The sequence below is a fragment of the Lutra lutra genome, chromosome 4, assembly GCF_902655055.1.
Source record: "Lutra lutra chromosome 4, mLutLut1.2, whole genome shotgun sequence".
NCBI lineage: Eukaryota > Metazoa > Chordata > Mammalia > Carnivora > Mustelidae > Lutra > Lutra lutra.
The window spans coordinates 81,728-218,890 of record NC_062281.1 but is presented as its reverse complement, the minus strand read 5'-3'; the positions used below and the strand labels follow the sequence as shown (position 1 = coordinate 218,890).

Genomic DNA, 137,163 nt, shown 5'->3' with positions numbered 1-137,163 from the left:
TTTGATGCACAATTAAAAAAATTTTTCATGAAGTCCAGTTTGTCTATTTTTCAATTTGTTGCCTGTGGCCTTTGTTATCATATCCAAGAAATCACTGGCAAATCTTATCAGCACCACTTCCAACCAGCACATGCTCTGAAGATAGGAATCAGCAGCTGCTTAAACGTGACTCCTCAGGGCCTGCACAGTGGTGGTCATGTTTGCATCTTTGTTCCTCTTCTTTCTTCCATATTCTGTAATGGGGGTCGATAATGAACAATTATTTGTAAATATTTTATACATAGCCACCCGTGGTGTATTAGAAATACTCCCTCAGGATTTCCTGCCAAGACTTAGGGAAGACGAAGATGTATCAGACAACTGTCAAAAAAATACCAAGGGGGCTGCTTTGAGGAAATCCCTAACTTGGAATAAAAGCTTTAGTGAAATGATCACATCACAGGACGAAACACTCAATGTGGCAAAGTGACCAGGAATTTTATGAATTAGGAGAAAATGTCAGTGAGAAACATCCCAGAGAGGACAAAGCCCATAGATGGGATGAGTGTGGCCAAAGCTTCAATACAATTCAGATCTTATTCTTCATCAGCAAATTCATACTAGAAAAAAAGTCCCACAGGTGTCCTGAACGTGGGAAAGATTTTTTTAAAAATTTTTAAAGATTTTATTTATTTATTTGACAGACAGAGATTGCAAGTAGGCAGAGAGGCAGGCAGAGAGAGAGGAGAAAGCAGGCTCCCTGCTGAGCAGAGAGCCCGATGCGGGGCTCGATCCCAGAACTCTGAGATCATGACCTGAGCCGAAGGCAGAGGCTTTAACCCACTGAGCCACCCAGGCACCCCGGAAAGATTTTTTTTTAAAAAGATATTTATTTACTCATTTGACAGAGAGAAACAGAGAGAGAGGGAATACAAGCAGGGTGAGTGGGAGATGGAGAAGCAGGCTTCCTGTTGAGCAGAGGTACTCATGTGGGGCTCAATTCCAGGAGCCTGAGATCATGACCTAAGCTGAAGGCAGACGCTTAACAACTGAGCCACACAGGTGCCCCTGTGGGAAAGATTTTAGTCAAACTTTAAATCTTAGAGGACCACAAAAAAAAAAAAAAAAAAAAAGAAAGAAAGAAAAAAAGAAAATTCACACTGGAGAAAAACCATATAAATATAATAAATATTTGAAAGACTTTATGGCTTATAGCTTATGCAACTAATCATGAATAAACTTATTCATAGCAAAGGGAAAATTTAGGGGTGTAATAAATATGGAAAAGCAGTCAGTCTTAACTCACAACTTAACACCAGAGAACTCACACTGGAGAGAAGCCATTTAAATGTGAAGAATGTAGAAAACTCTGTGGTCATTTTCAGCATGGGAGAATGGTTGTAAAACAAAATGTGGAAAAGACTTCAGTCAGAAATAATGACTTATTCTATATTAAAGAATTCATACTGGAAAGAAACCCCGTGAATGCAATGAATATGGAAATGCTTTCAATCAGAGACTGCTCTTTAGTAGACATCAGAGAACTCATGCAGGAGAGAGGCCTTCCTTATTCATGTACAGTGTGGGGAAGCCTTCATTCTATATTTACATCTTGCTCTATGTTATAGACTTCTCCCTGGAGTGAAACCCTGCACAGTAATGAATGTGGGAAATCTTTTAGTTGGGGCTCACATCTTATTCAACATGTTACTTAACACTGGAGAGAAGCCCAGTAAATGCAGTGTGTGTGGGAAAGCTTTCATTCAAAGCTCATAGCAGATTCAGCAGCAAAGACAGGGCAGACCCTATGTGTGGTGGTGTGTGGGAAACCTTCAGCCAGAGCTCCCAACTTACACAATACCAGAGAGTTCACCCTAGAGAGAAATATGCAAATGTAATGAATGTAGAGAACGTTTCTGTCAAAGTTCTTTGCTTACTCACCATCAGAGGGTTCATCCTGGAGAAATAATGTGGAAAACCTTTATCCAGAGTTCATATCTTACTCTACATCAGAAAATCCACCCTGATGGAAAAAGCTCTGTTGATGTATTACATCTGAATACCACTCTTTTCAAACTTTATTAAATGTCAAATTTATTCTGGAAGGGAGCTGCATATACACAACAGACATGGGAAAGCCTATAGTTGGGAGCCACATGTTTTCTTTTCGTTTCTCTTTTTCCTTTTTTTTAAATAAAGATTTTACTTATTTATTTGACACAGAGAAAGTGAATGATAGAGACAGAGAGACAGACAGCATGCACAAGCCGGGGTGGGGGCACAGGCAGGGGAGAAGCAGGCTCCCTGTTGAGCAAGGAGCATGATGTGGGGCTCCATCCCAGGACCCTAGAATCACCACCCGAGTCAAGGTGCCCCAAGGGAACCACATGTTTTCTTATAGTTAAATTCATAGTAGAGAGAAATCAAGCCAATGTCACCATCAGATATTGCATGCTTATGGATTTAGGATTAATTTTGGAAATGCAGATAAGACTTCAGTTGAAGCCCTCAGTCATTCCACATCAGTCTTTGTCTTGCTGCAAAATCCTCAGAGTATTGGAAAGATCTCAGGAAAAGCTTGTATTTACACTTAAAGCATTCATAGTAGTGTAAACCTGTTTGTATAAACTTTATCTTATTGATAATTAGTGGAGATTTAAGTTAAGCTGGTCTGGAACATCCTCCTGGAGACATAACATGGAAATTAATACAACATGAACATTCTTTAAGATTTTTTTTAAATTCTTATTTATTTATTTTAGAGCAAGTGAGAGAGAGAGAGCACAGCAGGAAGGGCAGAGGGGGAGGGAGAGAGAATCTCAAGCAGACTCTGCACTGAGCAGGGAGCCTGATGCCGGGCTTCATCCCAGGACCCTGAGATCAGGGCCTGAGCCAACACCAAAAGTCAGACACTTAAGCGACTGAGCCACCCAGGCACCCCACAATGTGAACATTCTAACGTAGGATCCAAACACAGGTTGGCGGCTCCCAATAGCAAGCCAGGAAGGATGGAAGTGGCAGCCCTATGCCCCACAGAAGTAACTGGCAGGCCATCAGAAGGACACTCTAGGCAATATGATAAATGTTAGCCCAGGGAAAAGTGGGCTTAGGATTCCAGGGAAGCCCAAGAGAAAAGGGGCCCTGAGCGTTGTCAAAAGAGTCCTGTCAGCATCAGGTGCATGTAGGGCACTAACTGAGAAAGTCAGTTGAGAAGAATGAAACGGCTTCCATCCAAGTGGTTGGGGGTAAAGGATGATAGGAAAACAGATTTCTGTGTTAGTCAAGGGGCTCCAGGAAGCAGATGCCGAGATGAGAATAAACATGCAAGGATAGTCCTAGGAGAAATGTCTGTGTAAGAGAAAACACTGAGGGAATCAGGACAATGCAGATTTGACCCAGAGTGAAGAAGAGAAGGTTGGGTGGAAGCATTCCAGACTGCCAAGCAGTCTAAGGCAGGGTCAGCAAAGCTGTCAGGGAGTCCTTGAACTAAAGCCAGCTGTCAAAGGAGTCCCAGCCACCCCCAGACAGTGCCTGTTATTCCTGCTGTACTCAGTTGTCGGCAGGGAGTAGCCTGTGGGAGGGTTAGCCTTAGCAGTGACTTGGCAAACTAAGCAATGAGTTTTTTTTTTTTTTTAAAGATTTTATTTATTTATTTGACAGAGAGAAATCACAAGTAAGCAGAGAGGCAGGCAGAGAGAGAGGAGGAAGCAGGCTCCCCGCTGAGCAGAAAGCCCAATGTGGGGCTCAAACCCAGGACCTGGGATCATGACCTGAGCCGAAGGCAGCGGCTTAACCCACTGAGCCACCCAGGCGCCCCAGCAATGAGTTTTTTGACCTGAGCTCCATCTCCTATAGTGGGAAGTCTGTAAGGTGCATTCTCATGACCACCACAGTCCACCCCTTGCGCTCTGTAGTGTAACTATAGTTCAGATATCCATGCTCTCCTATGGTCTTTCTTCCTGAGATGAAACTCAGAAGGTCAGTGGGATGAACAGACTCCCAGCACTGAAGTTGATCTCAGGGCAAAAAGTTCTCACTCTCCTCTCCATTATCCACTGTCAAGTACCCCCACCCTCTGTTCTCAACATGGTAGGTCTTGTCTGTGTTGTGATGCAAACCTTCATTCAGAAGGGTCTGAGCTCCCTACACTTCTACCCTTCTTAGCTGAGCTGCCATTGTGTTTGTTTACGGATACTGTGGCACATGGGAGAACCAGGAGAGGCCAAGATAGACAATCTGGGTCTGGACGCACTCCTCCCTGCCTCCCTCATATAACTGTAGGCCAGCCTCCTGGTGACTGAATCATGATCCAGTGACTCCTGCCAATCAATCCTGGCAGCGGCAAGAGCTTGTTCAGGGGGACCCTTGCTGCATCCTCTTGGAGACCAGGACATCCAATTCTGCAAAGTCCAGAACCGTGGGCCTCTGAAGTACAAACCCCCAGCGGATAGTGGAGAGTTATACTGAGTAGGTCCACTACTGCTTCAGCCCTTAGATCCCCAGACCCATGTGATCTTTATGTTGTAAGCACAAAGTATGATTTAATGCACGTGTCCCAAAGGATGGTGTTTTCTCCAAACTTGTGCTTCAGCTGACCTCTCGGAAGGCCAGTCCAGTATTCTGTGAGGCCAGCTGCCTCTGGGTAATATGCTACAGGACACAACCGCTGGGTCTTACACTCTGTCACTGTAAAGTGGGTCCCCTATGTGGACCTCACACCAGGTGAGATTCCAAGCCTGTGTGTGAAGCAGTCTGCGGGCCCCAGGTGTACTGGCTGAGGGTGGGCAGGTCAGGCGAAGTCATGCCTAGAGCTGGTCTCCGTCTCGTGAGAACAAACTGCTGGCCTTTCCAGGGTAGGAGCAGCCTTCCTGGTGTAGTCAGCTTTATTCCCACACACTGGACAGTCAGAAGGGGCAGCTGCTAGACAGGCCCCGTCCCAGGGGCAGGGTCATGCTGCAGCCCGTGGAGAGCCATTTCTGTTACCACAGGCACTTTCAGGAACCCACTTTGTTGGCTCCGAGTGGCTGAGTATGAAGGCTGGCTAATGTCCCAAGTTCTTTGGACATCTAGGTTGTTTGGTGCCTCTTCTGTGGTGGACTTTCTGGTTCGGCTCTAATACAAAAACCTGCACATTCCATGCCCACTCCCATGTCCTCTACTCCAGACCTCTTTGTTCCCAAGCTCTCTCTTACTTCTGGGCCCCAATCGGGCAGCCAAGACCCTGGCACTGCCCAGGAATCTGTATATTCTCACCACAAGCCACTTGTGTCTCAGCACAGGGTGGATGAGCAGGTGCCCAGCTGGCAGCTCCGGCCCTTGGGGATCTTCCCTCCTCTTGGCTTTCAAGGCCACGCTTGTGTGTGGCTATAATGCAGCTGCTGCCTCCTGTTTTTGACAGGTACCCAGGTACTGAGCTGATCCACTTAGAATGCAAGTCAGCACCCTCCTTCCTCCTTTGGCTGGTCATGGTCATGCAGAAACCACCGTATGGTCATGGCTGTGAGCTGGGTGGGGGGGCACATGGGAGGCTGGGCTAACTGCTCACTCAACCTACTTGTGTCCCCTGGCCGTATTGGGGCATCATCCTGGATGTACCATTTCCACTTTATAATGGATCGCTGCTGGGCCTCCCTAACACTATGCCTTTGCAGGCCATATAGACCTCGCCTTGTAGTGGGAGGAGTATAAGGACACATAGCCACTTGATCTCCCATAATCAGCGTTTTTTCCCCTACCAGGGTCCAGGAATATGCCAAGACCGGTTTCTCAAATGGCAAATAATTCTCTTCTGCAGAGGGCACAGCCATGCTCCAAAATCTCAGGACTCTGTCATTCTCTCATTCTCCCCCATGTTTTCCAAATGCCTGTGTCATTGCACTTCTGGTGGCATTTCCTCCCACTGGGTCAGGTGACATCTTAGCAACCGAGTCACCATTTCGTGCCAGAGACCACCTATTAACCAGGACAGTGTCATCCTCACCAGCCAGCCAGTGGGCAAAACAGCCCCAGATGTGTTCTCGATCACCCATGCACAGGTCATTTGTGTTAGTCTGGGTACTTCAAGAAGCAGACACCAAGACAGGATTATATATGCAAAAGTTTTATTAGGGAAAGAACTGGCATAAGAGAAAGGGAGTCAGGGAAGATGGGGAGAGCTATCTGGCCACAATTCAAGTCTGACCCAAACAGAGGAGAACTTTGGGTGGAATCATCCTAGGCTTGTGCCATCTAAGCAAACTTACTGAGACCAGGTCTGCCACCTTGGGATCCTGTGTATTCCAGGAATGGGTCTGCCTTAGTGTCCCTCCCATGCTTGGTAGCTGGTAGGGACCAGCCCTGGGAGGTGTGGCCTCAGCACAAACATGTTAATAAGATTCAGAGCTCAACCACGGAGCCCTTAATTAATGAGGTCCCTGTAATTGCAAGTGTGTTAGGAACATTGTCTTGGCCACCACAGTTGCCAAGCAAGGTATCTGTTACCTATTTGGGGAAAAAGGAAGAGCTCATGAGTTCAAGAAGTTGCTAATGAAAATGCTGACTCATGAAATTCTTGCTTCCCTTTTGTCTTCAGTCTGAAAGCCCTAAGTCAGGGGCAAGAATTGGGAAGTCACATAAGGACGGTGTGTCGGAGAAGGGCAAGGAGCGCAGCCTTGCGGGTAATGATTACCTGCCTTGTGGATAATGATGGCCATGCCAGCCCCATGTAAACACAGCGGGCAGACTGGGAAAGTCGAGGCAGCTCCCCAAGGGAAGGACTCAGTTCCACTTTAGAGGCCAATTGCCAAGATCAGGCGGTCACCTGTGCTTCTGAGTAACTGGTCGTTAAGTCAAAGGCTCCATGACTGTCCTCAAGTTTGACCATTTGCTAGAGTGGCCGACAGAGCTGAGGAGAACACTTGGCTTACTAGGTTACCGGTTTATTAAGAAAAGTCTCATGGGAACAGCTAGACGGAAGGGATGCACAAGATGATGGGGTCCTCTATGTCCTTGAAGGTGTGACTGTCCCCGCATCTCCAAGTGTTCACCAACCCTGGAGTTCAATGAACCCCATATTTTGGGGATTTTTATGGAGGCTTCATCGCATGGGCATGATCAATAGTTAACTTATTTCCCATTTTCTCTCCCCTCTCTGGAGGACAAGGGAGTAGGACTGAACATTCCAAGCGTCTACTCAGACCACTCAAGAGCACACGGAGAGTCACCACATTAGAACAAAAGACTCCACACAGTGCCTGGTGGCTCAGTTAGTTAAATGTCCCGCTCTTGGTTTGGGCTCAGGTCATGATCTCAGGGTCATGAGATGGAGCCCGGGGCTGGGATCCACACTCAGCAAGGAGTCTGCTTGAGGACTCTCTCCCTCTGTACCTCCCCCAACTCGCATGCAAGCTCACGCTCTCTCTCTCTCATACACATAAATAAATAAATAAATCTTTAAAAAAAGACACTCCTGTCACCAAGGGAATTGCAAGCATTTTAAAGGTCACTCCTTAAACGCCTATCACTTTGGATACCATCACTCAGACACTCCTATCACTTTGGAAATTACAAGGCATTTAGAGGCTTGGTGCTGAAGTGAAGTCAAAGACTAAATATTAGTGGGAACTTGGGACAGAGAAATACATATGTGTTTCTTATTATTTCACATTGGGAAACTGGTTGTCCACATGCCAAAGAATGAAATTGGACCCTTATCTTACACCATATGCAATGATCAACTCAAATGGATTAAATATTTAAACATATGCCCTAAAACCATAAAACTCCTAAAAGTAAACAGCAGTAAAGCTCCTTGACATTGATGAGTGTTTGTGACACCAAAAGCATAAGCAAGGGAAGCAAAAATAAACCAGTGGGACTAAAACAAACTAAAAACTAACTAAAAACAGGGGCGCCTGGGGGCTCAGTGGGTTAAAGCCTCTGCCTTTGGCTCGGGTCATGATCCCAGGGTCCTGGGATCGAACCCCACGTGGGGCTCTCTGCTCCGCGGGGAGCCTGCTTCCTCCTCTCTCTGCCTGCCTCTCTGCCTACTTGTAATCTCGTCTATCAAATAAATAAATAAAATCCTAAAAAAAAAAAAAAAAAAAAAAGCCTAACAAGTGTTGGCAAGGGTGTGGAGAAAAGAAAACCCTGGAGTGCTGCTGGTGGGAATTTCAACTGCTACAGCCATTATGGAAAACACATGAAGACTCCTCAAAAAATTAAAAGGCCCACTTTTGGGTATTTACCCAACAGAACTGAAAACAGGATCTCCAAGAAATTTCAGCAGTGCCACGTCCACGCAGCGCAGTTCACAACAGCCAAGATACGAAAACAGTCAACCAAGCGGAGAAAGTGGAACGTGCGCCTCCACGTTACGTACACAGACCGCACGTGGTACGCGGATCTGTTCTTGCGCGTGCGCGGACGGGGGGGGGGGGGGGGACATTACTCCGCTTCAGACCAGGAAATCCGCCGTTTGCGACAACGGCCGAACCTGGAGGACGTGAAGCGGAGTGGGATGAACCGGACACAGAAAGACAAGTTCCGTGTCGTCTCCCTTCCCTGTGGGTCTACAACGGCCAGACCTGCAGTGACGGAGGCGAGCACTACGGTCGCCGGGGCGGGGGCGGGGGACACGGGCGGCAGGAGCGCGGGACGGTGCAGCGCGCAGAGCCTCGCGGTGCAGCGCCGGCGGCCGGCGACGCCGACTCATCCACCGAAACCCGCCCCGAGCGCGGAGCCTGCCGAGCCCGCACGGCCCGCACGCGCGCCCGCAGACACAGAGGAGGGGGGTGGGACGGTCCGTGCCCCAAACGCATCCGACACAGGCGCCGCTTCAGTGTCGGTCGCACGTCAGCACGTGGCTGTGGCGGCGACACCGACTCACCGGCCCCGTAAAACCAGGGAACGACTGTGACGCCTCCACAGAGACCCCGAGGCTGTCGCGCGCCGTCGGGGAAGAGAACCCGCTCAGCGGGGCGTCCCGACCCCCACCGGCGCGGAGGCCGCAAGCACCGGCCCGGGACTCCGAAATCTTCTCGGGGACTTGACGAGACCACGACAGCCACGCAGGAGACTAAGATCGCGCCCTTTCCGCAGCACGAAAGCCTCGGCTCCGGCCCGGCAGCCGCAGACCGAGGACTCGCCAGTACTGCCGACCCGGGGGTCTCGGCCGCCCGGCCCCGCGGCAGCCGGGAAGCCGACCGCGGACCACTCAGCCCGCCGCGCGGTGACCCGGCCCGCATTCTCGCCAGCGGCCGCAGTAAACGAGGCCGCCCCTCATTTTTCCGGCAAAACCCGTTCTCCCCGCGAGCACAGAGAGCGGCAGCTCTGGACGCCAACCGCACCGCACCGCACAGACTGGCTGGGCTGGGCTGTTGTAAACGGAGAGCCCATTGGACTAAACTGGGGGCTGGAAGTATAGCGGCTTCTCATTGGCTGGGCTGCGGGGGCGTGGGAAGAGGGGGAGAGGCCTCTACTTCCGGCGGGCGGGAATTCCGGGTACGCAGGCCGGACGCCGAGGGGGTCAAGCGCGTCCCCTGCTGGCCTCGTGGCGCCATCCCAACTGAGGGTCCCTTCCCGGCCCTTTCACGCCGAGGAACCCGTTTCGCGGGACCGGGACCGGCTGACTGACTTGAGGGTCGATGTGAGCAGCGTCTTAAGGCGACGCAAGACCCTCTGCTCCCCGCTCCCGCCCAGGGCTTGCAAGAGCCCCTGCGGCCACCCCCGCGCCATCCCTTGCTCTTCTCCGGGTCCTGGAGGCGGGAAGCCCGAGCCTACGGCGCCCGCTCGGCGGCTCGGCCGAAGCCCCGGCCTGGGCTGTCGACCGCCCGCTTCTCCCGGTCCCCCGTCCGCTTCCTGAAGGCGCGAACCCCGCTGTCGGGGCCCCAGCCTCACGGCCCAGCGCCCACCCAAAGGCCCCACCGCCGAGGCCGTCCCGGTGGGACCAGGGTCTCCGCGCACGACCGCGGTCGGTCCACGCCGGGTCCTCTTGCTTGTCTCGCTTCCGACGCTGGGCAGCAGCCCCGGCCCGCGTCCGCCCGCCGGCCACGTGCTCCCCGAGGCGTGGTCCCGTGCCGACGGGGTTCCGCCCTCCCCGCGCCAACTCGCGACCGCGGAGCCCGGACGCCGCACGGCCCGGCCTTCGGATGTGCCACCGGGAGCTCAGGCGCCCGCAGGTGCGCAGCCGCGCGGGGTGCGGACCCTCCGCTCCCGGGCCCTCCCGGTCCGCCCCGGTGGGTCAGGGCCCGCCCCCCTACCCCGCCCCGGACACCAGCGGAGCCCAGCGCCCGTCGCTCCCTGAGCGGCCTTTGAAGTCCCCGCGGGCTACTGCGGCTGGTGCACCCGCCGACCAGGCCGCTCCACCCCCTCACTACAGGCGCCGTGGGCCTGACTCACGTGGCCGGATCACAGAGGGCCCGGTCCTCCCGGCGTCCTAGAGCGGCCGGAAGTGTCTCGGGGTCGCTTCCGGGAACCTACCCGGTTCCGGTCTGGCCGTGCGGGTGGGCTTCGCTTGGCGGCTCAGCTGCAGTCTGAGCTCTGCAGGTGCGGGGGCGTCTCGGGCTTTGGGGTGCGGGGTTGGGGTCGCTCTTTCGGGGCGGAGGCCGCAGACCGCTCCTTAGCTCTTCGGCCGCTCTATCCGGGAAGTTCTGGAAGCCGATCCGGGGCAGCTTGGGGCGCGGTCCGCGGGTGGTGGGCGGCCGCTCGGCCATGCGGCAGGTGGCCGGGGTCCCTCTGGCGAGCACGGGGCGCAGCTCCAGCCCGGCCGGTCTCTGTCAGCTCCTTCCTCGGGGCGGTGGCCAGGAGAGCGTCTGCGCGGGGTAGCATGCAGCCTCCCGGGAGCAGGGCCTGAGCAGCGGGGCGGCCGGGGCAGTGGAAGGCCGTTCCTTGTAGGGGCCGGGCAGCTGCGGAGAACCCAAGTTTGGGCATTGAGTGGTCGTTGACGCAGGGCGAGGGGGCGCCGGCCTTCCCGGGAGGATACGGTACGGTGAAGCCAGTCGAGGTCTCCCTGTGTCCCCCGGTCACCCGCGCTTCGCTGTATGGTGAGGACCCTGGGCCTGGTGGGCGCCGTGGGGACAGGATCTGTGTCTGCCGAGCTCTGTCCAGCGCTCGGAGCGGACGAGCCCGCCTCTTCTGTGTAAGCAGGTGCGTGGCTCGGTCACCCGACACGCGCCAAGACATCATACTGTCATTTCAGGTACTGACACAGACCTTCCCTCCAGACACCGCAGGTGCCTCTGTTGTCGCGTGCCCTCCTGCTGCCCACCTGTGTCTGGTTTCTCCTGCGCTGTGCAGACAGCGGGACTTCTGACAGACAGGCCTGGGTTCTGGTCCTTGGGCGGTTGGGTTTGAGCCTCAGTTTCCTTATTGGCTCCTGCAAAGCCATTGTCATGATTCCAAGTGGAGTGATCTTAGTGTGGTTGGTGACAGCAGCAGTGGCTGTTACGTCCCTGGGTTCCCTGGACTTTTCTTCTCCTTCACTCTTTTCTCCATTAGGTGTTTGGAGAACTTATTTCTCTTCTGGTTTCTGGTTCTCTTTCCCTCCCCACCCTGTCTCCCTTCGCTGCCACCTCCTGGCTCCTCTCTTCTCTGGGATTAAAGTGGGCCCGTTTGCCACCTGCTCTCAGAGCACCTCCCATGACATTAGGTGTTGTAGGAGATTCATGCTGTCAGCACCTTGAAGGCAGAGGCCATGTTAGCCCTCATTTTCTGGCCTAGAGCACATGGGAGTTACAGGACTTCTCTTCTCCCCCGCCCTGGCAGTTGCCGCTGGGACCTTTCCTCTGGGCTGCCTGATCAGAGAGGAGGAAGCAGCCATGTCTGCCGTGGGGACTGCAGCCCCATACCTGCATTATCCAGCTGATAGTCACAGTGGCCGGGTGAGTTTCCTGGGGACCCAGCTCCCCCCAGAAGTGGCCGCAATGCCCCGGCTCCTGGGAGACCTGGACAGGGGCACATTCAGAAAGTTGCTGAAACTGGTGGTCAGCAGTCTGCAGGGAGAGGACTGCCGGGAGGCTGTGCAGCGCCTCAGGGCTAGTGCAGACCTGTCAGAAGAACGGCTGGGCGTCCTCCTCGCCGGCACAAACACACTGCTCCAGCAGGCCATCCGGCTGCCCCCAGCCAGCCTGAAGCCCGACGCTTTCCAGGACCAGCTCCAGGAGCTCTGCATCCCCCAAGACCTGGTTACAGACTTGGCCAGTGTGGTGTTTGGGAGCCAACGGCCTCTCCTCAACTCTGTGGCCAGGCAGCAGGGGGCCTGGCTGCCCCATGTTTCCCGCTTGTGCTGGAGGGTGGATGTGGCGATCTCCACCAGTGCCCTGGCACGCTCCCTACAGCCGAGTGTCCTGATGCAGCTGAAGCTTTCAGACGGCTCGGCACACCGCTTTGAGATCCCCACAGCCAAGTTCCAAGAGCTGCGGTACAGCGTGGCGCTGGTCCTCAAGGAGATGGCTGACCTGGAGAAGAGGTGTGAGCTCAAACTGCAGGCCTGACCGAGCTTGCGACCCCATTGCAGTCACTGGGGAGAACTGGCTCTGATGGGTGTCCCCAGACAAAGCCTGCCCTTCCAGGAGCCGTTCCTCAGTGAATGTTTGAATGTAATCATGTCAGTGTCTGTTCTGTTGAGAAACCTGGATCTTCCTTTTTTTTCCCTGGAAATAAAGCAATTATAAACTAGTGTCCTCCTGGGTGGGCATCAGGCGGCACCTTCCCCTACCCCGGCTGTTGGTCTCGTTGCTGGGTGAGGGCGCCTGCTGCTCCGGTGTGGCCGTGTGTGGTTGCCTTCGGGAGTCCAGGCCAAGGCCTTTGTGTGGACACGGTGGTCACTCGGCCTGGCCTCATGTGGCATCTGAGCTCTCTGCTTATTTGCTTTGTCAACCCTGTGTTCTAGTGTGGACATTTCATTTTCCTGCCTCACATCCTTGACCTCATGGAGCTAACATTGTAGTGCTCAGGGGAGACATTACAAAATGCATAATACAAAAGGACCGGCAAAGCTTGTCAGAGGAGGGTCCGAGGAGGGTCAGTGGTGCAGAAAGAGAGCAGGGGTGGCCCCTGGGTGGCTTGGTCGATTAAGCCTCTGACTCTTGATTTCCGCTCATGTCGTGATCTCAGGGTCCTGGGATCAAGACTCCTTGCTCAGCAGGGAGTCTGCTGGAGATTCTCTCCCTCTGCCCCTCCTCCCACTCATGCTCTCTTTCTCTCTCTAAAATAAATACTTACAAAGGAAAAGGAGTGGCACCTGGGTGGCTTGGTCAGTTAAGGGTCTGCCTTGGACTTAGGTCATATTCCCAGGTCCTGGGATGGAGCCCTGTGTCTGGCACCCTGCTCAGAGCCTCTACCCCCCTCTTGTGTTTCTCTTTCTCTCAAATAAAATCTTTTTAAAAAATATTTTATTTATGGGACGCCTGGGTGGCTCAGTTGGTTAAGCAGCTGCCTTCGGCTTAGGTCATGATCCCGGCGTCCTGGGATCGAGTCCCGCATGGGGCTCCTTGCTCGGCGGGGAGCCTGCTTCTCCCTCTGCCTCTGCCTGCCATTCTGTCTGTCTGTGCTCGCTCTCTCTCCCTCTCTCTCTGACAAATAAATAAAATAAAATAAAAATATTTTATTTATTTATTTGACAGAGATCACAAGTGGGCAGAGAGGGGGAAGCAGGCTCCCCGCCGAGCAGGGAGCCCGATGTGGGGCTCGATCCCAGGACCCTGAGATCATGACCTGAGCTGAAGGCAAAGCTTTGACCCACTGAGCCTCCCAGATGCCCTAAAATCTTTTTTAAAAAAGAAAGAAAAGAAATAGAGCAGGGACCCAGGACCAGAAGAGCTGGGCTGCCATCTTAAGTTGGGTCATGGGTGGGGCCTCCAGGAGGAGATGGTTTATGAGCAAAGATTTGAAGGGAGCAGAGTGGTCTGAGGAGGGGGGGTTCTGGGCAGGGAGAGCATCTCATAGTGCACGATCTAGGCAGCTGTGGCTGGTGAGGGGGTGAGCAGAGGATGGGGAGGGCAGGCCCCGAAGGCCTCTCTGAGGACTTGGGCTCAACTCTAGCGGAGAGGGGGTGATGTCACAGTTGCTCTGAAAGGGCCTCACTGGATGACGAGTTGAGAGCCGAGCAGAGCACAGGGGCTCTGATGGGAGCCTGATGGAGAGGCTGTTGCCAGGGTTGTGGTGGAGTTGGGGAAAGGGAGCAGGGGCTGCTCCTGGGACCCTCTAAGTGGGTGTCTCAGGCAGCTCGGGCTGCTATGACACCCTAGAGTAAGTGGCTTAAATAGTGGAACTCTGTGTCCTCACAGTTCTGGAGGCTGGAAGTGTGAGGTCAGAGTCCCAGCAGAGTCGGGTCCTGGTGAGCGGCCTGCAGGCAGCCTTTCCTCCGGCCACGAGCATGTGTGGGAGAGGAGAGCTCTCTCTTCCTCTCATTCCAGACACCAGTCCTGTCGTTGGGTCGGAGCCCCCCACCGACGACTTCACTTAAGCTTAATCTCCCTGAAGACCCCATAAACAGTCACACTGGGGGGTTAGGGCTTCAACATGAACTTGGTGGGGGACACAGTTCAGTCCTTGGCAGTGAGAGTGTGCAGGGTGGAGGGGAGCGGGGTCTCCGCTGGCTGCCCCCAGGGTGGGAGTTCAGGGTTTGCAGCCACTCTGTAGCTCCCAGCACAGCCGGCCCCACGTAGGGGACTTGGGGCCCCGGTGTTTGCAGACATTTGCTTCGGTCTGTGCCCCCGGCAGTGCTCCTGCCTCTGCCGTCGGCGCTCTGTCAGGCGGCCTGCCCACAGGTCTCCGGTAAACCGGCCTGAGCAGCGTGCGGGAGCTTCCCTGAGAAACAACTCACGAGCCCTGCCCTGCTCCCTGCCGGCCGCATGCAGGGCAGGGCTCCCCCAGCCTCTCCGGCAATTCTTCTCCCTCTGAGTGCAGGTCACGGCAGGGTGGGCATGGAGGACGTGGTGGGTGGTGCTGCCCACGGGGAGGTAGGGTTGCAGAGGCCGATCCCCGGTAGAGCCCCCAGGTGGGGCCTGGGCCAGGCTCCACTGAGGGGTGCAGACTGTCACCTGCAGCATCAGCGGCCAGCGGGGCGCTGCTGCCCCGAGGCCGGGAGTGGACAGGGCTGTCCAGCTGCCGCTTGGCCCTCGCACATGCTGAGTGCCGTGTCCCCCCGCCCAGTGATGGAGGCCTTCCGTGCAAGGTGTGTCTGTCGTGACTGTTACATGTGTTCAGGGAGTACATACTCAGGATACATTTGGGAAAAAAGTAAAAACAAACTTAAAAAAGAATCTCAAAGTCCTTTTGCCCACAGACAGCCACGGAGACCGATGGACGCTGTGTCTGCGTGTGCTAGCTCTGTTCACTGAAGTCCTGAGTGTGGCAGCTGTGGCTCATGGCTGCAGAACATGCTGGCCCCTGGGCAGGCGCGCCGTGTCGCCTCAGACACAGCAAACCGAGCACCGCAGGCTGGCCTGGCCAGCTGCAGGCCTCTCCCCGTGCCCTCACAAGGTTCCAGGGGTCGGGAGTTCTCTGGGGACTCTGAACCCACGCCGAGTTTCCTCCCCAAGGCCCCAGCTCCTCATACATTACACTGGGTGTCAAAGTTTCGACGTTGAGATTTTGGAGGTGAGGGAGGGACACGGAGCGTAGCAGCTTTCTGTGTTTTTTTTTTTTTTTTTTCTATTAAAAATCACAGTGACGTTAGTGGTAAAACCATCTCATGTACTGAAACTGTTTAGAAGTGGGGACAGAGGACGCAGAATGTGAACATTTTAAAGCTCTTGATATTGTCAAGCTGACCCGAAGTACACCGTCTGTACACGTGTCTCCACAGGCCAGTCCCTGGGGAGGCAGCTGCGCGCACACGGCGTTTCCGGGCGGAACGGATGGGTGCTGAGCTCCAGTCCAAGCACTGCACCCGTGGTCGCTCGCTGCAGGTGGACGTTTCTCCACTGCACAGGCGACAGAGCGGAGGTCAGAGGCCTGTCCAGCGCCCAGCAGCTGATGGGGGAGCTGGCGTGGTCAGCCTTCCCTCCCGACTTGGACGGGGCTTCCCCCTGGCAGTGTCCTGTGCTTTGACTGCTGGCTGGGAGAGTGACCGTGCCGGCCGGCTGGAGGGGCAGCGAGCCTCACCTGGGGGGCTTGCTCATGTGGACACACGGTTTGGGTTGAGAGCCACTGAGGGCTTCTGCTGTGCAGGCAGCTGGAATTTGGGTCTGAGCCAGGCTTACACGCCCCGAGGCGCAGGGTGCCCCGAGCTCTGCTGCCACCAAAGGGCCACGTAGCTGGGCCTCAGTGGTTTTAAATTGTATGAGTAGAGAGGAGAGGCGCTTTCCAGGCCACCCCATTGCTGGCATCGGGGAGAACACACAGCCCCTTCCCAAGAGGCCCTGAGAGGACAGAGCTCTCACCTGGAGCCCACCTAAAGCCCCCTGGCAGCGCTTCCGGGGAGAAGGCACGTTTCCACGCCGAAACGGGCTGATGGAGGCTTGGGGTTCCAGGAGTTGCCCAGTGGACAAGCACCGGGTCAGCACTCCCTTTCCCTGCCCAAAGGGCACTGAGGCGCGCTCCCCCTCGTCCCTGTGCACCTGGCTGGGGTGGCCAGCAGTCTGTCTCCACACTGTAGGCTGTGTCCACTCCGCAGGCCCCGGAGGGTCTGGGACGGCCCTCTGCTCCCGCCGGGTTCCAGACACGCGGAAGGAGGGGTTTAGGGCTCTGCCGCCTTCCAGCCCCCACCAGAAGGCTTGGTCTGTGCCGCTTTCAGTCAGGAGTGCTGGGGGCGGAGTACCGTCCTCCGTCGATAGACTGTACATGGTGGCCATGAGCTCGCCGTCCCTCCCACGGCAGCTGCAGGGCAGCCCTACCCTCCACTCCCCTGCTGCCATGGCAGGAGATGGCCGGGAGCGACGGTGCCAGCTTCCCAGGTCACGAGGATTCCGCCCGCTCGGCCACGTCTGCTTGAAAGCAGGCAGACGCAACATACATCAATGGGCACAATCGTGTTCGATAAAAATTTTGTAGTAGTGTCGAAACTTTAATTTCACGTGTCACAAAATCATCTTGTTTTCAGCCATTTAAAGACCATCTTCCCCTCTGGGCCTACAAAAACCAGGTGGTGGGTGGTGGCTCTGCTCCACTTGCCTCAGCCCAGCTCTTGCCAGGCTGGGGCGTGTGGACCCCGTGTGCCCCGAGCAGCTGTGCACCCTCATCAGTGGCCAGCCCTACCACTGACCGGACCCGAGGTCCATCTTTGTTCCCAGGCCCGCACAAGGCCTTGTACAGAGAATGGATGTTCACACTTGCAAGATTACCCTTTTCCACCTTGTCCATTTTCTGGATCTTTTTCAGATCTCTGTGGAAACTTTAAAAAAAAAAAAATCTCTACACTCAATGTGGGGCTCAAAGTGACAACCCCGAGATCAAGTCACACGCTCCACTGTCAGGAGCTCACCAGATGCCCCTCCCCACCGTGGGAATTCCTGATGCCAGCGGGCTTCCGCTCTTCCCTGGGGAGCAACCCCATGCTCAAGGTCAGGACGTTGAGACAAACATTTCCTGGGCTCTGAGTGCGAGCCCCACACACTGCGTGAACTCACCTGGGTTCTGCACTCCCCACCCCTTTGTGAAGCTTCCAGGAAGCTCCGTGGTTCCAATCCAATGTCCCACATCAAAGCTTAATCTGGTAACTGAGTAAAAAGCAGTTTCAGGTCAAAATTATGGGTTTATGGTCTCCAACAGAGAAATCCAAGGTAACACCTGCTCTGAAACGGAGTTCTGGATAGTCAAAAAATACTCATTATAGGGAGCCTGGGTGGCTCAGTGGGTTGGGCCGCTGCCTTCAGCTCAGGTCATGATCTCAGGGTCCTGGGATCGAGTCCCGCATCGGGCTCTCTGCTCAGCCGGGAGCCTGCTTCCCTCTCTCACTCTCTCTCTCTGCCTGCCTCTCTGTCTACTTGTGATCTCTCTCTGTCAAATAAATAAATAAATAAAAATCTTAAAAAAAAAAAAAATACTCATTATAGTCACTGAAACCCAAACTGGGAAATACACCTTGAAAGTAGGACGCACGATCCCAAAGCTCACACTCCCGACAGGTGGTCCTCCTGCCCTCCCTCTGCAGAGCTACTGGCGCGCGGGATGTGCACAGACACAGCCGGATTTCAGAGCTGCTGAGCAGGCCAGCGTCATGCTTCTCGTTCGCCTGGTGCGGCTAAGAAAGGGATCCTCACCCTGACCTCTGCCATGGAGGCTCCGGACTGGAGTCTGAGCCTCCGGGGGTTATTTCTACTGAATTCTCGGTTGTATTGGGACATTTCAGTGAACAAATCACACTCAGAATTGAGAGAAAAAATGACTCCTCTAAGGCTGGAGGGCATGGAGTTCCGACCCAAGGGGACAAGGCCAGCAAGTGAGAACTTTGCTCGCGTCGCACAAGAGTGGCCAGCTCTGTTCCAATAAACTTTATTTGGTCACACTGAAATCTCATTTCAACAGAACTTTGAAATGTCACAAAATAGTCTTTTTTTCCCCCCACTTAAAAATGTAAAAACCCTTCTTAGCTTCTAAGCCTTTAAAGAGGTAAAGTGAGGTACATCAAAGTGTTAAAGAGTTTATTTGCACAAACGTGGGCTGGAACCAGGCAGTGCCCACCTAACAGTGAGTGCCGTGCCAGCAGGAGACGGGGAGAGTCTCACAAAGGAGACTGCTCATGGCTGTGATGGGCCGTTCTTAAACTTCATCCTCCCAGATGAGTGCACTTACAGGAATCGACTCTGGCCTACATTTTGGTCAGCCTGTGGAGCTCCCAAGGAATGAGAGCGACCCAGTCTAATAGCCTCCATGTTCCAGGCCCCGATCTAGGACCAGGTCAATCCAAAGAGAAAATCCAGGGGCCTGGGTGATTTACGTGGAAGCCTCTGGCCCTTTTTGGCTGGCCTGGAGCTGCTGGTAGAGGACAGCATCGTGCCCAGGTTGGAATTTGGAAGCCTTCATGTAACCTCCCACCCCTCTGTCCTATCACCACCCAGGAAGTGGCCGAGAGAGGATTCCTGTCGGGGGACGGCACAGTCAGTGGCCAACCTGCCCTCCTGAGCCATGTGGGGCCACAGTCCCTGGTCCTCTCGCACTGACCTTTCTGGACCCAAGTTCTGGGTGGAGCAGGGACAGCTGCAGAGGCAGTTACAGCTACTGAAATGGGCACAGTGGTTTCATCGTGCCCTGGCACCTGGAGAGGGAACACCTCCAAAGGTGTAGGTACAGTCTGGGGGCACAATCTTCACCCCGAGAACTAGTACTGCAGTCGGACATCACACCGGACTTTGTGCTTGGCTAACCAGCGGTGGCTGGTGATTGGGCTGAGATCCTGGTCCGTGTGCTAGAACAGAAACCCACACAGACCTGACCATCCCAAACTGCCAGAAGTTCTGGAACCTCCCACTGTGAACATAGGAACCAGCCCCTTTTTCCCGATACAAATCTATAACCTGCTATTGAGCTGCACAACACTTGGCCATCAAGGCTGCATCTCTGGGACCTACCCAGAGGCTTAGCCAGACTGGTGTGACGGTGACCCAAATCAAGTATTGCCATAAATCACGGAGCGACTGGCCTATGTCCCTTTGGTTACCAGCGGTGGCTGGTGATTGGGCTGAGATCCCGGTCCGTGTGCTAGAACAGAAACCACATGGACCTGACCATCCCAAACTATACGTGGGAGACATGGGCCTCTCCACCAGGACAGGGAGGAGGGCTCTTTGGCCCATGTTTTGTCTAAGTGGTAACTGGCAGTGACACCAATGACCGACAGGTCCTGCGTGAGTGGCAGCAGGTAGTAGCCAGTCTGAGTAAAATCTCTGGTCCCCTCAAACGCTGTCACAGTTGGTGACTCCAGGACCCTAGGGCAGGGCCACGATCCATACCGTCCTCAGTCTCATGCTGCTGGGAGCAGTCTGTCTCCATCTCCACCAGCCTCTGGGAAAAGGCAACAGGCCCACCTGTCTGCTTATAGACCCTCCCAGTTCTGGCAGTTTGTACAGCAGGACCAAGTCTGAGGAAGTCTGGGAAGCAGCAGGAAGGGTCACATCCTGGCCTCTGGAGGGCATCCACTGGGCTCCCATGAGCTCTTCCTGCTGAGGCCAGGTCTGCACTGGGTTTGGCTGGAGACGCTGGCTCGGGGGTCTCAGAGTTGGGTTGCGGGGGGGAGAGCTCTCACAGTTCAGTTCTTCCGATCATCCTGTAATGATGCTGGCAAGCAGAGAGACTCTGGATTTCAAGGACGATAACATCCCAGAGTCGCAGAATAGGTCCCACAATCACAACCTGGGCTTGGTTCCTGGAGTCCCGTGCTGATCCGAGCTCCTCTCTGCAGAGCCTGGTCCCCGGGGCCCTCTGGCGTATCCCCAGCTTGCTCTGGTGGGGCTGACTCGGAAGGAGTCAGGTGAAGAAGGCAAGAGAAGGGAGTTCTAGGCCCCTCGCTCTGGGCTTCCATGAGCACAAACAAACACATCCTGATTGCTGAAGGCAGTCTGAGGGGCCAGTGCTCAGGGGAGACACTTTGGGTAACTTCTAAGCTGTGTGGCGCTGCTCACAGGCCTTTTCCCATGATCTTCCTCATCCACAGGACCAAGGGTCTTCCCTCTGTGAATTCAAAACCCTACACATGTGCACCCTGACTCGAGGGACACAGGCTTTGCTGAGCGGGCTAAGGTCACACATTCCAGCAAAGGAACATCCACTTTATAGGAATTTGGACATTTTCTTTCCTAAGAGAGGAATTTGGACTCTCTCCCCACATTCTAAATTCTTAGTATAAATGATCCCATATAAAATAGGTAAAGTTAAGGCTGTAGGTTTATTCACACTTATACACATTTATAAAGGTAAGAGGTCTACCCCATGTGAATTTTCTGATGCTGAGTAAGCCTTGAGCTCCGATTAAAAGCTTTGCCACAATCGTTACATTTGTAAGGTTTCTCTCCGGTGTGGATTCTCTGATGTATAATGAGATGTGAGCGCCACCTGAATATTTTCTCACATTCATTACATTTATGCAGTTTCTTTACAGTATTGACTTTTTTACGGCTCACGTGGGTAGAAGCTTCCAGGGTATTCCCATACTCATGATACCACTGGGCCCGGGTGTGGATCCTCTGGTGCTCGATAAGATAGGAGCTCCGGCTGAAGGCTTTCCCACACTCACTGCATCCGTAGGGCTTCACTCCTGCATGGATTATCTGGTGCTGGAAAAGGGTTGAGTTTTGACTGAAGGCTTTCCCGCATTCAGTACACTTGTAGGGTCTCTCCCCAGTATGGACCCTCTGATGTATTGTGAGCTGTGTGCTCATACTGAAAGCTTTTCCGCATTCGAGGCACTCGTAGGGCTTCTCTCCCTTATGGATTCTCTGATGGTAAATGAGGCTTGAGCTCTGGCTGAAGGCTTTTCCACAGTCACTACACTCATAGGGCTTCTCTCCAGTGTGAATTCTCTGGTGCTGAATTAGGTGTGAGCCCTGGACAAAGCCTTTCCCACACTCCTCACACTTAAATGGTTTTTCTCCAGTGTGAGTTCTCTGATGGCGAATAAGTCGTGAGCTACAACCAAAGGCTTTTGCACACTTGTTGCATTTGTAAGGTTTCTCTCCGGTGTGGGTCAGCTGATGCTGACTAAGGCGAGACACCCACCTGAAGGCCTTCCCACACTCGTCACACTTAAACGGCTTCTCCGCAGGGTGGGTTCTCTGATGTGCAATGAGGCCGGGACCATCTGGGCTCCGTGGAAGTTGGGGTTTGTCCCCAGCGTGCATCCGCTGGTGCTGGGCCAGCGTTGAGCTCTGGCTGAAGGCCTTCCCACACTCCTGGCACTGGTAGGGTCTCTCCCCGGTATGGGTCCTCTGGTGTCTGACCAGCTGGGACTGCTGGCTGAAGGCCTTCCCACACTCCCGACAGCCATAGGGCCTCTCCCCTGTGTGGACCCTCTGGTGGTGGATGAGGCTGGAGCTCTGACCGAAGGCCTTTCCACACTCCTCACACCTGTAGGGCTTCTCTCCAGTATGAATTCTTTGATGCTGAATAAGTTTTGAGCTCAGACGAAAGGCTTTTCCACACTCGATGCATTTGAATGGCTTTTCTCCAGTGTGGATTCTCTGATGCTGATTAAGCTGTGAGCACAACCTGAAGACTTTCCCGCACTCCTCGCACTCATAGGGCTTCTCTCTGTGGCAGTTACTTCCATTTCTCCCCTGTAAACAATCGGGGAAATTTTTTTTGCACTCTGGACATCTACTAGTTTTTTTCTGTGTATTCATTCCTTGATGCAGAACAACGTCTGAAGTAGATCTAAAACTTGTACCACACGTGTCACATCTTCGGGATGTCCCCTCAGCAGCACCTCCTGGACTTCTGCCAGGCTGACCACCCAGGCCACCACTGCTCTCCAGCTCGCCACAACCCTGGGCACCCTCCTTGGCGAAGGTCTTCCTGGTAGCCACGGTCCCTGAGATCAAGTGCTTTTTCTGGAGGAGGGAGCCTGGCTTAGTCTCTGACCAGACCTCAGAATCACAGGTGTCTCTAAAGCTAGAAGTCTGAGGAAAACCCTGTGAGGGGCTTCTGACCAGCGCCACACAGGGTTCTGATCTTAGAACATCCACGTCCTCACAGGCCTGCTCAGTCACAATCCCAACCGCAGAATCTGAAAGGAACAGGAAAGAATGCCCCTTACCCCCTGTGCTTCGAGACGGGACAAACACCAGGGGTGGGGACAGGGGCTGCACACCATCCCTGGGAACCACACGCACTCCCTGCCAGAATGGGCCCCATCAAGCAAGGACACACCCACATGGAGAAACACTACCAGGAGTCATGCCTTTGACGGTTTTCAAAATTTGGTTTCATTAATACTTTTGCTTTATGCATTCATTCAACAACTGTGCACTCCTGCATGTGAGGATGTGAGGAGAGGGCCATCCTGTGGGGAACTGGGATGAGTGAAAATCCATAAAGACACAGTGAGCCCGACGGCCCAGCAAGTGTGGCCAGAGGCTCCTGGACCCAGAGGAGGTGGAGTGAGGGCAAGAGGGTTTGAAGACTTTGAGTTGGGGGACAGGCAGGCTTGGAGGAAAATAAGGCCGGACGGCTGCTGAGGGGCAGAGCAGGGGTGAGCCTGAGGAGCCGGCTGGGGCTCTGAGTGGGACCCCAGGCCTGATTTCTGCTTTCTCCAGCCACTGCCAAGCCACCCTGATGCAGCCCTGCCCGTGCACAACCACTGCTTGTGGCCCTCGGCTTACAGGAGGCCACACCCAGGGGTCCTACTGCTTTCTTGTTCCCTTGGGGTTCTGGAGGCTCCAGCTACCCCGGCCTGCCCCCCATGAGGCTTCCCAACATCCATCCACCTTCCTTTTGGACTCTCCAAGTACGTGTCAGGCTGTCTCCTACTCTGTAGTCCTAGAGAGCACCTTGGCCATGTCAGACACCTCTGTGGTGTCCGTGATCACGCCCAGGGTCATAACTCGCATCACAACCAACTTCGTAACCAGTGTGACGACCAGTTACGAGCAGCTCATTACTACCCCACAGCAAAATCCTCCAGGGCCCAGTTCTAGGGCTCTTGGTGGTTCCTAACAACGGCACCGTCTCCAGCTCCAGGGATCCGCAGTTCGTGGGCGGGCCCAGGTGAGCCAAAGGCCATCCCACACAGACCATCTTCGGTGGCTAAGGAACACTTAGTTCCGCCGTTTCTTGATGAATCTTCATGACGATCCAGTGAGGTAAGCAGCAGGGGAATCACCACCCCACAGTAAGGACTCTGGGGTTCCTCAGCCACACAGCTCATGAGACCATCGGGAATGGACCCAGCTGTTCCCCCAACACCTGCCCTTTTGACCTCTCTGTGTCCTTATGAAACGGGGCATCCCCTGCCTGGTCCTCGATGCACAACCACACACCCTTCCACAAGGCAGGACTGGCCGTGGGGTGCTGGCCCATTCCACCCTCTGCCCAGGCCTCCCTGACGGGGAGATGAGCAGATAGACAAGTACCGCTCTCCGCTGCCTCCTGCTGGAAAGCAGAGGCCTCTACGGACACCAGGGAAGAACATGGTGATGTCTCTAGTGGTGGGACTGGGACCTCCTGCTTACAAGAGGAAAAGGGATAACCCCATGTGGCTAAGCAGCCTCAAAGCCATGGACCTCGCGGGTGTCGGCCTCCATCTGGTTCCCTAGAACCGAGTCTGAGAAGCCTCCCCACACAGCAGGCCCCAGCACCAGCCTCAGGGACTTCCTTGCATATGCTCCCTCTCTTCAGAAGTGGTTTTCCCTCAGAGAACAGGTGTGTGTGTGTCCCTGCAGGCTGGGGACAGGTGTGCAGCTCTGCACCCTGCTACCACTCTGGGCCACACCTCGGTTGTCTGCTGGATGAGACAGGCACAAGTAACACCTCTGGGCACGTACATTTTCTAGCGCGCTCCACACGCTTCCATCGGCGAGGCCGCGCTCCTGCCCTGTGCTCTTAGGCCCAAGAGCAGGTCTCTATCTCCTTGGGGGGTGTTTTCTTTGCTGCTGCCTCGTCACCATTAAAAACCATTTGCTGCACATAAAGCCCTGAACTACCCCATTCTGCCAGCTCCAGCTAGCTTTTCTGCCATGGTACCCCTTCGAAATCTCCCCTCCACCTTGGAGATACTCAATGGTGGCTGGGTTTTAACTGGGCTAGTCTACAGCTCTACCCTCTTCCCAGGAAAGGGGCCTCAAGCGGAAAGCCGGGCCTTCAGTTATAGAGCCAAGGATGCTGGGGGCTGGGATCAGGGTTTCCAACACAGCTGCCCAACCGCTGCCACCTTCCACACAACTAAGTGTGTGACGATGCTTTACGGAGACTTGGTAACCTGCTGTAAGGACAACTCCAGGCCCTCCCAGGCAGGAAGCACACAGTCTGATGCTCCAACCTGCTTCCAGCCAGCCAGGGATCAGAGCACGTGGTGCCAGGCCCTGCTCCACTGTGGCAGTGACCGTGGGACACGGCAGTGAGCAAGGACTCCTTTCTGTGGTGAAGATACACGCCATCACAGTGCCCGAACCGAAGGCAACATGTCTGCCAGGGAGGGCCAGATAAGGCTGGGGGCACTGTCATCTCCTCAGCGAAGCCCAGTGGGAGCCAACACTGTGAGGTGACAGATGCCCCTGTTATGGGCTGACTGTGCCCCCCGCCGAAACCAGGACCTCAGAATATAACCTGATTTGTAAACAGGACTGTTGAGACAGTGTTAGTTAAGATGAGGTTGCACTGAAGAAAGTACAGGCCTAACCCGGTACAACGGTCCCTTCCAAGAAGACACGGGGAGGCCAGGTGATGATGGAGGCAGACCCTGGAGTGACATGGACACAAGCCAAAGAACACCTGGGGGCACCAGAAGCTGGAGGAGCTAGGAAGGGTCATCCCCTCTGGGTATCACAGGGGACAGGAAGTTGCTGATGCCTGGATTTTGGATGTCTGGCTTCCAGAACCGCGAGACGATGAAATCTCTGTGGTTTCAGGCCTCAGTCTGTGGCACTTTGTTCCAGGAGCCCCAGGGCACTACCACTGCCCTGAAGCCTGATCTGAGAGGCCCCAAGAAGTTCTGGAGGGAGCTGTTGGTGAGAGGGAGGGAACTGACATTCGCCTGAAAAGCTGCTAAGAATCAAACTTGGTGGTTCCCATGGATCCATACCTTTGCTTAATAAGAACATTAGTAAAATTAGAAACTGAACAACCAACTGTTTTTGCTGTGACACGCAAGAATTTCACGTCCCTGCTTTTCTGTAGTTGTCTCTCCCCATGCAACTCCATGATGGTGATGCTTCTGTCAGTGGGCCCACTTGTGGCCCCATGTTCACAGGCATCCCAGCATGCCTGCATGGCCAGTCCCTGGGGTCCATCTCCAGCTTCCCACCCTCTCAGCCCTTGCTGGGCATGGGTTCTCTGAACACCTCCTCACCTGCTCCCAGAAGCTTCTTAAGCCTGAGCCTCACCTGTAAGGAAGGTTCTTGCCCCTTCTCTCCCCTCGACTCCCTTCAGGTCAAGGACCCATGGCTCCTGCCCCTGCTCCAGCCGGGAGATCAGTTCAGGCTTGAAGACCAGGAATCCTGCTGTGGGGATGACAAGAGAAGGGGACTGTGTCAGTATGGCTGAGGGTACAGCACAGGGCCCAGCACCCTTGGTTTCCAGGAGTAAAGAGGCAGGGAGCTACTGCAGCACAGGGAGAGCCTCCGAAGGGAGCATCGGGGTAAGGTTCTGAACACAGTGGCCCTCTCTGGCCAGATCAGTCCAGCTCCTGAGGTTTGACAGTGAGCGCCTGGATTCTCAGCCCATCCCCGTCCACAGCAGGGCCAGGATCCTCAGGGGATCTGACACCAGAGAGTCTGCAAAGAGCAGGCCAGCTCTAGCCTAGGGAGAAAGCAGTCAGACACGGCCAGCACTTCCCTCAGCGGAGATGGACTATCCCCCAGTTCAGAGCTCAAACATTCCGGGGGTACGAGTGGCCAAGAAACAAGAAAAAAAAAAAATAAATAAACCAACAGATGAACAGATTTTAATTCAGAAGGTGCTGAAGTCTGACCCTCACCGGGCTGCCCTTGCTTCATGTCCTCGTGCCAATCTGCGGGGGCCTCAGCAGACTACAGTGGCACCCACCTTCCAGGGCCAGCAGCCCCCACACTGGGGGGGGGGGGCAGCGCTGTGGTGTCCTCCCAGCCCATTCAAGGGCTGAGTAAACCCTGTGGTCAGGGCTTCCCTCAGGTAACTGGCTGTGGGGATGGAGGAGGGCAGGCAGGGAGCCCATGGGTGAAGGCCTCATGTGTACACGGGACCCCATGCTCAGCGGGAAACACTGTTCTCTCCAAGTACACGTGGGGATGTTCACAAAGAAACACCCTTGGGGTGCTTCAGCTATGAAGGGGGTCATGGCCCCATTCAAGGACACTACCACACTGTGCCCCAACCAAAATGCAACTGGATATGAAGGTAAGCACAGGTACCTCGAAACTATTAGCTACCTGAAAACTGAGTAATAAATCACGACATGGCAGCTATATTTACTATCAAACTTGCGGGATGAAGTTTAAGTACTACTTACACATAAACTTTTTCATTTTTAAATACATTTACTAGACGGGGCGCCTGGGTGGCTCAGTGGATTAAGCCGCTGCCTTCAGCTCAGGTCATGATCTCAGGGTCCTGGGATCGATTCCCGCATCGGACTCTCTGCTCAGCAGGGTGCCTGCTTCCCTCTCTCTCTCTCTCTCTCTCTGCCTGCCTCTCCATCTACTTGTGATCTCTCTCTGTCAAATAAATAAATAAAATCTTTTAAAAAAAATAAATAAATACATTTACTAGAAATGAAAATGGTAAAACACAAATGAGGTAAATATCAAATTCAAGAAGTTGGGGGCAAATCAACACAACAAACCCATATAAGGAGGAAGAAAATATCCGTGGGGCAGGATTCAAGGATTAGAGAACAAAGGCACCCACATCCCCCACTGCAAAGGAAGATCAGCAAAACCAGACACTGGTTCTTTGGAAAGACGAAAATGACAGTTTCATGGCAAAACCAATCAAGGTCAACACGGTTAAAAAAATACACCAGGGAAATAACTACACATGTAATGGAGACTAAAAATAAAGAGCAAACAGATGGTAAAGCAATTCAACATCTAAACGAACACATCAACTTGTAATGTGACACATAAATGAGAAAATTAGCACAAAAGGAAATTCATAAACTTAACAGACTCTTAGTCACTAAAAAAACAAACGCCAGCACAAAACCTTCCTTGCCCAAGGGCCCTAGGCCCAGAGGGTTTTACACGAGAGTTCTACCAATAACTGCAATTCCACATACATAAATTCTTCCAGAAATTAAAAAGATGCCCTGTTCATCTTATGAAACTGATATGCCAACTGCCATTTGCCAAAAATATGTAAGAACAATTCACAAAAATAAACAAATTAGGTCCAATTCACTATGAACACGGATGAAAAATCTGAAATACCACCTGAGTCCAAAATGGTATCAAAGTTTATATGTAAAGTATAATTTAAGTAGGGTTTATTCCAGAAATAAAACAAAATGTCTATATAATTTACTAGACTAATAAACTTAAAAAGAATATACAAATTCTCAACTGATGCAAAAAAGAATTTGAAATTCAATGTGCTTGCTTTTTCTTTTTTAAGCTTTATTTTTTAAGTAATCTCTACACCCAACATGTGGCTTGAACTCACAACCCCAAGATCAGGGAGTTGCATGCGCCACCGACTGGCTCTGCCAGGCACCCGCCCAATGTACTTGTTTATGATTAAAAAGAAAATTCCTCAGCTACTTTCTTCTGATTTTATTTTTTTAAAGATTTTATTTATTTATTTGACACACAGACAGAGGTCACAAGCAGGCAGAGAGGCAGGCAGAGAGAGGAGGAAGCAGGCTCCCTGCTGAGCAGAGAGCCTGATGCGGGACTCGATCCCAGGACCCTGAAATCACGACCTGAGCTGAAGACAAGGGCTTAACCCACTGAGCCACCCAGACACCCTCTTCTGATTTTAATTAGATGTGTTCTTATTATTTTTTTTCTAAAGAAGAGGTTTTTATTTTTTTGTCATTTCTTAAAATTTTTTTAAAGTGATCTCCACACCCAACGTGGGGCTCAAACTTACATCCCTGAGATCAAGAATTCACTCCACCAAGTGAGCCAGCCAGGCGCCCCTAGAAGTATTCCCTTTAAAATGAGGAACCAACAGGCCTGCCCACAGCAGTCCTGTCTACAGCACTAGGGCTCTGGCCCCAGCTAAAAGCTGGGATCCTGTGGGACCAAGAGGGAAAACATCACCCTCCCAGTCGCAGGCTCCTCCTCCTAGAATCCAGCACCAGACTAGCAGCAAGTTCAACAAAGTTGCCAAGTACAAGACCAACCCTCCAAAACCAACAGCATTTCATACAGCAACAATAACCAGTTAAAAGCATAGCAACATTGGGGCCCCTGGGTGGTTCAGTGGGTTAAAGCCTCGCCTTCCGCTCAGGTCATGATCCCTGAGACCCACATCGGGCTCTCTGCTCAGAGGAGAGCCTGCTTCCTCCTCTCTCTGCCTGCCTCTCTGCCTACTTGTGTTCTCTGTCAAATAAATAAATAAAATCTTTAAAAATATATGTAGAGAGAGCAACATGAAGAGATACATGGACAAAACAACCAAAACCAAAGCATGAGTAAGTACTAGACCACTCTGGAGAAAATCCCAGCACACAGAAGGTAAATGGGATAAATGGAGACACATTCCATGGTCTTGGGTGGCAATATTTAATATGAGAAAGAGGTCAGCTCTTCTCTTGTGAATCACGCCCCCAAAAAATGTCAGTTTCAAGAACTGAAAAACTCAAACTTACTCTAAGTTTATATGAAAGAATTACCCCACTACCCACGAATAGGTGTGAAGTTTTAAAAAGAACAGAAGGGGGGGCGCCTGGGTGGCTCAGTGGGTTGGGCCGCTGCCTTCGGCTCGGGTCGTGATCTCAGAGTCCTGGGATCGAGCCCCGCATCGGGCTCTCTGCTTGGCGGGGAGCCTGCTTCCTCCTCTCTCTCTGCCTGCCTCTCTGCCTGCTTGTGATCTCTCTGTCAAATAAATAAATGAAATCTTTAAAAAAAAAAAAAAAAAAAAAAAAAGAACAGAAGGGGAAGCTGTCCCACCAGGCATTAAGACACACTACAAGGCCAACTCAGAAACAGTGTCACACGCAGGAGACAGGCAGGGCCCTCTACAATCAATGGAAAAGGTTGGAGTCCTACGTTAACTCCAGACACACACGTGGACCCCAGACCTAAACAAGAAAGACAAACTATAAAATCCACAGGAGAACATACAGATTGTCTCTATGACCTTGGAGTAGGAAAGAACTTTTAAATAAAATTTCAAAGGTACAACCCATAAAGCAAAAACAAATGGACTTAATTTCATTAAGCTCTGACCCCACGAAGTTAACAAACAGGATGGAAAAAGTTATTTATAATGCACAGAACTCACTGTCACACCTCTCAGGGTAAGCTCCTGACCTAGAAAGACCCATGGCCCACATTACCCCTCAGCCTGGCTAAATGGGTGCTGACCAGTGATGTGGGGGAGGGAGTCCCAAGATGCAGCCTCACCTAGTCCAGCCACACTGCTGTGGTTCTCCAGCATTACCTCCTTGTAGAGGGCCCTCTGACCAGGGTCCAGACACTGCCACTCCTCCCTCGAGAAGTGTACGGCCACATCACCGAACGTCACAGCCTCCTGAAAAGACATACACCAGCACCCCAGCGAACCCTGAGTGCCAGCCCCACTCTGGCTCCACCTCATGGTGTGTCTCAGGCACAGGCACCACAGGGCTGGACGAGACCGTCACCAGGCCCCTTTGGCTCTAAAAACTGAGAGAGGGGCAGTATGGAGAAGGAGGCAGCCAGATCCTGGTGATCTACAAACCTCCCCCCTTAAGGGCCTCTGGCAGGCCCCAGTCTGGGCAGGGGTCTGCTCACTCCCTTGAGGGTGGGCATGCCTGAGCCTGGCAAGGGCCAGAGGGCCCAGTTGAGGGTCTAGGACCAGGCCCAGGGGCAGGGTGGGTTCCCACGGGAAAGGTAGGGGCCCTCACAAGACAAGTGAGGGAATGGAGGCAGGCAGACTCCTACCATGAGGCTCGGTGAGTGGGCGTCCATGTGTCCAGGCCGCGCAACCTGCTGGCAGTTATGAAAGGGTCAGAGGTCAGGTGCCGGAGGACCCCTATCCCTGAATAAGGGTACTGTGTTCCCTTTTACCTCTAACCCCAGTGTTCTTCAGCAGGGACATACGGTGGAGCCCAAGTGGCCGCAGCTCGTGAGCATCTGCCCCCGGAAGCTCCCTTCCTCTTTCCGCGTGTGAGGTGCGTGAGTCACTACACAGACATAGGGCGGGCGGGGGCGGGGGGCTGCCGCCTCCGCCAGGTCCCGACTAGGCACGCAGGGGATGCGGCCATGCACAGGCATGAGAACCTGCCTTCAGGAAGCGGACTGAGGAGTGAAATTCCGTGTCCGGGCCTCGGCGGGAGAAACTCCGAAGCCTCTCAACTGGGAAACTCGGGTTTCCTTTGATGGATCCGGTCCCAGAGGCGCCAACCAGACCGCGGGGAGGGCGGTGCGGAGGGCGCCAAAGGCAGCGGGGGAGGCGGTGGTGCGGCCGGAGGACGCGGCCGGAACAGACCGCAGGAAGAAGCGGGGCGGGACGGAACCCCGCGGCCCGCATGAACCTGCTATGCCCCCAGGTCTGAGAAGCGGCTTCCTGCGGGAGCTCCTGGCTCAGAAAGTGGCTCGTGGCCGGCTGCCCAGGCTGCGGGTCCAGGGAAGATGACCCGGGCAGCAGTGACCCCCTCGCCCAGCAGGGACGCGGTCCCCAGCAGAGGAGAGCAGGCCGAGCGGCAGCCAGAACTCGGGGACGCAGAAAGCCCACCGCGCCCACGGCACAGCCCCTCCGGCCGCCGCCGCTAGCGTCGGGTCTTTCACGGGCCGCAAACGGGGGAAAGAGGACCCGAGAGGCGGTGGCTCCGCGGGAAGGGGTACCCCGCGCGGAGCACGCCGAGACCTGGGGGGAAAGCCGCGGGAGGAGCCCGCCGCCAGCACCGCGCTACGCGGCCGGGCCTGCGGGACTCGGCCTCATGCCTCCCGCCGCCGCGGGCCACGACGGCCGCAGCTCGACCACCCCCCGCGCCAGGCGCCCACGGCGTCCCCAAGCCGCTCGCGCCACCCGCGCTCCCCCGCAGTGCCGAAGGGCGGCCGGACGCGGGGGTCGGCCAGCTGCCACTCCGCCCGAGCCCGAGCAGCGCAGAAGCCGCCTGGCCCCGAGTCCGCGCCGGACGCGCCCACTCACCCTCCCAGCGGACCGCCCGAGGCTCCGAACGCGCGACAAAACCGGAAACGGGCCTTCGACGCACGCTCCCGCTCTGTCTCACAGACTTCCGGCCTCTCTGGGCGGCTCGGAGGCTCGGTCGTCTCCGTGGTTCCCAGCCTCGCGGCCCACGTGCGAGAGAAGGGGCGGGGCCAGAGCGCCGCCGAAAGGACCGGACCGTGGGCGGGGCCAATGGAGGGGCGGGGCCAAAGTGGAGAGAGGGGCAGGGCCAGGGTCTCGCAGCCCCGGGAGGCGAAGGACCCGCGGTCCAGAGGGCGGAGCCGACCAGGGCGAAGCAGGTGGAAAACCAGCAGGTTGCCCCGGCCGGGCCCCGCCTACGTCGGGTCCCCGCACCGCGTCTGTGCCGGGGCTTTTCTACGGAAGCTCCGGCTGGGCACGTTCCGGGCAGCGGAGACGCCCCGGCCAGGGGCGCAGAGGGCACTGGGGAGCGGCCAGCGGGGGAGGAGGGCGGAGAAGCCGAGGGGAGACGGCCGCTGTGTTCTGGGTGGGTGGGGGTCTTGGTCTAGGCAGAGGGCACCGTTGGGACTGGGCGGGGGGCGCGCAGGGCACCTACAGCCGAGCTGAGGCGCCCCGGAGGCGGGAAGGACGGGCCAGAGAATGCACAGAACTTTCCCGGGGAGGGGGGCACCTAACGCCGGACTGGTCGCTGACCCAGATCCTGGGGTCCCCGACAGCCGCGGTGAAATGTGGCGCACACCCGGCGAAGGAGATGGGCGGAGTCAACTCCCCCTCCCCAGCTCCGAGGGGTGGTCCTAGGGGAAAAGGGCCTGGCCGGGTGCTCCGGAGAGCCTTTCCCGCTCGCGCGGTCGGCTTGTGTCAAAACTCTGAAGGGTGTTTGCTATGTCTGGGAATGACTCTGGATCTAGGCCTGCTGGGCTGGAAAGCTGGTGGGAAGAACCAATAGACCCAAGGGCCATGCAGAGAAGCAGAATTTTCCTGATCCCCTGACCATGGAAATGCTGCCTGAGGAGGTCAGGAGTTGAAAGTCAGTGCCAAGAGGGCCTGAAGAGGTGGGTGGCAGGGCCTCGAGGTGACAGGGCCTGTGCTCAGCACCCCCTGGGCTCTCCCTCTGCACCGGGACCTTCCTGAGTGAGGCTCCACCTCCTCCCGCTCCCTTCTGACTCCTTTTCTCCTACTCAGACCCAAGTCCCTCAAAGGCAGAGCCTGTGATGTTTCCATCTCTTTCTCCTGTGCTCAACTAGAATCCCATGTTCAATAGAAACTTGTTTAAAAAACTGAGCTTTCAGCTCAGGTCATGGTCATAGGGTCCTGGGATGGAGCCCCCATCATCGGGCTCTCTGCTCAGCGGGGAGAGTCTGCCCCCCCCCACCTACTTGGGATCTGTCTGTCAAATAAATAAAATCTTTTTAAAAAAATTAAAAACTGACTAAACTCTGAGTCAGCAATCTTACTTTTCCCTAAAGGAACATGAAAGTTGAAAAACAGGATTTCTAGAAAGGAAATGGATTTCTTTAACGGGAGTTCAAGCTTAATTGGGATGGACCTCAAATATGGAAAATATGGCTGAAGTAGGACTCAGAGATACGCCTTTTAAAACATTCACTTTACCAGATGTTACTGATACTTTTAGATTCTTTTCCAAGAGGAAAGCTGCTTCCTGTTAGTGTCGATTTGAACACTGCAAGCTCAAAAAAAAGTCAGGCCTCCTACCCATGAGGATGGTTACTGTCAAAGCGACAGGAAGCAAGTATTGACAAGGATGCGAAGAAAGGCAGCCCTCGTGCCCCGCTGGCGAGTGTGCCACTGGTGCAGCCAGTGTGGAAACCAGTGTGGAGGTTCGGCAGAAATTAAACACAACTACTCTGTGGCCCAGCAATTCCACCACTGGGCATATACACAACGGGACCGGAAGCAGGATCTCGAAGACATGTCTGTACGCCCATGTTCATAGTGTATTACTTGTAACAGCTGAAAGGTGGGAGCAACACAAGTGTCCACAACGGGTGAGTGGGTCGGCACGATGCGTTCCTTCCGTACGAGATCCCTCAATCTTCTAACAAGGAATCTGTCACGTGCGGCAGTATCAATGAACCTGGAGGACATTAAACTCTGAAATAAGCCAGTCACAAAAGGACAGACACTGTTGAGGTCACTCAGATGAGGCACCTGGAGTAGTCAAACTTGAAGAGACAGAACGTAGAATGGTAGTTGCCAGGATCTGGGAGAAGGGGAGACAGGGAGTTATTGTTCAGTGGGGACAGAGTTTTGGTTTTGCAAGATGAACAGAATTCTCAGGTTGGATGGTTGTGATGATTGCACAATATGAATGACCTGATGCCACCAAACTGTGCATGTAGGAATGGTTAAGTTGGTAAATTATTACGTTATGCATATTTTACCACGGTAAAAAAAAAAAAAAAAAAGGAAATTGGAGACGGGTGCCTGGTTGGCTCAGTGGGTTAAGCCTTCAGCTCAGGTCATGATCTCAGGGTCCTGGGATCCAGCCCCGCATCAGGCTCTCTGCTCGGAGAGAGACTCTGAGCACTGACTCCCAGCCTTGCCACATCACCCACACTCCTCATTTCTCCTGGCGCCTCTGCCTGGCCCCTCCTTGAAAGCTGGCCTCCAGGCCATCGGCACCATCCACTGAGCACCTGTGCAAACACACCCCACTTCCAGCGACCCTTCTGCCTGGCATGGCCACTCCTGGGAGCCAGGTCTCTCTGTGTCCATTCTGCTCCCCTCACTGTCCCCTCACATCATCTGGAGGCAGTCCTTAGTGATGCCCTCGGCACCATGCAATCTTTCCCCTACTCCTCACTCAGTTGGGCCCTTCTGGTCATGTGCTGCCCACTTTCCCTGGCTGTGGGGACTCCTGCCCTGTAGCTGTCCCTCCTTCCCCTGAAGTCTTACCTAGACATACAATCCACACAGAGATATGAGCCAGCCTCCTCTGCAGCCGGAAGTAACCCTTGCACTTAGCAGTGTCCCCTTCCCCTATATCTGGGATGTCCTGGGGGCAAGCCAGGCTCAGCCAGGAGGACACGTCCCCTAGGTGTGGCTCTGGGTTGGCACAGACTGAGCAGTTATGGTTGCTTGTGAACCAGGGGCTGATGGGCAGACACTTCTGTGCCCGTTCGCTGGGCTGGTATCCAGATGCCAATGCACTCCGGGACTTGAGTTTGCCCGTCCCCTGAAAACAGGAGGGCCCTGGAGGGCAACTTCATCAAGCAGGTCAGGACGAGGTCCGAGGTCCGTAGAACTCCAGCCAGCATCTCCGCCCACCTTTGGGGAGGCAAGCTGAGCTCTGCCATTGGTCAGAGGTCTTGGCACCGCTAGAACAGGACAATGGAAGGCTGGACTTGAGAGGTAAGTGGGAACCGGGTAGCGTCTGGTGACCTCGTCCAGAGACCCTGGCGTGGGCTAGCATGTTCACAGGCTGTCATTTAACCCTCTCCACACTTTGTGAGGCAGGTATTACAGGAAGCAAGTATTGACAAGGATCCCCGTTTTATAGGTTAGGAAACTGAGGCAGGTAAGCAACTTGCTCAAGGTCAAATGCCTAAGAAGTGGTGAAGCAGGGGTTTGGTCCCAAATATCGTGGTTTTACAAACGACTAACAGTTGTGCTTCCACTGACGTTTACAAAGTGCAACAGTGACACAGAGGTGGCATGTTTCTGTCAATCAAATCTACCTCTGGAAAGCTTCAGGGGACACATGATGCCTAATCTGGGCCCTGAGGGCTGAGCAGGGCCTGCCGGTGACAAAGGTGCACACAGGCAAGCACGTAACCCAGGTCCTAGGCCAGGACAGCCCCTGCGGGAACCAACACCTCGCCTAGGGCAGGGCTAGAAATGCCTGGGGACACATGGTGATTGTCAGGACCAAATCCTGCACAGGGAGCCATCAGGAGGGTGGGGGTTCCCCAGGAGGAGACACTGTGGGAAGTTCCTCGTGTCAGTTCAAGGGGTCTTTGAGTCTGCCATGCCCCTTGGGACCCATGGAGCAGGTGATGGCATGAGGGAGGGGGCTGTGCAGCCTCAGTGTGGTGACCAGGAGGCAGGGGGCCTTGTGCCCAGGGCAGCTCATTCATGCTACTTTGCCTGCCTCCAGCTTGGGCTGCTTCCCAGGTCCCACCCACCCTAGATTCCCGCACAGACTTCAGGGTCTCCCTGTGCCCATCCCCAGGCTGCCCCTCCTGGCCCACAGAGAGCTGCAAGCTCTGGGTCACTGATAAGCGGCTATCTCCAGGCCTCAGGGCAGAGGGGCAGCTCCCAAGCGGCCAGCCCCAAGCTGACCAGGGTGGGAGGGCTCAGGGAGGCTGTGGTGCATCATCAGTGGGCCGTGCATCATCAGTGAGCTCTGCAGGCTGGCTGTGTGTTGGGTCCCTGCCTGGGCCCTACCCGCAGAGGCTGCATTCGCATATGGGGTACAGCCTGGACATCGCATTGAGACTTTTAAAGGGTTCCTGGGTGACCCTAACATGCAGTGAAGTTTGAGAACCGCTGGTCAAAGGAAACATAAAATCACCCGGCCGCTTCTGATGCTTCCTCAGCTGCAGGGTGAGACACCCCACGTCCTGGCTGAGGGTGCTGGGCCACGAAGGGCCGTCAGCCTGGCGTCCTCCCTCCCAGCACTCTGTCCTTATGGTCTACAGCTCGAAGTCTCTCGGCTGTCAGACAGGAGTTAGGGTAGGGACGGCTGTGAACCCTCCAGGGCAGGGGCCTGGTTGCCTGGCACAAGGCAGCTCGCAGATTTCCTGCTTGGGCTGCGTCCACAGGTGGATCCAATGGGAACCAGAAGATTTGGGGATCCAGTGTGGAGGGTTTTATACAGAAATGAAGACCCTGAAGATCCTTCCTGGGGCCAGGCTAGTCCTGGCTGGGCTTTAGGGTGCCGTCCTCAGCGTCCAGTGGGCTCGGGGCCCTCTGGAGGATGGGCTGTGCTGAGGTCAAGGTTGGGGTATGGGCATGGGGGAGGGGGTAGTTCTGCCCACAGCCCTCACCCTGTAGCACCCTGCAGCACAATGTAAAGGGGTGGGGGACTGTTTTGGACCCTGGGGGACAGTGCTCTCCTGCTGCCAGAGATTTTGATTCCCCAAACCCGTGGGAAGTCACTGTAGGACAGTGCCGTATGCGGGGGCAGGAGCCCCATCAAATACGAACCGTGAGGCCCGCAGCCACCTGCGGCCCGGACAGATTCTAGTACTTGGCCTGAGAGGGGGCCGTCCTGGGATGAGGTCTTTGCCTACTGGAAGGGCAGCTCCCCACAGCCCAGAGGGAGCTGATCACTCGCACCGGCCAAGGAGGGGGGCAGACAAAGGTAACGGGAAGGGCTGGGCTGGTGGTTTGACTTTGATTACAGATGTGGAAACCATTCAAAGGGCACCTCCGTGACTCGGTTGATTGAGTGTCTGACGCCTGATTTCAGCTCAGGTCTTGATCTCAGCCTGGGTGGTCAGATCGAGCCCCAGATTGGGCTCCGCACCGGGCATGGAGCTTACTTTAAAAAAAAATTCAAGAAGAGACAAATTATGTGTAGAAACTGTCAACCACGCACTTCCCACCTGGTTCCAGACAGCTCATCAGTTTTGGCCGGTGTGTCATTAAATGCGCCGTCTAATTTGCGGTTTGCTCCCTGGGAGGGCTGCCTACACACTCCCATGTCACACCATCATAAGGGGATGCGTTCTCTGGTTTTAGAAGAGGGAGGAGAAAAGACACCAGTCTCCAAGTGGCCAAACTTCGATTCCCCGAAGTCTGTAAACGTGAGAGACATGCTCTGTGAGCCCACAGTCACGCCTCGGAGCACCTGTACTTAGAAAATATCTTTCTGTGACAAAGAACCTGGGTACTGAGTAGAAAGAGGGCGTCTTCTGAGGAGTCAGAGTCTCTTAGACATTTTTCTCCTGCCGGTTCTTTGGCTGAGATGAGAGCATTTGTCCCTGCTGCCCCCAAGGCCTGGCGCTGCCTCGGACAGCCTGCTGGGTCGGCTAGCACGTCCGCACACCACGGCCTCACTCTGAGGGTGAAGGCCTCCTCTCTTTTGGTTTCTCCCAGTTTCGTGCTTTGTAAGCAGAAGCTACAAACATTTAGAAAACATGCGCCGACTATGGAGAAGAGCGTGGAGGCTCACCAGCACTGCCTGGGACAAGAATACGAAACAGAAAGACAAAACCCCTCCCCGTGCCCAGAGCTGGGGTCCCCAGAGAGCGCAGAGTAGAGGGAGGGACGTCACACACAAAGTCCGTCTCAGCCTTCAGCGCCATCCAGCCAGGGCTTAGGTGGCCTTGCCGAGGGGACTTCAGGTCCCTCCATTCGATACGTGCCAAGTCCCTACAACAGGCAGACGCTAGGTCCTCCAGGGACCGTCCAGGCCAGCATCTGAAGGGGGAGTCGGCCCCACATGGCTCCTCGGGAACGTCTGACACGCAGACCCAGGTCCTGTGATTATAGGTTGGTCTAGAGTTATGGTGGGTTGCAGAGCTGGGGAAGGCGACCTGCACACACACGGCTGGCAGGAAGGGCAAGGTGTCACCCAGGGAGGCGACTTCAGATTCTAGAGGTGACAGAGCTCGAGAGGCTTCAGCAGGTGGAATGACTGAGCTGGGTTCAGTTGTGTTCCAACAGCAAGTGCTTCTTCCCAGGACGTCCCGTAGACAGTGTCCAGGGCTGAGGCAGAGCAGCAACTCCCAAAGGGAGGCCCCAGCAGGTGACACAGGCTCCTAGTCCCTCACTGTCTTCTGCAGGAGGTTGGACACGAGTACTGGGGAGGTGGAGTGTGAGAGGCCCAAATGCAGATGCCCCCAGAGGCAGGCACCTAGCCCCTGATGTGCCTGCCTAGCTGTGGTGGGCCAGAGGCAGGTGTGGGACGAGGGTGAGCACCTGCTGGCTGTTCCCTCGACAGCCGAGAGTAAGGACTACAGGGCAGCAGCTGCGAGGGTATGTTTCCCACCCCTAGCAGGGGCCACAGGAGCAAACCTGGGTTCAGGGTCCACAGGTGGTCTGCGGGAGGGGAGAAAGGCTGCAACCTGGGCGTTACAGCACCTGCGCCTTGTATCCTGCCTGCTGGATGAGGAGACACATGGCCTGGGATGGAAACGCTGCCCATAGGCCTTACAGAGCTGGGCTCATGGCCCTGTTTCTTTTCTTTCCTTTTCAAGATTTCATCTATCTATCTATTACTTATCTATTTATTTATGGGAGCGTGGGATGATGCTCATGTAAGCTGGGGGAGGGGCAGAGAGGAAGGGAGGAGAAGGGAGAGAGAATCTCATCCAGACACCTCGCTGAGTGGGGGAGCCTGAATCAGGGCTCGATCTCCTGACCCCGAGATCATGACCTGAGCCCAAGCCGAGAATTGGACTCTCAAGTGACTGAACCACCAGGCACCCCTATTTCTTCTCGGAAAGTGGGGCTGTCCCTCCTGAGCAAATTTGTCTTGGGATGAAGCTGGGTATTTTGGGGGGGGGGGGTGGACAGGCACAGCACCTTGCTCTCACTGTCCGCCTCGGGGGCTGTGGTGTGGTCGGGGTATGCCCCGGCTGGACCAGGAACATCAGATGGGGGCCAGGTGGAGCAGCAGGACAAGCCAAAGGGCGGAGGGGTCGGGGGTGTGTGCAGACTCAGCCGACCCTGCCGGACCCACCAGAACCCCCCAGTGGGGCCTCAAGAGCTTCCAGGGCCTGCACTCGGGACCCGCCAAGAGCTGGTGTCCAGGCAGAGCAGAGGCGGCTCAAACCCAAGGGCTGGCTATGGCTGTGGAGAGGCAGGGCTGGTGGGAGAGTGGGAGGAGTGTCGGGGGATGACAGGGGTGAGGCTGAGCCAGGGCGAGATGGCTTGCCTGTGGTGAGATCACCTCCGTGGGCACCAGCGAGTGAATGCAGGGCATCGCGAGCAGCTGTGCCAGGCTGCAGGGCAGGGTAAGAGGGCTTCCCGTGAACCAGCCTTGGTCAACCCCCAGCCACCTCCAGGGGCCTGTGGGCCTCTCCCCGTGGAGGGGGCGTCAAGCCGGCCCCACCCCAGACATGAGGAACTCATTCTCTGGGCCTGCAGGAGACACCTCTTCTGAGGTCAGGGCCGCAGCCCTGTGGGTGCATGGCTCTTTGGGTCTTTCTGCCTCCCCCCCACACACCAGTCAGAAGCTTTGTCCCAGCCTTGTATGGCCCACAGAGTCCCAATGTTTCAGGACCCCATGACCTTCAAGGAGGTGGCTGTGTATGTCACCAGCCAGGTGTGGCGGTGTTTGGGCCCCCATCAGAGGCAGATCTCCTGGGATGTGAGGCTGGAGGACTATGGGTATGTGGTCTCACTGGGGGTGGACAGCAGGCAACCCAGGCTTCCAGAAGTCCTAAGGCTAAAGGTAGGGAGGGTTGGATGAGTTCCCAAGTTCCTGAGGCTGAGATCTGGGAAGCCCCTTCCTATCCCATGAGTGTCCTACAGGCAGCCCCAGCTGGGTACAAGAGTGTGGACTTCCCAGGTCTGCCCCAGTCCTGGTCCTGCCCAGGAGGCCGGCCACCCTGGGTGTGCCCAGATCAGCCCTTGTGTCTCTCAAGCAGGACTCCTGGCCGCCAAACCCCAGCCGAACCCCCTGCTGAACCCGGGGGCTGCCACAGAGCCTCACTTGGCCAGAAACAGGGGAGAGAGTGCTTCTGAGAGAAGCACAAGCACCACTTGCTGAGGGGACGAGAACAAGCATGCTGACCAGAGTCCCTTCCAGGCCACAGCTGTGAGGACGGGGCGATGTGGGGCAGACAGAGGGCTGGGAGCAGCCGTGCCCCCACCTCACGGACTGCGGGCTGTGACCCACAGGAGTGACAGAGTGGTCGTGGGGATCCGGGATTGCACGACCACCGTGATGTCCACTGGGCATGCATCCTGGGCCAGGCGAGGCATGCCGACCACCATGCCGTGCAGGGAGCCCAGCGCTCAGGCTCCGAGCACAAAGTGTGGGCCACATAGTGGTGCCACCTCACCCAAGAGCAGCTCGGCCTCTGGTTTTCCAACAATGGTGTGGTGTTGGGCCCGCGGAGCCATGGTTGGCTTAGTGAGGGATCTGCTCATGTGGCCTTGGAGGCTCTTCTCAAGTGGGTGTCGGGGAGCCTGAGAAGAGGACGGCGTGGCTGACAGCAAAACCATGTCACCCAGGCAGGGCAGCTGCAGCGGGCAGGGCGGTGCCGACAGGGAAGGGGACGCTGGGTCTTGAGAGCTGTCCATGGCATGGGAACTGGATTTCATGAGCGGTAGGTCCTTCCTAGGTGTCCAGCGGGGAAGGGCTTAGGTCCATCAACAGCCTGTAACTGGTGAGAGCAGAGACCCTGTCTGTCCTGCTCCTGGGAGCAGCTGCTCTGTGAACACCGACTGACCAAACACGGCAGCCTTGCTGGCGGGGCGCTGGGATGCGAGGACGGAGGGGAGCTGTCTGTTCACTGTCGGGGCTCGGGTGACGCCTGACCTGGGATGCAGGATGGCGTGGTGGGAGGCTGGCAGGCCTGCTGAGGCAGCCAGGAAGGGCCAGAAGGGCTTGGCACAGGAGGACAGAGGGGTGGGGGCGCAGGTTGCCCATGGAGCTTGTTGGGTGAGGACGGCTGAGATTCGCCTGTTGTTTCCTGACACTCTTGGGATTTGGGAGGAGACTCTGGATCCGAGCGTGCCCAGGAACGGTTCGTTTTCCAAGGTATCTTGGAAAATGGAATCAGGGGCTCACTTGCCAGCATCTGGGCAGAGACCCTCAGCCAGTAGCTCAGACCTCAAGAGACATCATGGCTCGCGTCGCTTCGACCAGGGAGGAGAAGCCTGAGGAGGGTCCAGTATTGTCAGTGGAGGTCAGAGCAAGAAGTCACAGGTCCTGGAGGAGTGGGAGCGGGTGAGAACAGCGGAGAGCGCAGGAGCTGGCCGCCGGAATCAGATGCAAGTCCAAGGTTTCCCACCTATCTTCCAGGTTCATTGGCCTTCACAGAAGCCTCCTCAGCAGCTTGTCCTGTTCACGAGGTTGTGAGTACACACACCAGCCTTGCATTCGAGAGCCCCGTGTCACCCTCACTGCAGCGTCCTGGGGGCTGCTGCATGAGCCGTGTCCCTGGGATGCAGCCAGCCAGGCAGACAGTGGGGCACGGGGCTTAGGGGCCCTCTGGCTGTTGTTGATTCCCAACCCTCTCAGGAACTTCTCGAGCATAATCTGAAACCAGCCCTGTGTGCAGAGGACAGGGAGAGACCAAAGAAATAGGGAAGCCCACTCCAGGTGGGGAGGGCAGTTTTAATAAGAAAAGGGAACATAGGAAACTTGTCTTAGGAGGCAGCAAGATGAATGGGTCCCTGCACCCGCCCACCCGGTCCTAAAAGTTTATAAAGAGGCCCTGACCACGGGGCGCCTGAGTGGCTCAGTTACGCATACAACTCTTGGCTCCAGCTCAGGTCTTGATCTCAGCTCCACATCGGCTCCGTGCTGGGCCAGGAGCCTGCTTGGGATTCTCTCTGTCCCTCTCCTGCTAGCCCCCTGCCCAAAATGAAAAAGAAATCGATAAATAAAAATAATCTGTAAACAGAGGCCCTGACTGGGTCCAGTCACACAGTGTGCAGGTGTTTTCAACATCATATCACCCTCTCAAAGGTCTGGCCTGGCGGCAGCCTCTAGAAACACAAAAGGCAAGGGGAGCCCTGTTGCGGCCGGCGCGACAAATCGACCAGGGTCGAGAGGGTAAGAGGATGCTGAAAAGAAATTAAGAGACAAAGAGATGGGGGCAGGAGGAGCACCAAGGAGGATGTCCAATAGTGCCAATTTTATTCAAGGCAGCAAGGCATTATATAGCTAACAGAAACAATCATAAGAAAGTATCTCTTTTTAGCTGATTACTAAAGAGTTTGTAACATGCACAGAAAATCCTTCAAGCTTTCCCATTATCTATTTCCCAAGCACCAATAGCAGACCCTCTAGCGCCAGATGTACTGACTTCAAGGCCACTCAAGACATAGTTTATGTAAGCACAGCACAGTCTTACAGTGGTGTAGTCTATAGCCCATGCAAGGACAGCAAGGACCAGCCAAGAATTTCTGATCCCGACCAAATCATTTCTATCTGACTAGCAAATGTGTGGGAAGTCACGTAGGCGAGCGCACAACACATAGCACAGACCCTTTCTCAGTGCTACTCGACTTTATTGACCTAAGCCTTTTGGTGGGCTATTCAGCCTTTAAAGGAGGCACAAGTCAGGGCCTGGTTTGGTTCTCTTCTCAAGCCTTACTGTGGCCTCCCACAGAGCCCACATCCCAAGGACAGGGGAGCAGGGCAGAGCCTTCTGAATGCCCAGGTCCCACTCAGGGTCAGTTGGTGGTCACATCATTTTGATGATATTCCCCAACATCTGTTGGGGTGACTATTTTGAAGAAAACTTGGCTCCAAAGCTTTGAGTTTGGCCTTGACCTCAGGGGTGCAGGTAGAGGGAAAAGTGAGGTGTGTGCTTCCTGCAGGGGGGGTGCGGGTGCTGGGTTCTCGGTGGGTGAGGTCAGGGGGCCAAGGCCCATATCCGCAGTATCTCTGGAAAGCAAGTGTGTCTGTCCTCAGCAAACTTCTCCCCAGCTACTGCCTCCCTACAGTCTTCCCTCAAAGCAGGCTTGCCCCCCCCCCCCAGTTGGGAAGCTGGTCATAGACACAGCAGCCGGTGGCAGGGTCCAGAGTGCACTTCTCCCTGGCTGTCCTCCATGACCCCATTCTTTCTCCCCAAAGACCCTTTTCCCTTGGGCAGGGAGAGGGATGTGGTGGTGCAGGGAAGCAGGAGGAGCCCACCAAAGCCTCCCCATCTTTCCAGACAACTGCTGGCTCCACACGCTCTGGCCCCCACCAGGCTGATCCTCCTGAACTTGAGACACCCAGTTCTGCCCTGGCTTCGCTCCTTCCTTCTCTGCGTTTCTCCAGGTTGCTCCTGTATCGGCTCCGACCTGTGAGGGCCGAGCCCCTCTCCCCAGCAGGCAGCCAGGTGCACTCTCATCCGCTCTTGGATGTCCGTTGTAGGTACGGACAACCGGCGGGCGTGTGCGCCTGAAGAAGCCAGATTCCGGGAGGTCCTGAGGGCCCCGCGCAGGACAGCACGTCTGCCAAGGGCTGGTTCCGGTGCCGGAGAGAGCCGCGTGGCCCTGGGAGGTCTGATCTCCGAGGAAGGGGCTGCGGGCTGCAACGGGGAGACGCCGCGGGGCCACCGAGCCTCCGCGCGCACCAGGGCGGCCCCCACGGGCACTAGAGCGCACGCGGACCACCGCCGCCCGCGAGCCCCCGAGCCCCCCCAGCCCCCAGGCGTGCCGAGGGTTTCCGGTGCAGGAGTGCGGCCCGGCCTTCGGGCCGGCTCCCGGCGGGCCCAGCACCGCCGCACGCTCCGGGGAAGCGGTCCTTCGCGTGGCGCGGCCGTGGGAAGGCCTTCGGCCGGAGTCCCTGCTGACCCAGCCCCGCGGACCGGCCGGGGAGAGGCCCGTGTGCGCCGAGGACCCCACCGGCGGGGAAGCTCGCTCCCGCAGCGGCCGCGGTGTAGGCGATCACCCAGGGCGCAGGGCGTCTCCCTGCGGGCCGGGCAGCGCGGCACACCGGAGCCCTGGGCTTCTGCAGGGACCGTGTGTCCAGTTCACTGTGGCTCCTCCAGGGTCTGGAACAGCTTCGGGCCCATCGCAGCGCGTCCCTGTGCGGGGGCTGTTCCCATGCTTCACCCACATCCCTCAGCTCACACCGGCCACCACCCCGGGGGGCCAGCCCTTGTGGACTTTCTGGGCTGGGTCAGGGTACTGCTGGGGCAGCCTGGCCTTCGCCTCTCACCCACAGCCCTTCTGCCTCGCATCACGGAGGCAGGGGGTGGGGGCTGGGATTATGGTGTGCTGGGGGGAGTGTATTAGTTCTGGCTGAGCACAGGCCCAGGTGTGACATTGGGCGGGAGGGGAGGATGGGGACAGGCGGTCAGTGTTTGACAAGCTGACAGATTCCTTGTTTTTAAGGTTCGGAGGGAGGGATGAGAGACGCCTGGGAGGCTCCGGTCGGTGGAGTGTTGGACTCTTGGTTTTGAATCAGGTCATGATCTCAGGGTTGCAAGATCGAGCCCCGCATCAGGCTCTGCACTCAGGGAGGGGTCTCTCTCTCTCTCTCTCTCAAATAAATAAATAAAGTTCAGAGTGAGGGAGTAATGCCATGTGATCTCCCACGGCACCCACTTTGGGCCTCAGGTGAGAGGTTAACCAGACTCCTCAGCTCATGGCAAGTTTTTTCTTGAACCAGACCAGGCACCTTAGAAAACTTTCAAAAGGGGCGCCTGGCTGGCTCAGCTGGTGGAGCGTGCCGCTCTCAGTGTCAGGGTTGTAGGCTCAAGCCGCACACTTGGTGTAGAGACCACTTAAAGTCTTAAGAACCTCGAAAAGAATTCAGACTTCAGACAATGAGGTGAATCCCTTCCTAGAGCTCTCCAGGATGTGGTCTGGCTTCAGGTCTGAGTCCTGACTGGAAACCTCATCCCCCTGGTGGCCTCAGGAGGCTGCTGTGGGCCCAGCCTGAGGCGCTTCACCACCCTCAACACCGAGGGCCACCGGAATGGTGTCTGGTCCAAGTCAGAGGCAGCTGCTGCCCCCAGCAGGAACCGACACTTTGCCTGTTGTGCGGGAATCCAGGTTAACTGGCACCAGTTGCGCTGAAGTCTCCAGCAGGAGACCTGATGGCCGGAAGCCTGCTGGCTTGCCCCTTGATTTAACTCCTGAGGGACAAAGGTATGCTGGCCCCCCCTGCCCCCATCAGTGTGGAGCCGAGAGTGGAGGAAGCAGCAGCCCTCAGTGAAGAGGGCTGCGGGGAAGGCTTGGGCCAGCGGAGGGCCGGGGAGGCCTGTACTCTGATCCACACTGCTCAGCGCCTTGGCCGTGAACCCTGGGCCGCTGTCAAGCGCATGAACTGGGCCTGGTCCAGACTGAGACGTGCTGTGAGAGCGAAGCGAGCTCTGGACTTCAAAGGCCCGATGGGAACAAGCACAGATGATGTCTCCCAAGAACTGTTACGTTTGTTACATGTTCAAATGGTGTTTTAGATGTGTTAGCTTAAATACATTGTTAAATTTAGTCCCATTTCTTTTCATTGTTGTGTGTGTGTGTGTCTAGTAAGTTTAAAATGACTGTGGTGGCTGGCATTCCACTTCTGTGGGACTGTGCCGGTGGAGCCTGAGGCTGGGAGTGCCGCTTGGGACGGCCATCCGGGAAGAGGCTGATGGCTTGAGGGGAGCCTTGCTGGGAGGTAGCTCCGGAGAGCAGACTGGGCTGTCCAGGGGGCTCAGGGCTTCCCACAAGGAGGACCGTGAAGGGCGATGTGCTGTTGCGACTCTCAGTGGGGGGAACAGCGCCACTTTGTTTCAAATTAGGCAGGACATCTCCTGGTAGTGATGATTTTCTTTTTCTTCCTTAAATGTCTCATCGCAAAAGGTTAATTTTTTTAAATTTTTATAAACATATAATATATTTTTATCCCCAGAGGTACAGGTCTGTGAATCGCCAGGTTTACACACTTCACAGCACTCACCGTAGCACATACCCTCCCCAATGTCCATAACCCCAACCCCCTCCCAATCTCCCTCCCCCCAGCAACCCTCAGTTTGTTTTGTGAGATTAAGAGTCACTTATGGTTTGTCTCCCTCCCAATCCCATCTTGTTTCATTTACTCTTCTCCTACCCCCTAACCCCCCATGTTGCATCTCCTCTCCCTCATATCAGGGAGATCATATGATAGTTGAAGAGACAACACTTTTAACTGAATCTATCATCTCTCCTTCTGCAACTCACCCTCTGGGTAAACCCGTGAATGAGTGAGTAGAAAAGAAAAAACGTGTTTCTTTCCACACGTTATGTGCTACATGCATAAATGTGCGGAGAAAGATGTTTTCCTTCCTGTTTGGGGCTTGTTGTGGGGGTAGAGGAGGTGTTCAGTTTAAAAACTTTTAAGTGCCCTATTATCCTTTATACAAAAGTGCAGAGAACAGCAGACCCCCGCGCTCATGCCCTAACCTAGCAGCTGCTACCATGTGGCTACCCTTTGTCAGCTGCCCCCCCACATTTTTGCTAGAATATTTTTTTAAAGATTTTTATTTATTTATTTGAACGACAGAGATCTCAAGTAGGTGGAAAGGCAGGCAGAGAGAGAGAGAGGAGGAAGCAGGCTCTCCACCAAGCAGAGAGCCCGATGTGGGGCTGGATCCCAGGACCCTAAGACCATGACCCGAGTGGAAGGCAGAGGCTTAACCCACTGAGCCACCCAGGCACTCCTTTGCTGGAATATGTGAAAGCGGATTGTAGACATCGTGATTCAAGGCAGCGGTGTGGAGGGCCACCTTCACGGGTTGTCTCTGCTCTGGTGCCTGTGACTTCCCTAAGCTGGTGGCTGACTAGCATTCACCCTTCCCAGGTGATCCTGAGGGTGAGGGCCAGCTCCCGCCCTTGGCTAGGGTCCCCGAGCCTGGAACTCAGCACCCCAGAACATGTTCTCCACGTTCCTGCCAGCATGTTATGCAGTTGCCCTGGGTTAGCCTTGGAGGCAGAGTGGGGGATCTGGGGCCCAGTGCTTGGCTCTGCCACCAAGCTGAAGCTCTGTGGAGTCATTCGTGTGACAGCTGTGCCAGCACGCATTTTCTTGAGAAAGGGAGGAGAGAATGGTCTCTGCCTGTGCTCTGGAAGACTCGGGCCCCCATGACTCCCCGTGTGGTCTGCACTGGGCAAGGCTGGACGTTGGAGCTGGGTCTCTAGCTTCTGGGATGGAGGCTGCAGCACACGTTTCCTAGGAGCCTGTGGCCTGGGTGTTGTGCTGAGCTGGGGCCCTGCATGTTCCCATGAAGTCCTAGAGATCCTGGGCCAGGCTGCGACCTGCCCTTCCTTGATTTTTCTGTTCTGTGAGTTCGCAGAGGCTCCAGGCCCTGAATTGATCCTGCTCTGGGGCCCCAGGTTGCCACAGTGACTTGGCTCTGCTAAGGGTCCATCCTCTATCAGCTTGGAGAAATGCTGCTGGCAGGTGCAGGGGTTAGGGTTAGGGTTAGGTTTAGGCTTCGACATCATTCCTGGAAGGGGACATGCCCCAAATATCTCGTTTTCCTAATATCCGTCTGCATTTTGAACGTATGTTTTAATAGAAATGTTCAAACAAAAAGTAGAATCGGGGCAGCTGGTGGGCTCAGTCATAAGAGCGTATGATCTTGGAGTTGTGAGTTGAGCCCCACATTGGGTGTAGAAGTTTACAAAAGTAGAAATAAATAAATAAACTTGAAAAAAAAGTAGGGGCTCCTGGGTGGCTCAGTCAGTTGAACATCTGCCTTCAGCTCCATTTATGACCACAGGGTCCTGGGATTGAGCCCTACATCAGGCTCCCTTCTCAGTGGGGAGCCTGCTTCTCCCACTGACCCTCTGCGCCCTCCTCCTGGTTGTGTGCGCTTTCTCTCTCAAATAAATAAAATCTTAAAAAAAATGAAAGAGGGGCACCTGGGTGGCTCAGTGGATTAGGCCGCTGCCTTCGGCTCAGGTCATGATCTCAGGGTCCTGGGATCGAGCCCCGCATCGGGCTCTCTACTCAGCAGGGAGCCTGCTTCCTCCTCTCTCTCTGCCTGCCTCTCTGCCTGCTTGTGATCTCTCTCTGTCAAATAAATAAATAAAATCTTTAAAAAAAAAAAATGAAAGAGATGGGGCTCCTGGGTGGCTCAGTGGGTTAAAGCCTCTGCCTTAGGCTCAGGTCATGATCCCAAGGTCCTGGGATTGAGCCCCACATGGGGCTCTCTGCTCAGCAGGGAGCCTGCTTTCTCCTCTCTCTCTCTGCCTGCCTCTCTGCCTATTTGTGATCTCTGTCTGTCAAATAAACAAATAAAATCTTAAAAAAAAAATGAAAGAGGACACAGAATGGCATAAGGAATAGCTACTTACTGGTCACTCAGCGTACACAAGCTTCCACGTAGTGGTTTCATGTCCTCGTTGCCTGGGATTCCAAACACTAAGAGAACAAGCAGCATCTTGGTAGGTCTTTGTCACATAACTGCTTCCTTCCCGGACAGCAACTCTAGGGTCTAATCACGGCCTGAAGATCTGCTCACACCTCACTCTGTTTCGCCTCATCCCCTCCTGCAGAGCACACGCTTCTGCTCTGTCCCGAAGGATGACAAATTCCTTCATCCCCTGTTCATTTCATGGGCTGCCCTGTAGTTCTGGAGGTCAAGGTGGAGGTCTTAAACCCCTCCCTGGCCCTCAGTGACCGGAGAAACCACCCTACTCCTCTCGCAGCCTTGGCAGCTCTGCAGCCTCTAGCTTTTTTTGATCAATGCAGTTACTCTGCCTTCTTGGAGAGTTCTCAGGTTTGAATGGCTTGCTCAAAAGAAAAACAAAATTTTTTTAAGAGAGCGTGCACAAGTAGGGGGTGGGGGAGGAGACAGGGAGAGGGAGAACCTTAAGCAGGCTCCCTGCCCAGCGCGATGCAAGACTTGGTCCCAAGACCTTGAGGTCATGACCTGAGCTGAAATCAAGAATCAGGGGCTCAACCAACTGAGCCTCCCAGGTGCCCTGGCCTTTTCAAATTTGTAAGCAGCTCTCCTGATCCACAATTCACATACCATACAATTCACCCACTTCATGTGTACGATTCAATGTTTTTTAATACATTCACAGAACAGTGCACCCATCACTGTGACCAATTCTAGAGAATTTTTATTAACCCCAAAAGAAACCCTGTACCCCCTTCCCATCACTCCCCAATGTTACTATCTGCCCCATCCCTAGGGAAACAACAACCTACTTTCTGTCTGTATGTATTTACCTATTCTGGACATTCACATAAATGAAATCATATATGATTTTATACATCATTTGTGCCTGGCTTCTTTTTTCAAAGAATATTTATGTATTTGAGAGTGAGAGAGGGAGAGAGAGAGCGAGTGCGCAGGGGGAGGAGCAGAGGGAGCGGGACAAGCCGACTCTGTGCAGTGCAGAGCCCAACCCTGGGCTTGAACTCACGACCCTTCAATCATGACCAGAGCTGAAACCAAGTTGGCAATCAACCATCCGCGCCCCAGGTGCCCCATGTGCTTGGCTTCTTTCACTTGCCATAATGTCTTCAAGGCTTATCTATGTTGTCTCACGAATCAGTACGTCATTTCTTTTCCTTGTTGTCCAAGTCTGGTTGACCCAGGATGTTACGCTGGTGTCAGGGGTACAACATAGTGACTCCACACTGTTACATGCCACTCACTAGTGTAGCTGCCGTCTGTCACCACATTGCATGCCTTGTGATGTTGAGCAGTAGTCCACCTTATGACCCACCCACCTTCATTTTTTTAAAGATTTTATTTATTTATTTGACAGACAGAGATCATGAGTAGGCAGAGAGGCAAGCAGAGAGAGAGGAGGCAGCAGGCTCCCCGCTGAGCAGAGAGCCCGATGCGGGGCTTGATCCCAGGACCCTGAGATCATGACCTGAGCTGAAGGCAGACGCTTAACCCGCTGAGCCCCCCAGGCACCCCTGACTCACCCACCTTTTCATCCACTCCTGATAGGTAGAGGACACGGTCTGTGTGTCCCATGAAGTCAGGGCCGTGCTTTCTTCTTCATCATCATACACCAGTGCGCACCATGCACGAGGACTTCCTGGATGGATGAAGCCGTGGGGTACGGTGACTGAGGGAGTGGGCACATCTGGGAGGGCAGGGAGAGGAGCAGTTGTGGGTCAGGAGCAGAAAGGAAGGAGAGGTGGCTGGTATCATTCAAGTTGGATCCCTCTTTACTGGTCTGTTTTCTGATGATATCTTAGACTCTTGCAAATGACTTGTCGTCTTCTGAGAATTTCACTTTTCAGGAGTCCAAACCCCTCTGCCCACCCCCACAGGCTAGGCTTTGGTGCTCACCCCAAAAAATGGAAGATAGCAGAATGTTTGAGTTTCAGTTCCAGAATCAAAGAAGTCTGAAACCAGTAGCTTTAGGTGAGGGATTTGGGTTGAGGCCTAACACTTATGTTCAGTGGTTACCTCTACAAGGTGGGCAGTGCAGCCACCTCAGGGCCATCCCTTGACCCTTCAGGATCACTCAGTGTCAGAGGGTCCTTCTATAGTGGGTCTACAGCTGGGGTCTCTTCTCCAGCCCAGGGTCTCCGACCCTGTCCGGGAAGTTCGTAGTGTCTTCTGTAACGTCCGCAGCGTGCGTGCCCTAGGTAACCGCCACACAATGGAGAGCAAGAAGTTGGCAGGAGAGGGGCTCGACTTTAAACCCATTCTGAGGCACCAGAGGTGTCCTGTGGGCAGTCGCACAGAGATAAGAAATTGAGGAGATGTGGGTCAGAAGATAATTTAAGCCACTGAAGTGTATGGAATTGCTCAATAAGAGTGCCAAAGGGAAAGACAGATGCCCCAAGGCAGAAAATAATATATTAATCTTTAAGGAAGAGACAGGGGTAGGCAGAAAACTGGGAGTGTAGTGTGGAGACTGGCTGGTTCTCTCCGCACTGACCTTACGGTGACCGATCCAGCACTCTAGTGGGAGATGCCCACAGGCTTGTGTGTGTCTGGTTAGGGCAGCCCACTCACTTTGGGGTGCCAAGTTATCTGAGCAGCACCCATGGGGACGGTTGGTAAGCTCAGCATTAAAGACAAAACACAAACCTGGAAGCAGATTTCGGAAGAGTTCTATGAAGCAGTGTTGTGCTAAGAGCTCAGCCAGAAGATCGCCCTCCACGGTGCCCCTCACAAGAGCAAGCAGCGAGGAGACATGCTTTACCCACCTTGGTTTAGTTTTGACCTTCCTGGGCCACGGGCTGTATCCCTGTCTAGACTTTCTACTTCCTTTGTCCAAGTTTGTGACCTTCAGTCATTCTTTCATCCAGCAAGCATTAACTGAGCCCTGAATATTGATCAGGCTTATATGAATGCTTCTTAGAAACTCCGTCATCTGGGGACACAGACATCCGCTGAACCGGTTGCACTGTAGGGACACCTGTGACATCGTCTGCTCTCCTGCCATCTGCGGGTGTCCCCCTCACTCCAAACCAGCAGTTGCACCTCATCCTTTCCCTCCCACCTCTGCCCTGTTTCTTGCCACTGCCTCCTCCCAGACTTTTTAAAACCTACACCACCTTCATCAGCCTCCCTTCCCCAGCTCTGTAGCAGAAGAACAGCTTTAGTATCAAATTCTTGGCTGTGTGGCACGTTTATCCTCAACAATGCCGTGAGGTGAGGGTCACATCACTGAGCAGGCAGGATGGGAGGGCTAGGGGTCCTTCCCCCTGGGTCTGACTTCAAGTCACTGTGCCCTTACCTGTCCCCCAGGCAATGCTCAGTCTCCAAGTCATTCTTATTCCCTTTGGAAAGGCTGGTTAAAATGTAGAGCCCCTGGGGCACCCGGGTGGCTCAGCCATTAGGTATCTGCATTTAATTTAGCTCAGGTCATGATTCCCGGGGTCCTGAGGTCGAGCCCTGTATCGGGCTCCCTGCTCACCGGGGAGTCTGCTTCTCCCTCTGCCCCTCACCCCATTCATGCTCGCTCTCTTTCTCTCCCTCTCTCAAATAAATAAAATCTTTTAAAAAAAGTGTACTGCCCTTGCAGAGCTCGGCTTTCCTGCGGGTCATATTACCACCGTTAATTCCCTAATTTATCTCCTTGCTCCCCACCCCCGCCGTTTCCTCAAAGTGAGGACAACCTGAGAACTGTCCAATTCACAGACATTGATGTAAACTGAATACTCCCTTATCACTTCAGTATTTCCTTTAATTCAGAAGAGAGAGGGGGAAAAAAAGAACAGAGAAGATGGGATCTGCCCTTCCCAGTTCTATTTTGTTTTTCCCAGTGGGGACGGATGTGGAGAAAGCAGCTCCACATGGCCCTGAACCTGCGCAGCTGGGTGGGGAGCAGGTCTACAGGGAGCAGCTCTGGAGCCTCTGTCCGCTCGAGGGCAGGACAGGTCCAACCCCACGTGTGGAGCCTCCTTCGGCCAAGCTGGAGCCCTTCCCGAGGAGGAAGATGGATGCAGGAGAGACACCATGACAGGAAGAAGGTCTGGGACTTGGGACATTGGGGCCAGTGGAGATGGGTAAAGTTCTTTGTCACACATTCAGTCAAGCTTCAGGAGACACCTAGGAATATGGTTGGGCGGGGGGCAGCAGTTTCCAGGACCGTCAGAAGGAGTGAACCCTCAGACGGGACAAATGCCCAGATTCTCTGAGAGTCTCCAATTTCATGGTTTCTGTGAGAAACAGATGCCCCAATCCATTCCTGGGACCCTTTCTCTAAGCTTGTGAGCGGCAGCTCCCGACAGGGATCCAGTACTGCGAGCAGCACCAGGCAGGTGGGGTCCAGCCCCAGTGGGAGGACACAGGTCTGGAGGGGACGCGGGGGCTCCGCCCCAGGTGAAGGTCCCACTCAGGCTCCCTGGGGAGTGAAGAACTTGGGGGATGCGGGGAAACTTCAGATAGGCTACTGCTATCAGGATCTTTCGTGTAGCACCCTGCAAAACTGGACTTTTCTTTTCTCTTCTGTCTGTGTCTTAGCCCGAGGACAGCTGCCAGGCCAAGAGCTAGCTGTCAGATGCGTAGTTTGCGAGAGCACTGTGCAGTGATGGCCTGATGGGTTCCCCGTTAATGCACGTGAAACAATCCATTGGTTAGACAAGGGAATGCCTCCTGTTCACATCTATTCCTCCAGGTTCACCCCTCTCCAACCTCTGCACCCTACTTCTGCCCAGGTCACCTGTGTGGGCCATCAGTGGGCTTTCACAATTGCTAGCTTCCAGTTGGTTTTGCTAATGGGAGCCTCGGCCAGAGATTGGAGGGTGGGAAGAGAGTGAGGCCAGGGTCCTAGAACCACCTGGACATAAGCCATGTGAAACCCCCAGTTCTGTTCACACCAGTGTCTCAACCTTTGGGGAGCCCGCGCTCAAGCTCGTGGGAAACGCCGACAGCCAGGTTTTATGGAAGGGCTCTTGCCACAGTGTTGTGTGCGTATGGGATGGACAGCAGTGCGGTACCTACTTACAGGCCACGACTGGCCACCAGTGGCTCATCACTGCACAGGGAACGAAGTCGTTCTGGTCTTGCCTGCACAAAACGATGCTGCCAGGTACTTGTGGAAAAGCCAAGTTGCAGAAAACAGCGGATAGGTCAGGGTCCATCCAAGAAACAGAATCAGTAGAAGAGAAGCAGCCAGCAGTCGTGAAGGCTGTGAAGCAACTGCCAAGTCCTCAGAGCAAAGACTCAGGAGGACAAGATCACCAACTGATGCTTTTCCACAGGCTGGAGACTCGGGGAAGCCTAAGCTTTTGACTGATTATGTGAGGCCCACCAGGATACCTTTGTTTGATTAATTTAAAGTCACTTGATTAGCTGCTTTAACCGCATCTGCAAAATCATTTCACAGCAGCGCTGGGGTTAGCATCTAAGCATCAGGTAGGTGTGTGAGCTACGGCTGGCCACCACTTCCTTCCTTCCTCATAGCCCACCGTCAGGAATCTACCTGGAAAGTCCTTCTGGGAGCAACTCAGCCCAGCAAGTGGACACATCAAAAGCACACTAGTAGGATAACCCTGTTTGTAAAAACACGAACACACACTGAACACTTGAGCTGCAGAGAAAAGGATCTGCAATGAACTACCCGAACTTAACCGGTATAAATCTGGGGGTAAGATGGGAACGTGGATAAGGGAAGAGAGGGGCTTGATTTCCTATTTTTGTACTGAGATTTTGTTTTACTACAAATATGTATTATTTCAGTGATTTAACCATAGCAAACAGTGTCTTAAAGGTTTTCTGTCTTTTGAGAGCGCTGAGTGGGGGAGGGGCGGAGGGACAGAGAGCATGCCAAGCCCGGGTGCAGAGCCTGACTCGGGGCTCCATCTCACTGTCCTGAGATCACGACCTGAGCCAAAATCAAGAGCTGGATATTCAGCCCACTGAGGCACTCAGGTGCCCCTAAAAAAATGTTTTATAAAATCTTGGAGTGGAGAAGGCCTTTCTAATTACAACAGGACAGATAGTTTTGGCCATAGGGGACATGTATTTTTCATATCAAAAACCTCATAACTAGGGCGCCTGGGTGGCTCAGTGGGTTAAGCCGCTGCCTTCGGCTCAGGTCATGATCTCAGGGTCCTGGGATCGAGTCCCGCATCGGGCTCTCTGCTCAGCAGGAAGCCTGCTTCCCTCTCTCTCTCTCTCTGCCTGCCTCTCCGTCTACTTGTGATCTCTCTCTGTCAAATAAATAAATAAAATCTTAAAAAAAAAAAAACCTCATAACTAAAGAGAAATAAAGAACTGGAAAAAATATTGGTATTTCACTTTCTCAATTCTAAGAAGCAGTTTCCTTCTCATCTCTCCCATGCTCACCCACCACCAAAAAAACCTGAGGTTCGTATTACAATGGAAGAAACAGATAGTAAGGAAAAGGACTGGGGCTCAATACAGAGGCTTACAAACCCAATAAAAACAGGTGTAAGAACTTACAGGGAATTTACTCACTAAAAGGCCAAGAAATCGAAATGAAAACAAGAGTGATTAATCAAACGATTAAAAACAGTCCCCCCCACTCTCAGTATCCCCGACAGGGAACGTCCACCTCAGCCCCAGCTTTGGTCAGTGGACAAAAGCACACACCTGCTGTTCGGTCAGCAGCAACAGTGCAGATGCTGGGAGGCAGATGTGTGACAACGGCGGCTGCTCCCTAAGCCGCCCAGGACGGCTGGTGCTCAGGCAGCAACAAGGGGCAGGCACACAACTCCAAGCACACTACACCCCAATTTGTCAAATGAATATTCACACTGTGCACTAAAAAGAGGGTAAGGGGAGCTGCTGGGTGGCTGGGGTCAGGATCCTGGAGCCCTGGGTTTGAGCCCCACCTCGCTCCCTGCTCAGCAGGGAGTCTGCTTGAGATTCTCTCCCTTGGCCTCTGCCCCTCCCCCTGCTCTCTTTTTAAAATCCTTAAAAAAAAAAAGGCTAAGAAAACACATCAAACACCCCATGATGGTCTCTGGGAAGTTTTTTACATTTCTTTTTTTTTTTTTTTTTTTAAAGATTTTATTTATTTTAGAAAGAGAGAAAGAGAGCATATGAGTGGAGAGAGGAGCAGAGAGAGACAGAGAAGCTGAATCCACATTGAGTGGGAGCCAGACTTGGGGTTCGATCCCACAATGCCAAGATTACGACCTGAGCTGAAATCAAGAATCAGATGCTTTAACAGACTAAGCCACCCAGGCACCCATATATATATATATATAAAGATTTTGTCTATTTGTGAGAGAGAGAGTGAGCACATGCACAAGTACTGGGAGCAGCAGGCAGAGGGAGACAGAAGCAGACTGCCCACTGACCAGGGAGCCCGATGTGAGGCTTGATCAATCCCAGGACCCCAAGATCATGACCCCCAACACCTGAGCCGAAGGCAGACACTTAACCGACTGAGCCACCCAAGCACCCTCTACATTTTTTATAAGTTTTTGCATTTCACAAATGCCCTACAAAAAAATTTATACTTAGAGGGCTCAGTGGGTTAAAGCTTCTGCCTTTGGCTCAGGTCATGGTCCCAGGGTCCTGGGATCGAGCCCCGCATCAGGCTCTCTGCTCCGTGAAGAGCCTGCTTCCTCCTCTCTCTCTGCCTGCCTCTCTGCCTACTTGTGATCTCTGTCAAATAAATACATAAAATCTTAAAAAAAACAAAAACAAAAACACATTCAGGGGCGCCTGGGTGGCTCAGTGGGTTAAGCCTCTGCCTTCGGCTCAGGTCATGATCCCAGGGTCTTGGGATCGAGCCCCGCATCGGGCTCTCTGCTCAGTGGGGAGCCTGCTTCCTCCTCTCTCTTTCTGCCTGCCTCTCTGCCTACTTGTGATCTCTCTTCCTCTGTCAAATAAATAAAATCTTAAAAAAAAAAATACACATTCACTGGTCAGGTCTTCAGCTCTGCTCGGCACTGGTGGTGCCTGCCAGCATTCTCAGGGTTTCTGGCGTGTGAGGACTGATGGAGAAGAGGGGTCACTTAGAACCCCCAGGAGGCTCCTCCCAGCCAGCGCCTTCTGCTGACAGCAGATCCCACTTAGCCTGGCTGGGGCTCCTGAGACCCGGCCCAGGAGCCTTACAGACCCGTTTGTGGGTCCTGGCTTCAGTCACCACTACCCTCCAGCCTTGCCCTGGCTTGCTGACAAACCCTCGGTCCACCTCAGAACCCCAAATATCCCCAGGCCAGATGCTGTGTGGACTCTAGCCCTGTACCCAACCCCGACTAGGTGGCTGGGGCCCCACAAACAGAGTGTGATTTTCCTCAGTCCTAGTAACAAATGAACTACCAAAAACAGCCAACATCTTTTTTTTTTTTTTTCTTTTCCTGATCACAGGTATTTGGAAAACAGATGAGTGAAGGAAGAAAACAAAACCCACCCACGATCCCCATGGGACTTACTGAAGCCCGAGTGTCCATCCGGGCACAGGCTGGGAGGGCTGAGAAACGCGGCTCTCCTGCAGGCGCCCAGGCCCGCGGTGGTGGGGAGCCCCTGCTCTGGCTCAGCCTGTAGGCTGCTGGACCACTGCCCCGCCGGTCCCTTCTCCCCCGGACACCGATGTCCTGCTGCACAGGTGAACGGCAGGCTTGCCGGCTTCCTGCCTCAGCGCCTCCCTGAGGCGGGCTCTCTGCCCTGTTCGTTGTTGCTTAGAGAGGAGGAGGGAGAGGGTCTCCGGCAGACTCCCCGCCCAGCACGGAGCCTGACGCCGGGCTCCATCTCACAACCCTGAGATCCTGACCAGAGCGGTCCTCGAGAGTCCGACCCTCAACCAGCAGAGGCCCCCGGGCGCCCCGGGTTCTCCGACGTTTACCAACTGCCTGGGGAGCCCAGCGGGGAGCCCGTGTGGCCTCAGCGCCGCCCAGGCACAGTCTGGGCCACGGACTTTGGGGCGCGGGACGAGGGCTCACCGCCGGCCACAGGCCCAGCCCCTGCACAGCCTGTCTTCGCTGTGCAGCCGGTAGTGCTCGCTCAGCGTGTAGCTCCTGCAGAAGGCCTTGGCGCACTCGCCGCAGGCGAACGGCCTCTCCGGGCTGTGTGTCTTCTGGTGCAGTGTCAGGTTGGACTTCTGGCTGAAGGCCTTGCCGCAGTCCCCGCACTCGAACGGCTTCTCGCCCGTGTGCAGCTACTGGTGCAGCAGCAGCAGGGACCTGCACCGGAAGGGCCTGCAGCACACGGCGCACAGGTGGAGCCCGGTGCCCCCGGGGGGCTTGGGCGGCCAGTCTTCATGGGGGCCCTCCCGCGCGTGCTGGCGGTGGTGCTTGAGCAGCGAGGACCCCTGGATGAAGCGCTGGCCACACTGCAGGCATGGGTAAGGCCTCTCCCCGCTGTGCAGGCGGCCGTGCTCCGTGAGCGTGAACCTGCAGCAGAAGGCCCTCCTGCACTCGTATGGCTTTTCCCCGGTATGGAACTTCTGGTGCTGCTGGAGCCACGAGATGCGGCCGAAGGCCTTCCTGTGGTCGCCGCACTTGTAAGGCTTGTCCCACGCGTGGACCTTGCGGTGGGCCGTGAGCTGTGCACTCTGCCGGAAGGCCTTGCCGCACTCGCTGCACTGGAAGGCTTCTCCTCCGTGTGGATCAGCTGGTGTCGCAGGAGGATGGAGTTCTGCTTGAAGGCCTTGCCGCACTCGGTGCACTGGTAGGGCTTAGCCCCGGTGTGGATGACCTGGCACCGGAGCAGCAGCGACTTGAATTTGAAGGCCTTGCCGCAGGCACAGCCATACGTCCTCTCCCCTGCAGCAGCCACCCGGCTGGGGCCCCACCCTCCCTCCACTGGGGCAGGGGAGATGGTCGAAAGTCCCTGCCGGGCCGCCTGCCTCAGGGTCGAGGGGTCGTCTCTCTGACCCACCCTCAGGACTGCCACTCTGCTGGGGATGCTTTGGCCTCCCCTTAGGGAGGTGCCCCCAAACTGTGCCCAATAACCCTAACTGCTTAGAAGACACTGTCCTTAGAGAAGATCCCTTGACCACAGCCTCCATCCTAGAATCTGGAAGAATGAACAGAGAATGGAAAAATAACCTGGCCTCTATAATTCATAGAAGAAACTCCGTGATTTGAAGACAGAACCTTTATGTCAAAGAAATAGGGAGGTTTGGGAACTTCTTCCAAGAATCTGTAAAATTGGGGTTTGTGTAAGAAAGAGGACCTAAGGGAAGGTTAATAAGGGCTTAAGCACTGCGGGAAGTTGGCTTAGGAGAAGAGCTCCCGAAAGGGGAGAAGGGAAGACACAGGCTTGGTCTAAAGGACTGTGGTGGGGGGAGCGAACTTGAGGCAGGAGGGAGGCCTGCTGGGTGTGGGCTGCTGCTATCCTTTGCTCCCCTCTTGCTCTGAGGACTCTCCCACAGCTCACCCACTCAGCAGACACATCAGCCCCAAGCAGGGCCCATGGACGGCCTTTCCCCCCTTTCTGCAGCCTCTGCAGTCCCAACCCCAGGCCCTGGCTCAGAGAACCAAAGTAGCCCAAGGGTCTTCCCTGTTGGGTCCTACTCACACACTCGCTGCCCCCACAGACCTGGCCCGGCACCTCAGACAACTGGGAAGGGCATTTCATGCACCTGGGTTCCTTGTGTGGGTTAGTCCTGGGTGACTCTGGATGACAACCAAGGCGTTTGGTAGGAATTCTGGCCCTGATGTGAGGACCTAAATGTACAGCCTTTGCACTGCCCAAGCACCCAGGAAGCTATGGAGAGTTGTGTGAATGCCAGGCCCACTTACCTGGGCACATGCTGGCTGCAGATACCTGCTCCTGAGTCACCTGCAGAATCAAAGCCCCTGGCTCCTCCCCTTGCTCCAAGAGGGAGATCAGTGCTGGTTTAGCAACAAGAAAGCCTACATGCAGAGGAGAGCAATAGGTGTCGGGGAGCAGAGGGAAGGAAGGATGCCCTGCTGCAGGGCTGGAGGCCTTAGGGGACACATGGCACTTGGGATGGATTAGGATCACCTACTTTCCCAGAAGCGGGGCAGTTGGGTGGCCACAGAGAGATGGAGGCAGCCCTCCAGCTTCCCTAAACATGCTGGACCTTGAATTTGGAAAAGAATCAACTCTCCTAAGAGACCAGTGGAAGAGGCAGGGTTGCCTGAGCCCCGCCCAGGGATGGATGGGGAAGCCTCATCCAGCGAGGCCACATGCCTGTAGTTCTCCAGCATCACATCCCTGTATAGCGCTCGCTGGTTGGGGGCCAGGCAACTCCACTCTATCCTTGTGAAGTACACGGCCACGTCCTCAAACACAACGGCCTCCTGCAACCACAAACCCTGCTGTCTGGGGATGTCTGGGCAGGGGATGCAGAGACCAGGTCAGGGATATTCGGGCACCTATTCAGCTCTGGGAGTCAAGGCCTCTGTCTCTGTGGTCCCTGCTGCATCCCCAAGGCCTGGCACAGAGAGGACACCTCAACACTCCCCAGGGAAAGTGGAACAGTCCTACTGCCATAAAGCCAGGGTGTGGGTCTCAACCTTGGCCTCATGCCCCTCAACAGGCTAACAGGGATCTGGGGAGGGGCACCCTGGAGATATTGGTGGTCGAGCCTCTATATTGGTGGGGTGCTCCCATCCTATTCTCTGCTTCTCTGATCTGAGGAGAGAAGCCAAAGGCTGTGTGCACAAAGAAGAGCTGAGCACTCACACCAGGATGGAGGCGGGTGCTGGGGCAGGGGACAGAGACCCTGACCTTCCTGGCTGACCCTGGAAGTGCAAGGGCTACAGGAGATCCTGGGCAACCCACTTCTGCCCAAAGCCTCAGGAAGGATGTGACAGAGCACTGTGCAGTTTCACAGGGAGGGGGCAGACCCTGCCTTACAGCATCCCTCCCGTGACTCACCTGCAGGAATGAGAGCTATGTGAATGGGCCTGGGGCCCCTGGGAAGGTGCTCAGGGCTGAAAAGCTGAGGGCTGGGGATGAAGGCAGCCAAAAGGCTCAGAAGGGGCACTCACCTGGAGTGTGAGTGTCACAAGTCACACCGCCATTCCAGGATCCCCATCAGGGGAAGAGCAGGTGCTGGGGACAGTGAGTGTTAAGTGGAAGGAGGCAGGCCTGAGTCCCATCCACCCCTGTCCCTGTCCCCAGAAGGACCACCCAGATACAGAAGAGACAGGAAAGGGCAAACACCTGGTCAGCCCAGCTGATACCCTCATATCCCGAGAAGCCCCGCCCTGAGACCTACTCACCCACACGGCCCGCCCCTCACTCCTGATTTTCCCAGCGGCGTCTTCCTGGACCAGCCTATATAAAATGCCACCCCCACCGCAGAATTCGTTCCCTACCCTCACTCCCTGTTTTACTTATTTTTTCCCGTTTTCCTTTTCTTTACAGCACCTGTGTTGACACAATGCAGTCAACTTACTTGCTCTTCTCTGCCTTCCCCCGTGAGCGAAGGCCTGCGGTCTGAACCCCTGAGCCTGGAGGAGGGCCTGACGCAAACCCGGTGTTCAGCGGGGCCTGTGGAATGAAGGAGTGTCCCCATGACAGTGGGTGACTCTGCAACCAGGGAGGCCACTCGTAAGCAGACAAAAGCAGAAAAACAAATCCGGCAGCACAACACCCCAGCACATTAGCTTAGTTTCTTTCTGGGCGATTCTTATTTCCCTTCTTTCCATTTTTCTGATTTCTCCAAAACTTACTGCTCACTTACAAATGCATGTTGCAGACGGAGAACAGTTATTTAAAAACCAATAAATGCAATTCCGCCTCCAGAGTAGGCCCTGATCTTCATGTCCCTTTCTCAATGGATACCTGAGCTCTCCTGGTTAGGTGGAGGTCTTGGGGTACACTCTTCTGTGGGGCTTGAGCCTCCGAAGTAGCTGCCACTTTGTAAAGCGATGTCTCTTTCAGGCACGAGTTAGCAGAAATCCTGTAGTTATGATGCTGTGAGGCGACAGTTGGCAGGAGAGCCCTTTAAACATGTGACCGTGTAACAGGCTACATACAATGATCTGAGAGGTGTGGCGGGTCCTCTGTGCCTGGACAGCATGACCCACCAATGCAAAGAGCAGCACCACACCACTACCCTCTGGGCTGCCTGTTCAGGGCAGTCTGTGGGCAGGACCTGCCTGGACCACTGCCGCTGCCGCTGCCGACTGATCTGCCGTCCTCCTCACCCCAGTGAGGCAACCAGAGCATCTCAAGAGGATGAGCAGCTCATGGGAAGACCTGGCGCTCAGCTCTGCACACACCGTTCTCCACAGTTAGGAGGGGACGTTACTGTGCTGGTCTTTGCTTGCCTGTATCTGGGGAATGCACGTCCACAGGGAGGGGCCCTCTGCTTAGAGAAAGAAAACACCGAAGTTCAGTCCTTCCTGTGCACAAGAGAGTAAGTCTTCAATCAGAGAAAAACAGGGCTGAGTTGAAAAAAGTGGAGCAGGGGAAATAACGGGCAACGAGATAGCCCGGGCTCCTGCTCAGAATCCGGGGAGAGAGTATCCGGGGGAGGGGATGCTGACTTCGACGGGGGAGCAGGGAGGGCTTCCGGGGGGACTGCGCTTACTGGGGCCTGGAGGACCAGCAGAAGTCATTCTTTCCTCGGATTTAGAAGAAAACCTCTGTTCCCCGGGGGCCTGCGGCACCTTGCGCCGCTGCCTCACCCACCCCCACTGACCACACTGCGGCCGGACTGGTGTCCACTCTTACTCGAAGCAGCCCAAGCCGTTCCCGCGCGCTCTCCCTCGCCCGCAAGGGATCAGCGCGGCCGCTCAGCCAGCAGGTTTACTTCTGGAAGAAACCTCGTCTCCCACCAGCCTGTGCTCGGGGCTCGTTTTCTTCAGGCCCTTGCGCGGATCAACAACTACTTTCTTACTTGTTCGTTGCCTCTGCGACACGAACGCCTCACCTCTACTACAGGATATGCTCCCCGAGGCCAGGGACGTCGTCTGGCTTCATGGCGGTATCCCCGGCACGAGCAGGGTCCTCGGGACACGGGAAGGACTCCGCGCCGCGGTCGGACCAGCGACGCAGCCCCGGGGAGAGGTCGCGCACGGGGGTGGCCAGTCGGCACCCGCGGATGCGCCCCGGCACCTGCAGGCCGGAGGACGAGGGGGACGCAGCCCGGACAGAACTGGTCTCCCAGGCCTCCCACCCCCGCAGCCTCAGCTCTGCGTGGCCACCCAAGCTCTGGGGACGCAAGACTCGGCCCCCGGTGCGCTCGCCTCCCGCCGCAGTCGGTGGGCCCAACGGGAACCCGGACGCTCCCTAAGGCCCAGAACCGAAGGAAAAGCGAGGAGCGGCGCCGGCTGCGGGTTGGCACCCCCCGCGGTGCTCAGCGCGGCCTCTGTGCGGACCACAGCCTCAGGCAGGCCGGAATCGGAGAACGGCCCTCATCCCGCTCCGATCCCCGCCCCGCAGCCAGGGTCCCCTCACCCTGGGCGGCCATCCCCGACCGCTCGAGGAGCGGCGCCCGGGCGCGGGCAGTCCGCTTCCGGCCCGCCCCCGGAAACGCCCCCCCCCCCCCCCGGGCTGCTCTAGGAGGCTCGGAGGACCGCGCGCCTCGGTAGACGCCCTCTGGCTCCCGGGGCCGCGGGCAGGCGATGGCCAGGGCTCCGGGAAGGGTGAGGCGCTGTTTTGGAGCGGATCCCGCCGGAGCCCTCAGGTTCAAGGGGCGAGCGCGTTGCCGGAGTCGGAGGTCCAGGCGAAGGGCTGAACCAAACTTGCAAGTTTGGTTCCAGACCACTGCAATAAAGTGAATGAATTTTTGGTTGCTTAGTGCATATAAAAGTGATGTTTAGGGAGGCGCCTGGGTGGCCTGGTCAATTAAGTGCCTGATGCTTGATTTTGGCTCATGAGGGTCACGATCTCAGGGTCCTGGGTTTTTTGTTTGTTTGAAGATTTATTTATTTATTTATTTATTTATTTATTTATTTATTTATTTGACAGATCACAAGTAGGCAGAGAGGCAGGCAGAGAGAGGAGGAAGCAGGCTCCCCGCTGAGCAGAGAGCCCGGTGCGGGGCTCGGTCCCAGGACCCTGAGACCATGACCTGAGCCTAAGGCAGAGGCTTTAACCCACTGAGCCACCCAGGCGCCAGGGTCCTGTGTTTGAGCCCCAGGTCGGGCTCTTCCCTCAACACAGTCTGCTGCAGATTATCTCCCTTTCCTCCCTGTGCTCCTCAATCTGCTGTCGTGCTCTGAGGAGCTTGGCACAGTTGGTGAGCAGCCAGCTCTCGGCTTAGGCTCAGATCATGAGCCTAGGGTGGTGGGATTTACCCCCTCTGTATGGAGTGGGCTAGAGACTCTCCCTTTATTGCCCCCCACCCCCCGCACACAAAAACTCTTTCTCAAAAAAATAATTAAAAAAAAAAGTTATGTTTATGCAGCAGTCTCTTAAGTGTGCAATATCATTATATCTATAAATGGAACATTCACACTTTAATTTCACAATGTTTTATTGCTGGGACACCTGGGGGGCTCAGTCGTTAAGCGTCTGCCTTAGACTCAGGTCATGATCCCGGGGTCCTGGGATTGAGCCCCGCATCAGGCTCCCAGCTCAATGGGAAGCCAGCTTCTCCCTCTCCCACTCCCCCTGCTTGTGTTCCCTCTCTTGGTGTCTCCCTGTTAAATAAATAAAATCTTTAAAAAGAATATATTAAAATGTAGGGAAACCTGGATGGCTCAGTTGGTTAAATGTCTGACTTTGGCTCAGGTCACGGGGAGTCCGCTTCTCCCTTGCCCTCTGCCCCTCCCCCTGCACAATTTTTTTTTTTTAAGATTTTATTTATTTATTTGACAGAAAGAGATTACAAGTAGACAGAGAGGCAGGCAGAGAGAGAGGAGGAAGCAGGCTCCCTGCTGAGCAGAGAGCCCGATGCGGGACTCGATCCCAGGACCCTGAGATCATGACCTGAGCCGAAGGCAGCGGCTTAACCCACTGAGCCACCCAGGCGCCCCCCCTGCACAATTTTTAAAAAGATTTTTATTTATAAGTAAACCCCATTTCTGCAAGGATAGATGCACCGAGCATGTCTGCACCTCTAACGCCCCAGCACTGGCTGCCCTCCCTTAAGTCCATGCCTATCATCTCCAGGTAGGCCTTCGGGAGCCCGAGCAAGCATGCCCCCTTGAGCAGTACCTCTTCCCTGGTCCTGGCTGTGACAGCCCTTGCAACTCTTGGGCTGGCATTGCTGACCATTTCACCGCAGACTGTGGCCCCAACTGATGTAGGAAAGATAGGGCTCAAAGCCCACAGCTAGAAAAGAATTCTTGAGATGTCTTTGGTGCAAAAAGGTGTTTTTGTTTTTGTTTTTTTTTTTTTAACATATAATGTATTATTTGCTTCAGGGGTACAGGTCTGTTAATCATCAGACTTGCACAATTCACAGCAGTCACCATAGCACATCCCTCCCAATGTCCATAACCCAGCCACCCTATCCTTTCCCTCCCACCCCCCCAGCAAAAAGGTGGTTTTATTAAAGCATGGGGACAGGACCCATGGGCAGAAAGAGCTGCGCTGGGGTCATGAGGCGTGGGCAATTGTATACTATCAAACTGGGAGTGGGTCAGGGATGGCATAAGTCTCTAAGGAATTTTGGAACCAAGGTTTCCAGGACCCTGAGGTGACTAGCTGTTGTTGGGAAAAAGCCATTTATTGCGGTATAGTAAAACCTCACTCATGAGACCCTTCAGATGCGTATTGGTGGGTCATGTGCTTGGGGAGGGGTGATTGCCAACATGTATCTTGTGGGGTGGAGATAAAGGAAGTTTCCAAAGGCATTTTAAAAAATATTTTATTTATTTATTTGAGAGAAAGCCAAAGAGAGAGCACAAGCAGGGAGAGCACAGAGGGAGAGGGAGCAGCCAGACATGGGGCTCAATCCCAGGACCCCAAGATCATGACCTGAGCTGAAGGCAGACAACTGACTGAGCCACCCAGGCGCCCCTCCAAAGACATTTTTATTTTTATTTATTTATTTGTTCTTTAAAAAAAAATTTATTTATTTGATAGACAGAGATCACAAGTAGGCAGAGAGGCAGGCAGAGAGAGAGGAAGGGAAGCAGGCTCCCCGCCGAGCAGAGAGCCTGATGAGGGGCTCGATCCCAGACCCTGGGATCACGACTTGAGCCGAAGGCAGAGGCTTCAACCCACTGAGCCACCCAGACACCCCTAAAAACATTTTTATATGTTAGAGTAGACTTACGGGATCCTGGGGGTTGGGATAAGATCGCCTTTTGTCTTTAGCACCGAGGTGGCTGAGCTCTTGGAGGAAGGTCACTCTGCCTGTTTTGAGGACTTGTCAATGGGTTATAGATAATAGGAAAATTTAGTAGTTTTTCTTCAGCCTTTGTTTCCCACGTCACTGACCATCTATCAGTGGGAAGATTCTGAACACACATCCGCAGTGGGCCTGCTCAGCCACCTTCTGGCTGCATCCAGCTCCCGGAGACGGAGAATAGGGGGCCCTGCCCTACCATGTCCCATCCCAGAAACCCACGGGACCCTCTCAGGGACCTGAGAGCCTGAATGTCCAAGTACTGTCCCCACCTCTAATCCACCCTCTCTCTGCCTTTCTGATCCTCTGAGCCTATCCTGGGATGACCTCAAAACCCCTCATTCTGCCCCAAAGAGGCGCAAGTACCCCTTGGGCTGCCCCCTGATCCCCCATGCCTGCCAACCCACCTGCTGCCTCACTTGGGGCTTCAGCAGTCCCCTCTGCTTCTCTGGAGATCAGGAATGCCACCCCTGAAGTCCGCCCACACGGACTTCCTTCCTCCCCTCTTCTTACCGTCCCACGATGTCATTCTCGCCACCATCCCTCCAAAGCCCACCTGGCCACACTGGTGCTAGCAAACACCCTAACTCAAAGTCCTGAGTGCAAGCCTCGTCCACTCGGACCTCTGCCTTTACTCCCTCCCTCCCCCCTCGCTGGCTCTCCCCCTACTGGCCTCACCTGCACACCCACAGCCCTGGTCAAGAAGCTCTACCCTGACCTGCTTGTGGGCAGTTCTCAGACGGGTTTCCCACCTCCAGGCACCCTCCTGAAGGCCCCTCCCACTCCTCTGTGCCTCCAGGAAGCCCTCACTCAGCAGCTTACGCCCAGCTAGAGGCTCCCTGCCCTGGCAGCCCTGCTCTTTACCTCCAGCTCACACCCGCCTGGGCCCTCCACCTGCTGTTCCTTTTCTCGGCTCCAACCCCACCCACTCCTCCCCACAGGGTTTTGAGCAGAGTTTTCGGGTTCCCTCACCACAGGGTCATCTATCCAGGCTCCCTTTGCTCACCTCTTTCTTCTCCCCCTCCCAACCCCCAGTTCTGCTCCATTTCCTGGGCTCGCTTCCCCTCCGCTACCAGCCTGAGAGGGGCCCACTATCCCGGCTGCGATTCCCGCACCTCTGCGGTCGCCCAGTCTCTCCGTGGCAACCACTTCGAGGTCCCATGCCCCGCCCCAGCTCTGCACGCGAGCGCCAGGATGCCCCTGTCTCTCTCCCCAACACCCACATCCAGGTACGGCCGCTCTGACCTCTCGAAAAACCCAGCAGTGCACAAAGCCCCAGCGTCCCCGGAGCCGCCGCACTGTCGGTAGTCGGGCATTTGCTTTCTGTCGTCCGGACCCCGGTTTTCTGTGAACCACCACCGGCCCCCAAACGGTCCCTCCGTTTCCTGAAAAGGAGGCCCTCACCTACGAGGAAGCGCCTCATCCCAGGAAGGGGCGCTCGCCCTACAGGAGAGCCAATTACCTTGCAAGAAGTCTCCAGCCATGGAAAGGGGTCGTCACCAGGCCAGGATGGGAGACCTGCGACCCCACGCCCGGAGCGAGGCGCTCTGTAAAGTCCTTCAACCTCTGCGGGTCTCCTCGGCTGCTCAGGGGCGACGCTCACCCACCGGGAGACTCCTGTGAGGTTCCGACTCCCCTCCGACCTCCCCCCGGGGGCCGCCCACACAATGGCCAAGCGACCGGAGAGTGGGTGCCCGGCCAGAGCGCCGCCAGACATCGGGCCATCGAGGCTCCACTGGCCCCAGTCATCCCAATGCGCCTGCGCAGAGGCCCCTGAGGCCTGAGGGGGCCGCGGGAGGAGTAAGTCCCGGCGTGCACCGCGCTCACGCCGCGCCGGAAGGACTAGCGCCTCTCGGCCCCGCCCCGGAAGATAAGGCGGCTGTCGGCCGTCGCCTCTCTTTTTCCGGCCGCGCTCGGCAGCAGGTAGGACGTGCGTGTGGCCTGGCGGCCCTCGCGGCATCCGTCGCCATCCGTCGCCATCCGTCGCCATGAGGCCCGCTAGGGACCCCGCCGGGACTCCCGAAAGAGCTGGGGCGCACGGCCAGGGATGGGGGCGCGGAGGGGTGGGACCTGGAGGGAGGATGCTGGGGAGCGGGGACCCTGAAGCCGGGGCGGCGGGGGTTCCCGGGCCGCTTGGGCGCTAACCGTGAGCCGCCTCCAGACCGCCATGGGCCGTGTCATCCGTGGGCAGAGAAAGGGCGCCGGCTCGGTGTTCCGCGCGCACGTGAAGCACCGCAAGGGCGCCGCGCGTCTGCGCGCCGTGGACTTCGCCGAGCGCCACGGCTACATCAAGGGCATCGTGAAGGTGCGGGCAGCCCCTCCGCGGGCGGGTGGGGACGCGGGGAGCCTCGCGGGGACCCGCCGATCACGCGCGCTCGGCCCGCAGGACATCATCCACGACCCGGGCCGCGGCGCACCCCTCGCCAAGGTGGTCTTCCGGGATCCGTACCGGTTTAAGAAGCGGACGGAGCTGTTCATCGCCGCCGAGGGCATCCACACCGGCCAGTTCGTGTACTGCGGCAAGAAGGGTGGGCTTCGCGCCGGCGCGGGGGCGGCGGGGGCGCGGGGGCGGCGGGGGGCGCGGCGGGCTGACGCCGACCGGCGGGCGTCTTGCAGCCCAGCTCAACATCGGCAACGTGCTCCCGGTGGGCACCATGCCCGAGGGCACCATCGTGTGCTGCCTGGAGGAGAAGCCCGGCGACCGGGGCAAGCTGGCCCGAGCCTCGGGGAACTATGCCACCGTCATCTCCCACAACCCGGAGACCAAGAAGACCCGCGTGAAGCTGCCCTCGGGCTCGAAGAAGGTCATTTCTTCAGCCAACAGAGCTGTGGTCGGTGAGTGGCGGCGGCTGCGGGGTGCTCGTCCGCGCGTCGCTCGCGCCCGGCCAACCGCGGGACCCGGCCGGGGTCTTTGCAGCGGGCGCGGCAGTCTCGGCCTCTTCACCGGCGGGGCCGGTCGCGCAGGCCCGACTGTGCCGCGGGGTGACGGGGGCCTGCCGGGCGCCGCTCCCACGTCCGCCGGCTGGTGGTCCTCGCGGGCGTGCGGCGGGCCTGAAGCGGCCCAGAAGTGTCTTAGCAAGGGTGGGACTGGTTCGTGTTGCTCCTGCAGCAGCGCCTTTGAAGTGTGGCAGACCAGGAACTACTTTTCTCGGCAAGGTTTTGTTTTTTTTCTAAAGATTCGTTGCAGGGGCGCCTGGGTGGCCAGTTCTGCCTTTGGCTTAGCGGGTGATCCCAGGATCCTGGGATCAAGCCCAGAGTCCAGCTCCCTGCTTAGCCGGAGCTCAGCTTCTCCCTCGGTATCCCGCCCCACCCCGCGGGCTCTCCGTGGAGTCTTACAGGCTGATTAGAGAAAGCGCGCGTGTGAGTTGGGTAGAGGAACAGAGTGTCCAAGCTGGCTCCCTGCTAGAGCCTGCGACCCTGAGATCACCAGGGCCGAGAGCTGGATCCTCAGCCGGCAGGGCCGCCAGGTAGCCGCCCCCCAGAAGCATGCTTGAGCAGGTGTTTACAAAACAAGCCGCAGGGCTGGAGACGCGGGGCAGACTGAGTCCGCCTTCCTCTCGGAAGTTAGAGTGATGTGCTTGCCGAGACGGGCTGCGGTAGGGGGGCTTCCTGCAGACGCGTAGGTGGAGGTAGCCATTGCCGATGGCACGTGCAAGGGCCCGACTAGGCTGCCCAGCAGACTGGAACTTGGGCTCGTCTGCTAGGCTGCTTGGTGGTAATTGGGAAGAGGTTACACAGATTCTGGGAGCCACGTGATGGTGTGTGAGTACAGTGAGAGGATGAGCCGTCAGGGGGTGAGGATGCTCTGCCTGATAGGGTCCTGAAGGTTCGGGAAGGTATGGTGCACTTTCCTGAGGTGCCTGATCTTCCCACAGGTGTGGTGGCCGGAGGTGGCCGCATTGACAAGCCCATTCTGAAGGCTGGCCGTGCCTACCACAAGTACAAGGCAAAGAGGAATTGCTGGCCACGTGTGCGGGGAGTGGCCATGAACGTGAGTAGTCCAGAAATGGGTGGTTGAGGCAGGGATTGGGGACTGGGAGGCTAGATGGACAAGTCCTTCCTTGGAGCATTTCCCTTCTGGGACAAAGGGTCTGTAGTGTGAGGCTTTGGGTTGTGGTTGTGGTTTGTTGGCACAGATCACTTGATCCTGCCTTTAACCAGGTCCTGAGGTAGGTGGGTCCACACCCCTGTACTAATGCCACCTTTCTCTTTGCAGCCTGTGGAGCATCCTTTTGGAGGTGGCAACCACCAGCACATTGGCAAACCCTCCACTATCCGCAGAGATGCCCCTGCTGGCCGCAAAGTGGGTCTTATTGCTGCCCGCCGGACTGGGCGTCTGCGGGGAACCAAGACTGTGCAGGAGAAGGAGAACTAGGGTTGAGGGGCTCAATAAAGTGTGTCCTTCTGCCACTAAGTTGTGCTTGTCCATGGTTTCGGAAGGGAAGAATCCTCTACAGGAGAACTGCCATGGAGCTTAAAGTTTCAGAAAGAGAAAGATGTAGTTGGATGAACCAGCGAATAGTGAAAGTTTTGGAGAGAAGAGGTGGGGGTGCTTGGTATCTTCACACCTCGATGCCTGGAAAACACAGACACACACACGCCACCAGTGCAGGGAACAGCATCTCACTCAAATCTGCGTGAACTTGAGCACTTGGGGGATCTCTCTGGGTGAGGGTGTGGATGCTTCGGGATGAGAGTGGTGCTCCTGAAGCCATGGGTTGGGGAGAGGGAAAGCTGTCTTGCAGTGGGAGAACCGGAATAGTCCGACTAGTTTCTCAATAAATGGACTTCCTGTTTTTGTCCCTGGACCTTGTCCCAAACTTTGACAGGCTCATCAAAACTGGCAGAACCAGGGCAGATCTGTTGAGCCAGTGAGGCATAGAGATGGTAGTGGAGTCTCATTAGTGCCTCTGGACCAGGACACTTGCTTCCCAGAGCCCCCTACCCTGGGGGTTCCCCTTGTGAGCCAATGCAGAAGCAGGGACGACAGGCCACTGCCTAATCATGGGGACAAGGTTGAGGGACAGTAGGAAGCTGGCTGAGGTAGAATGCCCCTTGTACAGACTGCAGGTGGGAAGGTGGTGGACCCAGAGTTCCGGAGACCACCTTACTGAGGAGGCCTTTCTGTGGCTGCTACAGGGCTCCTTGCTGTCAGGGTCAGCACTTGTCTCCAGCATGAACCTTGCCCCCACCTCTTGCCTTTTTGGTCTCCACTTGATCACCCACTATAGCCTAAGTGGTGAAGAAAAGCAGGAGGGCCACATTTCCCTGTGAAGGAAAGAGGGCTGGGCTCGGTTCCCAGGACTGTAAGATAACATGCTGTTGTTTCGCACTCCTGGACACAGTGGTCTGGGACCTTGTCCAGGAGGTGGCCATCAGGGAGGGGTTGCTCCAGTAGCCGGCACCCAAGGAAGCCAGCCCCCCCCCCCCCCCCCCACAGCCCCGTGGACCTGGCTTCAGCGTGCTAAAACATGTCACCGGTAAGCCTGGTGTCTGTCTCTCCTGGTGGTTGCATGGCTTCTCTACCCAGCTCCAAAGGAAAGCGCCTGGTTCTGTGTTGGCTGTAGGGCCTTCAGCCTCTCACTAAAGCGAGGTCCTCCAAATCCCCAAGCTGCTCGCCCCCGCCTGGGTTCTGGAGTTTCGGGCTTATGGTTCCAGACTGCTACCTAGCGGCCGCGCGCCCCACTTAGGGCACCGCCTGTCGGTTCCTCCGGGAGGTTAGCTACTGAGACAAGGAGTCGGTTTCCCAGAGCGGCCCGAGGGTGTCTCCGGCTAGGACGCGGGGTGAGGGCGTCACTTCCGGTCGGTAGCGGTCGGTGCGGTGGGTGGGGCTAGTGCGGCCGGCCGGGAGGCGGCTCGTCTGCGGCGCTGAGGTGAGTATGGGCCGGGCGAGGGCGGTGGTGACCGCGAGGGCTCCCGGGCGCGGGCCGCCGGCCGTTCCCTGTAACCACAGAGATGCCCCGGCCCCCGCCCCGCGGTCGACAGTATCTCCCGCCCCGGCGTCCCTCGGGCGGGCCCCGGCGTCCCTCGGGCGGGCCCCGGCGTCCCTCGGGCGGGCCCCGTCCCCACTCTCGGAGCCCTCTCGAAATGCCCCGTCCCCCGCCTCGGGGTTTCCCGATGGGCCGCAAGCCCCGACCCGTGCCGTCCCCCAGCCCGGCGTCTGCTGTCCGCCACTCTGGCGGGGCTGTTCCTTGCCGGGCCCCCGCGCCGCCCCGCCCGAGGGTCCTCCTCCGCGGTCTGATGGCTCGGGGGAACCCTGGGGTCTCTTCCCAGGTCGTCCCAAGGGGCTGCTTCTGGGCCCTCCTGGCCCGCTGACTCGAGGCCCTTTCCCTTCCCGGCTCCTCTCCGCCGCGCGGACGGTCACCAGCTCTCCAGACTCACCGCAGCCCCCAGCGTGAGCCGGGCCCTGCCCTCGCTTCTGGGTGCAGGTTGTACGCGCCGTGCGGTTTCCCTCCGCACCCGACCTCTGGCGTGGAGCGCTCAGTGCCCGGCAACGCCTGCGTCAGTCGTGCCCCCGCCCCGCGCGCCTCGCAGCTCCCGTGCTTCCTCTTGCCTTTAGCAGTTGCGGAAGGGCCGGTGCCACGGCGTCTGCCTCCCTTTTTCGCTTCTGGCGCTCCACGGCCTTTCAGCGGCCAGACGTGTTTCTCTCTTCTAGAGGCCTTTATTCACGTCTGACACTGAAGACTTTTTAAATAAAAAGTGCACCTGTTTCTGTGCTTTGAAAGTACATTAAACACACACACACCAACTTTTAAAAGAAACTTTGGGGGCGCCTCGGTGCCTCAGTGGGTTAAAGCCTCTGCCTTAGGTTCGGGTCATGATCCCAGGGTCCTGGGATCGAGTCCCAGATCCAGCCGCCTGCTCTGTGGGGCGCCTGCTCCCCCCCTCTACCGCCCTGTGGTCTCTGGCTGTCTCTGTGTCTCGAAAATAAATCTTTAAAAAACCAAAACGGAATAAAAACGTGTGTGTGTGTGTGTTAAGTAATCTCTGTGGCCAGTGTCTGGCTGGAATTTACCATCACGAGGTCCAGAGTGACAGGATGTACCATCTGAGCTAGCCAGCCTCCCCAGCCCCGTCTTTTTTTGTAATGTAGGTTCCATGCGAAAGTGGGACTTGAGCTCACCGCCAGAAGATCGAGACTCCTACACCCCTCCCCCCCCCCTTTTTAAAGAAAGCTGTTGAAGTGGAATTGCTCTTAGATGCAGGGTCCCCAGTCCCATTTGGTTCCCTAAACGACCCTTACTTTTTTCTTTTTAAGATTTTATTTATTTATTCATTTGACAGAGAGAGACAGCTAGAGGGAACACAAGCAGGGGGGTGGGAGAGGGGGAAGCAGGCTCCCCGCCGAGCAGAGAGCCCGATGCGGGCCTCGATCCCAGGACCCTGAGATCATGACCTGAGCCGAAGGCAGCGGCTTAACCCACTGAGCCACCCAGGCGCCCCTAAATGGTCTTTTTTTATGTATTAAGTATGTTTGCAAGTATCTTTGATTCTACAGCTTGTTTTCTTAATGTGTCTTGTACAGAAATTTTTGGAGTAAAACAAGTGTTCCTTGATGTACTGTATTTTGCATGTTATTTTCTTACAATAGCCATACGTTTTGTTTTAAACATTTAGGTCTTCAGCGTTTTTAAAATATATTTTTGTGCCATAGAAGGCAGCAGTTGGATTTTACTTTCCTGTGGAAAATCCGTTGTGTCGGTACCATTTTGGTTAGCGCGCCGTTATGTCATTGATGCACACACCAGTCTGTTCCTTGTTTTCTGTACTATGCTCAAACCTCACTTTTATTACCGTAGTCTTACAGTAAGTCTTGGTATGTGGTAGGGCATGCGTCTGCCTAACTTCAGTTCTCTTCTGGCCTGGCCTTAGTTAATCTTGGATATTATTATGATATTGAGTCATTTTGGTCAGATTTCATGTTTATGTCCTGTTGCAATTTTGGTTGTACAGAATTAATAGATTTACTTGGGGAGAACTGACATTTTGATGACATTGAGTCCTTCTTTTTATGACCACTCTCTATTTCTCCATAGCTCTTTTAGACGTCCTTCAATAAAGTTCTACTGTTTTGCCCCCAGGGTCTTGGACCGCACTCTGACAACTGTTGCTGCTTGTATGGTATGTAGAATTATGTCCCCTTTTTTGTTCTTAATAGTATTTCTTTTTCCATTTCTTTTCTGTCTCCCTCCATTGGACTTGCCAGATGTTTGTGTGTCTTATTAGCAGTGTTGAGATTATGTTTTGTTTCTTTAAATTAAGTATTCTTTATTTTCTTCCATCTTTTCTTGAATTACTTTTATTAGTCTGTGTCTAATTTCTTTATTTTTTTTAAGGTTTTATTTATTTATTTGAGAAGGAGGATTGGAGAGAGAGAGAGAGCATGAGAGGGGGGAGGGTAAGAGGGAGAAGTAGACATCCTGCTCAGCGGGGATCCCGATGGGAGACTTGATCCTGGGACTCTGAGCCGAAGAGACATGACCTGAGCCGAAGGCAGTCGCTTAACCAGCTGAGCCACCCAGGCACCCCTGTATCTAATTTCTTTTTTTTCTTTTTAAAGATTTTATTTATTTGAGAGATAGCACATATGTGCAGGGAGAAGGGCAGAGGGAGAGGGAGAAGCAGACTCCCCGCTGAGCAGGGAGCCCAATGTGGGGCTCAAACCCAGGACTCTGGGATTGTGACCTGACCGGAAGGCAGATGCTTACCTCACTGAGCCCCCCCAAGGCCCCTGAGGTGGTCCTTTTTAGTCATATATTTCCAGCATAACAATAGTGTTCAGAGAATGTTTTGCAAAATGGTATCTCTTTGGAATTGTTGCCTGGTGTGTGGTGTTTTTTAATAGTTTTGAAGATATATCTTGGAATCTCTCTGTTTCAAGCAACTATTCTGTACTCGTTCCACTTGTGTCTGAGGGGGGCGCGCTGGGATCCGTCATTCCAGGGGGCTTTGCCGGTTGCTCTCTGCTCCTCCCATTAGCATCGGCTTTCCGTGTTCCAAGTGTCTTGGTGGACATACACTTGTCTGCAGTGACAGCTTCTGGGTGGGTTTCCCTTTTACTAATATGTGTTATTCATTTTCTTTTAAGGTTTTATTTATTTATTTGACAGAAATCACAAGCAGGCAGAGAGGCCGGCAGAGAGAGAGAGGTGTAGGCAGGCTCCCCGCTGAGCAGAGAGCCTGATGCGGGGCTCGATCCCAGGACCCTGAGATCATGACCTGAGCTGAAGGCAGAGGCTTTAACCCACTGAGCCCCCCAGACGCTTGTCTTATATTCAGCCTTTCTGTGTTACTTTGTTTTAGGTTATACTGGTGCATTTTGTGTGTATCTGTTAGAGAATCTTGCGCTTCTAGTAGGTGAGTTTAATTCTTTTATTTCTAACCATTATTCAGCCACTGAACTTGTTCCTACTAAGGTATTTTTTACCATCTATACTTTGATTTTGTTCTGTACCTTCTGTTGATTAATTTTTTTAAACTTCTTTTTGTCCTCAACACTTAACAAGTTGACTTTATTCTTGCATACAAAGTGAATGAGTATTGCCATTTTCCTCCTGAATGAGACTGCTTGGTGTGTCAGAAAGGTTGAGGGGAACAGATGACCTGAGGAGTTATCCCTGCAGGTCTCTCTGCGGTGGGGGAGGGTCGGGCAGGGCAGCCCCAGGCAGGGAGCAGAGTCTGCCTAGGAGACCAGCTGTACCCTGATGGGGATGAGTGTGGCCCTGAAGCTGCCCACAGGAGGGGCAGGCTGGGCCACCATGTGTTCCTCTCTCTTCCTTCAGCACGAGTGTGACTCACACTGGGAAGCCCAGGGTACCAGGTGATGGCGGCTTTGCACCTGTCTGCCCTGCCCCAGGTGAGCATCCAGTTTCCCTGAAATCTCCACAGAGGGTTTCCCTGCCTGCTCTGTCTTTGCAGACACTGTCAGGCATCTTGGTTTCGGGTACTGAGCAGAGGATGGGTGACCCTGGGACCCCCTCTGCCAGCCTTCAGAGTTACTGGCTTAGTGACCAGGGACTCAGGTCACTCCCCTGGCCTGTACTGGGGGATCATGCCTGTAGTCACCCCTGTGCTGCTATTCCTGGCATACTTCTGCTGTTCCAGCCTGGGCCTATACCTGGGCCTGCAGCAGCCCCTGTCATTCCAGGCTGAGGTGACCTTTGAGGACGTGGCCGTGCTATTCTCCCGGGAGGAGTGGGGTCGTCTGGGCCCTGCTCAGAGGGGCCTCTATAGGGACGTGATGCTGGAGACCTACAGGAATCTGGTCTCCCTGGGTAAGTCCCCTCACTAGGCTGCTGGTCAGGGAACAGCCCTGGGCACTGATGATTCAGCAGGGGCTGGGCTGGGCACTTCATCCTCTGGTCCTAGGCAGACCTGGTTTGCGCAGACCAGAGGCCAAGTGGGGCTGGGTCAGCGCTTCTCTCTTCTGAGCTCCCAGATAAGACTTGCCTCCCTGCCCCAGGCCCAAGACAGACTCCTCCATAGAGGGACTGCATATCTCCAGGTGGAGAGAGTCCCCGGGCTCTTGTTGCCGGTGCTTGGATCTCAGATCTCGTCTTCATGACCATCCCCAGCCCTCCAGAGTGTCCAGACTTCCCGTCACCCCACTTTGCCTGTGCTTCTCCTTGCCGCCCCAGTTGCAGATGAGACACACTCGGTACAGCCCTGCATGCTCGGCACCAACTCTAGGCCCCGTTTTCTTCCCAGGAGCTGGGCCTGCAGGTCCCAAGCCTGGGGTGATCACACAGTTGGAACGAGGGGATGAGCCGTGGGTCCTGGATGCACAGGGCGCCGAGGGGAAAGAGCGACTAAGAGTCAGTGTCTCAGGTGCGTGAGGGGGGCCGCTTCCCCAGCAGTGGCTGAACAAGCATTTGTTGGGATCCAAGGTACATGCTGAGTGAGTGAGGTATTTAGAACGAGGTGCATCAGGGCAACGTGGTGACCCTGGGAATGGCGTGTGCTGAAGTCCAGGTCCCCTCTGTCAGCTTGGGTGCCTCAGTGTGGAGATTCTTGAGTTGAGTCTTTTGGGAAGGTGAGAGGGGTTGCTGGTTAGAGGAGAAGAGGGACCCTGTGGAGCCCTGCCCTTCAGAGCTCATGCCCTGTGAGGAGGGTCCCATGGGACCGCAGTGATAACAGACCATTACTTCATTCTCCTTTTCTAAATTATCCACTTGGCAATTATAAATAAACTGTTACAGGGAAGAGAGACTCTCCTCACGCACATGCCGGTGTATTCTGTCCGCTGTCCCCTCCCTGGTGCTGTCTGTTCCACACCCATAGATGAAGCTTGCTTCTTGACAGGAGTGCAGTGATCCCGTGTGTACTGCTGTTGTCTCCTTTTTCACTCAGTGAGTGTCCGTGTTTATACACGAGTCTCAGTCGCTACTTTGGATGGAAGTGCCAATGGGAAGGGTGCTCTCTGGTCATTGCTGTGGACAACTCTGATAAGCTTTATTTTGCATGTCTTGATGATGTCCTAAAGGAACCACTGGCTAAAGAACTCTAATTTCTCTTTTGTAAATTTGTTTAATCAAATATCAATTCTTGGAGAACCAGGATAAATCCTGTTTATAACTCGGTGAATTTTTGTAAAAACCATCTTCCAAATCAAAATCCAGAACAATTCTATTTGCCTGGGAGCCCACTGGACCTCCCTCTGTCATTTCCCATTGCTCCTTACAGGGTCCTTCTCTCTGACATTGGGAGGCCACTCTGCCCCTTAGCTCTGTGTCTGGTCTCATTCGGGGCGTCTGAAGTTGTGAGAGCTCCCATGTTGTACAGAGTATGTTCTGTTTCATCGCTATACAGTGTTCTATCATATGACTGTACCACAGTTATTTTCCATTCTTGTTAGTATTTGGTTGTCCCCATTTTGGGATATTTGTACATGTTTCTCTTTCTCACAGAGAATGCACTTCTGGTGGTACATTTCCACAGGTGGGGTTGATATGTGGCTGTCTGGTCAGGAAGTAAGAAATGGAGGCTTGAGGGTATCAGGAAGCATTCTGTATGGCATCTTGAGTTTAAGGGGCTGGTGATTAACTGGGTTGCCTCTCAGGCCTCTGACAAAAGCCCAAAGAATGGGTTCAGCCTGCTAGGGAGAGCTGAGGGTCTTGGTGTGTCCCTTGTCCGTGGTTGGCACAATGTTGGTCCTCTGTTGTTCTGAGGAAACAGCTGGTTTTCCTTCCATGGACTCTGGGTGGATTAGCTGTTGTTAGTGGCTTCAGGCTCACTTCTTTGTCTGTCACATGTCCTCCATGACTTTCAGGGCCCCTCTGGTCTCCGTGGTGGTGCAAAGCTTCCATCTTCTGTCCTTTTCTCCTGAGGACCAGTATCCTGCAGTCCCACTTAAGCAGAAGGCAGACAGACCTAGTCAGCTCTGGGTTGAAGTACTTGGACCGCTGCAAGATTGCAGCCTTGGGCAGAGTCTGTAAGCCTCTGAGCTACAGGCTGTCATCTCTGCAAGGTGTTGTGACTTTGGAGGTGACGGAATTGGTACTGTACAGGTAGTCCGCAGCATCTTCGTTTTTTTCCTTCTCAAGTCCAAACAGGTGGTCCTAAGATGTTTTGTTCATTGTTCCAGGTCATGGGACCAGGACTGAATACAAAGAGTTGTCTTCAGGGGAGATGCTTGATGGGGAAGAGTTGGATCAACTCCAGAAGGCTGTTCCCCAAGGACCTGATCCTGGTGAGACCCAGGCATGTGTCTGGGAGCCAGAGGAGAGCCTGGACAAGCTAGTAGAGCAGAGAGGCCTGAGGCCAGTCACACTGGCCAACGAGGAGAACATCCAGGAGTCTGGGGGAAGCCTCAGGTTTTGGTCAAGCCCTATCTCTGATCAGAGACCTCACAAATGCGATATATGTGAACAAAGTTTTGAACAGAGATCATACCTCAATAACCATAAACGTGTACACAGGTCAAAAAAGACAAATATAGTCCATGATTCTGGGGAATTCTTCAGTGCAAATTTAGTTGTTAGAGATGATCAGAAAATTCCTCTTGGGAAAAAATTGCATTATTGTGGTTACTGTGGGAAAGCCTTCAGGTACAGTGCTAACCTTGTCAAACACCAGCGGCTTCATAGTGAAGAGAAGCCCTACAAGTGTGACGAGTGTGGGAAAGCTTTCAGTCAGAGCTGCGAGTTCATCAATCACCGAAGGATGCACTCTGGGGAGATCCCCTACCGATGTGGTGAGTGTGGGAAGACATTCAACCAGAGGCCCAACCTCATGAAACATCAGAGGATTCACACCGGGGAAAAGCCCTATAAGTGTGGTGATTGTGGGAAACACTTTAGCGCCTATTCTTCCCTCATTTATCACCAGAGAATCCACACTGGAGAGAAACCCTATAAGTGTAATGACTGTGGGAAAGCCTTCAGTGACGGCTCGATCCTTATCCGACATCGTCGGACCCACACTGGGGAGAAGCCATTTGAATGTAAAGAATGTGGCAAAGGTTTTACTCAAAGTTCTAACCTTATCCAACATCAAAGAATTCACACTGGGGAGAAACCCTATAAATGCAACGAATGTGAGAAAGCCTTCATCCAAAAAACCAAACTTGTCGAACATCAGAGAAGCCACACTGGCGAGAAGCCCTACGAATGTAATGACTGTGGCAAAGTGTTCAGCCAGAGCACACACCTTATCCAGCACCAGAGGATCCACACAGGAGAGAAGCCGTACAAGTGCAGTGAGTGTGGGAAGGCCTTCCACAACAGTTCCAGACTCATCCACCACCAAAGGTCGCACCACGGAGAGAAGCCATACAAATGCAGCGATTGCAAGAAGGCCTTTAGCCAGGGTACTTACCTCGTCCAGCACCGGAGGATCCACACGGGCGAGAAGCCCTACAAGTGCAGCAAGTGTGGGAAGGCCTTCCGGCACAGTTCCAACATGTGCCAGCACCAGAGGATCCACCTCCGCGAGGACTTTGCGCGCTGACCGCGGAGGAGGGCCCATGAGTTCTGCCGAGCGCAGCCTCCGTACAACCCGACCCTTTATTTATTGTCCACACAGTGTTGTTACAGACGAGGGATGTTTCTAATTAAAAACAAACAAACAGTTTTCTTAAACCAAAAGCAGTGCATGTTCATTTTGGAGAAATTGAGAGAGGTAAGGAAAACATAGTTCTCCCCCACGTAGAGAGAGGATCTGCCACTGGTGATTTGGTATATGCTTCCTTTCACACATTGTTGAGAGCACACAGGCTCTCACCTTCGCTACTTCCTCAATCCTGGAGAACTCACACTGGGAAGAATTCTACACATTCACATATTTTTACATATTATAAGTTTAAAAGCTTAACAGTCATACTTTTCTGTGTCTTTATAATACAGTTGATAATTGCCATTTTTATTGTAAAATATATACAACATAAAATTTACTGTTTAACCATTTTTAGGTATGTAGTTCAGTGGCATTAAATACATTCACAGTGTTGTATAACCGTCACCACTGTCTTATTTGCAACAGAAAGTCTGTACCCACTAAACAATAACTCCTTTCCCCCTTTTTCTCACAGCCGCTGACAATCTCTGTTCTATTTTCTATGAATTTGCCTATTTCTTGTAAGTGGAATAATACATTATCTCCCCTTTATAGCTGGCTTCTGTAACTTTGCACAATGCCCTTGAGGTTCATCCATTTTGTAGCCTATATCAGAATGTCGTTCTTTTTTATGGCCAAAAAAAAATGACCGTGTTTGTAGACACCATGTTTTTTTTGTTTTGTTTTGTCATGTTTTGTTTATCCACTCATCTGTTGATGGACACTTGGGTGTTTCTACCTTTTGGCTGTTGTACTTACTGCTGCTGCGAGCGGGTGTACAAGTATCTTTTTGGATCCTTTTTGGGGTCCAGGGAGAGAGTGCATGAGCAGTGCTTGGGGGGCTGGGGCAGAGGAAGGAGGAGAGAGAATTTTTTTTTTTTTTAAAGGTTTTTATTTATTTATTTATTTGACAGAGAGAGATCACAAGCAGGCAGAGAGGCAGGCAGAGAGACAGGAGGAAGCAGGCTCCCTGCTGAGCAGAGAGCCCGATGCGGGACTCGATCCCAGGACTCCGAGATCATGACCTGAGCTGAAGGCAGCGGCTTAACCCACTGAGCCACCCAGGCGCCCCAGAGGAGAGAGAATCTTAAGCAGGCTCCACATCCAGTGCAGAGCCTGATGTGGGGCTCAATCTCACGACCCCAAGATCATGATCTGAGCTGAATTCAAGAGTTGTTTAACCAGCTGAGCCAGCGAGGCACCCTTTGGATCCTTTCAGTACTTCTGGGTCTAATTCTGGGAGTGAAATTGCTGGGTCAGGGTAACTCTACATTTAACTTTTTGAGGAACGGGCAGACTTCCACAGTAGCTCTACAATTTTACATTCCCACCAGTGATGGATAGAGGGTTCTAATTTCCCTACATTCTTGCCAACACTTGTTATTTTCCTTTTTTAAAAAATATCTGTTCTAATGCGTGTAAAGTGGTATATCATGGTGGTTTTGGTTTGCATTTTCCCTGATAACTAATGATGTTGAGCATCTTTTCAGGCTTTTATAGACATTTGTATATCTTCTTTGGAGAAATGTCTGTCCAATTCTTTGGCCTATTTTTGAATTGGTTTTTTTTTTTTTTTTTTTTTTTTTTTTTTTTTTGAGGTGTAGAAGTTCTTTGTATATTTTGCATAGTAATCCCTTATCAGATATATGATTTTTTGGATATTTACTCTCATTCTGTGAATTCTGTCTACTTTCTTGTTTATGTCCTTTGATGCACAAAAATTTTTCATTTTTATGAAGTTGAGTTTATTTTTTCTTTTGTTGCCTCTGCTTTGGGCATCATAACCAGGAAATCATTGCTAAATCTAAGGTTAGGAAGATTTGTCCCTATGTTTTTTCCTGAGTTTTATAGCTTTAGGTCTTAGGTTTTGGTCGTTGATCCATTTTTTTTTTTAAAAGATTTTATTTACTTATTTGAGAGAGAGACAGTGAGAGAGAGCATGAGCGAGGAGAAGGTCAGAGAGAGAAGCAGACTCCCCATGGAGCTGGGAGCCCGATGCGGGACTCGATCCCGGGACTCCCAGGATCATGACCTGAGCCGAAGGCAGTCGTCCAACCAACTGAGCCACCCAGGCGTCCCATCGTTGATCCATTTTAAGCTAATTTTTGTGTATTGTTATGAGGGTCCAACTTCTTTTGCATCCAATTTTCCCTACAACATTTTTTGAAAAGACTGTTTTCTCCATTGAATAGTATAGGCACACCTCAGAGATACTGTGTGTTCAGTTCCAGATCACTGTGATAAGCAGATATCTCAGTGAAGCAAGTCATTAATTTCTGGATTCTCTGTTCATAAAGAAGTTACATTTACAATACAGTGTATTAAGTGTGCAGTAGCATTATGTCTAAGAAAACTGTACAAACCTTAATGTAAACACTTCATTTTTTTGAAGATTTTATTTATTTGAGAGAGAAAGTGCAAAAATGGGGAGGTGCAGAGGGAGAAGCAGGGTCCCCGCTGAGCAGGGAGCCCGAAGTGGGGCTTGATCCCTGGGATCATGACCTGAGCCAAAGGCAGCTGATTAATCGACTGAGCCACCCTCGCACCCCCTAAACATTTTATTTCTAAAAAATGCTACCCATCGTCTAAGCTTTCAACAAGTCATAATCACTGATCACACAGACCTATAGCAAATATAATAATGAAAAAGTTTGATATATTGAGAGAATTACCAAAATGTGACAGACACAAAGTGAGTAAGTGCTGTTGGGAAAATAGTGCCAATAGACTTGCTCAACATAGGGTCACCATACGTCTTCAGTTTGTAAGAGACACAGTAAAGCAAAGCACAATAAAAGGAGGTATGCCTGTATTGGCCCAGGCTGCCAAAAAAATACAGACTGGGTGGCATAAAAAAACAAATATATCAGAACAAATCTGTCTCTCATAGTTCTGGAAACCAAGTCCAAGATCAAGGGTTAGGCTGATTCAGCCTTAGTGCGGGTTCTCTTAGCGGAAATACAGTTGTCTTCTCACTCTGCCCTCACATGGTAGAGAAGATCTCAGACATCGTTTCCTTGCACAAGGGCACCAGCCCTATCAGATGAGGCCCCGCCTCTATGATCTCAGTGAACCTTTATCACCTGTTAACAGTCCCTATCTCCAAATACAGGCACACTGGGTTAGACTTTCAACATAATGAATGGTGGGGTGTGTGGGGGTGGGGAACAGTTCATAAGTAGTTTTTGCACCTTTTTGTAAAAAGGTGCATATATAGATGTATAGATAGATAGATAGATATGTATATATATATGTAGATATAGATATACCATATATATAGGGGTTTCTTTCTGGGTTCTGTTCTATTCAATACCATGCTGTCATTTACTGTAGTTTTAATTAATTAATTAATTTATTTATTTGACAGACAGAAATCAGAAGTAGGCAGAGAGGCAGGCAGAGAGAGAGGAGGAAGCAGGCTCCCCGCTGAGCAGAGAGTCTGATGCGGGGCTCGATCCCAGGACCCTGGGATCATGACCTGAGCCGAAGGCAGAGGCTTTAACCCACTGAGCCACCCAGGTGCCCCTTTACTGTAGTTTTATAGGAAGTGTAGGAATCAGGGAGGGAGTCCTTCAACTTTGTTCTTTTTCAAGATTATTTTGGCTATTTGGGTTCCCTATCTGGGATCTATATGAATTTTAGGATGGTATTTTTCTATTTCTGCAAAATCACAGCTTTTGTTAGGGATTGCATTGGATCTGTAGATCAGTTAGGGTGGTGGTGTCATATTAATCCTGTCAAGTCTTCTGAAAGCATGGGATGTATTTTCATTTGTTTACATGTTCTTTTTTTGTTGTTTAATAGTGATCATTTCTGGTTTTCAGTGTACAAGTTCTTTGCCTCTTTGATTAAATTTATTCCTAAGTATTATATTTATTGTAATGCTATTGAGAATGGAATTGTTTTCTTAGTCTCTTTTTTTGGATTATTTTTTATTTTAATTTTTTAAAAGATTTTATTTATTTTAAAGATTTTATTTATTTATTTGACAGAAATGGCGAGATAGGGAACACAAGCAGGGGGAGCAGGAAAGGGAGAAGCAGGCTCCCTGCTCTGCGATCGATGGGGGGCTCAATCCCAGGATGCTGGGATCATGACCCGAGCCAAAGGCAGACATTTAACCCACTGAGCCACCCAGTGCCCCTGGATTGTTCATTATCAATGTGTAGAAATGCAACTAATTTTTATGTCTTGATTTTGTATATTGCTAGTTTGCTGAATTCATTTGTTTCTAAGATTTTGTTTTTTGTTTTGTTTTTGGTGTGTGCGGTCTTCAGGGTCTCCTAGTAGAATATCACGTCATCTGTGAACAGAGATAGTTTACTTCTTTTCCAGCTTGGGTGCCTTGTACTTATTTTCTTTGCCTAATTGCTCTGGCTAGAATTTTGAGTACTTTGTTGAATAGACGTAGCAAAAATGAGCATCGTTTACTTTTTCCTGATCTTAAAGCCTTCAGTCTTTACCATTATCTATTACATTAGGTTTTTCTATATAATTTTCATTATGCTGAGGAAATTTCCCTTTATTTCTGGTTTAATGAGTGCTTTTATCAAGAGACTGAAGTTGTTTTGTTTTTAAAGACTTTATTTATTTATTTGACAGAAAGCACAAGCAGGGGGAGCAACAGACAAAGGGAGGGGGACGCAAGCTTCCCGACAAGCGGCGAGCCCAACATGGGGCTTGATCCCGGCACCCTGGGATCACGACCTGAGCCAAAGGCAGATGCTTAACTGACTGAGCCACCCAGATGCCCCTTAATGTATGCTTTTAAAGATGTAGGTTTCCTTTTTTGCACTGCTTTCACAGCATCCTATAAGCTTTGGTTTGTTGTTTTTGTTTCCATTTGTCATTAGGTATTTTCTACATTCCCTTTAATTTCTTCTTTGGCCCATTTATTGTTTAAGACCTTGGTTTAATTTTCCAGTTTTTCTCTGTAATTGATTTCTAGTTTTATTCTATGTGATTGGAAAAGATAATTTATGATTTTAATCTTTTAAAATATATTACAAGGGCACCTGGGTGGCTCAGTTGGTTAAGTGTCTCTGCCTTTTTTTTTTTTTTTTAAGATTTTATTTATTTGAGAGTGAGAGAGAGTACGAGTGGAGAGGGGCAGAGGGAGAGACAGGCTCCCCACTGAGCGGGGAGTCTGATATGGAGCTCGATCCCAGGACCCTGGGATCAGGACTTGAGCTGAAGGCAGATGCTTAACTGACTGAGCTACTCAGGTGCCACAAGTGTCTGACTCTTGATTTTGGCTCAGGTGATGATCTCAGGGTCATGAGATTAAGCCCCACAGTGGGCTCCACACTGGGCATGGAGCCTGCTTGAGATTCTCTCCCTCTCCCTCCCTCTGCCCTTTCCCTCCTGCTTGCTCTCTCTAAAAAATAAAATAGAATAAAATAAAATACATTATTACTTGCTTTTAGATTATATAGTATGATCTGGAAAATGCTCCGTGTGCATTTGAGAAGAGTGTGTGTTCTGCTGTTGGGCGGAATGTTCTATAGATGCCCATTAGGCCTAATTGGTTTTAATGTCCTTCAGGTCCTCTTTCCTTGTTGATTTCCTGTCTGGCTCTATCTGTTATTTCAAGCAGAGTATTGAAGCCTCCTATCCTTACCATAGAACTTTTTCTTCCCCTTTCAAATCTATCATCTTTGCTTTATTTTGGGACTCTATTGTTGGTGTGTATGTGTTTATATTTTCTTGCTATATTGAAGCTTTATCAATCTATAATTTCCTTCTTTCTCTCTAACCTTGTTTTTTTTTTTATTTTTTTAAAGATTTTATTTATTTATTTGACAGAGAGATCACAAGCAGGCAGAGAGGCAGGCAGAGAGAGAGAGGAGGAAGCAGGCTCCCTGCTGAGCAGAGAGCCCGATGCGGGGCTCGATCCCAGGACTCTGAGATCATGACCTGAGCCGAAGGCAGCGGCTTAACCCACTGAGCCACCCAGGCGCCCCTCTAACCTTGTTTTGTTTCAGCTTGTCTCTTGTGTCTGATAATATTAGAGCCACTTCAACTCTCTTCTAGTTACTATGCATGAAATACATTTTTTCATCCTTTCAGTCTCTTTGTTCCTTATATCTAAGGTGAGTCTCATAGACTGCATGGAGTTGGATCCTGATTATTTAAAATCCAACCTGTCAGTCTCTACCTTTAATAGGATAGTTTAATCCATTTATATTTTATATGATTACTGATGAAAGATTTACTTCTGTCTCTAAGGGCCTGCCCTTCCCAGAGGAACTTGCTTGTGGACCCTGGATGTAGGGGCGGGGCAGGCCAGGTGGAGACGTCCAATCGGTGGGGCATGCATATATCCACTGGGGTGAATTGGGATTCAGTTGGCCACCTGTGTGTGGGTGGGGCTCAACCACCCCCATAAAGGTTGGTCTGCGAGGCTGTCTGGAGCAGAAGAAGGAGAGCTGTCGGAGGAGGAAGAAGGCAGAAGAAGGAAGAAGAAGGAGAGTCGTCAGAGAGAGAAGGAGAGCTGTTAGAGCTGTAGAAGCTGTAAGAGCTCTTGTCAGAGCTGTAAGAGCCGCTGGCGACCCCGCCGCCAGCGGCCCTGCCACCTGGAACTGCGGCCCTCGGCAGCGGCTCTGCGGGGAACCGCCTACAGCCTCGCCTCCACAGAGGAGGGGCCCCGCTGCGAACAGCCTCGCGGCCCCAAGCCGCAGCCCCACCACGAGGGGGCTTGCCGCCCCGAGCCTCGGCCACGCCCTGAGTGGCCTCGCCGCCCGGAATCGTGGCTCGGGGTGAGGGGCCTTGCTGGAGCGGCGTCATTCCGGGGAGCAGCCTCGTCGTCGAGCGGCCTCATTCAGAGCGGCCTCGTCAGTGAGCGGCCTCGTCTGGAGTGGTGGCCTCCTCTGGGGAGCAGCCTTGTCAGAGTGGCGTCATGGGGAGCAGAGTCTGTGTCATCGGGGTTGTTGTCCTCCTTGTCATCGTCACTGTCGTCATCGCCTCTTCGTCGTCGGGAGCGGCCTCGTCCTGGGAGCGGCTTCCTCCAGAGTGGCCTCTTTTTGGGAGCAGCCTTGTCTGGGGAGCGGCCTCGCCAGAGCAGCCCCTGTCTGGGGAGCGGCCCTGTCTGGGGAGCGACCTCATCAGCAGCGGCCTCATCCTGGGAGTGGCCTCGTCTGGAGTGGCCACTTCTTGGGAGTGGCTCTGACTGGGGAGCGGCCTCGTCCAGAGTGGCCTCATCTGCAGAGCAGCCTTGTCCAGAGCGGCCTCATCTGGAGCGGCCGTCTTGGGAGTGACCTTGTCGGGGTCATCGTCGTCATCTCTTCGTAAGAAATGGCCCCTACCAGTCAGTTTGATTTTTGATGCTTGGTGTGAAATAAAGCTTTGTTTGATTTTCGCTTTATATCAGTCTCATTCCTTTGATTACGGACCCTAACACTGTCATCTGTCTTATGTCTTTTTTGTTGTTGTTGTTGTTCCTCAATTTCTCTGTTACTGCCTATTTTCTGTAATTGTGTATGTGTGTTTTATAGTATACCATTCTAATTCCTTTCTTTTCTGTACACCTTGTGGTTACTGTGGGGATTATATTAACATCTTAAGCTTATAACAACCTAATTTGAACAATACAGATGTAATTTTAATAGTATAAATATCCTGCTATTGTCACAGAGCACACCTTTATCTGTTTTATGTCTGCTAACACAGACATATGATTATTGTTTTATGCATTTGAATATTAAATCATTTAGGGAGAATTACAAACCCTAACAAAAGTAAAGTAATACTACCTATTTAGTTACTTTTATTAGTGTTCTTTATTTTTTCCTATGGCTTTGAATCACTTTCATAACGTCCTTTCATTTCAGCTCGGGGGACTCCCTTCAGCATTTTCGTAGAGCAGGTCTGCTGATAATGGACTCTGTCAGTTTTTCTTTATATGAAAACGTCTTAATTTCACTTTCATTCTTGAAGGGTAGTTTTGCTGGATATTGAATTCTTGGTTGAAAATGTTTTTCCTTTCAAACAATCAATGCGCCATCCTGTACCTCTTGGCTTCCATGGTTTGTGAAAAGAAATCAGCAGCTAGTCCCGCTGAGGTCCCTTTGTGCATGTGGAATTATTTCTCTGCTGCTGCTTTCATTTTTATTGTTGTTGGGTTTTGACAGTTTGACTACAATCTCAGTGTGAATATCTCTTTGTTCATCCTGTTGGGAGTTTAGTGAGTTTCCTGGACAGGCGTATTCACGTCTCTTCAGATTTCAGATACTGGATAATTTCACTTGCCCTATCTCCAAGTTCATTAATCCTTTCTTCTGCTTGTTCAAATCTTTGAGCTGCTATAGTGAGTGTTTTTCATTTTAGTTATTGTACTTCCAGCTCCAGAATTTCTGTTTGGTTCCCTTTTTTTATAAGTTTTGTCTCTTTATTAATATTATCATTTTGTTTATATGTCATTTTCTTGATTTCCTTTCGTTTTTTGTCCGTGGCTTCTTTTTGGTCATTCAACATATTTAAGGCCATTAATGTAACAACTTTGACTAATAAATCCTGTGTCTCCAGGAATGGTTTCTTTTCCCTTTCCTTTTCTCCTTCCTTCCTTCTTCCTTCCTCCCTTTCAATTTTATTCATTTATTTGGTAGACAGAGAGAGCACAGCCAGGGGGAGCAGCAGGCAGAGGAAGAGGGAGAAGCAGACTCTTTGCTGAGCAGGGAGCCTGATGCCGGGCTGGATCCCAGGACCCTCAAATCATGACCTGAGCCAAAGTCAGATTTTTAGACAGTTGAGCCACCTGGGCACCCCTCCAGGAATGGTCTCCATCAAGTTATTTTTACCCTGCTAATGGGCCATACTTTCCAATTTCTTTGTATCTTTTGTAATATTTTTTGTTGAGAACTAGATGTTTTGAGTGTTATGTGTGGTGATTCTGGAATTCTAATTCTCCTATCCCTCAGAGATTGCTGAATCTTACTTGTCAATGGCTGGAGCCATCTGTGACTTTTTTCGGTTTTTCAAAGTTTGTATTCTTCAATGTGTGTGGTCTTTGAAGTTTGTGTTCCACTGTGTGGTCATCCAGCATCCTGAAGATTTCATTGAGTGTCTGTCTCCCAAAAAGAGAAGAAACAAGTATCTCTTTAATCCTCTGCCCCTCCCCAGAAACTATCAGTAGCTAAAATGATGGCAGATGAACCTGTGCTAGCATCACAGTGATCAAAAGTGGCAATGAACTGTCAAAAACACAAGCCTGATACATGGAGGACAAGGCCTGTACGCGACCTGGCTGCAGCAATGCCAGGAATGTAGGCTGCTGTCCACATGCTGCATGCCATGGGGTAGGGGATGGGCATGTAGGTGCGGTGCTAGACATGGAAGTTTGCTGAAATTTACTACCTTCTTCATCAAACTCACTCCTGGAAGCTGCAAGTAAGTGTTTGACTAGTTACAGTTCCCAAATAGTTCCCTCAGACAGCTCCTCCCAGCCAAGTAGCTGTTTGGCTGGAGGGATGGGTTCCTGCATGACATCACTCCATGACAACTGCCTTTGTGACAGCAACACAATTCTATCTAAGCATATAAAATGGACATATGTTACAGTGACTAAATTTCAGGTCTTACTCTTTTTATTTATTTATATTTTTAAAAAAAGTATTTATTTATTTATTTTGACAGATCACAAGTAGGCAGAGAGGCAGGCAGAGAGAGAGAGAGAGAGAAAGGAGGAAGCAGGCTCCCTGCTGAGCAGAGAGCCGGATGCGGGACTTGATCCCAGGACCCTGGGATCATGACCTGAGCTGAAGGCAGAGGCTTTAACCCACTGAGTCACCAAGGTGCCCTGGTGTCTTATTCTTTTTAAATGATGTCTTTATAATATATTCTTAGGACCAGGGTAATTTTTTTAAAAAAGATTTTATTCAGGGGTGCCTGGGTGGCTCAGTGGGTTAAGCCTCTGCCTTTGACTCAGGTCATGATCTCAGGGTCCTGGGATCGAGTCCCGCATTGGGCTCTCTGCTTGGCGGGGAGCCTGCTTCCTCCTCTCTCTCTCTCTCTCTCTGACTGCTTGGTCTCTCTCTGTTAAATAAATAAATAAATAAAAATCTTTTTTTTTTTTTTTTTTAAAAGGTTTTATTCATTTGAGAGACAGAGCATAAGCAGAGGGAGAGGGAGAAGCAGTCTTCCCACTGAGCAGGGAGCTCAACATGGGGCTTGATCCCAGGGCCTGGGATCATGACCTGAGCTGAAGGCAGACGCTTAACCAACTGAGCTATCCAGGTCCCCCAGGAACAGGAAAAAGTTTTTAAAGGACATTGATATAAATGCTTTCCAGAGTGGTTGTACCCAGTATTGTACCCAATAGATGATGTCACCAGCAGTGAATCATTGGAAACATTCACTTTCCATGTCAGGATGCAAAGTTGAGTGGAGCACAGTCTGAGTCCCACACAACCTCCCTGTACTGAGTCTTGTAATTTTCACCTCTGCTTGCTAATTAAATGGGCACGACTCTGGCTGGTATTGCATTCGACTGGTTACTCGGGAAATTTGCATTTCTCTGTGTTGGTTTTAATGGGAGCCATCTTTCACATGCTCAGCCTTATCACTCACTGCTAATGGCCCTGATACTTTCTCGTTGGGCTGTTAGGGACTGCTGCTCTGGGGGTCCCTTCCTCCTATCGGCATGGGTGTCCCTACAGCCAGTGGCACTCCCAAGGGATTGTGGCCTTGAAAAGAGCCCTAAAGCCCCAGGTGAGAGGGCTAAGGGGCAGGGAGGTGTGGTGGGCAGTGCAGTCTGAAGAAGCATATGTAATGGAAATAACTGGGAAAAAATACGCTGGTGGTTTTCATGGTGCAAAACTAGAGAACATGGTTTTACAAGTTTTCTTGGCTGTTTGGTTTTGGCTGAAGAGGGCTGGCACCATCCATTGGTGACACACTTTACCAGGGGACAAGTGTCAAGCCCATCTAAGGATTGGGGTTCTCAACTGGACAGTCCAGATGTCTGGTGGGTTAACTCCTTGCCGCTGTTCTCTTGCCGCCTCGGCTGAGCTGTCAGCCTGCGGTGACAGAGGGCCTTTTGGAGCCATGTCATCTCAGCCCACAGGAGACTGTTAGGAATTGTTAATAGTTGTGGGCAGTAACCAGTCAGGAGATGAACTACTGGTGTCAGAGGATCAGACAGCAGGCCTGTTAGGGCAGCCTTGAGTCAGCACCTCTGGGTAAAATACGACACAGCTTACCCCAAACCTCATGGTAAGGCCAGGTAAGGTCGTGCTCACAGTGTGTGGTACCCATGCCCACATCTTTGTGGCTGCACAGTACACACTTCTGAAGCAGAGGGACCCAGGCAGAGCATCCGATCTGAGCCAGAGTGTCCCAGAGCTGGATCTCTCCATAAGGGCTGTCCCACTCCTGTTCTTAGGGGCTGGGCCAGTCTTCACATGCCCCCTGGGGTTGGTGTCCTCTAGGCTGTCCTAGAGTCCCTGCTGGAGGAGCTGTGTGGGCTTTCATGCTGAGGAGGGAGTGGGTCCTTGTTCAGGGCCAACTCTGCCCTGCCTAGCCTGTTGCTTGCATGGGTTGTGTGACTATGGGCTGAGCTTCTTCAAGATCCCTTGGGGCTGGGGAACATTTCTATCTCCTTGTGGTGAGTGAGCAGCTCCCCTGGCCTGTTGTTCTCCATATGGCTCCTGCCTCCCATGACAGCTGCACCTGTTCAGAGTCGTACTAACTTCCAGCACACAGACCACACGGAACTGAATGCTGGGCTGGTCTTCCTGTAGGTTTCACTTCATTTTCCCAGCAGCTCTGTGATGTCAATGGTGATATTCTCATCTATAGATCAGAAGCTGAGGCTGAGGAAGGTGATTGGACCAAGCTCATGGAGCAGTTGGAGGTGGGCCTGGGATCTGACACACTCTTCACCACTTGTGCGAAAAGGATTATCCTGACTCCAGGGGAGGGATGGCCTTTGTCCCAGGTTCTGGGCAGCTGGAGTGTCCTGTTGACAGTCTTTGTTTACTCAGCTAGAGCCGGGAGCTCTGCGGGGAACAGCAGGGCAGGGGCTTTTGGCCGTGTGGGATCTACTGAGCCTGTGGAGAGGCTGGAGACTGGGTCAGTTATGAGGGTGGCCATCTGTGTCTGTGTCACCAAACCCCAAGAACTCTGAGGCTTCCCTTGTTGGCAGTACTCTGTGCACATGTCACATATCAGAGGCAGGGCAGTAATGCCGTCCGTGACTTTACAGAAGGCCCCCGTTTTTTACTTTTCCTGGATTCTGCCCCCATGCAATCCCTTGTCTGATTTCATCTGTGGTATTCCCTGTAATACACTGTAACCAGGTGTATATCAGGTTTCAAGGCAAGTTCGAGGAGTCCTAGCAGCAAATTATTGAACTTGGGATCCCCAAATTTGTGACTGGTGTCAGAGGGGAGGGCAGTCTTGGGGCCCCTATACCTCACCTGCTTTCTCAGCTCAGGGACTTTGATGCATGAAACCATGTGTTGCCCAAACTCACCCAGGTGGGGCAGCACTACTCCCACCCCCATCCCAGAATTTTCTTCAGCCCTAGAGCAAGCCCATCTCCTGCAAAGGACCCTCATGGGCCTGTCCTCTGGGAGTGCTCATGCCTCCCTCAGGGCCATCTCTGTTCTGCATGGCACCTCAGTCTGGGTCCTGCTGCGCAGGTGTCTTTCTCCAGAGAAGCGATGGCTCCTCACATGTCCTGTACTTGACACAGCTGGGCTGGACTGTACTACCAGCGACACACGAAAGCACCTTCGTAGCTCTGTGTGTTGCTGGGTAACCTTTACTAATGGATCAGGAGGTGGAATGTTTTTGTTTGAAACGGGCACACTTCAGCCTTTTCCAGGCTCTCCTCATTGTACTTCCCTTTACTGGGAACTGCCAGCGCATGTCCTCTGGCCACTGCTTTGTCGTAGATCCTTACGGCAGAGTTATTAATCTCCCTTCACCCACGAATAGGTGTTCTAGTCATTCCTTTTTTATTGGACAATGTCAGATCATACATAGTACACGGAAATAAAACTCTGGGTATTTTCTAACTTACAGAAAATTTGAGAACTAAGTGTCAAATTCTTGATAGCAGTAAGGAAAAATAAGAGAAGGATTAAAATGCATTAGATGTAAAGACTTCTAAATAAAAATTAAAAGGTCCAAAATAAGCATGGAATGTTGCTGACCAGTCAGAGGTGGGCAGTAATGGCTGAGAAGGCTGTTAACAAGGGTGAAGGGAGGGGCGCCTGGGTGGCTCAGTGGGTTAAAGCCTCTGCCTTCGGCTCCGGTCATGATCCCAGAATCCTGGGATCGAGTCCGCATCGGGCTCTCTGCTCGGCGGGGAGCCTGCTTCCCCCCACCCCACCTCTGCCTGACTCTCTGCCTGCTTGTGATTTCTGTCTGTCAAATAAATAAATAAAATCTTTAAAACAAAACAACAAGAACAACAACAACAAAAAAACAAGGTGAAGAGATCCCAAAGGTCATTTTAGTGCCTGATGCCACTTCCAAAAATGCAGACTGCCCATATGTTCCAGCAGTTTCTATGCTACGTCCTGATCCTTGGAGGGGTGAGTGACAAAAATGCATGGCCCAGGGATCCTCCCCAGGGAGAAGGGCACTGAGGCTCACCTCCCAGCTCCACGGACACCTGAGCCGGTGCACTCACCAACGAATGGGTCAGGGACAGGTCAGCAGGAAGAAAAGGCAGAGTGGTAGTAGGTACACTTCTTTTAAGAAGGTCGAAAAGCAAACTATGCATTTTGCAGATTTCCCCGGAAACCCTATATTTGGTGCATTTAGCAATCCAGAATGACTTGTACCGTATCACGTACGTTGTCCTGTGGCACATGCGGCATTTTTCCAAACAAGTATTTCTGTACATTGTGTTTACCTGAACTCTTACTCTCGTCTTGACTAGAACGTGACTATTTCTTACTGTAACTCTCCGCAGGGTTAAGAATTGTGCCCCAAGCAGTGGCGGGCTCTGAGGGGCAGCCGCTGAGCCAGATGCCAGCTACAGACTCCACAGGCCGGGGGTGGCAGCTTGCCCGAGGGCCAGTGACTTCGGCTACTATCTACACCTAACACCCGAGGACCTGAGGGATTTAGCCCCTCTGCCTCGCACCAGCCTGGACAGCATCTCCTTGGAGGTTCAGCCGTCGCGGAAGGAGCGTCTCAGCGAGTTCATCTTCTCTCCAGCATCTCCTTAGTGATCCCAAGTCCTGTCTGCTCGTTGCTTTAGCGCCTGCTGTCCCAGCCGCTCTGCTCTACACATCAGTGATGTTGACTCCTTTCAGGAGGAGCCCGTCTCCTCTCTGCAGTACACCTGCTGCCTCAGCTTCCCGAGTTTCACCTGTGACGATGGCTCCTCCCACCTGCATCACAGATTGGGGAGAACGAGTGTCTATATGCGTCAGTGTACCGCTTCGGACCTAAGGGTCACAGTCCTTCATTTCTCCCGAGAAGCTGTTTTCAAGAGAGAGGAAAAAACTTAAAAATTATGAATAAACTAGAGATGTCTGGGTGGCTCAGTCCTTAGGCATCTGCCTTTGGCTCGGATCATGATCCCCGGGTCCCAGGATCAAGCCCCGAATCGGGCTCCCTGCTCAGCGGGGAGCCTGTTTCTCCCTGTCCCCTTGCTTGTGTTCCCTCTCTCGCTGCCTCTGTCAGATAAATAAAATGTTTTTTAAAAATTATGAAGGGGTGTCTGGGTGGCTCAGTGGGTTAAAGCCTCTGCCTTCGGCTCAGGTCATGATCCCAGGGTCCTGGGATCGAGCCCCGCATCGGGCTCTCTGCTCAGCGGGGAGCTGCTTCCTCCCCCTCTCTCTGCCTGCCTCTCTGCTTGCTTGTGATCTCTGTCAGATAAATAAAATCTTTTAAAAAATTATGAAAAAAAATTATGAATAAGGGCGCCTGGGTGGCTCAGTGGGTTAAGCTTCCGCATTTGGCTCAGGTCATGATCTCAGAGTCCTGGGATCAAGCCCTGCATCGGGCTCTCTGCTCAGCGGGGAGCCTGCTTCCCCCTCTCTCTCTGCCTGCCTCTCTGCCTACTCGTGATCTCTGTCAAATAAATAAATAAGATCCTTAAAAAATTATGAATAAACAGATTCATTACAGTATATGAAAATGGATACTAGACACTTTTGCAATCAGGAGTAAAAAATAAAAAAAAACCCTCAATATAGGAATGGAAATTTCAGATAATAAAAAAGCAATTTGAATTTGATAATTTTAGGTTTTAAAAATATGTACCAAAGAACTGTCTTTTGAGTAACACAGTGGCTATGAGGTCTGGGCTCTGAGTGCAGAGCTCCCCTCCAACCCACACAGGGTCTGGAGGCCCCAGACATCCCACGATCTCCAGGGCATAAGGTCTGTAAGTCATAAGGCTAGGTTTTGAGGCAAACATCCATTTCTGAGTTGAATTTTCACTTAGGACATTCCTTCTGATCTGGAATAAAGTTCAGACACCAGCTGAAACGTTTTCTGAGTTCACATCATTTCTCCCTAATTCATCCTTAGCCTGTTTCCTTTGTTCACACAAAACAAGTGGTTGCACACACGTAGGGTTTCCAGCCGTATTACACGGTGATGCTTGACAGCCATCTCTTCATCCACACAACACTGCAGTGGTCTAACAATAGTGCAAATAACCCAAACTTACGTGCAGTAGTTAGAGCAACAGTTGTCTTTAGAAAAGGCATGTCCTGTTGGAAGCGCGAACTTTACTCAGAGGCGGGAACGTGCTGCTGCGGCCTGAGCCTCACGCTCTCCCGTCGCCCGGGCCCGCACCCACGAGGGCCGCGACAGGCTCCCTCCGGCTCCTCCGCCCGCCTTGCCCGGGCCCGCTCTTCGGGGCTCCCCGGGGTGGAGCCGCCGGCAGCCCGTCCCGCGCGGGGGCCCGGGGGCTCAGAGCTTCGCGTGCACCTTCTGGTGCTGGATCAGGTGGCCGTGCTGGTTGAAGGCGCGGCCGCACTCGGCGCACTCGTAGGGCCGCTCGCCCGTGTGGATGCGCTGGTGCTGGATGAGCACCGAGTACTGGCTGAAGGCCTTGCCGCAGCGGCTGCACTCGTAGGGCCGCTCGCCCGTGTGCGTCCGCAGGTGCACGATCAGCGTGGCCTTGAGGCTGAAGGCCTTGCCGCACTGCGCGCAGCGGAACGGCCGCTCGCCCGTGTGGATGCGCTCGTGCTGCACCAGCGAGCGCCGCGCACTGAACGCGTGCCCGCACTCGCCGCACACGTAGGGCTTCTCGCCCGTGTGCACGCGCTGGTGCTGCGTCAGGTGCGAGTGCTGCACGAAGGCCTTGCCGCACGCGTAGCAGCCGTACGGCTTCTCCTCCGTGTGGATGCGCTCGTGGTTCATGAGCGTCGAGCGGTGGCTGAAGGCCTTGCCGCACTCGCCGCACTCGTACGGCTTCTCGCCCGTGTGCACGTTGTGGTGCTGGATAAGCACCGAGCGGTCGCTGAAGGCGCGGCCGCACTCGCTGCACGTGTAGGGCTTCTCGCCCGTGTGCACGCGCTGGTGCTGCAGGAGCGTGCGCTTGACGCTGAAGGCGCGGCCGCACTGCGCGCACTCGTGCGGCTTCTCGCCCGTGTGCACGCGCTGGTGGCTGCGCAGCACCGTGCTGTGGTTGAAGGCCTTGCCGCACAGCGGGCACACGTACGGCCGCTCGCCCGTGTGGATGCGCTGGTGCTGGATGAGGTGCGAGAGCTGCGTGAACGCCTTCCTGCACTCCAGACACTCGTGCGGCTTCTCGCCCGTGTGGATCTTGTGGTGCTGCGCCAGGTCCGAGCTCACGCGGAAGGCCTTCCCGCACTCGTTGCACTCGTAGGGCTTCTCGCCCGTGTGGATTCTCCGGTGCTTGCTGAGGACGGAGCTCTGGCTAAAGGCCTTCCCGCACACGCCGCACACGTAGGGCTTCTCCCCGGTGTGGGTTCGCTGGTGCTGCAGCAGATGGGAGCTGCGGCCGAAGCATTTCCCGCACTCGGTGCACTTGTAGGGTCTCTCCCCGCCGGGGACACCCTGCTGCGGGGGGGCAGGCACACTCCGCCTGGGGACCTGAGCGCCAGGCGGGCCGCCGGGGCTTGCGCTCACAGGGCAGCTCTGCTCGGCTCTGTAAGGTCTGTGATCAGGCTGGCCTGAGGGTGCTCCCCCCAGAACCGAGGATCCTTCCTCTGAAAGAAACGGCTTCAGACTCAAATCCCTCTTCGGGTTCTCTCCCTTGTTCTCATGCTCTGAAACAACAAACCCAAAGTAAAAGTTAACTGCCCACCTACTCAAAACAGCAGAGCACGTGTCCCTAGAGGTGGCCCCCAGGCTGTGGTCCCTGAATGCACACGGTCCCGTGAGCTGCCGTCGGGGAGAAAACTCACAACTGTGTCCAGTAACTAGAAACGCGCCCAGGCAGACAGGGCAGTTGAAGATGGGTGTGAAAGGACATGAGGCACACAGCGGCAGGTGACAGGCCATTACTGCTCGAGTCCCACTCTCCCTGTGGTCTCTGTTTTCTAAGATTTTCTGTATTTGAGAACAAGCGGAGAGAGGGACAGAGGCAGACTCCCTGCTGAGCAGGGAGCCCGATGCGGGACTCGCGGGACTCGTGACTGCAGCGGGAGGCAAATGCTTAACCCACTGAGCCACTCAGGAGCCCCACCCTAGAGTCTTGACATACAGAGCTTCCAGAAGCCATCATCAAACCGCAACCCCACCTGGGACCGCAGGAACTCTTATTGGGCAGACAGTGACACGAGGGCAGGTGGAGCTGGTAGACGTGCGTGTCCAACACACACAGGGCCCTAGGACTCATGCGTGGGGAAGTGTGACCTCCTCTCTGCAGAGAATGCACCGGGAAGCCCGAGGAGAGACACAATGGGAGTCTTGCCAGTCTAGGCTGGAATGTGGCCTGCAGAGCAGCAGTGAGCACTGCAGAGAAGGCTCCGGTAGCTGTTTTTAATGCCAGGTTGGGGACTCTCTGCGGTGTGAGTGGGGGAGGACAGGGTGGCTTCCAAAAATTTTTTCCCCCCCTTGGGGAGGTCTACACCCAGTATGGGTCTTGAACTCATGACCCTGAGATCAAAACCTGTGTACTCTAACGTCTGAGCCAGCCAGGCACCCCTGAGAACAAGTGTTTCACATCTTGGAGAACAAGCCATTGAGATGACAAGATGCCAGTCAGGGAAGGACCAAGACTTCACAAGTGACCTTAGGGCTGTTGTGGGAGGACGAGACTGTGCTCATGGAGTGGTCCTTACCAAGGACCCCAAACAGGTGGCGCCAATACCATGTCAGGGCCAGAAGCAAGAGCCTGACTGTGGGCCTGCGGCCAGGCCTCCTGTGGGCCCTCTAGTGACCAATCTTCGCCCTGCAGCCTAGGAGGCCACCTCCAAACACCCAGCCCCCACCCCCAGCTTCCCAAAGACCTCGGCCAGGAACAGCATTAAAAACGGGCGCACTTGAGGGTCATTCCGGAATGAGAAGCCTCCCGGCAGAGGATGGCTGAGAATTCTCGCAGACGCAATCAGGGTCTACAACAGGTGTCGAGGGGCCTGCAGCCCTGAGGGCAATGTAGACGTTGACCCAGCCATCTCGAGACCACGAGCTAAGACGGCGCCCAAATGGGCACACGTGTGGGACTCCAGCTCCCCCTTCTTCGCTCCCCACTTCTCTCCAGAACTTACTTCCCTGGTTCACGGGGCAAGACCTGGGCGTTCCCAGCTCAGAGAGCCGTATGTGCTCCGCTCCCTCGTGCTCAGAGGCCGTTCCCAGGATGGGGGCCCGTGGTGGTCCTTCGCCTCCATCTGGTGGCGAGTACGTCTCATTCTGTGGTTCTTTATTAGAAAGCGGAACAGCACCCAGTTGTTTTCCAACTGTCTTATCTAGACTAGGATACTGTCAAGTTCCCCACACCTTGCTGGTAACAGCATACTGAGATACAAGCTTCACTAATTAGTTCATGATTTGGTCCGGGAAGACAAATGCTACATAATGGGCCGTAATGCAGTTCTGGCTGGGGTTCAGAGAAAGATTTGGGCCAAGGTGGTCAATAAACAAAATATGCTTGTTTTGATCTGTGTTGCCTTTTGGCAGCTCGATTACCTTGGCGGGGACGGGGGACGGGGGGGGGGGGACTTACCAAATGCTTAAGCTTCTTGCATAAGTTGGTGGCAGCCAGATGGAAGCAGACCCTCAGCAGAGGGTCATCTGAGAGGAGGCAGGAGTGGGAAGTTGGGAGACTCCCCTGAGTGAGGGGCTCCTATAGAGGCTCGAGTCCCACTCCAGGCTTGACGAACGGGCTCTCTGTACCCACCCCGAGATTCAGCTGCACTCTAGACACGGACACCGACCCCTCCACCTCCCAGTGCTCTCCAGGCTCAGGTGGGGGCTCTGCTAACCTTGCCATCTAGACGGCCCACCCGCACATCCATGTCAGGAGTCCAACAGAGAACTTGGCTCCTTCCTCCCAGAATAAGCCCCAACTTCTCCTGGCTGGTGGGCTTCAGGATCCACATCTCTTTTTTGATTCCTTATCTTTCTCTTTCCCCATCAGTGTTCAAACCCCTAGTTCCTACCGTCAGACCAGCATGTGACAGCTTACCTTTTTTTTTTTTTTTAAATCTTTTAATTTTTGAGAGAGAGAGGGAGAGAGAGGACGAGGAGCAAAGGGAGAGGGAGAGAGAGTCACAAGCAGACTCCATGCTGAGCCCAGAGCCTGATGCAGGGCTCGATCCCAAGACCCATGAGATTGTGACCTGAGCTGAAACCAAGAGTCAGATGCTTAACTGACCGCGGCACCCAGGCGCCCTGGGAAGCTTATTGTCCCATGTCTGTCTTGCCCAGCCCTGCCTGCTCATCAGTGACACGGGATGACTCCTCACCATGACCAACAGAAGCGCACAGTCTGACACAGAAAGTCAAGTGGATACACTGGCCAACCCAGTTACATTTCCCATGTCCCTTTTACTGTTAATATCACTACTATTATATATTATGTAAAGCGATGTTACTGTACTAATTATTAATTACATATGACTAGAATGCCCCAGGAGGAAAAAAGCCGGAAAGAGTATCACTGCCTCCCTAACAGCAAGAAAATGTCAGGTAATCTATAAAATCGTAACTTTCTCGAATCTATCACACAGCTGGGGTCATGATGGCAACCAAGTGACCTGAACCTAAGGAGAGACAGGTGCCTGCACGGGCAGACACCTGCGCTGAGGTGCCCGGATGAGAGGTAAGAGCAAGATGGAAGACAGGCCGCCACCCAAGCAAGGAAGAAGCCCCTGGCTAAAACAGCGAACTTCCAAAGAACCGCAGATGCAGGGCTCCTGACTATGGGCTTCTCCCTGGGGGCAGGTCCAGAGGACGCCTCCTGCGGACCCACCTGAACCCTTCTCCGCAAAGCAAACACTGCCACGTCCCTGTGCGAGAGAAAACAAGCTTCTCATTTTCGGGCACAGAGAAGAATTCTAATGGCTGGGAAGGGTAATGAAAAGGATGTTCTACTCCTGAGGGAGGGGCAGGAAATGATCAAGAGCCCAGCAGGTTGAAGTCCGCTTCAACTAAGGGAAGGGCTGCGACCCAGGGACACAACAGTGGCGCACCCTCTCGTTTGCCCCAGCCCCTGGCCCGAAGGCAAGCCCCGAGTAACCAGCCACTGCGTACTACTGCTTGGGTGGGGGCGAGAGCATGGAAGAAAACCCTCTCTCGTGGGCACACCTGGGAGACGGAGAGTCTCCCAGGAGTCTCAGTGGTGTGCTGAAGGCCACTCTGGGAAGAACAGAGCCCAGCCCGAGCCCTGACTAGACTCAGGCTGTCACACTATCAGCCCAGCAGGTCAGGTTCTGTTTGCAGATAGACGACTCACCTCTATCTCTACTGTCCTAATTGATAGCTGACACTTGATAAAAAGTTAGGAGACACCCAAGAGAAAGATGACACACACGCAGAATCAGAGACCAAGTGATCAACGGAACTAGAATTAGAGATGACCCGTATGTTGGAACGATGTGAATGATCAGATGGGGGGTTTCAGCAGACAGACACTGTAAGAGTCCAACTGGAAATGCTCGATGTAGAAAAACACAGCCACACAAGAACGCCTCTACTGTGCTCATCAGTGGGCCCAATCCAGTGAGCTTGAAAATGGGCCAACAGAAATTATCCAGGAAGAAACAGAGGGCTGTTTTAATGGATTAAATGTTGTGTCCCCCACCCCCAATTTACACGTTGAAGCCCTAAGACCCCATGTGATATTTGGTTGGGCCTTTGGGAGGTGATCAGGGCTATACGAGGTCACAAGGATGGAACCCCCATGATGGGGTTAGTGCCCAAAAAGAGACACCAGGGAGCTTACTCACTTCCCACCTCCCCTGCCCCAGGCATGCACAGGCCCAGAAAGGGGCCATGTGAGCACCAGAAAGCTGCTGTCTGCCAGTCAGGAAGAAAGCCCTCAGCCAAAGCCAACTGCGGTTTTGTCTCAGACTTCCAGCCTCCAGAGCTGTGAGAATAAAATTTCTGATGTTTAGTCACTGTCAATGACCTTTTGTTACGGCGGTCTAAGCAGACCCATCTAGTGCACAGTTCTAAGTCTTACGCTACTGTGAAATGGCGTTAACATCGTCTGAAGGTACTGGGTGGCTGGAGACGTGTACTGTAAGCCCTAGAGCAGCCACTAAACATCGTGGTTCATGACCTCTTCCTTCTCCTTTAAAAAAAATTGTTACTTTTCATGATTCTATTTGATCTCCTTTCTTGGCTTCTTAGTTATAATACTTCTTTTGATTATGATGTAGTTCAGTGTAATTTTATCGTGTAGAGGCGCAGAGTCAGATCTGTCAGTTTATACTTTTCATCAAATTTGGAAAAATTTCAACCATCATTTCTTAGAATATTTTCTCTAACCCCCTATCCCTGCTTTGCTGGCTTCAGCTATACATTAGGTCATTTCAGACTGTCCCCCAGCTCACTGATACCCTGTAGTCTTTTTTTTCTTCTGTTTCAGGACTTTCTAAATGACTTTGTTTTCACTAATCTTTTTTTAAAAAGATTTTATTTATTTGTCAGAGAGAGAGTGAGCGAGCACGGGAAGGGGGAGGGGAGAGGGAGAAGCAGATTCCCCAATGAGCAGGGAGCCTGATGCGGGACTCTATCCCAGGATTCTGGGATCCTGACCTGAGCTGAATACACCCAACAGACTGAGCCACCCAGCTGTTCCTCACTAATCTTTTCTTATGCAATGTCTAATCTGCCACTAATTTTACCCATTGAACTCTTCATCTCAGACACTGTTTTCATCTTTAGAAATCAGAAATGGGTCTTTCACAAATCTTCCATGCTCCTACTTAATATGCTCAGTATTCCCTCTAGACCTTGAACACATGGAATAAATTCTTTGTTTTAATATCCTTGTCTTCTATCACTGATGTCATTTTTGGTCAGCTTAATAGGACTGTTTTTTTCTTCTAATTATGGTTGTGTATGTGTGTGTTTTTTAAGATTTTATTTGACAGAGAGAGATCACAAGTAGGCAGAGGCAGGCAGAGAGAGGGGGGAGGAAGCAGGCTCCCGCTGAGCAGAGAGCCCAACGTGGGGCTCGATCCCAGGACCCTGAGACCATGACCCAAGCCGAAGGCAGAGGCTTAACCCACTGAACCACCCAGGAGCCCATAGTTGTGTTTTCTTCCTTCTTTGGATGTCTGGTAACTTTTTATTTGATATCAGATGTTACAAATTTTACCTTGTTTGATGCTGGATATATTTTTTAAATGATTTTATTTATTTATTTGGCAGAGAAGAGAGAGAGAGAGCACAAGCAGGAGTGGCAGAGGGAGAGGGAGCAGGCTCCCTGCTGAGCAGAGAGCCCGATATGGGGCTCTATCCCAGGACCCTGAGATCAGGACCTGAGCCAAAAGCAGACACTTAATGACTGAGCCACGCAGGTGCCCTGGGGCTGGAGATATATATATATATATATTTATTTATTATTATTTTTTTTTTGGACAGAGAGAGAGATCACAAGCAGGCAGAGAGAGAGAAGAGGAAGCAGGCTCCCCACCAAGCAGAGAGCCCGACGTGGGGCTCAATCCCAGGACCTGAGACCATGACCCAAGCTGAAGGCAGAGGCTCAACCCACCAAGCCACCAAGGTGCCCCTATTTCTTGAGCTTAGGGAGCCTGGGTGGGGCTGTTGGTTAAGCATCTGACTCTTGGTTTTGGCTCAGGTCATGATCTCTGGGTCGTGAGAATGAGTCCCATATTGGGCTCTCTGCTCAGTATGGAGTCTGAGTTTCTCTCTCCCTGCTCTTCCTCTAAAAATTATTTTTTAAAAAGATTTTATTTATTTACTTCACAGAGAGACACAGAGAGACAGAACACAAGCAGGGGAGCAGCAGAGGGAGAGGGAGAAGCAGGTTTCCTGCTGAGCAGAGAGCCCAATGTAGGGCTCGATCCCAGGACCCTGGGATCATGCATGACCTGAGCCGAAGGCAGACGCTTAGCAACTGAGCCACCCAGGCACCCCTAAAGTAAATAAATACTTTAAAAAAAGAAAAGAAAAAAAACTCTAGAGCTCAAGTATCCTTGGTTAAGTTACTTCAAAGTAGCATGTCCAGTCCTTGCCTTTCACCTTTGTCGGATCAGACCAGAGTAGTGCTCAGGGCACTTTCCCCCACTAGTTAGCTCTCTGATAACCCTGTGAGCTACAGGTTTCCCGCCCTCACTGCTGGGAGCAGACAGCATTCCCAGCCTTGTGTGAGCGCTGGACACTCTAAGTACTAGCCTATAGTTCTCTAGTCCTATAGCACAGAGTTCTCTGCTCAGTGTATCACAAGGCTGAAATAAAGTGTTAGTCTGAATTCTTGTGTGGAGGCTCAGGCAATAAATGTACCTCAAAGCTCATTCTTACTGTTGTCAAAATTTAGCCCCTTGTAGCTATGGGACTAAGGTGACTGTTTCTTTGCCACTCTCGGCTCCTAACTGCTAACTGCATTCCCTGCCATGTGGCCGTTTCACCTTCAAGGCGGCAATGATGCATCAAATCCTTTCCATTCCTGAATCTGACTTCTGTCTCTGACCTCCGGACCCATATTTAAAGGGCTCCCCATTACTTAAAAGCAAAAGCTTAATGTAACATAATCATAGAAATAAAAGCCACGTTCACAATCCTGGGATTATGCAGGTAGGACGCGGACCCCATGGGGCAGGGATCTGGGAAGCTCTGTGTGCCAAGAAAGAGAGCTCTGATCTCTCTTCCTCTTCTTATGAAGACACGAACCCTAACAAATCAAGGCCCTAGCCGTGTGATCTCACTCAACCTTAATTACCTCTATCAAGGGTTTGTCACTAATACATTCACACTGGGGTTTAGAGCTCCAACAGATGAACAGGAGAGGGGCACAAACGTTCATTCTATTGTGAAGACCATCTTAAATCCTGACTACTGTAGCTGCTCCTCCTTCTAAAGAGGGGGCTCTTTCCTGGCACTGGACTGTTTCCTTGCTAGTGCTAATACTCGAGGGGTCTTCCTACAGATCTCCAGAGTTCTCTTTGTCAGATGGACGCTTCTGTGGGACTCCTAGCCTCCCTGGTGTCTCTGGTCTCCTGGCTATGTGTTCTCAAGTCTGGGAGACCACTGGGCTCTCCCAGTCTTCCTCTCCCCACACTGTGATCTTCTCCAAGCTTTAAGCTGAGAGCAGTTGTAGGGATCAACCCTTTGTTTCTTGTCTCTCGGGGGTTAATTTCCTTCACTGACTGACATCCACTGAGAGAAAGATGCCCAACACCTTGAGAGCTGTGGTTTCACGGATCTTGTTGTTTTTAGGTTGTTTCAATTGAGGGGGTAACTCCCATCTCTGTTTACTCCCATTCTGGCCGAAGTAGAGGCCTTTGTGTTTTGTTTTTTTAAATAGCTTTACCTTAGGAATTTGTATCTCTAACCAATAACTTAATTAGGCATATTTATGAGATTTTTATAATTTCATAGTACCTGGTCTTCTTTAATTTGCTTTCCTCTCCCAACACTATGTTCCTGATTCATCACACTGTTCCAAAGTAGTTATTAAACCATTTTCATTATGATTTTTTTTTTAATTAAAACATCAAAGTTTATTCATCTATTTTACTGCTGGTGGAGATTTGGGTCACTCCCAATTTTGCATGCCTCTATGAAGACTCATATGTATGTTTCTCGGTGCTCACACACGAACAGCCTCGCTGTGCACACCAGAGCAGAGCACTGACATAGGGACCTGTATTTTCACCTTCATTAGAGAATGCCAAACGGGTTTCTAAAGGGAGTGTGCACAACATTTACACCCTCATTAGCTGCCTTACGGCTTCACCCAAACTCGACAGTCCCATTCTGTCCCCCCTCCTTTTTTCATTCTGAAGGTATAACATGGTGAATCAGAATGGTTTTGATCTCCATTTTATTGATGAATAATGAAGCCGAGCATGTTCTCACATTTAATGGCCCTTTGGCTTTCTCCTCTATCAGAACCTGTTCAAGTTGTGTGCCCACTTTTATTACCGGATTATTTCTGTATGTTTTATTCTCTTCAGAACAATTATTGGGTGTATATAGTTATAAAATGGTAACACTAATAGGTTCTTCATTTAAAAAATCTGAGTTTACTGTCCTCTATCTGATAACATTTTTTATACATCTTATTTTTATTTTTAATTTATTGTTATTTATTTATTTAAAAGATTTTACTTATTTATTTGACAAAGAGAGAGAGAGACACACAGTGAGAGAGGGAACACAAGCAGGGGGAGTGGGAGAGGGAGAAGCAGGCCTCCTGTGGAGCAGGGAGCCTGATGTGGGGTTTGATCCCAGGACCCTGGGATCATGATGTGAACTGAAGGCAGAGGTTAATGACTGAGCCACCCAAGTGCCCTTACTTTTAAAAGGTTATTTTACATCTTACTTTTAAAAGTTATACTATGTGTTTTTTAAACAGGGAAACACACTTTAGTTGCTTTTTGACTTCTAAAGCCTCATCATCATAGCATAAAGCTAGTAAGCCAAAGAAACAATTGCCCATTTGCACTGAAAAGTACCGTTTCTACTGTTTGAAGTTTCCTGAATAGGTAGTTTCTTCCCTGACGCCAAAGTAACAAGATGAGCAAGATGACCTTAAAAAGTTAAAAAATAACTGTACGGGAGGTCACTCACTCAATGTTCCGTGTCCTCACACCCACGCATGACCGAACTTTCCTGCTCACAGACAGACTCAGGCTGCTGTCAGTGCCAGGCCGCCCTGTGCCCGCGTGGCGTGGGAGCCTCAGCAGAGCCCTCACGTTCAGAATGGTGGCTTCAGATTCAAGCACAGACTAGGGAAGAGTGTTTTACATGTGACAAGACAAAGGGAGAAAAACACTTCCACTGAAACAGATTTTTAATTTAGAAAACCCCTCCCCAAAGTTGGAACATACTCTGGTGAATGGTGAGCATGAATACCTGCGGGACTGTGTGGGTCAGAACGATGAGACACACACCTACCCCATGGACAGGGCGAGTGGTCTTGTCGCATACGAGCTGTCATGTGGTCATGCCTGTAGCTGTCTGCAAAAGGAAAAGAGCGCTGAAGGGAAACAAAACACTTCTCGAGAGTAGGAACTTTCCATCTGCCGTTACAACGTAAGTGCAATTCATTGTGTTAAGCCTCTGCCAGAAGAGGCTGGACGTTACTCCTGCTGTCTGTCACCTGTCAGTGCCCACAGCCACTGGGAACTGACTAACCCCAAGGGAAGGAGGGCCAGCTCATTTCACTCACCTGACCGGCCACTTCCCAGGCCCCTAGTCTCCTCAGCCCCTTGCCCGTCCAGGACCCATGGCTCTTCGCCTCGCTCCAGCTGAGAGATCACATTGGGCTTTGATCCTGGAAGTCCTGCTCATGGGAGGGAAGGCCTTTTGTCAACACAGTATCTGTGAACACCCGCACCCCACCCCACCCCACCCGAGTGACCTGCAGGCATGACAGACAGGACTGCCATTCCTCTAGAGCACCCACCACAGGGCCCCCACCCCTGGCCGAGCACACAGACACAGAAGAGGCCTGCTGAGGGGCCATACCTAGCGATACCACGTTCCCATAGGTCTCCATCATCACGTGTCGGTAGAGGCCCCGCTGAGCAGGGCCCAGGCGGTCCCATTCCTCCTGGGAGAGGAGCACGGCCACATCCTCAAAGGTCACCTTGGCCTGGAATGACAGGGGCTGCTGCAGGTTGGACTAAGTCTCCACATCTGAGATGGAGTGGATGCAAGTGGAGATACCCTTGGTAGGGGAAACACATGTGAACAGCTTGGCGGGGGAAGGGTGGGGGATGGGGGCGTGTAACAGGAAGAAGCCACAGGGTTCAGATGCAGTGACACTTAGGTGACCACCTGGAGCCCTGGGCATAGGAGGGCTGTGAGGGAGCCCAGAGGTGCTGCACAGGCCTCGAGGGCAGCTCACCTGGGGTGCTGCTGGTGGCGGCAGGAGCCTGGCCGCTGCCATGGCTGGACCGCCTGAGGTTTCCAAGGAAGATGGAAGTCCGAGGAGCCTGTGGGGCTGAGGAAGAGGGAGTACATGAGGGGCCCAGCCTTGCCTTCACAGACCCTAGTTCTGGGAGTCCAACCCCCCCCCCCCCCCCCCGCCAATTCTTACTCCACAATTCAGGAACAATGGTCCCTGGACTCTGTGAGCCCAGGAACAATCCCGCCTCAGATGCCTGGGGACACCTGTGTACCCCAAGGCTCCAGCCAGAAGGTTTTGTTCTCCAGACCCTGGGGTCCTCATGGTCAGCTGGGGAGCTAACAAGGACTCGGCGCCATCTGCTCAGGCCCACAGTCCACACAGAAGGGCTGGTGCCAGGCCAGGCTGCCTCCAGAGATAATCTCCAGGGAAGACAGGCTGAGAACGTGTGGTGTTGTGTGAGGTCCGTACTCTTGGGGCAGCCCACCCCAGGTCCTTCGGGATTCACTCGACTGTGATTCCTGTGGCTTGTCAGTGCCTCAGGCTGCCCTGGTTGTGCCCTGGCTCTGCAGTGAGGCTGGCACCGTCAGCCTGGTGGTGTCTCCACCAGGGACTGGCATTGGAGGCGTGACACATGGTTGATTCTGGTAGGTTAAGTCCAGAGTCACCCAGGGATTTGGTCTAAGCACCTTGGGGAGGCCTATGGGTGGGCAGGTTCTGGGGACGTAAAAGGACTAGTTTAGCTGAGGTGTCTGTCATATTCAAATTACTGGAAGAAATGGGGAGGGAACGACCAAGAGCTCTCCTAATGGGGGGATGGGGCTCACATTATTTGGAGTGTCAAAGAGAGTCTCCAAGAGGGACACGGCCACCACGATCACCGTGACAAACAGGATGCCTCACACTGTGGGCTGCTCAAAGGGACGACTTGGGGGCAGGAAGTCAGGAAGCATCACAACCCATTTTCTTCGCAGAATATAAAATGTATGTGTATGTTTGCACGGACAACTTCTGGGAATATACACACGGAATTCCCAACCGCAGCGGCCTCGAGGGACAGGAGAGGAGACTGGGGCGGAGAGAGGCTGGCCTCTCTCCATCCCTCTGTTCACTGAGAATGCCCATTCTCACCAAATCTGTGTGTCTGTGTCAATGCAACAGAACTCTAATTAGGATCCCAATAGGGGTCTTAAAAGAGTGACACTAACCTTAAATTCATATGAACAGTAAATGCTGGAGACAGGTAAGAATAAAATCTGAAAGAATGGGCGGGGGGACTCACCAGGTCTCAGAACAACCATGAGAAAGTCACTGCCACCACCTGCTCTGCCCCTGCCCTCTTGATGGTGATTCTGACACCCACACCCTCCCAAGTGGCCCACAGACCTGCCACTGTTCATGGTCAGTCATCTTCCCCAAGCCTTTGTCCGGCTGCCTCCCCATGAGTGGTCTCCACCCGCCCCCCACCAAGGCGGCTCTGGTCAAGGGCTTCCATCACCTCCATGTGGCCAGCTCCTCACCCACTGTTGGCAGCTGTGAGAGTCAGTCACCCGTCCTCCCGCAACTCAGTCCCCACCAGGTGTCCTGGACACTGCTCCCTCAATCCTCACCTGCATGAGACTCTGACCTTTCTGGATAACCCAGCCCTGGTCCCCTGGGAACCAGGTACGAGTAGGCCCCACTGCAACTGGGCCGGGATTCAACAAGAAACACCCATGGGAACACCATTCAGGACCTCCCCAGTGAGTGCTGGAGACAGGTACGGCTGACCCGAGGAGGCACTTGGCTTCTTCCTTCTTTTTTCAAAAGACTTATTTATTTGAGAAAGAGAGAGGGAGAGCGCGCACAAGCAGAGGGAAAGAAGGAGCAAAAGAATCTTCAAGGAGACTCCTCCTTGGGTCTCCTGTTGGGTGTGAAGCCCAACACAAGGCCTGATCTCATGACCTGAGTCAACCTCAAGAGTCAGACACTCAACAGAATGAGCCGTCTGAGCGCTCCTCCCCCTCCTCCTCCACAGCCCCCCTCCACCTTCCAAGCACATCCAGAACGCGGCCCTGCTGCAGCAGGGCTGTTCCCCTGTGCACCCCCAACCCCACTGTGGGAACCGTGGCTGTTGCTGGCTTGAACCCCTTCCTGGCTCCTTCACGGCTGCTTCGAGGCTGGTCAGAACCCCTGCCTGGGCTTCCCTTCTGCTAGGGAGGCTCCTGACCTTTGGCTGGTTCTTGGCACATAATCCTCTCATCGAGGGCCTTCCTGACCCCCCAACCTTGAAGGCCTGTCTCCCAGTCCTGATTCTCCCTTTGTGTCCCAGAGCAGCCAGCAACCCAATGTTTGCTGATTAAGTGAATGAAATAAGAGCTATGAGCCCATACTTCACACTCTTTCTCAGGAAAGCCACTTGGCAGTATGTAGACGAATCGGACAGACCATTTCAGAGTGGGCACTCCCCTGGAATGGACACAGGCCCAAGGATGGTGCCACTGCCAAGCCACAGTCCCTCCACACACAGGTCGCACACCCCCTGAGAAAGAGTTAAGCTGGGGCAAACAGCCAGTAGATAAATGAGACCATGGGAGCAGAGAGCATGTCCATATGTCCTCTTTCAGAAAGAATGCCTCCAGGGTCAAGGAGCGTGAGTGCTTTGTCCGCACCCAGGAAACAGGGAGCCCACACCCCTCCTCTGCAGGCCTCAAGAGGCAGCAGGCTGCGAAGTCAGATGCTGCTGGGCTCATTCAGTTAGATTAACTCAAAAAACCAGGCTGTCAGTATGAGCGAGGCATGGAGGTGGGTGTACAAGGCAAAGGGCAAGATTCCCGGGGGGTGGGTGGAGGGGAAGGGGACAGTCCTAGAAAAGCACTGAAACAAAGGGTCTCTACCCAGGATGACGTTCACACGTTACCAAGCCCAAGCATACACACCAGTATACTTGTTACTTTGGTTGAAGGTTTGTGTCCTTCCAATATGCATATGGTGAAATCCTAACGCCCAGCGGGGTAGTGTTAGGAGGTGAGGCCACTGGGAAATGCTTAGGTCATGAGGCTGGAGCCCTCACAATGGGATCAGTACAAGAACCTCACAGAGCTTCCTCACTCCTTCGGCCGTGTGGGGACGCGACAAGAAGTCTGCGACCCGAAAAGGTCCTCCCCGACCACGGAGGCACCCTGCAGCCTGCGGAACTTGAGAACCGTCTGTTTTATAGGCTACTTAGTCTATAGTATTTTACTGGAGCAGCCCAAAGGAACTAAGACATATTCCTGTATTCCGATGAAGAAAAAGAACAAATACAAGAAGTGGTACGGACTAGTTTTGAACAAGTCTGTGATTGCACACAAAGATGTGCAAAACACTGTGGCCCCCAAAGCTGACAGCTGTCGGGCAGGTGAACAGGACTGGCACTTCCTGAACCGCCCTCTCCTCCACCCCGACCCCCGTGATTCCGATGCCCACCTCCAGGCTTTGCTCTGTGAAAAAACACAGGAGTTGTTCGTTTGTTTTTTAAACAAGGGGATGGAGGGGCAGGGGGCGGGGTGGGGAGAATCTTGGGCAGGCTCCACACTCAGCTCGGAGCCCTCGATCTCACAACCCTGAGGTCATGACCTGAGGCAAAATCAAGAGTCAGAAACTTCACAGATGGAGCCACCCAGTTGCCCCAACGCGGGAGCTGAGACAGGAAGGGAGATTAGGTGGGCGTGCCCAGTTCCGTTCAGACGGCCATGCCACCCCCAACACAGGGCCAAGCACAAACCGCACCCCCTGGGGAGGCCTGCACCAGGCCCAACCATCCATCAGCCAGTCATTCCTCAGATGCAGGAATTTCATTTTTGGAACTCTCCTCAGGGAGCGGAGAGTAACCCAAACAAAACCAGAACAGACCAGTGTTCTCAGCGGCACTGGACGCCTCACGGGAAAGAAGCCACACTGCAGAGAGAGATTCTGTGCCAAGCAGGCCCTGGCTCTCCTGACGGCTGAGCGGCCAGCAACTAAGGAAGGGACCGCAGAGGCGCAAAGAGCTTAGAACTTCATGTTTTTGTTTTTGTTTTTTTTTTTTTAAAGATTTTATTTACTTATTTGACAGAGAGAAATCACAAGTAGGCAAAGAAGCAGGCAGAGAGAGAGGATGAAGCAGGCTCCCTGCTGGGCAGAAAGCCCGATGTGGGGCTCGAACCCAGGACCTGGGATCATGACCTGAGCCGAAGGCAGCGGCTTAACCCACTGAGCCACCCAGGCGCCCCAGAACTTCATGTTTTATTATTTATGATTACTTTGTTTTATAAGCTAAGTTTTAGGAACTTGTTGCCCTTATTGAATTCCTCCTGGGCTTGACGGAGAAGAACAAGCATGCCTATCTTCCAAAGACCTTGCCCACAGTGACAGACCAGGCCAGGCACACCCCCAGTCCCTGGTCTGGGCTGGGCAGCTCCAAAGATCTTCCTCCCCTGTCCTCACTGTCCTCACCTACGGGCTTTCTTGCTGGAGTGAGTCCCGCGCCCTCCGCCGGGGAAGCATCTTCAGAAGAGGCCTCTCTGAGCCACATGTGAACACAGAGCAGAACCCTGCAATCTTCCACAGCCAACGATCACGCGCCCAGACCCATAGCTTCCTACACACCAGCAGACCTGGTCAGAAAATACACAGGATCACAAATGACACAAGAAACAAGCTTAAAATAAACTTATCTACAGAAATGAGATATAAATTCTCACTGTATCCACAAAACCAAGGTGCCCCAAGAGCCAAGTGGGCCTGGATGAAAAGGGGTGCACAGGAACCGGGCAGAGCAGGGCCAAATCCGTATACACAAGTGGAGAACAGATGAGGCAATTTAAACTGCTGAGGAAACAGGATTCAGTAAATGGGGCTAGGACGAGCTAAATGCTTTAGAAAAAGTAGAATTGGGCCTGCGCATGAAGTTCAGCAGCTCTCCCAGAAAGTAGAGGAAGGCAAAGAGATTAAAAAAAAAAAAAAAAAAAAAAAGCTAGAAAAAAATTAGATCATCTCATATCAAATACTACACGTCTAATGAATCCTGGGCAAGCTAATGAATGAAGAGCAGAAGTTTTACATCACGTTTTATAGAAAGAACTTGAATGCAAATACGTTTTTATTATTTCAGGTGGGAAGGGCCTTTTAAGCAAAATACCAAAAGCAGAAATATGGGGGCAGAGACTTCCAGATCTGCTGCACGAAAATCAAGACCTCATGCACATCAAAGCCACCAAATTCCAGAATGGACCCAAAATCACGCACGAATTTAATGCACGACAAAGGTGGTTTCCCAAATCAATGGAAAGATGAATTATTCAATAGGTGGTGTTGGAAACAGCAGAGAAAAAAAACGACGCTGGATTCCTCTCACCCTGCACCAAAATAAATTCCAGATGGGTCCAACATTGCACAAGTACCGGAGAAAAACAAGGGTTTGTTTTAAAAATAATCTTGGCAAGGGGAAAGCCCTTTAAAACAACAAAGCTCAAAAGCCTTTGGAGTTAAATACTTTAACATTAAAAAGCTGAAATCTCGGGGCACCTGGGTGGCTCAGTGGGTTAAGCCTCTGCCTTCAGCTCGGGTCATGATCCCGGGGTCCTGGGATCGAGCCCCGCATCGGTCTCTCTGCTCAGCAGGGATCCTGCTCCCACCCCCACCGCCCGCGCCTGCCTCTCTACTTGTGATCTCTGTCAAATAAATAAATAAAATCTTGGAAAAAAAAAAAAAAAAAAAGCTGAAATCTCTTCAAAAACCCCAGCCAGAACAAAACGCAGTAGCTGGAGTCAAACGTCAGTTGCGGAGAGTTTTCGGCGCACACAGAGCAGAGCAGGGACCGGCCGATCCCGGGGCCACGAAGGCACAAGAAGTTTCAACCCCACCCAGCCCCGGGGGCTGAAACTCAAACACTCCGCGACGACGGTGCGGGGCGCGCGACCCAAGGCGCACCCTCCCCGCAGCCGCGGACTGCGGGTGCCACAGCCGGGGGGACCCGCGGCCCCGCTCACCGACATTCTCCCGCAAGCTCGCGCGTCCCCAGACGCGCGTCGTTTTGCATCAAGACGTGGAGAACCGATGACCCACCGGGGAAGCACCAGCGAAGAGGCCGGAGGAGGCTGGTCTCGGCCACTCCGGAGTCACAGGGAAGCCCAGCGCGCGGACGAGAGACGGAGAATCACCGAGTGCTTTTGGGCCCAGAGACTCCGACGCCGCTCGGACGCGGAGCGACGACCGACCGCGAGGTGCGGAGGCGCTGCGGGCTTCTCACCTGGCCCTGGACTCCGGGAGCCCCGCGACACGCGGTCACGGACCGCCCTCCCCGCGCACGGGCGCGGGTCCTCCCCGCCGAATTCCTGCAGCTCCCGCGGGGCCCGCGGTTCGCGGGGCGGGGCCCGGGAGCGTGGCGGAGGGGGCGGGGGAGTCTGAAGACCCGCGGCCTGCGGGGGGAGCTCGGGGCGCGGCGAGGGCCCAGGGGCTCAGATCGGGGCCGCAGGGAGGGGCCCGGAAGCGTGGGGGGGGCGGTGCTCCGGGCGCCGCCGGGGCCCAAGGGCTCGGGTGGGGGCCGCAGGGAGGGGCCCGGAAGCGTGGGGGGGGCGGTGCTCGGGGCGCGGCGGGGGCCGAGGGCTGGGGGTCAGGGGAGGCCCGGGTGCGAGGCGCAGGCGGGCACTGGGGTGTGGCGGAAGGCGGGGGGCTGGGTCGCGCAGCGGAGTCCGCGGAGGCAGAGGCCGCTGCGCGTCCGCCGGCGAAGGAACCGGCGCCCTCAGGGAAGTGCCCTATCCCCGAGGACGACCCGGTTCCGACCTCCGTGCGGGCAGGGGGGGGGGGGTCCCGACCTGCCTGTGCCCACGCGAATCCCCCACTCACCTTCCACGCCGCAGCCTCACGCGCGAAGGGACGGGCGCCCGCAAAGCACCCAGACAAAGGGGACGCCCCGCCTCGTCTGCGCATTCGCCAATCCCGGGGGGCCCCGCCTCCTCAGTCCCCGCCCACATCCCCGGGCCACCAATCCTGGCGTGCGACAGCCCCCAGCACGGCCCTCGGCCCCGCCTTCCCCGCCGGCGCCATTTTCCTGACGGACAGCTCTGCGGCGCGCTCCAGAGCCACCGAGAGCGGAGACCTCCCGCGCGCCTAGAGAGGCCACATCGCGCCCGGGCCTTGCGCGCACCGCACTGCGGGTGGTCCTGCAGCGGCTTGCCTTGCGTCGCTGCTGCTGAGGGTTTCAGGTGTCTGTCCCCACCGGTCCCCTGAACGCCTCAAGCGGGTGGCATTTCCCCCTCTGAAAGTGCCTTCTCGTTGCTGTGGCCCGGGACCCGGCTAGGGCCTGGCGGCGGTCGCTTGTGGCACTGAGGGCCCGCTCCGCCGCCTGCACTGGCGGTGACGGTGCACTGGCGGTGACGGCGGTGACGGCCTTCGTTTGGAAGCCCGAGCCCGGGAGGGCGGTGAGCGGTCCCGCGGGGGCAACCCCGGAGAGGAGCCTCAGGCGGCCCGGACAGGAACGCCCGAGGGGCGCGCACGGGAGGGGGAGTGGGCCATGTCGCCTCTCCTGATGCGCGAACCCCGGGATTGGGCGCCCGGTGACCTCAGGCGGACAGGGTGCTGGGGTGCGGGGGACGCCCCTCGCTTACTGCCGCTTTTTAGCTGCTTAGGATGGAAGCTTCCAGCGGTACACGACGCTAGAGAAGGTAGTTTAGCACGTGTCCGTCTAACCGCTGAAGCCGATACTGACCAGTCGCTTCGCCTGTGTCTCCCGGAGCAGGTCATTTTGAACTTCCAGGTCTGTCTGAGAGAGAAGGGCCCTCGAGAACGTAGCTGCAAAAGCACGATCACACCTAAATGTTCCATTATGCTTCACTGTCATCAAGTAGCCAGTGTCCAGAGCCTTCTGTCCGTCATGCTGTTTCTTACTTTTAATCAGTTCGTGTGAGTCGTGATTCAAACTGATGAGGGAGCAGAAGGCGAGCTGAGGACAGGCCGAAGCGGACACCCCACAAACTGCTCGCCACCGTGGGATGTTCTCCCGGCTGCCCTGAAGGAAAAGCTAACTTGGAGAGATCACAACCCGGCAAGGCTTAGTGACCTGCAAGCACAAAGCCTTTCTACCAACAGCCTAGTTTCCAGATAAAATCAAGTGTCCTTATAATCTACAGCCGTTGACAGATACTTGAAGCAGGCAGAGTGTCAGGTTCCTCCAGGACACTCCCAACTACCTTACTGTTCACGCCTCACTTAACTTGACAATGGCTAGGACTCTGGTATCCTGTGAGTCTTTAAAATACAAAAATCCTTTTGAAACCTCCCTTTTCCATACCTCCCCCAAATTCCCAAGTATGTAATCAGCCACACCTCACAAACCCAGAGCGCATTTTTCTGCCCACAGGTCCTAGAACTACCCTTTTGCACCAGAGACGTCTCAAGCGTTCTTTCTTGGCCTTGGCTCTGGACTTCACCCCACCAAACTTCACCTATATTCCAAACCCCATCAAAACTAGGACATGGGGGGGCGCCTGGGTGGCTCAGTGGGTTAAGCCGCTGCCTTCGGCTCAGGTCATGATCTCAGGGTCCTGGGATCAAGTCCCGCATCGGGCTCTCTGCTCAGCAGGGAGCCTGCTTCCCTTCCTCTCTCTCTGCCTGCCTCTCTGCCTGCTTGTGATCTCTGTCTGTCAAATAAATAAATAAATAAATAATCTTTTAAAAAAAAAAAAACTAGGACATGGGGAGTTAGGAGAAGGCAGTTGGGGGAAATTGGAAGGGGAGGTGAACAATGAGAGACTATGGACTCTGAAAAACAATCTGAAGGGTTTGAAGAGGTGGGGGGTTGGGAGGTTGGGGGAACCAGGTGGTGGGTATTAGAGAGGGCACGGACTGCATGGAGCACCGGGTGTGGTACAAAAACAATGAATACTGTTATGCTGAAAATAAATTAAAAAAATGATTAAAAAACCCCCAAAAAACCCCTAGCAATGTATAATGCATTTGGTTGACAGACTTACATTTTCTTTTATTTTTTTAAACTAGAATCTTACTTATTTTAAAATTTTAAATTTACTGTAGCTAGCATATGTTATATTGGTTTCAGGTGTATGTAGAGTATGGTCGTGAACATTCCTATGCTAGGTATGGGAGCGAGCCAAAAATTCTTACCTTACTCAGTCCTCAAGATACTCCCCTTCACCTGTTTCACCAAACCCCCTCCCACCTACCAGTTTGTTTGCTGTAGTCAGTCAGCCTTTTGATTTGGCTTTTCTTTTTTTTTTCTTTGTTTTGTTTCTTAAATTTCACATGCGTGAAATCACATAGTACCTTCTCTGATTGACCTATCCCACTCAGCGTTATACTATCCAGATCCATCCATGTTGTTGCAAATGGCAAGATTTCATTCTTTTTTATGGTTGAGTCGTATCCCATTGTAAATATTCTTTATTTGTCAGTAGGTGGACACTTGGATGGCTTCCATATTTTAGCTATTGTAAAAAGTGCTGCAATGAGCATAAGGGTTGAATATTGTAATCAGTAGCTTCCTTCCGCTTTTTTTTTTTAAACCTCTTTGAAATTTATCAAATTCTGGTCATGCATCCTGTGGAGTTTCTCATATTTGGGATTTTTGCCTTTGCATTCTTGTGGTGTCTTTCTGTCACTAGGAGTTCCTGTAAACTTAGAGGTGGAGACTAATTAGATTTTGCATTGGCACACAACACTTCCTAAGTGTGCATTATGCATTTCCTCTAACAGTCCTGCCTGCCTGTGTTTCATGAGGAGTTTGCAAGATGGCAGCATTCTGGTATTGGTAACCCTGCTGCATTTGTGGAAACAGTCCCAGAAAGACAAACTTAACCTTGGTTGATGAAGTTTCAGAATATAAGTGAGGTTCAGTGGGGTGAGGTCCGGAGCTGATGACCAAGAAAGAATTCTTGAGAATTCTTTTTTTTTTTTTTTTTTAATTTGACAGAGAGAGATCACAAGTAGGCAGAGAGGCAGGCAGAGAGAGAGGAGAAAGCAGGCTCCCCGCAGAGCAGAGAGCCCGACGCGGGGCTCGATCCCAGGACCCTGGGATCATGACCTGAGCCGAAGGCAGAGGCTTCAACCCACTGAGCCACCCAGGCGCCCCAGAATTCTTGAGACATCTTTGGTGCAAATGGTGGTTTATTAAAGCATGGGGACAGGACCGTGGGCAGGAAGAGCTGCTGCCCTAGGGTTGTGAGGGGTGGCTGACTATATACTATGGGGTTGGGGGAGGTAAGAAAAAGGGAGGTTTCAAAAGAACTTTTATACACTAAAGAGGACCTACAAGATACCAGAGGCTTTGCAGCCTTGCCCATTGTCAGGCTAAGGTTGTTTTTCCCCTCTAGCAAGGTATTAACATAGGATGGGAGATTCCTGCAAGAAGGTCATGTGGTGCCCCCCAAACTACCAGTTGTTTGGGATCCATACAGGACAGCAAGTTGAATGCTTAATTATTGCCTTTATTTATTAGCTTTCAGAGTAATAAACTGGTTTTCTCTCATTCTTCAGAGGTGACCAAGTAGGTATGTTTCTTTCTATTATCATTTGAACTCAAAGACTTTAACATATTTGATATATTTTAATCCATTACAGTTTTTAAAATTAACAACCATTCCATCTTTGGCCTGTGGAAACCTCTTTAAGTTTACCTGAGTCTTTTTAATACATTGTAATCATTGATCACTTACTTGATTCCTAATAAGAAAAGACATTCCAAGTTCATCTCCCATCTCAAGAAACCCTAGTCCATCCCAGTGGGAAATGGCATTTGGAGCACACAACTGGGGCTCTAGGAGTGCTTGTTGTCATCAGGTTGGTCATTATGTCTATGTCTTTTCAGAGGACAAAGCTAGGAAAAAAAATATTAATGTAAAAAACATCATGAATTCCTACTGATATTTCAAATTCAAATTTAGGGCCAGGTGGTTATTAACTTCTTTATAGTTGCATCTCTTTCTCTCTTGTGTTAAAAATCTTGGATCCTGAGGCGACTGGGTGGCTCAGTCAGTTAAGCAGCTTCAGCTTAGGTCATGATCCCACGGTCCTGGGATCGAGCCCCACATCCGACTCCCTGCATGGCGGGAAGCCTGCTTCTCCCTCTCCCACTTCCCCTGCTGTGTTCCTTCTCTCATTGTGTCTCTCTGTCAAATAAATAAATAAAATCTTTTTAAAAAAAATCTTGGATCCTGATGAAACCGGAGAGGGAGACAAACCATAAGACAGTCTTTTTTTTTTTTTTTGTAAAGATTTTATTTATTTATTTGATAGAGAGAGAGAGAGAGAGATCACAAGTAGGCAGAGAGGCAGTCAGAGAGAGGGGGGAAGTAGGCTCCCTGCGGAGCAGAGAGCCCGATGCAGGGCTCGATCCCAGGACCCTGAGACCATGACCTGAGCCGAAGGCAGAAGCTTAACCCACTGAGCCACCCAGGCGCCCCAAGAGAGTCCTTTAAAAAAAAAAAATATATATATATATATATATATAATTTATTTATTTGACAGAGAGAGAGCACAAGGAGAAGCAGACTCCTCACGGAGCAAGTGGGGCTTGATCCCAGCACTCTGGAACCATGACCTGAGGTGAAGGCAGATGCTTAACAACTGAGCCACACAGGTGCCCCAAGAGAGTCTTAATCATAGGAAATGAACTGGGGTTGCTGGAGGGATGGGGTAACTGGGTGATGGACATTAAGGAAGGCATGTGATATAATGAGCACTGGGAATTGTGTAAGACTGATGAATCACAGGCCTGTACCTCTGAAACCAATAATACATTATAAGTTAATTAATTGAATTTAAATAAAAATGTTTAATAAAAATAAAAATCTTGGATCCTGATTTTCTTAGCACAATCATTAACTTTATTATTTATATATAATTGTGTCAGAATAACAATGCCATTTTTACTAACAGTATGATTATTGAAAACAATCTAACATTCTTCTGTGGTTCTTTCTTTGTTGGGCTATACCTCCTTTAGGGTATCGTTCTGCTTTAGAGGAAAGTACTTTGTTTCTGTGGAGTCGAGACTCTATATTGGTTCCTTCGTTCCGTTTTGCTTTTGCTCTTTAGGGTGAAGTTTTTCATTTTTTTTTTAAGATTTTATTTTTAAGCAATCTCTATACCCAACTTGGGGCTCAAACCCACAACTCAGAGATCATATGATCCACTGACGGAGCCAGCCAGATGCCCCAGTTTTCAGGTTTTCATGTAACTTTGTTTTAGGATTACTACAAAAGAAAGTCCATCCAGAGAAGTCCAGCGCCTCTCCCTGTCCCCACCAACCTGTTACCTTCCTCTCCCTGTTGGCAACCATTTATTTAAAAATCTGAGTAAATTTCAATGAACAGTAGCATCCTGTGCCTACTGTTCTGCATTTTGGCTGTTTTAACTTAACAGTATGCTGGAGACCTCTCACTAGCAGTGTCTAGGAATACTCCTTATTCCTTTTTGCAGGGGTATACTCACTCCCCTGCTAGTGTGTGGATTCGACAAGTTGCAATTACTGGACATGTGGGTTGTTTCCCATCTTTTGCTATGAAAAATAGAGCTACAGGGCACCTGGCTGGCTCAGTCAGTGAAGCATCTATCTTTGGCTCAGGTCGTGATCCTGGAGTCCTGGGCTCCAGTTCAGCATGGGGGGCGGGGGAAGGCCCTCTCAACAGGGAGCCTACTTCTCCCTCTGACCCTCCCCCCTCAAGTGTTCTCTCTCTCAAATAAATAAATAAATAAATAAGATCTTTAAAAAATAGTGCTACAGTGAATATTTTTGTGCAGGTCTCCACATAGTTTTGCCAGTTTAATTTTGAGATAGATTCCTACAAATTGTCTGGTGAGAGAGCATTTGTTTTGTTTTGTTTTAAATATATTTATTATTTGAGAGAGAGAGAGAGTGTATGTGTGCACAAGCAGGGGGGAGTGGCAGAGGTTGGGGGAGAAGTAGAGTCTCCACTGAGCTAGGAGCCTGCTGTAGGGCTCAGTCCGGGACCCAGGGATCATGACCTGAGACGAAAGCAGAGCTTAACTGACTGAGGCCCCCAGGCGCCCCTTCAGTAGGCATTTGTAATTCATTTTTGCTGGGTGTTGCCTATTTCCCTCCCATAGGGTTGCACCATCTTACATTCCCACTGGTGATGTTTCCTTACAAACTCGTAAACAGATATCTTGTTAAATATTTGGAATTTTGCCAATCTGAGAAGAAATGGCATTTCAGTGTGGTTTCCTTTTGCATCTTTGTGGGTGAAGTCAAGCATCTTTTCATATATTTAAGCACCATTTTCACTTATTTGTCTGTGATTTGCTTCTTTTCCTAGTTGGTGGTCTCTTCTCTCTGGTTTTAGAAGTTCTATTATGTTAACCCTTTGTGATATACACTGCAGATATATATCTTATTTTATTTTTTATTTATTTTTTAAAAAGATTTTATTTATTTATTTGGCAGAGAGAGAGAGAGAGGGAGATATCACAAGCAGGCAGAGAGGCAGGCAGAGAGAGAGGGTAAGCCGGCTCCCTGATGAGCAGAGAGCCCAATGCAGGGCTTGATCCCAGGACCCCGAGATCATGACCTGAGCCGAAGGCAGAGGCTTAACACACTGAGCCACCCAGGTGTCCCTAAATTTTAAACATTTATTTATTTATTTATTCAAGAAAGAGACAGAGCATGAGTGGGAGGGGCAGAGGGAGATGGAGAGGGAGAGAGAGTCTCAAGCAGATTCTGTGCTGATCCCAGAGCCTGGCATGGGCTTGATTCCACTACCCTAAGATCATGGCCTGAGCTGAAACCAAGAGTTGGACACTCAACTAACTGGGCCACCCAGGTCCTCCAAGCTGCAGATATTTTTAATGCACCAATTTACCAATTGTTTAAGATTTAAAAATTACAAAGTAAGCCCTGTATAGTCTCTTTTGATGCAAATGTACAAGTAATGATAAGCAGTTGGATTACAGAGAAATGGTTACAAAGAATAGACTTAGGACTTCTGGGTGGTTCATAGGTTAATTGTCTACCTTTGGCTCCTGTCATGATCCTAGGGTTCTGGGATCGAGCCCTGCATTGGACTCCTTGCTAAGCAGGGCGTCTATTTCTCCCTCTCCCTCTGCCTTATGCCCCCTTAAAAAAAAAAGATTTATTTATTTGAGAGAGAGAGAACACACACACACAAGTCACAGAGGGGCAGATGGAGAGAATATCCCAGTAGACTTCCACTAAGCATGGAGCTGTGTGTGGGCCTTGATTCCATGACCCATGAGATCAAGACCTGAGCTGAAACCAGTCACTCAATCGACTGAGCCACCCAGGTGCCCCACATTTTTCTAATGCTTAATGATAGAGGGTTATTTCTTGTGTTTATTTGCCATATATTCTTTGGTGAAGTGTCCATTCAAATCTTAAGCCCATTTTCATTTGGGTCATTTGTCTTCTAATTGAGTTATAGGACTTCTTTGTAGGATGGGGTACAGGTCATTTGTTGGATATATGTTTTGTAAATATTTTCCCTCAGGTTGTGCTTTGCCTTTTCATTTTATTTCATTTTGGGGAGCAAAAATTTAAAGTTTTGATGAAGTTCTATTCACTGATTTCATTCCTTGAAATGTCATGCTCTTCTGTATCCTATTTAATAAATCTTGGCCAAAGTCAAGGTCACTAAGGTTTTTACTGTGTTCTTCTAGAAGTTTCTACTTTACATTTTGGTTGATGATATATATATTTCAGTCCTTCCTACTCCCCCTTTTTTAGTTGGCTGATGATATCTTTTAACTTTTATATATGGTATGGTGTAAGGGTTGAGGTTCATTTTGTTGGTATAAGGTTATTCAATAATAGTCCAAGCATTGTTTGTTGAAAATAAAGGCCTAATTTTTTAAAAATTTAATTTATTTTTTACATTTCTTTTCAGTGTTCCAGAATTTATTGTTTATGCACCACAACCAGTGCTCCATGTAATACGTGCCTTCCTTAATACCCATCACCAGGCTCACCCAACCTCCTACCCCCCTCCCCTCCAAAACTCTCAGTTTGTTTCTCAGAGTCCACAGTCTCTCATGGTTTGTCTTCCCCTCCAATTTCCCCCAACTCCCTTCTCCTCTCCACCTCCCCATGTCCTCCGTGTTATTCCTTATGCTCCACAAATAAGCAAAACCATATGATAATTGACTCTCTCTGCTTGACTTATTTCATTTAGCATAATCTCCTCCAGTCCCGTCCATGTTGATACAAAAGTTGGGTATTCATCCTTTCTGATGGAGGCATAATTCTCCATAGCATATATGGACCATATTTTCTTTATCCATTCATCCCTTGAAGGGCATGTTGGTTCTTTCCACAGTTTGGCGACTGTGGCCATTGCTGCTATGAACATTGAGGTACATATGGCCCTTCTTTTCACTCCATCTGTATCTTTGAGGTATATACCCAGTAGTGCAATTGCAGGGTCATAGGGTAGCTCTATATTTAATTTCTTAAGGAATCTCCACACAGTTCCAAAGTGGCTGCACCAACTTGCATTCTCACAAACAGTGTAAGAGGGTTCCCCTTTGTTCACATCCTCTCCAACACACGTTGTTTACTGTCTTGTTAATTTTGGCCATTCTAACTGGTATAAGGTGGTATCTCAATGTGGTTTTGATTTGAATCTCCCTGATGGCTACTGATGTTGAACATTTTATCATATGTCTGTTAGCCATTTGTATGTCTTCTTTGGAGAAGTGTCTGTTCATGTCTTCTGCCCATTTTTTGATGTGATTATCTGTTTTGTGAGTGTTGAGTTTGAGGAGTTCTTTATAGATCTTGGATATCAGCCCTTTGTTTGTATTGTCATTTGTGAATCTTCTCCCATTCCGTGGGCTGCCTCTTTGTTTTGTTGACTATTTCCTTTGCTGTGCAGAAATAAAGCCCTAATTTTATTTTATTTTATTTTATTATTTTATTATTATTATTATTTTTAAAGATTTTATTCATTCATTTGACAGACAGAGATCACAAGCAGGCAGAGAGGCAGGCAGAGAGAGAGGAGGAAGCAGGCTCCCTGCTGAGCAGAGAGCCCGATGTGGGGCTCGATCCCAGGACTCTGAGACCATGACCTGAGCCGAAGGCAATGGCTTAACCCACTGAGCCACCCAGGCGCCCCAAAAGCCCTAATTTTAAAATAATCTTTTATACATTAACTTTATAAATGCTATCTGTAATATGAGTTGTAAATATTTCCCCCAGTTTGTCTTTTTACTTTGATTGTGTTTAATCATGCAAATATTGATATATGTGTAGTCAAATTTATCACTGTTTTCTCTTATTGTTTCTTGATTCTGAGTCCTAGTACAATTTCCCTAACTTCTAGGTTCTACAGGAATTCATGTTTTCATTTACTACTTGTTTGGTTTTGTTTCTTTACATTTGAATCTCTTCATTTAGAATTTATTTTGCTATATGATATGAAGAATGGATCTATTTTTTCCCCCAAATGGCTATCTGGTTATCCCAATCCACATATTTTGAAGTTTATCCTTTCCCCATAGTCTTTTTTTTTTTTTTTTTAGATTTTATTAATTTATTTGACAGAAAGTGTGAGAGAGCGAGAGAGTGCACAAGCAGGAGGGAGAGGGAGAAGTAGACTCGCTGCTGAGCAGGGAACCTGATGTGGGGCTCAGTCCCAGAACTTCTGGGACCATGACCTGATCTGAAGGCAGACACTTAACTAACTAAGCCACCTAGGCGGCCCTCCCTTATAGTCTAGATTAGAGGATTGGAGATGCCACCCTTTTCTTATATCAGATTTCCATATGGGAGTGGTCTTCTCAACTGATGTTCTAACACGTGGAAAGGCTGGGAGCCTAGCCCATGGGCAGAGAAGACATGCAGAATAAGCCACATGCAGAATAGCCAGGCTGCCCTCATCCCTTCACGTTACTTCCAGGGAAGCCCAGTAGCCAGTAATGACTGTCTGGTTCTTGCCTGCCAAGCCCCAGGAGAATGGTCCAGTTAAGAATTTGCTGCTGTCATAGCTGCACTGGCATGGCCTGCATTGTACTCAGCCATCGGGGTCCTATTCTCCCTTCAGACTCAGGAGTTTCCTCCAAGCCATGGAGGCTTTAGGATTGGCACATATCCTGGCCCTGCTCTGCACATACCATGCTCCAGAGTTTCCCAGATTCACCTTATGTGGAGGAGTGCCTGTGGACATTGGGGGAAACTCTTCCCCCTCTTCAGTCTTTGACCCCAGAAGTTTCAGGACCCACTTGCGGGCATGAACCGTGGGGTTGTATGAGGGAGATGTCCTAGGACTCTACCAAGCAACACGAATCTTTTGGCACAGTTTGTACCAGGCCAGCTACCAGCTCTTAGGGCTGCTTCTCTGTTGTCCTTAAAGGAACTGGGGTTGTTGGTTGAAGATAAGAATAATGTCTGGGAGTAAATAAAGAGCAAGGAGAACAACCTCCCAATCTCCAGTTCCAGTGGTACATGGGGGAGGCAGGTTTCAGATGACCTGTGTGATCGGTTTTAGTTTAGGAAGTTGAGTGAACCCCTGGCTGGCTCAGTCAGTTAGGCATCTGTCTTCAGCTCAGGTCACGATTCCAGGGTCCTGGGATCCAGTCCCTCAGGAGACTCCCTGATCAGTGGGGAGTCTGCTTCTTACTCTCCTTCTGCCTCTCCCCTTGCTTGTGTGCTCTCAAATAAATAAATAAATAAATAAATAAATAAATAAATAAATTCTTTAAAAAACCCAGGAAATTGAAGGGAACTTTCAGAGAAGTCACAACACAGATGAATTTGTTGATGTCCATAAACCAAAGAGCTGACTGGAAGGTATGGGGGCCAAAGAGTGCTTAATGTTTTTTTTTTTTTTCTTTCTTTCTTTCTGAAGGCATGGGAAGTTTTTTTTACTTACCTAATGGAACTCTCTGAGGAGAGTAGGGAAGGCCTCTCACTGGTCTGAAATGGCTTGAGAGGAGAGCCCAGAAAGGGCTACTGATTTAAGGGCTTTATGTGGTCAGTGGGTATGGTGGGTGGGAGGATTGCCAAGCATGGGCGAAGTCTTGTGTGGTTTGAATCTTGTGCTGGTGTCAAAGGAGAGAGCACCCAGCCTTCTTATCAGCTTGTCCAGATGTGGGCATGGAGAATAAGGGGGATGAGGTTCCAAAGCTATCAGCAAGCATCATAAAGTGGAACCAGACCACTCATTATAACTCATCTCTGGTATTTGATGACTGAAACACACCATATTTAATTGAATTAGTGCTTGTTTAAATAAGCTATCCAGCACTCTTGCAACCTGCAGCCGGAAGCTAGCAAGGAAGATGAAAATCCCACCGAATCCTTCTTCAAGAGCTTAGCATTGTGTTTCTGAGAAGTGACAAGAGTGCCTTAGCTACTAGAGGGGATGAGGGGGTCCTGGTGAGACCCTTGTACTATGGTCTATGTATGGGTAGGGAGAACTATGACCTTGATTGGTATTTTGGGGACATCTACCTGTGAGGCAAGAGATTCTGAGAGTTCTTTGCCCTAAAGGGGGCAACTCTTAGGCAATGGCACAAGAGTTCGTAAAGATGTGAGGATGGGGCCGTTCACAGCCAGACCATCCAGGGCTACGGTGTGCGGATGGGGCCGTTCACAGCCAGACCATCCAGGGCTACGGTGTGCGGATGGGGCCGTTCACAGCCAGACCATCCAGGGCTACGATAATTGCCTGGAATGTGGCCACTTGTGCTGATGTTTGGATCTGGTTCTTTATTAGGGATGTCCTGATTAAGAAATGAGGAACAGAAGCTCCCCACTGAGCCCCATCATCTGTGATGATTGGCAGTGCTGCTTGTATAGTCTGTGAATCCCCACTGCTTTTCACTTAGCTCATCCCAAGAGGCTCCCCAGGTAGTCAAAGGGTCCGAGGAGGGCTGCCTTCCAATATCCTGGCATCTGGTAGGGACTGGGGACAGGGAGGCTGCCCCTTTTGTAGGCAGAATATACCAGAGAGCCCAGGTTTGGCTTTATACTGTACCAAGGTGGCCTTAGCAGTTGGAAGGCCTTCCAATAGCAATGGTTGCTTTACAGGCTTAATTTGGGTTTGAATTAATCTCTTGGCTGTGCTGGGGGTGTTATTCCCTAGAACCCAGAGGATCATGATCCTTGTGATGGTGGCAGTATTCAAGGGTTCTAGTGAACATCTGCTCTCTGGAGTGTGGGCCTGACTTGGCATGTCACCTAATGCCTCCTTGCAAATGTGCTCCTTCTGAGTGGCCACCTAATGGACACAGATCTCACATAGGGTATGGTCTCTCCCCTGAGCTAGAATCAGCTGCAGCCTTGGTCTCAAGTGTACAGGTAGGTCTGGGATCAGACACACAACTCCGGGCCACTTTAAGCAGGGCTCTGATCCCGCACTGCTCTCTCTAAACATCAAGTAGTTATCATGTGATTTAAGACAGCTACATCTGTAACAAAGTCTCTGTTTGCAGTGCAGCATGCAGCACGTGTGGCATGGCTGAGAGCACACTGGTTTGCAGATGATGGCCAGGATAGTGAACCAAAGCAAGAGTGGGTAGAACCCTGGGGTGCCATCGTCTAGACATCCTGCTCACAGTGCCAACTCCAATCCTTACCATTCATTACCTGCAGGGGGATGCCCCACCACCCCAATTTGGTTCAGAGGTCAAGACTAACAATGCCACACACGCCACAGAGGCATGAGGTTTATTATTTGGATACCTGAGGTCAGCAGGGGAGGGATCCCAGGGCAGATCCAAAGTGGCTTGAGGGGCAATGGAAGGGCATTGGCCTGGAATTTTGCTTGTGGCTGGAAATGAGGTAGCAACACACCCATCACACTCCGTATCCGGCAGGGTTTGAATGGTTTGAAATCGCTGGCACCAAGGCTTCTGAGACTTTGTTCCCCAAGAACATTTCCAAGGACATCATGAAAGATAAAGAAATTGGGAGTTGACAATTTGCTTTCCAGACATTCTCTTTGGAAACATGATTTTCTAAAATTAAAATTCCTCAGGCTGTAGAGAGCAGGCCCCTAAAATTTTGGTCAATTTTGCCCAGTCACTGGGTAGGGACAAGGGTCCCATGGAATTTGACACTCACTCCTCCTTCCTGTGTCTAGACTCTGGCCTCCCACAGCTATGCCTCAGCCCCAGGGGATGTGCCAACAGCGTGGAGGCCAGGAAAAGGGGCAAAAGGAGTTGTGGAGGGAGCAACACAGAGGACATGCTTGCCACTAGAGCCTCTTCACACAGCAATGACCTTGTTAAAAATGTCGCCAAAAGCCTTCAGCATCTCCCATTTCACCCAGCATAAAAGCCAAAGTCCTTGTCATGGCCATAAGGCCTTTCCTGATATGGCCCATTACCTCCCAACCCATCTGCTTCTCCCTCTGCTCACCCAGCTCCTAGCCATACTGACCTGTTTGGATTCTTGAACACTCTAGGCCTGCTTCTGCTCAGGGCCTCTGGATAGGCATGATGAGGAAAACTCTTGTTTTTCCCAGTTACTGCCCATTTTACTGTATGCTAACCCTACACACACCCAGAGTGTGGACACTGGGATTGCAACTTGAGTTTAGTTAGTGATCTCCACCCTAAGCACCTTCATGACCTGGGATTGTGGACTGCACTTCTCCTGGGTCATTGTGCCCCCTTGCTTCTGGGATCTGTGTGTTATTAAATCTTGCGAATTTAATTTCTTCATGTGAGTGTACTGAAATTGTGTCTTCAATGAAAAAGACCCCAGGGTTTTCATTTTCCCAAAGTGGGAGCTTGGATGCTGAGGGTTACCTGTGTGGGTGGCTTGTGTCTCCTCCTTCAGCAGGTCACATCTGCGAATTCCTAATTTACCACCCAATTCTGGCTTCCCAACAAAATCAGCTATTCTTGCTGTCATACCCCACCCACCATCTTCACCGGCCCTTCTCTCATTTGCTTCAAGTTATCACTCAAAGGACATCTTGGTCAGCTATTTAAAGCAGAACCCATCAAAACACCCAGACCCCATTTCCTGCTTTCCTTTTGCCTCATGATAATCATAATCATCCAGGCATTCTCTCTACCCACTGGAATGTGAAGTCTTCAAGGACAGGCATTTTTCTGTCTGGTTTCCTGTGTCCCCAGCAAACGGCATGTAGTAAGCATCCCCCACGTATTTACTGGAAAAAAGGATGGAATCCAGGCTGGACAAGGGGGGAAAGTGAAGCCAGAGAGGGTTGCCTGAGCGTGAGGAAGCATGAGGATGAACAGATGGAGGTCTCCATGGGGTGGAAAGATGAGCAAGTGACTTGGCGGGTTAGCAGAGGAACGGTGTCAGTAAAACTGCAAATGTGGCACTTCTTGTCTCGGGTGTTTCCTTGGGAAGGTGGGGCAGAAGTGGAGGGGAGGAGATGAGCAGTGATGCAGAGAAGGGTAGGCAGCCCACTGTAGCCCAAGCCTGACCTGTGCACCCTTGAACCAACTCTCCCACACTTCCCTCTTCAAATCTCTCCCTCATTTGCAACTGATGGCTCTGCCTCTACTTTCTTGAAAGCACAAAAGCCAAGCCCCTACCTTCCTACCCTAACTGCAAACCTGACTACATCTGCCTGTTATGCCTTTCCTCCTGGAAAAACACAGGAGGTGCCTCTCTGTCCACCTACCCTTGGATACCCCCAAGTTGGGATGGACTGGCTGGCATCAAGGTCCTCTCTGGTGGCAGATGTGTTGCTTCTGGGACAACTCCCACTGCTCACTGAGAAGGGTACAGCTCTGGGGACTATGGAGAGGTCAGTCCCCACCTACTAGGGGCAGTCACAGGTGCTCCATAACTGGAGATGAGTGGGCGTGGGAGAAAAATGAGCCTGGGAGCTTGTGAGAACAGGAGGGACACGGAGAGGGCAGGCCTCTGTGGGGCCAATGGCCAGGATCATAAGGCACAGGGCCAGAGGGTGGGAAACAGCTGCTTGCATAACTGCACAGCAGCCCTGAGTTTGACTGTAAGAAAGCAGGACCTCAGATCCTGCACAAAGGAAAGGCAGAAGGAATCTTGCATCTAGTGACTGCACAGGAGGGACAAGAAAGGGTGAGGAACTTGTAATGACTGCACACCACTTCTGGGGGAGGATGACTGTAATCAGACCAGAAAAACTCTTGACCTGATTTTATGTAAGCAGAATATCAATTATAACCATAGACAAAGAGTTCACTCTAATTACCAAAGAAAAGCATTCCTAAGGTTATTTCAAACCAAATGTCAGTTTACTTTTTTGGTTCTGTTTGATTATAGTAATAAACTCTATTTGTGAATATGAAGCTCCTATCATTTTTCCTTTCCTAACAATTGTGGCAGTCTGATAACAAAATGTACAAGCAAAACAAACAAGAAACAAGAGGTCACAGGAAGCAGGAGTGCTGGCAGGGGAAGGAGGGTCTGGGCTTTGTGGAAAGTGGGATGTGGGGGTAGAGGACAGCAAGTGCACCTGGCTTCAAGTCTGGGGGGAGGGTGAAGCTGGGACATGGGCAGAGGAGTTGGGAATGGAGCTGTTTCACTCCCTGGTGTGGATCAGCTGGTGTTTGACCAACTTGGACCGCTGGCTGAATGCTTTCCCACAAGCAGAGCAGTCATAGGGCTTCACACCAGTGTGGATCCTCTGGTGCTGGATGAGGACTGAACGCTGACTGAAGGCCTTCCCACACTCACTACACTTATACGGCCTTTCACCAGTGTGGATTATCTGATGCTGAATAAGGTGTGAACTCTGGCTGAAGCCCTTACCACATTCGACACACGTGTATGGCTTCTCTCCAGTGTGAACTTTCTGGTGGTGTATAAGGTTTGAGCTTCGGTTGAAGGCTTTACCACACTGGTTACATTCATGGGGTTTTAATCCATTATGGATTCTCTGATGCTGAATCAGAGTTGAACTCTGGCTGAAGGTTTTTCCACATTCAGTACATTCGTAGGGTTTCTCTCCAGTGTGAACTCGCTGGTGAAGGATGAGGTTGGAGCTCCGACCAAATGTTTTTCCACATTCGCGACACTCATAGGGCTTGTCACCCGTGTGTACACCCTGATGCTGAATGAGGGCTGAGCTGTGACTGAAGGCCTTCCCACAGATGCTACATTCATACGGCTTCTCCCCTGTGTGGATTATCTGGTGCTTTCTGAGCACCGAGCTATAACTAAAGGCTTTTCCACACACATTACATACATGAGGCTTTTCTCCAGTGTGAATTCTCCGATGCTGAATGAGGCTCGAACTCTGACTGAAGGCCTTCCCACAGTCACTGCACTTATAAGGTTTCTCTCCAGTGTGAACCCTGTGATGCTTAATGAGGTTGGAAACCCGGCTGAATGGTTTGCCACACTCATTACACTCATAAGGTCTCTCTCCAGTGTGAACCCTCTGATGCTTCCTCAGGTGTGAGCTCTGGCTGAATGCTTTCCCACACTCATTACACTGAAAAGGTTTCTCACCTGTGTGAATCCTGTGGTGCTTAATGAGATTTGAGCTCCGCCTAAAGGCCTTCCCACATTCGTTGCACACATACGGCTTCTCTCCAGAATGAATTCTTTGATGTTGGATGAGGTTTGAGCTCCGCCGAAAAGCCTTCCCACATTCACTGCATTCATAGGGCTTCTCACTCATGTGAGACTTCTGGTGCTTTTTAAGGCTTGAGTTCTGGCTGAAGCCTTTTCCACAATCATTGCATACATAAGGCTTCTCTCCGCTGTGGTTAATCTGATGCCTAATGAGGTGTGAGTGCACACTGAAGGTTTTCCTGCACTCACTGCACTGGTAGGGTTTTTCACTCACATGAGACCTTTGATGATTTTTAAGAAATGAGTTCTGGCTGAAGGATTTTCCACATTCACTGCATACGAAGGATTTCTGTCCAGTATGGGTTATCTGATGCTGAATAAGATCAGGGTTTCCCCTGAAGGTTTTCCCACAATCACTGCAAATGAGTGGGCTTTCGGCTATGTGAAGGCCCTCATGGCTACTTAAGTCCATACTGTGCTGGAAGCTGTGGCCACACATATCATACAGATGTGGCCTCTCTTCTGTAGGAATTCCCTGAGACACTGTTGGGTTTGGGCTCAGACTGAGGCTTCTTACAAAGTCATCACAGCCCAGCTCTTTTTCTAAGGGGCTCCTAAGGAGCACTGCCACTGGTGTGAAGCCTCCCTCCTGGTAGAGTGACTGCACCTGTCTCTCACTGTCAGGAATTCCCCAATCTCCCTCCAGTACATCATCACAGAATTCTCCAAGCTCAGGTGCCTGGGAAAAATCACTGGTATAGTTTTCTGATATTTCCGCTTGTGATTCCAAATCCTCAGAAACTTCTTTCTTCTGAAGAAATTCCTTGCCCTTAGTGCTGGTATCCCAATCTGAAATGACAAACAAAGTCCACTTGGAAGGGAACAGGAAAATACAGATGACACATCAGGGAACATGTGACCCACTGGGAGTGGCAGTCCCAAATCTCTCAAGGGGACGAGAGAGGGGGCTGGGAGGGCTCTGAGGGGATGAGGCAGCAGGGCCCTTCAACCTACAAGACTGACGCTCACCCCCATGACCCACATCTCAGGAAATCACCTGCAGCTCCCTACTGCTTTAAGTACAACTCCAAATGCCCCTCAATGGCTCCTCCCTCTCCCACTGCAGGTAATCAGCAAGTCTACACCTCATGGTATACTGTTAGTTAGTCATTGTAACTCTTTTGTCTTTCCCACAGTGTTTCTTGGGGAAAATACCGATTTTTTTTTTTTTTTTTAGCACCAACTAACAGCATTCAGACCTTGCTTCAGGAGTCACCAGTAGGGATAGGTGGGCTCTCTGCTGGCAGGTGCAGAAAGGGACTGTTTCTCTCAGAGAAGCAGGGTACTTCTGATTGCATGGCAGTGGGGACTTGCCTAAAACACCAGATTCTGTCCTGTTCAACAGAGGCGGCTTCAGAGACTGTGCACTGTCCTACCAAAGCAATCCTTACCCCCTAAAACCTGTAATTCTGACAGGTGGTAGCTGGACAACTTTGTGCCCTGGTACAATGGTAAAGCTGCTGTGCCCATCGTTCTGGAGGCAGAAATGTGCACAAGGTTCCTCAGCCATCAGAAGGGCTCTGTGACCTCCCCCTCTTCTCTCCTCACATCTGAAGGAACAAGGAAACCCTCACTCTCTTGGATCACCTAGCTGAACGCAGATCTTAAGTCTGTTTCAATCAAACACCCGGACCACTCTGTGGCTGTCTTTTCCTGCCTGGATGTTGACTAGCTTACCTGGCCTTCTAACCTCCCCTGCTGCCCACAGACAGCCCCGTGACATCAGAGCACTCCAACATTCTCCCAGGCCCTTTCTGAGCTCACCTTCACCGCTGCTCTTGTTCTCAGAGCAGGATGGACACATTCACCTTAGGATCTGCCCTGCTTGGAGCACTTCCCAGATGGTTCTCATGCTCCTTAATTTTTTTTTTTTTAAAGATTTGTTTATTTTAGAGAGAAAGAGAGAGAATGAGCATGAGGGAGGGGGAGAGGGAGAAACTTAAGCAGACTCTGCATGGAGCTGGATCATGATCTGAGCCACAATTAAGAGTCAGATGCTTAAACTGACTGTACCACCCTTCTTCCTTCACTTCTGCCTGGTGTCTGTTCAAACACAATTCACTGGAGACAATCTCTGATCATTGCCCCTCCACTGCTCCTCCTGTACTTCTGTACAGCCCTGATCGCTCTCTGACAGGGCCCCATATCCCGGGACTGGAGCGACCCCTCATCTGGCCACAGTCAGCGGTGCTGAGTAGGTGGATGGCCACCCTTCCCCATACTTTGTTGGGCTCACTGCCCTCTGAATGGCCCCTCAGTTCAGGCTGACACTGTCTCGCCCCATCTGGAAGTTCTAGGATCTAACAGCATTCTGTGTCCTTGCCTCATCTGGACACTTCTATTCCCTCTGGAGCCACCAGAATGACCTCAATGCAGACCTGGCCTGGTTACACACTCAGCCTGTCTGCCTGCCATGCCCACACATCTGGAAGCCCCTGCACACTCCTTGCCCCCTGCATGGAGTTTGTGTCAGACCCTCTCCTATGAACTCAGCCACACAGGTGCTGTGCTTTACCCTTCTGCTGGCCCTCAGACAGGCCCATCATCACGTGCTGCACACGGGCTGACCATGTTCTTCTGAGTCTCAGAGCTCCCCAGGTCAGAAGCCCTGGACCTGGGGGTGTCTAGGAAATGTCCATATAAGGCTAGGCTCCTAGGAGTAATGGGGGGAGGGTTCACTGAGGGCTGAAGGGACAGGGAGGTTGCTAAGGGAAACAAGGGTCTACACAGGTTGGTCCAAAGCCCACTATGCCCCCCATAGCCTGCAGCAACTGACCCAGGGAGCCTCCCACCCGCCTCTGGCTGGATATGGAGTAGGGGCCAGAAGGGAATAACACATAGGAGTCAATGGAGCGTTCACATAATTGGTCACAGGGTACCCATTTTAGGCTTTGTGGCTGTATGGTATTGGTTATATGGTCTGCTTTGTTACAACCCTGGAAAAACCTCAAACCATTCTTTGCTTGCAGGCCGTTAAACAAAAAACCAACAAAACCCCCCAACCAATCCCTGGCTAGCTGAATCTGGCCTGTGGAGCACAGTCTGCTGACCTTAAGATAAGATCACTAGTGTGGCTCAGGAGATGGTGGCAATGACTGGTTTTCAGCCCCACGCCACTGCTGACCTGGAACCTTTTTATTGAGACAGGAGCAAAACAGTCCTGTGGGTGAGGATGGTGAGAGGTCACTTTAGATTTATTAAATCTGATGTAGTTCTCTGCAACTTTAGAACTGTTGGAACAATGATGAAAGTTTCTCTTTCCAAAGGAAATGTAAAATTGGAAATGTGGTTTCCCTTCTCTCTCTCTCTCTCTCTCTCTCTCTCTCTCACACACACACACACACACACACACACACACACACACACACACACACAGTTGGGTTTAAGGGAGGCGCCTGGCTGGCTCGGTCAGTGGAGCATGTGACTCTTGATCTTGGGGTTGTAGATTTGGGCCCCATGTTGCCCATGTTGGTGCAGAGATTACTTAAAAATAAAATCTTTTAAAACAGCAAAAACTGGGCTTAAGGGCAAAGAAAGATTTGAAAACAAATGGAGTTTCTTGCACCATCCTTACTGCCCCCATGACTAATCCCCACTGCAGAAAAGAGAGGATTCTGAGTCCATCTAGAACACAACACATCCCTTAGTATTTCCTGAGAGAAAGCAGTCATTACAGACCTTTATGATTAATGGCTTCTATGTTTGTGGAAAACAGTTTAGGTAAGAACCCAGGTCAAAGCTGCTCATGTGAGTGCCACGCGGGCCTGTGGTGCACTGGCTGCTGCAGGTGGCACAGCAGTCATCTGACCTGGCACCTAACCCAGCCACCCACAGCACAGACTCCCAAGTGTCAGCACAAACTCAGGTGGAGGCCCCTCTAGTCTTCTGTCTCCTGAGTGGGTTTTCTTTTCATTTACTTTATTTACAGAGGCAAGATTTACAAACATAAAATTGTTTAAAACATTTAAGTGGCATTTACTACATTCACAATGTTGTGCCATGACACCTCTATCTAGTTCCAAAACAGTGCCATCACTGCAAACTAGAGCCTCTTCACCCATCAGTTTGCATGTCTCCTCCTGGACTCTTGGCAATCCGCACTCTGCATTTATCTATTCCTGATATCTCATACAAACGGAATCATATCACATGGAACTTTTAGGTGTGGTTCTTTCACTTTCACTAATATTTTTCCAAGTTCAGCTACATTGTAGCATCTATCACTGCTTCATGCCTCCCCCATTTTTGGTCTGAGTAATATTCCATTGTACGGATATACTGTATTTTCCACTGATGGACATCTAGGCTGTTTTCTTTTGGGCACTGTGAATACTGCTTCTATGATCACCATGTATAGGTCCATGTTTGAGTATCTGTCTTCAACTCTTCACGTATTTACCTAGCATTGCTGGGTCCTATGGCAATGGTATGTTTAAACTTTTGAGGAACCGCCAAATTTTATTACACAGTGGCTGGACCACTTCACATTCCCACCAGCAATGTATGAGAGTTTCAATTTGTCTATACACCCTTGAAAACACTTGTTACATATTGAAGCATTACAGCCACTTTAGTGGGTGTGAAGTGGTTATCTCCTTGTGGTTTTGATTTGCATTTCTCAAATGACTAATGAATTTAAGCATCTTTTCATGTACTTGTTGGCCATTTGCATATTTTCTTTTAAAAAGCATTTATTTTAGTTCTTTGGCCATCTTAAATTGGGTTGTCTTTTTATTGTTGGGTTTTAAGGGTTCTTTATATATTCTGAATGCTAGACTCTTACCAGAAATACAATTTGCTAAGATTTTTTCCCATTCTGTAGGATGTCTTTTTACTTTCTTGATAAAGTCCTTTGATACCCAAAAGTTTGTAACTGTGATAAAGTCCATCTTACCTATTTTTTCCTCTTATTCCTAACGCTTTTGGTGTCAGAACTAAGAATCCACTGCCAAATCCAATGTTGTGAAAATTTATCCCTCTTTTAAGAGTTTTATGATTTTAGCTCTTTATTTAGGTTGTTGGGCCATTCTGAATTATTTTTTGTATATGGTGTGACGTGGGGTCCCAGTTTATTCTTTTGCATGTGGATATCCACTTGTCCCGGCATCACCTGTTGAAAAATTATCTTTTCCTGCTGAATAGTCTTGACTTCAATTTGCAGATCAATTTGTCACAGATGTCTGGGTTTATTTCTAGACTCTCAGTTCTATTCCATTGATCTGTATGTATAGCTTTATGTCAGTACCAAATTGTTTTGATTATTAAAACTTTGTAGTAATTTCTGAAACTGGTGAGTATGAGTTCTCTTGTTTTTCCTTTTCAAACTTGTTTTAACTGTTTGGGCCTTTTTGTAATTCTGTATGAATCTGAGGGCTTTTCAATTCCTGCAAAAAAAGCTGTTGGAATTTTGATATGGTTTGTATTGAATTTGCAGATTGCTCTGGATAGCACAGACATTGTAATCCAATTAAGTTCAGTCCATGGACTCAATGTCTTTCTAACTATTTATGTATTTGTTAATTTCTTTTATCAAGGCTTTGTAATTCTCAGGAATCAATTATTTCACTTCCTTGGTTAAATTTATTTGTAGGTTTTTTCTTTTTAAAAAGATTTTATTTGAGAGAGAATGAGAGGGGAGATGGGGGTGGGACAGAGGGAAAGGGAGAAGCAGACATCCCGCTGATGAGGGAGCCTGACTTGGGGCTTGGTCCTAGGACCCTGAGATCATGACCTAAGCCTAAGGCAGACGCCTAACCAACTGAGCCACCCAGGTGCCCCTATTTTTCCCTTTGATGCTATTTAAATGAAATTTTTTTTCCTTTTCAGATTGGTCATTGTGGTATATAGAAACAATTTATTTTGTGTCTTGTCTTGTACCCTGAAACTTGGCTGAATTCATTTATTACCTCTTATACCTTTTTAATGGATTCTATGGGATATTCTATATATGGGATCATGTCTTGTGCAAACAGAGATAGTTTTCCATCTTCCTTCTCACTTTGGATGTCTTATTTCTTCTTCTTTCCTGAGTTCTCTGGTTAAACTTCCAGTACAATGTTGGACAGTGGTAAGACGGGCATACTTTCCTCATCACTAGGGGAAAAGACTTTAATCTTTCACTATTGTGTATAATGCTAGCTGT

General features: G+C 52.1%; 9 protein-coding genes across 56 annotated transcripts in view; 3 read left to right on the top strand and 6 right to left on the bottom strand.

The window, feature by feature from the left end:
* The first annotated feature begins 10,367 nt into the window (after window positions 1-10,367).
* Window positions 10,368-12,635, top strand: COMMD5 (COMM domain containing 5). The gene is made up of 2 exons (XM_047727982.1): window positions 10,368-10,503; window positions 11,722-12,635. Exon 2 carries the CDS (start codon window positions 11,775-11,777, stop codon window positions 12,447-12,449), a length of 675 nt encoding a protein of 224 aa, XP_047583938.1. The 5' UTR covers window positions 10,368-10,503; window positions 11,722-11,774; the 3' UTR covers window positions 12,450-12,635.
* Window positions 12,636-18,377: 5,742 nt separating this feature from the next.
* Window positions 18,378-31,910, bottom strand: ZNF7 (zinc finger protein 7). Of its 9 annotated transcripts, none has more exons than XM_047726877.1 (5): window positions 31,825-31,910; window positions 30,615-30,659; window positions 30,096-30,222; window positions 25,932-26,048; window positions 18,378-22,618 (listed from the first exon to the last, which is right to left on the bottom strand). In XM_047726877.1, exons 2-5 carry the CDS (start codon window positions 30,639-30,641, stop codon window positions 20,820-20,822), a joined length of 2,070 nt encoding a protein of 689 aa, XP_047582833.1. In that variant the 5' UTR covers window positions 30,642-30,659; window positions 31,825-31,910; the 3' UTR covers window positions 18,378-20,819. The 9 variants fall into 9 exon arrangements, with proteins under 9 accessions (XP_047582833.1, XP_047582835.1, XP_047582834.1 ...); XM_047726879.1 differs by having other exon boundaries at window positions 30,615-30,662; window positions 31,825-31,851; XM_047726878.1 differs by lacking the exon at window positions 31,825-31,910 and adding an exon at window positions 30,741-31,794 and having other exon boundaries at window positions 30,615-30,662.
* A 20,415-nt stretch (window positions 31,911-52,325) lies between these two features.
* Window positions 52,326-68,168, bottom strand: LOC125098258 (uncharacterized). 17 transcript variants are annotated; one of them, XM_047726904.1, is made up of 8 exons: window positions 65,935-68,168; window positions 61,545-63,473; window positions 61,156-61,250; window positions 60,746-60,809; window positions 59,758-60,052; window positions 59,528-59,641; window positions 58,832-58,925; window positions 57,109-58,478 (listed from the first exon to the last, which is right to left on the bottom strand). In XM_047726904.1, the coding sequence occupies exon 1, from the start codon at window positions 67,994-67,996 to the stop codon at window positions 67,076-67,078; it is 921 nt and encodes a 306-aa protein (XP_047582860.1). In that variant the 5' UTR covers window positions 67,997-68,168; the 3' UTR covers window positions 57,109-58,478; window positions 58,832-58,925; window positions 59,528-59,641; window positions 59,758-60,052; window positions 60,746-60,809; window positions 61,156-61,250; window positions 61,545-63,473; window positions 65,935-67,075. The 17 variants fall into 17 exon arrangements, with proteins under 17 accessions (XP_047582864.1, XP_047582860.1, XP_047582855.1 ...); XM_047726899.1 differs by lacking the exon at window positions 58,832-58,925 and having other exon boundaries at window positions 57,109-58,799; XM_047726894.1 differs by lacking the exon at window positions 58,832-58,925.
* On the bottom strand, window positions 57,109-64,928 carry ZNF517 (zinc finger protein 517). Its single transcript, XM_047728623.1, is given in 9 exon segments — window positions 57,109-58,370; window positions 58,373-58,736; window positions 59,553-59,641; window positions 59,890-60,084; window positions 60,633-60,703; window positions 62,647-62,822; window positions 62,954-63,075; window positions 63,165-63,360; window positions 64,869-64,928. Coding segments are annotated over 9 exon segments (1,923 nt in total). The 3' UTR covers window positions 57,109-57,720.
* ZNF34 (zinc finger protein 34) lies at window positions 65,650-94,095 on the top strand. Of its 9 annotated transcripts, none has more exons than XM_047726882.1 (7): window positions 71,827-71,879; window positions 74,088-74,127; window positions 75,310-75,363; window positions 75,789-75,862; window positions 76,154-76,280; window positions 76,714-76,833; window positions 78,590-80,105. In XM_047726882.1, exons 4-7 carry the CDS (start codon window positions 75,830-75,832, stop codon window positions 79,951-79,953), a joined length of 1,644 nt encoding a protein of 547 aa, XP_047582838.1. In that variant the 5' UTR covers window positions 71,827-71,879; window positions 74,088-74,127; window positions 75,310-75,363; window positions 75,789-75,829; the 3' UTR covers window positions 79,954-80,105. The 9 variants fall into 9 exon arrangements, 8 of the variants coding, with proteins under 8 accessions (XP_047582845.1, XP_047582838.1, XP_047582840.1 ...); XR_007126777.1 differs by lacking the exon at window positions 71,827-71,879 and adding exons at window positions 72,307-72,434; window positions 93,980-94,095 and having other exon boundaries at window positions 74,043-74,127; window positions 75,310-75,862; window positions 78,590-80,124; XM_047726881.1 differs by lacking the exon at window positions 71,827-71,879 and adding an exon at window positions 72,325-72,434 and having other exon boundaries at window positions 74,043-74,127.
* RPL8 (ribosomal protein L8) lies at window positions 68,174-70,416 on the top strand. 2 transcript variants are annotated; one of them, XM_047726910.1, is made up of 5 exons: window positions 68,174-68,311; window positions 68,393-68,534; window positions 68,623-68,841; window positions 69,882-69,997; window positions 70,223-70,416. In XM_047726910.1, exons 1-5 carry the CDS (start codon window positions 68,174-68,176, stop codon window positions 70,379-70,381), a joined length of 774 nt encoding a protein of 257 aa, XP_047582866.1. In that variant the 3' UTR covers window positions 70,382-70,416. The 2 variants fall into 2 exon arrangements, with proteins under 2 accessions (XP_047582866.1, XP_047582865.1); XM_047726909.1 differs by lacking the exons at window positions 69,882-69,997; window positions 70,223-70,416 and adding an exon at window positions 69,097-69,368 and having other exon boundaries at window positions 68,623-68,868.
* Window positions 71,729-75,766, bottom strand: LOC125099207 (spidroin-2-like). Its single transcript, XM_047728621.1, has 3 exons — window positions 75,707-75,766; window positions 72,054-72,472; window positions 71,729-72,011 (listed from the first exon to the last, which is right to left on the bottom strand). Exons 1-3 carry the CDS (start codon window positions 75,764-75,766, stop codon window positions 71,729-71,731), a joined length of 762 nt encoding a protein of 253 aa, XP_047584577.1.
* A 1,025-nt stretch (window positions 94,096-95,120) lies between the features above and the next one.
* On the bottom strand, window positions 95,121-114,402 carry ZNF250 (zinc finger protein 250). Of its 12 annotated transcripts, none has more exons than XM_047724693.1 (7): window positions 114,329-114,387; window positions 111,933-112,098; window positions 107,483-107,578; window positions 107,101-107,242; window positions 106,802-106,915; window positions 106,528-106,590; window positions 95,121-97,262 (listed from the first exon to the last, which is right to left on the bottom strand). In XM_047724693.1, the coding sequence occupies exons 2-7, from the start codon at window positions 112,014-112,016 to the stop codon at window positions 95,938-95,940; spliced, it is 1,824 nt and encodes a 607-aa protein (XP_047580649.1). In that variant the 5' UTR covers window positions 112,017-112,098; window positions 114,329-114,387; the 3' UTR covers window positions 95,121-95,937. The 12 variants fall into 12 exon arrangements, with proteins under 12 accessions (XP_047580649.1, XP_047580650.1, XP_047580654.1 ...); XM_047724694.1 differs by having other exon boundaries at window positions 107,101-107,227; XM_047724698.1 differs by having other exon boundaries at window positions 111,938-112,098.
* A 12,724-nt stretch (window positions 114,403-127,126) lies between these two features.
* ZNF16 (zinc finger protein 16) overlaps window positions 127,127-137,163 on the bottom strand; it is a 19,593-nt gene continuing 9,556 nt past the window's right edge. For 3 of the 4 annotated variants that reach the window (XM_047724691.1, XM_047724689.1, XM_047724690.1), the window contains exon 3: window positions 127,127-131,810. In XM_047724691.1, the coding sequence (XP_047580647.1) occupies window positions 129,964-131,810 (1,847 nt within the window). In that variant the 3' untranslated portion in view covers window positions 127,127-129,963. Of the gene's footprint in view, window positions 131,811-132,785; window positions 132,883-137,163 lie in introns of all 4 variants that reach the window. The other variant, XM_047724692.1, reaches the window with a different exon arrangement.

What these genes read in the sequence shown, in the direction of transcription:
- LOC125098258 (XM_047726908.1), bottom strand. Translation starts at nt 67,996, where the DNA reads ATGGCGACGGATGGCGACGGATGGCGACGGATGCCGCGAGGGCCGCCA.
- ZNF34 (XM_047726889.1), top strand. Translation starts at nt 75,830, where the DNA reads ATGGCGGCTTTGCACCTGTCTGCCCTGCCCCAG. An exon ending in ACCTGTCTGCCCTGCCCCAG is followed by an intron (nt 75,863 to 76,153) that starts GTGAGCATCCAG and finishes CTGTCATTCCAG; the next exon opens with GCTGAGGTGACCTTTGAGGA. An exon ending in ACTAAGAGTCAGTGTCTCAG is followed by an intron (nt 76,834 to 78,589) that starts GTGCGTGAGGGG and finishes TCATTGTTCCAG; the next exon opens with GTCATGGGACCAGGACTGAA.
- ZNF250 (XM_047724693.1), bottom strand. Translation starts at nt 112,016, where the DNA reads ATGTGGCTCAGAGAGGCCTCTTCTGAAGATGCTTCCCCGGCGGAGGGC. An exon ending in CGCCACCAGCAGCACCCCAG is followed by an intron (nt 107,243 to 107,482) that starts GTGAGCTGCCCT and finishes AACCTGCAGCAG; the next exon opens with CCCCTGTCATTCCAGGCCAA. An exon ending in TGGGAACGTGGTATCGCTAG is followed by an intron (nt 106,916 to 107,100) that starts GTATGGCCCCTC and finishes TCCCATGAGCAG; the next exon opens with GACTTCCAGGATCAAAGCCC.
- COMMD5 (XM_047727982.1), top strand. Translation starts at nt 11,775, where the DNA reads ATGTCTGCCGTGGGGACTGCAGCCCCATACCTGCATTATCCAGCTGAT.
- ZNF7 (XM_047726872.1), bottom strand. Translation starts at nt 30,288, where the DNA reads ATGAGGTGGAGCCAGAGTGGGGCTGGCACTCAGGGTTCGCTGGGGTGC. An exon ending in CAGCAGTGTGGCTGGACTAG is followed by an intron (nt 26,049 to 30,095) that starts GTGAGGCTGCAT and finishes TCATCCCCACAG; the next exon opens with CAGGATTCCTGGTCTTCAAG. An exon ending in GGCAAGAACCTTCCTTACAG is followed by an intron (nt 22,619 to 25,931) that starts GTGAGGCTCAGG and finishes TGTTCCTTTCAG; the next exon opens with ATTCTGCGGTTGGGATTGTG.
- RPL8 (XM_047726909.1), top strand. Translation starts at nt 68,174, where the DNA reads ATGGGCCGTGTCATCCGTGGGCAGAGAAAGGGCGCCGGCTCGGTGTTC. An exon ending in ACATCAAGGGCATCGTGAAG is followed by an intron (nt 68,312 to 68,392) that starts GTGCGGGCAGCC and finishes CTCGGCCCGCAG; the next exon opens with GACATCATCCACGACCCGGG. An exon ending in GCGGCGGCTGCGGGGTGCTC is followed by an intron (nt 68,869 to 69,096) that starts GTCCGCGCGTCG and finishes AGGGTGGGACTG; the next exon opens with GTTCGTGTTGCTCCTGCAGC.
- LOC125099207 (XM_047728621.1), bottom strand. Translation starts at nt 75,766, where the DNA reads ATGGTGGCCCAGCCTGCCCCTCCTGTGGGCAGCTTCAGGGCCACACTC. An exon ending in CCACACTCATCCCCATCAGG is followed by an intron (nt 72,473 to 75,706) that starts GTACAGCTGGTC and finishes GCTCCACGCCAG; the next exon opens with AGGTCGGGTGCGGAGGGAAA. An exon ending in GGGGACGGGGCCCGCCCGAG is followed by an intron (nt 72,012 to 72,053) that starts GGACGCCGGGGC and finishes GGCCCGCCCGAG; the next exon opens with GGACGCCGGGGCGGGAGATA.